This window comes from Oncorhynchus gorbuscha, linkage group LG09 (assembly GCF_021184085.1).
Source record: "Oncorhynchus gorbuscha isolate QuinsamMale2020 ecotype Even-year linkage group LG09, OgorEven_v1.0, whole genome shotgun sequence".
In the NCBI taxonomy this organism is placed as follows: Eukaryota; Metazoa; Chordata; class Actinopteri; order Salmoniformes; family Salmonidae; genus Oncorhynchus; species Oncorhynchus gorbuscha.
The window spans coordinates 62467414-62611592 of NC_060181.1; the positions used below are offsets into that span (position 1 = coordinate 62467414).

At 43.9% G+C, this 144179-nt stretch overlaps 2 pseudogenes across 1 annotated transcript; both read right to left on the reverse strand.

The window, feature by feature from the left end:
- Positions 1 to 1442: 1442 nt before the first annotated feature.
- On the reverse strand, positions 1443 to 64137 carry LOC124043920 (annotated as a pseudogene).
- A 12889-nt stretch (positions 64138 to 77026) lies between these two features.
- Positions 77027 to 125852, reverse strand: LOC124043921 (annotated as a pseudogene). Its single transcript, XR_006840406.1, has 11 exons — positions 125290 to 125852; positions 118976 to 119163; positions 91935 to 92035; positions 88639 to 88728; positions 85300 to 85420; positions 84971 to 85110; positions 82335 to 82537; positions 81971 to 82080; positions 81736 to 81877; positions 79725 to 81635; positions 77027 to 79500 (listed from the first exon to the last, which is right to left on the reverse strand). The product of XR_006840406.1 is annotated as an aryl hydrocarbon receptor-like (transcript).
- Between the last annotated feature and the right edge of the window lie 18327 nt (positions 125853 to 144179).

The window sequence follows — 144179 nt, forward strand, 5'->3', positions numbered from 1 at the left end:
GGTTGCTTTTTTGCCTTGTTATTTCGAAATAGGATGAGATGGGTCATGTCTAAATGTTTCTTATCTTATATTTCGAGAGCGGAAAGACCCCTCTCCCCTCAGCTAGTCATCATCAGATTCAAAGTGACGTCCACTCCGCCTCTCGTTGACATATGCCTAAAACAACCGAAACATATACCCTTTCAATTGAAAAATAAGACAAATTGAGGACGTTTTTCCCTTGGCCATATGTCAGAAAGCCACATGATGCATGGATTATAATCACTGCACCCCTCTGCTCTTATTATGGGCCTTTTCCTTGTCACTTTCCCTCGCGTTATCTGTAGGCTCTGCACTATACAGTTGCAATGGCACAGTGGTGATGTCAGCATTTTGCTTTGGGTCACACCATCCAATACTATTAAACATTTTTCGAAGAGTTCCTTAAGTTTGCTGTTTGTTGAGTAGCTTAATAAGCCTAAGAGAGAGTGAGAGCGAGAGATTCAAATTGTATGTGGTGAAAGTGACAGAGAGGTGGCTTCCGCCCCTAAATGTATATTGTAATGTACACATTGTTCATTTTGTATAGACAAGCTGTTCCTTGTGAATTATGAAAGGTTAGGGCATAAGTCCTATGTGATCTCTGTTGCTCAGTCAATAACCTGGGGGAAGGAGTATGATGGAGACACAGCCCGCTGAAGCGTAACCATGGTGTAAGGACCATCACAATATTGTGACTGTTCCTCTTCCCCTCCTCTCCCTCTTCCCCTCTCAACCCACACGGCCTGTGTTCCCCTCTGGCGGCCCGCTGGTCACAAAGCATTACGGTAAGCTCTGTGGGCTGAGACGAGGCTGCTCAGTCTGGGTCACTCCACTATTAAGGCTGAAACAGCACCGACAGGAGCATCCTCAGCTAACCCAAATGTATATCTTCTCTTTTCAAAAGCCCCAGCCAAGCCACGGGCTACAGAGACTAGTGAAACAGCACCGACAGAAGCCTCCTCAGCTAGCCCAACTGTATCTCTTCTCTTTTCAAAAGCCCCAGCCAAGCCACGGGCTATAGAGACTACTGTGCACAGAAAGATAAAACAAACATACAAAAAGAAAGCATCAAGCTCAAATACAGTAGTCTGCTTTTTTCACAACGTCAGTGATGTCAAAAGCAAAACTTTTATTTTACCAAAATAATTAAAGAGGACTAGAGCCATCTTTCTAAAATAAAAAGGCTTCTACTCAGCCTTACCATGTCTGGTTTTCGGCCTGGGGTATGAGGATGAAAAAAGCAGCCGTGGCCTACTCTGAAATCCCATTAAGAAGCAGAGAGAGAGAGAGAGAGCAGTCTAGTCAAAGAAGCAATATGTGTCAGTATGGAGGAGAGAACAGTGAACAGGCTAACCCTTTTAAAGCTTGTGTGAATATTTCTAAAGTACTGATGCGGTAGAGCCGGTGCCAAAGTTCAAACCATCATAAAGAGATACTGTATTTTAGTCTCCCTCTCTGATGGGATTCATGCTATTAATTTAACTCTCCATTGGCCACGGTGGTTGGACCCAAAGACACTTCAAATAAATATGCCTTGTTAAAGATAAATCTCACTTGAACACATTTGCCAAATAATAGTAATATTATTCAAGTTTCAATGTGATTGCAGAAGTCCTTTATTTCAAAGGACCAAAGGGATACATTTCAAAAAAGGAGTCAAAGGACATGGGTAAAAATGTATCCATTTTCTATCATTATAACATCTGCACCTGCTCCTGTTAGCATGTTAATGTCAATTCAATGTGACTATGTAAAAGACAAAATAAAGTTATCAAAACATTAAATCCCTTGAGTGTCAGTAGTATGGCACAATGTTGTAATCTCAGAAGAGTGACATGAGAGTAAGTACAGTATATGTACAATCACAACTGAGTCAATACAGGAGTTGTAGCAGCAGTGTTTTCAAAGAAATAGTGCTTAAAACAAGTGAAATGACACAGAACCTAATTACATACCTGTATTTCTCAAAACCATTGTTTGTTTTAATGTACACTTTAAAAAAAAATCACATTGTTAATAGGTCACATCAATCATGTTAAATATATCAAACATTTTCATAGTAAAAAAAGAAATGGGAAAGTAACCAAGTTGATTCTGAAAACATGTAACCACTTGTATCCCATTTCAACTTAAAACTCATAATGATAACAATAATAATGACAATAATTATTGTAACAACTACAAGGAGAAATCTCTTTTCAGCATCTTCACGATGACATACTTCTATTCAGTATTACTTCCCAATCATTTACTATTTACATAAAACATTCAAAATTGTATCCTTCCAGAAGAGACCTTATAATACTCACGTTTGGTTTTCAATGTTTACAAATCTGTCAGTGAACTGTCATTAGATCGTCATCTTAAGACCGGAATAGTTGTTGGAAACCTATAGATTCTGACAATATACTTCCTCTCTCACCAATATGTTACCCTCTAATGTATTGTATGTTAGAGGACATGAATGACAATTGATGAAAACGTAATTGTTGTAAAATAAATAAATACTGAGGTCAAATGAGTGTCTTCTGCTAGTTCAGTCACAGTTGACTTTAGTATTGGACAAGCTCTAACCCAGAGGTACAAGATGTCAATGACAACATCAAAAGGATAATTCAAGTGAAATAAATATTATTATGACAATTGTATAGAAGTGTATGTGCCTGTGAGGACATCAACCCATCACCTGAAATATAATACCATTTATGTTTTACAAAAAAAGACAATTATTGTTACAGATTCTCCAACATACATCAGTAACAGCCACCTTAAATATTAAAACATAAAAAATACAAATAAAAAATGGACCTAAATAACCCTGGTATCCCGTATCAGCATCAGTGGGTGGTTGAAATAAAGTGCAGGATATTCTAGACCAAATTCAGATATTATTCAGATATTATTCAGATATTATTCAGATATTCTAAACCTTTTTTTACTAGACATCACGTATCTCATTTTCTAAGACAATTCATTACATTACCCATTACAGTAAACTTGAGCATTGCCCTTTGCATTTGAAAGTTACATTCCTATTGTATGACAACTCGTAACACTGACGATGATGTCATGTGTCACAAATCATAAAGATGATGGTGCCATTAGCATCTATACATGCTGGGGTAGGTAGTGTCTCCTTGGCTACCAATTACCATGCTGTACTTCAAATGGGAGGAAAAAGAGAATGCTTTTTTTTAAACATGAAAAACACAGAAACAACAGTTAAAATACTCTCACTTACTTCTCTGTGCTATTTAAAAAAAAACATATTAAAACTCAACTTTAGCGCTCTGACAGCATATTATAAACAAAGGACTCAAATGATAATTATGTTATTATAAAACATCAAACAAAACAAAAAAGTACCGAAAACATTTAGGCCCACGTCTTGTTTTTGATCCATGTTATCAACTAGTTGTACAGTACAAGGCTGGTCCAGTGGTAGGATGGTTGGTTGTGACCCTCCTTGTACAGTACAAGGCTGGTCCAGTGGTAGGATGGTTGGTTGTGACCCTCCTTGAGTCAGCCAGTCAGTCAGTGTCCCCTGGTGGTCCCCAGTCAGAGGTAAAAGCCTGAGGACTGGGCATCAGGGAGGCTAGATAAAGTGTCAGGGCAGGGGAGCTGGCCGTTAGACGGCACCACACCATTCCCATTGGGCAGAACACAGCCTCCTGAGTAGGTCCCGTTAAAAATGCAGCCATTTTCCATCTAAGAAAAGAGGAAGAAGAAGAAGACAGGAAAACAATGACGGGAAAGTGCATGTCAGCTTGTGAATAGTATATGACCGTTGATGGTTGATTAACAGATTAACACATGCCATATCTATGACTGCATTGTCAGAAGTATTGGCGATTTAATCAAGAGTTGTTGAAAGATACATTCTCAATATCAAACCATCAAAAATCAAACATCTAAAAAATGATTTTTACCTTACCCAGGTTGCGATTCGCATTATTCATTCTTTAAGTTATTCTTGAATTAATCGTGATCGTAACGATTTATCTAAACACATTGTGGCCGTGAATTGCAATTGTCCTGGTGTGAACTATGAATAACCACTGTCACTTCCGACTAATTTGCCTCAAATCTGGGATCACGTACTTGTCAGTTCCCTTTAAGAAGTCTCCATTAATTCAATGCACGGTCTGAATTGCAGTTCCAGGGGGTCAGTAGGGCATTAGAGAGTACGGTATGTATGTATGTCTCTTTCATGTTGTTGCACTGGCGGATGTACTATGCCAACTAGAGTCAATGTCCCAATAGGCCCTGTTATGAATGCTCCAAATGTATCCACTCTCTGTCCATCAGAAACAACGGGACAATCCACTTTGAACTGAAAATGCTGACTGGATTTTTCTACAGGCGTCACTGAAAGCCTGCCGCTGGCCTCTATCCCCACCCCCTCTTTGCCTGAGCCTCTGTGTGTCTTTATTAGGCAATGGTACAGTAGCAGAGCAAATTCGTAGGTCAGGAAAAAAAGGAAAACCTGGCCAGAAGGCCTTTTATCTTAGATTCATACTGGTGACCCTGAACATACAAACAGAACAAGTGGCACAACATGAGTGGTGGTAACTGTTCCTTGACAGATTCCTACTTTCACTCCTCCTCACTCTCGTCAACAATAAGATCATTATTTTGTCCCCACTTCCTTACGATTATTTAACAATAAACTCTCCTCCGACCGCAAAGTGCTAAAGAGGGTAGTGCATATGGTCCAGTACATCACTGGAGCCAAGCTTCCTGCCATCCAGGACCTCTATACTAGGTGGTGTCAGTGGAAAGCCCTAAAAAATTGCCACCCTAGTCATACTGTTCTCTCTGCTACCGCACGACAAGCGGTACCGGAGCGCCAAGTCTCGGTCCAAAAGGCTCTTTAACAGGTTCTACCCCCAAACCATAAGACTCCTGGACAGCTAATCAAAGGGCTACCCAGACCCCTCTTCTACGCTGCTACTCTGTTTATTATCTATGCATAGTCACTTTAACTCTACCTATATGTACATATTACCTCAATTACTTCAACTAACCGGTGCCCCCCGCACATTGACTCTGTACCGGTACCCCCTTTATATAGCCTTACTTGTTATTTTACTGCTGTTGTTACTTTTATTATTTGTTACTTTTATTTTCTATGTTTTATTTATCTATTTTTTTACTTTTTATTTATCTTTTCTTAACTTCTTAAAGCATTGTTGGTTATTAAGGGCTTGTAAGTAAGCATTTCACTGCAAGGTCTAAACCTGTTGTATTTGGCGCATGTGAGAAGTAAAATTTGATTTGAAAATAAACAATGCAAAGCAACTAGGGGGATGATTCAGAACTTTGTCTACCACTGTCCAGCTGTCATGGCCTCTGAGGCCCTCTGCTAGGGACCATTGTCCCAGCTAAAGCGTCTGCTGGATCATGCACTGGTCTTCAAATCAATATGAAGGTGGTCTCACTGTGGTCTCACCTTACTGTGGTTGGGGTCGTGAGGGATGTCAGAGGTTACCATGTCATAGGCCTCCAGTGAGGGCAGCTGTCTGTAGGACTGTCCAACCCCCAGGATCTGCTCCAGGGTAGCGTTTGGCGGAGGGCACTGCGAGAGGCTGGACAGCACCTGAGCCAAGGGAGGGGGCAGCTGCTCCTGCTGCTGCTTGTGGTTCATCCTCTGGTAGGATGAAACGGCGGCCTCTGTCCCCTGTTGCTCCTCGTTCCCCCCATACGAGCATTCGTTGATGATATAATCCATGCCTGGATTATCAGCCATAGTGAAATTCATACAAGCGTCTACGGTGGGTTGTGTGACGGGAGGTATGTGGCCATTGCTGAGGCAGGGGTTGCTGTTCAGGGTGGTTTCCCCAAGGTGGCTGTAGCTGTAGTCCTGCCACTGCTGTTTACCAGCTGGGTGATGCTCTGTGTGTGTGTTTGGAATGCCATACACTCCGTTGAGATTGGCGTCCGGCTGTTTGGCATGGCACAGAGGGAGCTGGCTCTGGACTATGTCCTGCTGTTGATGTTGCTGGAGGTAGTGTTGGTGCTGGTCGGCTTGCCGCCGGTGAAGATCCCCATCCGGCTCTGACGCCATTCCATTGAACAGAGACTGGGGGGTGTGACAGTGGTCAACCGGGACCCCTGTACTGGCTAGAATGTGCTGGGATGTCCATTGTCCATTGTGTATGGGCTGACTCTGCCCCTGGAGTCCATGCACCACAGGATGGGGCAGGTGATTGTTATGCTGGGCCCAGTCTTGGACCACCACCCCTGGTCGCATGCTGAGGTACTGCTGCATCTTCTGGGAAAGCTGAACTATGGGTGCCTGCCCCACTACGGAAGACTTATGAGGAAGGTATTGAGAGTGCACATTGGTGGCAGAAGTGGGATTACTTTCAACAGGTGCCTTTGTTGTTGTTGTTGTCGTCGTTATTGGGGCAGTTGTACCCGGGATAGTGGAGGGCACCTGGCCCCCGTCCTCTGCCGCGTCTGTCTTTGCCTCCAGGGAGTCGTGGATGTAGGAGAGGATTTCGTCGTTGGTCAGCAGGTCATCCAGGGTAGGAACCCGCTCAGGGTCCATCTCCACCTGGATCATCCTTTCGTCCAGCAGCAGCAGCTCCAGGTCCTCGGCGCTCAGCCCCAGGCCCTCCAGAGCCCCAAAAAGCTCCCCATTGGAACAGGCCTCCCCGTTGCCTCTGTCCCCTTCCCTGTCCACCACACCCCTGACCCTCCAGGGACAGGGAGTCTAGGGTCGCCAGCAGTGGATCAAAGCTTGACGCCGGCTCTGGAAGACCCGGACCCACTACACCATTGGATGACTCATCCCAGCCCTGGAGCAAAGCAGTGGGGTCGGAGTCAGAGAGGCCGACCCGGTCCCCAAACAGACTGCTGTGGAAGGACAGCTTGGGCTCCAGGGCCGGCTGGCAGACGTACACAGACTTATCCTGACTCATCAGCGCCCCCAAGAGGGAGCCTGGGTCCAGGCCATCCCTGGAGACCCTGTCAGTCCGTCCCTTCTTGGAATTGCTGACGTTATTCTCAGAGCCCTGGGCACCGTCGTTGAAGCGTGCAATTGGGTGGTTAGACTGGTAGAGCAGGGCCTCTCCCGTCGCGAAGGTGAAGGGGAGGTGCATGGATCGTTTACATAGGTGCTCGCCCCCTTCCTCCTCCCTAGATGGACAGAAAATAAACAACACCTGTGAGATTGTCATGGTCGGAATTCACCACTGTTTAAACGGCGTGTTACTGTACTGCCACATCATTGGTCATGCATGGAAACTGATCTGAAAATGGCCTCACTGAGATCATACACACACGATAATCCCTTCCTCCATCTGTGTTGTCTGGTGTTCTCGTCACATTAGAAAAACACAACTATTGTCACGAATCCCGCCGGAGATGGTGCCTCTTCCTGTTCGGGCGGCGCTCGGCGGTCGTCGTCGCCGGCCTACTAGCTGCCACCGATCCCCTTTTCTGTTTCATTTAGTTTTGTCTGATTAGTTGCACCTGTTTCCTGTTTAGGTTTCGGGCTATTTAAACCCGGTAGGCCCGCCGGCTTTTGTGCGGGCTTGTTTTCTGTTATTTGATGTGTGTGATTTCTGTGGAAGTATTTTGTTCTCGTACCGTTTTCGTCCTGTTGTTTTGGACTGGGTCTTATTGCGCCCGTGTGTGTGGCGTTGACCGACACTAGTTTTTGGGAATAAATATTCCACATATCAACTACCCTGCTCTCTGCGCCTGACTCCTCCACCCACTACTTCTAGAAGTACATGACAGAAGCCCGCACCAAACCCATGGAGTCAGCAGGAGCAGCGACCACCCATCTTCCATCGATGGAGGAGCGTGTCCTCCATCGGATCGGTTCGGCGATGGACCTGATGATGGAGAGGATGGAGCGATGGGAGAGGAGTGGTCTCCCGACATCCACCCCAGCTCCCCCACAGACGACGACCGCCGAGCACCGCCCGAACAGGAAGAGGCACCATCTTCGGCAGGATTCGTGACAACTATGTCATAACTGTGTCCCTATAGCTATTAGGACCGTGAATATTTCCTGGCCATATGACCTGAGTCGGAAAAACTACTGTTCCCAGACAGTGTGTGTATTTGGGGCTGGATGTGACAGGGCCCAGGGGAGTTCACGTACATCAGAGGCCTCTGCGTGGCGATGATGTAGTCTGGTTTGCCATTCTTGTAGACTAGCCTTGCGTTGGCCTGGACCCACTTCCAGCAGTTGTCCTTGGTGAGGAGTCTGAACACGGTCAGACCGCTCTCTCCTGTCTTCATCACTGAATCCACAGGACACAGTCTTTTAGAGTGAGGCGTACACATGGTAAGTAGTACATTTTGTCAAAGCTACAGTACTCTGCAGAAGTGACAATGGGTAGAGTTCTACTTCTGTTCTACTTAATGATTCTAAATACATATCTAGCTAGCTATTGCCTTATCATTGCCATAAGATTATGCTCTAGCAAGGAGCAATGGTTGGTAGATTTATTTGTTTAAGAAACTAATCTAGGAAAAATTCCAATGTGAAGGCAGAGTAGGTAGCTAGGTAGTCCCTGTAATATTTCTATGTAAGTGTGGGGCTGTGTTGGTAGCTATAGTGCCTTCAGAAATGATTCACACCCCTGGACTTTTTACACATTTTGTTGTGTTACAGCCTGATTTTTAAAATGGATTACATTTTGATTTTGTGTCACTGGCCTACACACAAAACCACACAATGTGAAATAGGACATTTTTAGAAATGTTTACAAATTAATAAAAATTGCAAAGCTGAAATGTCAATAAGTATTCAACCCCTTTGTTATGGCAAGCCTAAATAAGTTCAGGAGTAAAAATGTGCTTAACAAGTCACCTAATAATTTGCATGGACTCACTCTGTGTGCAATAATAGTGTTTAAAATAATTTTAATGACTACCTAATCTCTGTACCCGACACATACAATTGTCTGTAAGGTCCCTGAGTCGAGCAGTGAATTTCAAACACAGATTCAACCACAAAGACCAGGGAGGTTTTCCAATGCCTCGCAAAGAAGGGCACCTAAAGCAGACACTGATTATCCGTTTGAGCATGGTGAAGCTATTAATTACACTTTGGATTTTTATCAATACACCCAGTCACTACAAAGATACAGGCAACCTTCCTAACTTAGTTGCTGGAGAGGAAGGAAACCGCTCAGGAATTTCACGATGAGGCCAATGGTGAGTTTAAAACAGTTACAGAGTTGAATGGCTGTGATAGGAGAAAATTGAGGATGGATTAACAACACTGTAGTTACTACACAATACTAATCTAATTGACAGAGTGAAAAGAAGGAAGCGTGTACAGAATAAAAAACAAGGCATCCTGTTGGCAATAAGGCACTAAAGAAAACTGCAAAAAAATTGGTGAAGAAATGTACTTTATGTTCTGAATAGAAAATGTTATGCTTGGGGCAAATCCAACACAGAACATCACTAAGTACCACTCTTCATATTTTCAAGCATGGTGGTGGCTGCATCGTGTTATGGGTATGCTTGTCATCAACAAGGACAAGGGAATATTTTTTTAGAAAAATAAACAGAATAAGGCTAAGCATAGGCAAAATCCTAGAGGGAAACCTAGTTCAGTCTGCTTTCCACCAGACACTGGGAGACAAATATACCATTCAGTAGGACAATAACCCAAAACACAAGGACAAATATACACTGGAGTTGCTTAACAAAATGACATTGAATGTCCCTGAGTGGCCTAGTTACAGTTTTTACTTAAATCGGCTTGAAAATCTATGGCAAGACTTATAAATGGCTGTCTAGCAATGATAAACAACTAACCAACAGAGCTTGAAGAATTTTTAAAAGAATAATGTGATAGCATTGTACTGTCTAGGTGTGCAGAGCTCTTAGAGACTTACCCAGAAAGACTGTGAAAGGTGATTATAATATGTATTGTCTTATGAGGTTGAATACTTGTACTTTTTGTCTTCCACTGACATTACAGAGTATTTTGTGTAGATCGTTGACGAAAAATTACAATTAAATAGATTTTATCCGAGCTTGTAACAGAACAAAATATGGGAAAGGTCAAGGGGTGTGAATACGTTCTGAAGGCACTGTAAATGGATCATTGCTGGTACTCTGCTCATGTAGTGGATTTGTGGGCCTATCCTATCGGCTCTGCGGCTTTGCTCAATCTGCTCCGTAATCTACTGGGATTACTTGGGAAAGCTGTCCGAACTCTGTGACCACCATCTTTGACCTGGTCAGACCCGGCCTCACTGATGTTTGAGGACAGCACCAATTCAAACCAATCCGAAATAAATACTCCCATGTTTGTATTTTTTCAAAGCTTGAACCCCTACATAACCTGATGACAGATAGACATAATAGACATGAGGCTTACTTCGGACATGGTTCTCAGCACAGTACAACATATCCGCTGCATGGATAAACTGATAGCCGGAACCTCGCACCCGAAGTTCAGCTTCAGTATACCCAAGCACAATTTTCCCCCTGCAAAAAGACAAAGGATAATGTCAATTAACATGGTTTCACTTCATATGATAACAAGTGCTACATTACAATAACATTATGACTGTGACAAATGACAGTCTATTCAGTACTATTGTACATCAGTCCAGTTATTGGTCCCATGTGGCTCAGTTGGTAGAGCATGGCGCTTGCAATGCCAAGATTGTGGGTTCGATTCCCACAGGAAACCAGTACGAAAATATACGCTCTGGGTAAGATGTAAATGTATTTCAATGATTGTAACTGCCACAACATCAGCATGATAATGAGCAAGTCAAAGTGAGCGTACTTTGCGTCACATGCCATGGGGGTGAAGTCCAGCTTGTGTTTGGTTCTGAAGATCATATTCTTGGTCCTGATCTCCAGGATGGAGGGGGGCTGGAGGGGCGTAGCGATGGCAAACAGGGCCAGCTGGGGGGGCGCCTTGCCCCCGTTATCCTGCCGTTGGTTCTGACCATGCAGGAACTTCAGCCTGCCCTGCAGACTTAGGGCCTGGCAGGGTGGGAGAATGCAAACATTTGTTTAAGACATTATGTATATTTTCGTCTTCGATTGTCCGTGTGTTTAATTCTCTGTCCAAAGCCCATCTGACAATATGTTTAATTGAATCTGAAGTCCATGTTAATCCATCAAAATCGCATTGTGACGTATTAACATGTCACACTAATTCAATGTGAGCTTGACTCTGGGTGAGCCTAAAAGACTGTTAGACACACACTATTCGGGGACTGAAGGTATTTGGTTGGGGTGAGGGGTGTTAGGTCGGGTTGATGGCTGGGGTGGCAATAACACCTACCAGGAAGCCAGAGGAATTGTCCAGGAGGCATCGGAAGCGACTCACAAAGTTCCTCTCCAGGAAAGAGGAGTTCTCTGGGGGGAGCTGCTCAGGGTTATAGGTCACAGTTGCAGTAGTGCTGCTGTCCGGCTCCGCATCTGTGGGTCAGAAGATATGACATGTTCAGACCAGGCGTTACCATCAAAATCCTCTAACCACCTATTTCACTATACTTGGAAATGATCCTCAAGATTACAGTATACAGTTCAGTCATACAGTAGAAACAGAACAAATCTGTGCCACTTCCCTAAAATGGTAATACAAACAGTTGAGGTAATCACTGATAAAACTGCTTATTCATCTCATTAAATAATAATTATTTTTATGTTTGTAAAGGAATTCATCAACACAAAAAGCTAAAAATGAGTAAACAAAGCCTTTATTCAATATCTCTCAGCACATTGAAACTGCTAACGGTGCTGCTTTTGTTCTGTTCTGTATGTGGCCTCTCTCTGGAGTAATTATTGACCTGACTGTGGTCCTCTTCTCCCAGCTCTGTTGAAAATACACTTATGTAATTAGCCCGAGAGGCTAATGTAGTCTTAGCACGCCATGTGACAGCGTCCTCTCTACCAGAAGGAAAACCTTGCAGCATTACCCCTAGTGGAGAGGTAGTTCGGTGCAGAGGCCTGAGCCTTTCTCTAAAAAAATGTGCAACAAGGATGGAGAACCCGTGGTCTAATGTTTTAGGTGTTTATGATCAGTTATTAGTTATAGATGTTTATAAGGTGTTATAATGGCATTGCCAATGCATTATGAAGAGGGTATTCATAGAGGTCTAACACTGAGGCACGATTTCACCTGAGGGGGTCTCTCCCAGTGGGGTCACAGGGGCCACGATGTCAGGTGGGTTGAGGGCCCAGTGGAGGTTACTCCTCAGCTCCTGCTGGTCCTCAGTATGAACCAACTCATACACACTCTGGTGCATAACATCAGTCTGTGGAAGGAGAGAGAGGCAGGAGGGAGAGGGAGTGAGAGAAGGAAGGAAGGAGGGGGTAGGGAGACAAAGATTGGTAGATTATATAGAGACAAACAACATAAAGGTTTTGGAAATATACATATTATAAAGACAGTTCAAATAAAGATTATGGAAAGCATGCACAATACAGACACACAAAATCTACATCATTGAGGGCATCCTTATACAAATTACATTGAGGGAACTTTGGACACTATACTGCTAAACTGAAGGAGTGATGTTATGGGAACATCGCTATAGTGAAAGAGTCTGGGATATACTGTATCTCCAAGAGTGTGTTGAATTCCCAGTGTCTCAGTGTGTACTGAACTTCTCCAGGGTCTGAATTCCATACAGTAGACTGCATAATGTGTGAGAATTGTTTCAATCCTTCGTGCCTCTACTATCCCTCCATCCTCCCATCCAACTCTTCAGCGTCTGTGGCGCTGTTGTGCTGGCTAGTGCTGCTGCCCACTATCCACTACCATGGCTGGTGGTTTCTTTTCACTAAAGGTCATGCTATTAATAGACTGGTCTCTCCCAGTTTCTCGCTGTGGACCTGCTGAGCAGAATAAGACTACACACTGAGCAGGCAGGGGCCACAGCCCAGACAACGGCCCCCGACAAATCGCAGCAGACACCGCACGCAACCCCCAACCCCAAACCACAACCATAATGCCAATTAATATTATGTCCATTTAACCAGGTTTATACAGGTTAGTCTCATTGAGATAAAATCTATTTTGCAAGACCATAGCATCTATAGGCAACTGTCTCTACACGGAAAACCTCTACAGTTCTACAGGGTAACATTGGATGTCCGTATTACATGTAATTAATGATCCAAACCTAGATCAGAGATGACCAGGTGTCGATGGAGGATTATGCGTTAACGTTTGCAAACATGCATGCCAATGCTGCACTGGGGTTACCCAGCGGTAGAATGAATGCTATTATTCAGTCAAGACCACAAAGATGATCAAGCTGCCTCACCAGATGCCTGCTTGTCCATTATGAATGAGCTGAGAGACAGAACAACCTGGTCATGTTTTAGGGATATAACCTTCACTGGGCTACGGAAAGGGAGGGGGGACAATCTGTACGGTACCTGGTGGAAGCCCAGGTAATCCTGGATGGTGTGAGAGGAGTAAAAAATGGTCCCATCATTTGTGACCACCAGGATGAAGCCGTTCAGAGCCTGTAGGTCAAACATGCACGAGATGAGAAAAAATTGTTAGACAACACAATGATCACTTATTAAACTTCTGTTAGGCTTTGTCCTCCTTTCTTAGTCCTTCCTTAGTCCTCTCATATCTCCGGGTTCTGTTAGAACATGCATCTCATTCAGAATTCTGCTGTGTGTTTTGATTACTTTAGCAAAAATGTGACTGTAGTGGTGGTCATGCAGATGTAGGATATTAATTTGATCACTCTTCTGTTGCTGAGAATTTTGTAGCACCGTAGGAAATGCAGATGAGTTTTGTGATTTACATAAATTCACAGAAAACCTACACTAACACACAATTATATTAACGTTATTGCACTTTTCATGAAGCCTACTTTTGGCCAGCTAATAGTCTAACCACCCATCAAGCAACATTATGGACTAAAATTTCTAATCCTTTTCCTGCAGGAATAGGATGCTTTTACACCTGCATGGTTTGCTGTTTGGGGTTTTAGGCTGGGTTTCTGTACAGCACTTTGAGATATCAGCTGATGTACGAAGGGCTATATAAATACATTTGATTTGATTTTATTTGATATTTTGCTGTGACAACATAGGTCAAATTATGATCCAACATTTGTATGTATCCTACAGTGAGATCGTTGCACTCTAAACCCTAAGAGAGGATGAGGTGTTGTCAGTATACTGTATGCAAGGCAGGGTTGTTCTGAACTAGAGGTAATCAAATAATATCAGGAATAAGAGATTAGTCACTCATTTGTTTTATCCCAAACAGGAACAGCTGCTCCCATGTTTCCACCCCACTAATCACACACACTGCCTTGCCCTTGCACACAATAACATTTAGTGACCAGACTTACAAACAGGCATATAACCTTATTTACCTTATTAAAACAAAACAGACATTAGCATGTACATCCTTCACCTGATCTGCTAACACTCACACAAAAACCCAGGACAACAAACACACACACACACACACACACACACACACACACACACACACACACACACACACACACACACACACACACACACACACACACACACACACACACACACACACACACACACACACACACACACACACACACACACACACACACACACACACACACACACTAACACTAGCTGACATGAATAAACTCATGTACGGACAGTGCAATGGGTGCAAACACAGAAAGTACACTCAGTCTTCCCAGGGGCTGAGCCATGACTAAAGTATGGTGATGTCATGTTGCTCTTTCACTAATAATCAGTGATTCACCCCAATTATCTGCACCAGATCCTCTGTGTGTAAGCACTGCAGTCCAGCAAAACACAAACATCCTCATGTCAGCTTGGATGGTTTGTACACCATCTTGGAAGTACAGTAAATAGCCAGATTCCAGGGTCTAATGTCCCAGGCATTCAGCAACTACAAATTAGTGAAGTGAAATAAATGTTGCAAGCCCCTAGTGGCAGACACCCTATGAAGACTGTTCCATATACGTTGAAGCAGTGAAGTAGTCAAGTCACTAAACCTCGAGTCAGAGTTGAGTCCCAAGTCCCTAGTGTTCGAGTCTGAGTTCAAGTTTGAGTTCTTTGTATTGCTCTCCAATCATTTTTTAAAAGCAACACTTCATTACAGTGTTGCACATTTGTAAGGCTAAATAGATGGTCATTTTCAGTGAAGAACAATTGTGTGACTTGCTTCAGCTCTTTAAAAGTATTTTTGTGGTAGTTGAAGAAGTGAAATATAGTCAAAGTTAAATATATTAAAATATCTGGTCTCATTACTTTGATAAGACTACTATAACAACCGTATTACTTTGGATACACTCAGACTACTACACTTTTGCTCGTGAGGAATTAGAAAAGTTTTAGCCTATCATTTGGTGAGAGAAATATCATGGTGCACCTTGTGGAAGAAGTTTAGAATTGTGTTAGTGTTGAAAAATCGAGGCTGGTGTGGTAGAGGGAGTGACTGTTTTATAAATAGTGGATAGTATCCTTCAGTGGGAGACCAAGTAGAGGTAAGTAGCCCAGAGGTGCTAGTAGCTGTACATTGCAGTAGTAATACTGAATGTTTAAGATAGGTAAGGTCATGGGTTAGCTATAATAAGTGGGGTCGTTATTGTAGTTTGGTTAGTGAGTATGGGGGCTGGGGTGAACTGCATGGCATGAGAAGTCGTGGGAATTTGTAATAATAGGGCCTTTAGAACATATATATGTAATCAAAAAGTTGTATGCAAACACATTGGTGCTAACCAGTCTGCACGTTTCATAGTTTGAATGGCATTTCTCACTTAAATGGTGTAAGAGGAGTAGCGTTGCAAGGAATAACTACAATAAAGTCTGAAATAAGTGGTACATTATTAAGAGGGTGTCTGCTTTCGCAAGCCACACTAAATAGATAATACAGCTATCAAACATTTGCTGTTGTAGCTGGTATGTTGAATTATCGAAAAGAGAGTGATTTTCTGAAAAGAAAGTTACAACTGGTTGAGTCCAAGTCCGATTCGCCACTGGTCAAGTCTAAGGTGGGTCATGAGTCATAAATATTGTGACTTAAGTCTGAGTCAAGTCAGAGTCCTGGACTCGAGTACTAAAACACTGCCTTGAAGTGAGTATTTAATGTCCTTGAACTCTAGAGAACCACAATTTGTACAAGCTAGATTGTAGACTTCCTGGATGAGCAGAATAGAGATCACATCTCTAATGGGTCTCCATTTGAGCATGCTTGTACCGTATGAACACTTACAGTATCTGCCAGCATTCTGCAGAACTACTTTCCCACTTGACGGTAGTGTTAGGCTTCTGGGGGACTACTTTGAGTATAAGAGGTTGAAAACAGGCTGTCCTCAGTCTGTCTATTTTCAACAATGACAGTGAAGGGCGAAAACTCAATTAATCTGTTTTGCCTCTCTTTTCCTCCTCCTCTCCTGCTGTAAATAATGAATGACCTCACAGCTCCTCTATAATTCACTACCAAGTGTCTGACGTTGAACTACAGAGAAGAAAATGAGGAGAGAGAAAATCAGACATGGTCAGAAATAGCCCTCTTCACCGTTCACCTTCTCTGCTTCTTCCCTTAACTTTGCCTTTTCTTCCTGTCTCCCAGTCTTTTACAATGTCCCATGGCTGTTATCTCAATCTGACTAAAAGATTCCATCTTGACTAATTCCTCCTCCCCAGAATGAGCTTTCATGCTTCATTACTAACACATCGGAGAGATGTAGGTTTATCTTAATAATGAAACTTTGTTCGTAGACCAGGGACGGCTGGCAGACTGTTTCCTCTGCTATACTCTGGAATTCCACTGTGCTGCACATAGAGGGGAACTGGACTGGAAAATCAATGACTCTAGTGTATCCAAAAGAGATTTGGCAGCCAACTAGCTCACTCTCCACTCAATAACACATATAGAGAAACAAAATTAAAATAGCTCCCTAGAGTTGGAATTGTAAAGTAAATGAAATGACAATGAATACTAGAATGACAAATTGAGGTGTAGCATATTAATGTATTCTAGAGCCTTGGGAATTAATAAGCAGATGTACATTTCCGTCATTTAGCAGACACTCTTATTCAAAGCGACTAGAGTTAAATGCCTTGTCAAGGGCACATGGACATATTTTTATAGTCCGCTCAGGGATTCGAGCCAGCGACCATTCAGTTACTGGCCCAAAACACTCTAACTGCCTAGGCTACCTGCCCTGTTACATGTTGAATTAAAGACAAAGTGCTGGCTAATGAGTTATGAGGTTTATCCGACATTTCATCACTGGATATTAAGCCTTGTAGTTCCCAAAAGAGGAGAGTGTTTTTATTTTTTTTATTTTAGAAGATTCCACATTTTGATGTTTATTATTTTTGAAAAGGAGATATTTTCTCAAGTGCTTTGGTGCCTATCTTGCAAAAATATCCAAAGGGGCATGTTAAGCCACACGGTTAGCCGACTCAGCTGACTCCAAGTGGCACTCACACATTTCATATGGGAGCCTCAGACAGACATAGACAGGAGCAGACATATTGACTGATACGCTATCCCTGAGTCCCTGTCTCTCTGTCCAAACTGATTTTCTGCTAAAAGAAAAAACATGAACGTGGTCCAGACTCATTCACATGCACGCACGCACACACGCACACACACACACACACACACACACACACACACACACACACACACACACACACACACACACACACACACACACACACACACACACACACACACACACACACACACACACACACACACACACACACACACACACACACACACACACACACACACACACACACACACACACACACACACACAGCGATTCAGCTGGCAGTGCAGTCAGCTGAAGTTAGGCCATGACAAGCCCTTAGCGCTGACCTGCAGCAAGAGTTCGCCTTCAGGCAGCCAACTATCGGCCAATCCCGTGGCTTTGCCGTTGTCATCGCTACCACCATTGGCCAGCTCTCCGTTGCAAGTACAGTTCTTCAGGGCTACTGCAGAGAGAGGGGAGAGGGAGAGGGGAGAGGGAGAGGGAGAGGGAGAGTGACAGGCGTTAGTCCTGTAATAATGTTTACAAAGCACTGCTGTGAATGTCAGAATGCTTTATGTTTAGTACACTAACCACACTGTACGCACAACAGGATCCCAGCTCATAAAAGTTTCCTCAAATAGCATCTTAAAAATTACTATCCAGACCTTTTATCTTTGTCTAACCTGGTTACATCATAATGGCTTGGGAGCCAACACATCAGCACATTCATGGTTGAAAAAAAGAACCGGAGGTCATCTCAGCGTTCTAAACAGACTGTGATGCTTTAAGAGTTCTCACTGATTTTTCACCTATTTTTTTGGTGGTCATTCACCTTAAGACTCATAGTGCATGGTGTCAAAAAAATATGAAATCACTGGTCTGTTGTAAAAGTAGCCTTCAGTAGCAACACACAGCAAATAGTCTTTGGAAAATTCTGTCGTCCAACAACGGAGAGTGAAATGAAAAAATTAAATGGAAATTGAAACATCTTTGACACGCAATGATATTCAACAATCACAGTGACACATCATTCATTGTGCAAACCGTAGCCTCCTGTCTATGGCAGAATTAAGAGAAAATAGCATTGCTGGAGAAGCAGCACTCGGAGGGAGAGTGAGAGAGACACATTAATGCTGCATCAGAGTGAAATGAGGTGACAACTCCTTCGGGCGTCACTATATTTGCACTTTTCTTTCTCTGCTCGCTGAGCTCTATCCCCCTCTCCCCTCCTCCCTCTCCCATGCTCCTTCTTTCTACTTTACCTTACCCATCCTCCCTCAAGTCATCCAAGAATAGTCTCTGAAAATTCCTCTCATTCCACTAGAGGGAGTCCTCTAGTCCAGGGGTTCTTAAAATGTTTCAGCCTGGGAGCGAAAAGAGAAATTCTATGTTTTCCTGGGACCCAAGCTTATTAAATATGCGTACTTATTGGTACATTTCATTACCCTTATGCCTAAAACAAATGGAATATAGAAAAAAAAACAAAGACACAATGAAAAGAAATAGCCATATAAATAGCTAGTCGTGTGCAGATGCTTTGTATCAAAGATAATTGTGTAGTCTAGAGCGATTTTCTAGGTTCGCTAGCCATCTATTGTCGTTCTTTTAACGCAACGTAACGTAAACAACACTGCTAGCTAGCCTGCTAGCCCCCGAATAGCAACACTGCAGAAACTATTACACTCAACGGAACGACTTGATTAGTGTAGTGTCAACAACGCACCCACTGCCAGCTGGCCTACTTCAGCAGTACTGTATCATTTTAATAATTTTAGTCAATAAGATTCTTGCTACGTAGCTTAACTTTCTGAACATTCGAGACGTGTAGTCCACTTGTCATTCCAATCTCCTTTGCATTAGCGTAGCCTCTTCTGTAGCCTGTCAACTATGTGTCTGTTTATCCCTGTTCTCTCCTCTCTGCACAGACCATACAAACGCTCCTCACCGCGTGGCCGCGGCCACCCTACTCTGGTGGTCCCAGCACGCACGACCCACGTGGAGTTCCAGGTCTCCGGTAGCCTCTGGAACTGCCAATCTGCGGTCAACAAGGCAGAGTTCATCTCAGCCTATGCCTCCCTCCAGTCCCTCGACTTCTTGGCACTGACGGAAACATGGATCACCACAGACAACACTGCTACTCCTACTGCTCTCTCTTCGTCCGCCCACGTGTTCTCGCACACCCCGAGAGCGTCTGGTCAGCGGGGTGGTGGCACCGGGATCCTCATCTCTCCCAAGTGGTCATTCTCTCTTTCTCCCCTTACCCATCTGTCTATCGCCTCCTTTGAATTCCATGCTGTCACAGTTACTAGCCCTTTCAAGCTTAACATCCTTATCATTTATCGCCCTCCAGGTTCCCTCGGAGAGTTCATCAATGAGCTTGATGCCTTGATAAGCTCCTTTCCTGAGGACGGCTCACCTCTCACAGTTCTGGGCGACTTTAACCTCCCCACGTCTACCTTTGACTCTTTCCTCTCTGCCTCCTTCTTTCCACTCCTCTCCTCTTTTGACCTCACCCTCTCACCTTCCCCCCCTACTCACAAGGCAGGCAATACGCTCGACCTCATCTTTACTAGATGCTATTCTTCCACTAACCTCATTGCAACTCCCCTCCAAGTCTCCGACCACTGCCTTGTATCCTTTTCCCTCTCGCTCTCATCCAACACCTCCCACACTGCCCCTACTCGGATGGTATCGCGCCGTCCCAACCTTCGCTCTCCCTCCCCCGCTACTCTCTCCTCTTCCATCCTATCATCTCTTCCCTCCGCTCAAACCTTCTCCCACCTATCTCCTGATTCTGCCTCCTCAACCCTCCTCTCCTCCCTCTCTGCATCCCTTGACTCTCTATGTCCCCTATCCTCCAGGCCGGCTCGGTCCTCCCCTCCCGCTCCGTGGCTCGATGACTCATTGCGAGCTCACAGAACAGGGCTCCGGGCAGCCGAGCGGAAATGGAGGAAAACTCGCCTCCCTGCGGACCTGGCATCCTTTCACTCCCTCCTCTCTACATTTTCCTCCTCTGTCTCTGCTGCTAAAGCCACTTTCTACCACGCTAAATTCCAAGCATCTGCCTCTAACCCTAGGAAGCTCTTTGCCACCTTCTCCTCCCTCCTGAATCCTCCGCCCCCTCCCCCCTCCTCCCTCTCTGCAGATGACTTCGTCAACCATTTTGAAAAGAAGGTCGACGACATCCGATCCTCGTTTGCTAAGTCAAACGACACCGCTGGTTCTGCTCACACTGCCCTACCCTGTGCTCTGACCTCTTTCTCCCCTCTCTCTCCAGATGAAATCTCGCGTCTTGTGACGGCCGGCCGCCCAACAACCTGCCCGCTTGACCCTATCCCCTCCTCTCTTCTCCAGACCATTTCCGGAGACCTTTTCCCTTACCTCACCTCGCTCATCAACTCATCCCTGACCGCTGGCTACGTCCCTTCCGTCTTCAAGAGAGCGAGAGTTGCACCCCTTCTGAAAAAACCTACACTCGATCCCTCCGATGTCAACAATTACAGACCAGTATCCCTTCTTTCTTTTCTCTCCAAAACTCTTGAACGTGCCGTCCTTGGCCAGCTCTCCCGCTATCTCTCTCTGAATGACCTTCTTGATCCAAATCAGTCAGGTTTCAAGACTAGTCATTCAACTGAGACTGCTCTCCTCTGTATCACGGAGGCGCTCCGCACTGCTAAAGCTAACTCTCTCTCCTCTGCTCTCATCCTTCTAGATCTATCGGCTGCCTTCGATACTGTGAACCATCAGATCCTCCTCTCCACCCTCTCCGAGTTGGGCATCTCCGGCGCGGCCCACGCTTGGATTGCGTCCTACCTGACAGGTCGCTCCTACCAGGTGGCGTGGCGAGAATCTGTCTCCTCACCACGCGCTCTCACCACTGGTGTCCCCCAGGGCTCTGTTCTTGGCCCTCTCCTATTCTCACTATACACCAAGTCACTTGGCTCTGTCATAACCTCACATGGTCTCTCTTATCATTGCTATGCAGACGACACACAATTAATCTTCTCCTTTCCCCCTTCTGATGACCAGGTGGCGAATCGCATCTCTGCATGTCTGGCAGACATATCAGTGTGGATGACGGATCACCACCTCAAGCTGAACCTCGGCAAGACGGAGCTGCTCTTCCTCCCGGGGAAGGACTGCCCGTTCCATGATCTCGCCATCACGGTTGACAACTCCATTGTGTCCTCCTCCCAGAGCGCCAAGAACCTTGGCGTGATCCTGGACAACACCCTGTCGTTCTCAACTAACATCAAGGCGGTGGCCCGTTCCTGTAGGTTCATGCTCTACAACATCCGCAGAGTACGACCCTGCCTCACACAGGAAGCGGCGCAGGTCCTAATCCAGGCACTTGTCATCTCCCGTCTGGATTACTGCAACTCGCTGTTGGCTGGGCTCCCTGCCTGTGCCATTAAACCCCTTCAACTCATCCAGAACGCCGCAGCCCGTCTGGTGTTCAACCTTCCCAAGTTCTCTCACGTCACCCCGCTCCTCCGTTCTCTCCACTGGCTTCCAGTTGAAGCTCGCATCCGCTACAAGACCATGGTGCTTGCCTACGGAGCTGTGAGGGGAACGGCACCTCAGTACCTCCAGGCTCTGATCAGGCCCTACACCCAAACAAGGGCACTGCGTTCATCCACCTCTGGCCTGCTCGCCTCCCTACCACTGAGGAAGTACAGCTCCCGCTCAGCCCAGTCAAAACTGTTCGCTGCCCTGGCCCCCCAATGGTGGAACAAACTCCCTCACGACGCCAGGACAGCGGAGTCAATCACCACCTTCCGGAGACACCTGAAACCCCACCTCTTTAAGGAATACCTAGGATAGGTTAAGTAATCCCTCTCACCCCACCCCCCCTAAGTTTTAGATGCACTATTGTTAAGTGACTGTCCCACTGGATGTCATAAGGTGAATGCACCAATTTGTAAGTCGCTCTGGATAAGAGCGTCTGCTAAATGACTTAAATGTAAATGTAAATGTATATTGTTCCCCATTAAAAACACTCTTACATATCTGTCTAGGTTGGAACTGTTGCTGTTAAAATACAATAAATAACTTTAATTCTGAACTGGAATAAACTGATTGACCACATCACACAGATGTATAACAGAACACACACACAGGCACAGTAACAGTACAGGTGAAAAATGATCCGGCTTACTGTAGAAAGTAATGTTGAAAAACAAAGTCTAAATTGGAACTGTTGCTGTTAAAATACGATAACTATTTGTTTACTCTGGAATAAGCTGATAGATCAAATCGCACAGGTTGAAGTTTTCAACAAGCATGTCTATTCTGGACCCAGGTAATGACAGTGTAACACGGAGGTCATGCTCAGTCTTGAGACTGTTTCTGTACTTGTTTTTTAACTATACCAGAGTTTTACAACCCTGACTCGCATAGGATAGTGGTGCCAAATTTGCCCAGAACATCTACTCATTTCTCAGTCAGGCAGGAGATCACTTCCTGCTGTAGATGAGCAACCCAGACCAGTGTGAGTGTTTGCCTCAAAAAAGCATATTGCTTCATTATGTTTTATCCCAGTTCAGAATAAAAAATGAGGACTTGTATTTTAACTGCAACAGTTCCAATCTAGATTTGTTTCCAATAATACATTCTACAGTAATATGTACAGTAGGCCTGGTTGTTTGTTTCCAATAATAAATTCTACATTAATATGTACAGTAGACCTGATAATTTGTTTCCAATAATAAATTCTACAGTAATATGTACAGTAGACCTGATCATTTGTTTCCAATAAAAAATTCTACTGTAATATGTACAGTAGGCCTGATCATTTGTTTCCAATAATACATTCTACAGTAATATGTACAGTAGACCTGATAATTTGTTTCCAATAATACATTCTACTGTAATATGTACAGTAGGCCTGATCATTTGTTTCCAATAATACATTCTACAGTAATATGTACAGTAGACCTGATAATTTGTTTCCAATAATACATTCTACAGTAATATGTAAAGTAGACCTGATAATTTGTTTCCAATAATACATTCTACAGTAATATGTACAGTAGACCTGATAATTTGTTTCCAATAATACATTCTACAGTAATATGTACAGTAGGCCTGATCATTTGTTTCCAATAATACATTCTACAGTAATATGTACAGTAGACCTGATAATTTGTTTCCAATAATACATTCTACAGTAATATGTACAGTAGACCTGATAATTTGTTTCCAATAATACATTCTACAGTAATATGTACAGTACCTGATCATTTGTTTCAATAATACATTCTACAGTAATATGTACAGTAGACCTGATAATTTGTTTCCAATAATACATTCTACAGTAATATGTACAGTAGACCTGATAATTTGTTTCCAATAATACATTCTACAGTAATATGTACATAGGCCTGATCATTTGTTTCCATGTACAGTAGGCCTGATCATTTGTTTCCAATAATACATTCTACAGTAATATGTACAGTAGACCTGATAATTTGTTTCCAATAATACATTCTACAGTAATATGTACAGTAGACCTGATAATTTGTTTCCAATAATACATTCTACAGTAATATGTACAGTAGACCTGATAATTTGTTTCCAATAATACATTCTACAGTAATATGTACAGTAGACCTGATAATTTGTTTCCAATAATACATTCTACAGTAATATGTACAGTAGACCTGATCATTTGTTTCCAATAATACATTCTACAGTAATATGTACAGTAGACCTGATAATTTGTTTCCAATAATACATTCTACAGTAATATGTACAGTAGACCTGATAATTTGTTTCCAATAATACATTCTACAGTAATATGTACAGTAGGCCTGATCATTTGTTTCCAATAATACATTCTACAGTAATATGTACAGACCTGATAATTTGTTTCCAATAATACATTCTACAGTAATATGTACAGTAGACCTGATAATTTGTTTCCAATAATACATTCTACAGTAATATGTACAGTAGACCTGATAATTTGTTTCCAATAATACATTCTACAGTAATATGTACAGTAGACCTGATAATTTGTTTCCAATAATACATTCTACAGTAATATGTACAGTAGACCTGATAATTTGTTTCCAATAATACATTCTACAGTAATATGTACAGTAGGCCTGATCATTTGTTTCCAATAATACATTCTACAGTAATATGTACAGTAGACCTGATAATTTGTTTCCAATAATACATTCTACAGTAATATGTACAGTAGACCTGATAATTTGTTTCCAATAATACATTCTACAGTAATATGTACAGTAGGATCTGATTTCAATAATTTGTTTGTACAGTAATGATAATTTGTTTCCAATAATTATGTACTACAGACCTGATAATTTGTTTCCAATAATACATTCTACAGTAATATGTACAGTAGGCCTGATCATTTGTTTCCAATAATACATTCTACAGTAATATGTACAGTAGACCTGATCATTTTGCATCTTCATCTGTATTTACTGTTACTTATGGTTGCACCATCAGTAGCTTGCTGGATTGCTTTGGATAACGTTAGCTATTAGCTGTGTACAAGGTCTGGTTATTGTTTGAAGGAGAAACTCACATCTACTAGTATGAGAGATAATACTCCCTTATTTCGCTTACCATCACCTGTTATAAAATGACAACAATGCCTTGCTAGCTGACTTACTTTTCCACTGTTGAAGCACGGTTTCCTGAAGCATTATTCCCTCTTCTGCAAGAACTCCCTAGGTTTACCCTCATGCTGTGGATGTTTGGACAGGACAGTGTCGTTTTATTAATTTGTTCGTATTGTAATGACCTGACTAGATCATAAATGAACAATTGTCCAGACAGAGGCTTGAGTTTGCGAATTGACGGTTTATTAAACCAACTTTACACAGGCTACTGTTTGGGCCGTAGCACACACCAAATAGATGACAGATAACCCACAAGCCAATCGTGACCTTCTCTTGTGAAGCCCAGACGTAAGAGAGAGAGAACAAAGGCTGAACCTGGTCTTAACTTCCAATGCTCCACCCCCCTGCCCAACCCCCCTCCACGCCACTCCGCCAATCACCAGGGTGCCCGGCATCAGAACATTCCAGGCATTCCCGTGATTGGCAGATAGCAGGTTGATTGACATGTCGGACCCCGCGAACACCGGGTACTGGTCAGTACAACACAACCACCTCCTAGCCTAACACATAACACACAGCTGTCTGTGCGGGTCGCTACACAGCCCCCCCCACCACAAAGTCCCTCGTCCCCGAGGGAACAAACAAAGTCTCTGAAGCGACCCGGAGGTCTCCTTTGCCTGCGTGGCCGTGATGGTCGCAGAGTGCCCCTCTGGGAACCAGGGGATGAAGGCAGGGATATGAGGGACAAGGAAGCGGGAACGGGTAATACAGTCCGTGGCTCTGGGGAACCACGCGGTGACACAGGGGGGGAGACCGGGGGGAGTGGGCTGTCTGGAGCCTTGTCTGCGGCACCTGAGGGTGGGTGCCTGGAGAATGTCATTGCCAGAGAGGGGAATTTTGGGGGTTCCTGGGGTTTGGGGAGAAGAGGCCCCTCTGTATGGGGCTAACCTGTCCCGGTGCAGTGCCACCTTTCTCCCCCTGGGAGGAAGCTGCACCCGGTACACAACCTCCCCTACCCTCTCCAGGACACTGCAGGGTCCCACCCAGTGACTGTCCAACTTGGGGCATCTGCCTTTTTTCCTTAGTGGGCTGTAGACCCAGACCAGCTCCCCAGCCACAAAGTGCCTTCCCCGTGTGTGCACGTCATAGTTCCTTTTCTGCCTCACACCTGCATTCACCAGCTGCTCTCTGGCGAAGGTGTGGGCTGTCTCCAGGCGGTCCTGGAGTCTCCGGGCATACTCCGGCCCCGGAGGAACATGAGGGCTATCCAGGGGCCGACCAAACGCCATCTCCGCAGGGGTGCGGATCTCTCTCCCCAGCATGAGGAGGGCAGGCGTGCAGGAGGTGGAGTCTTGGACAGCGGAGCGGCATGCCATGAGGACCATAGGCAGGTGCTTGTCCCAGTCACGCTGGTGTTTGGAAGAAACGATGGCCAGCTGCTGTCCAAGCGTTTTGTTGAAGCGCTCCACAAGGCCATCACTTTGAGGATGGAGAGGAGTAGTGCGGGTCTTGTGCATACCCAGCCTCTCACACATGGTGGCGAACACACGGGACTCAAAGTTTCTGCCTTGGTCGCTGTGGATGGACTCTGCAGCTCCAAACCTGCTGAACATCCCCGCTGTCAGGGCGTCGACGATGGTCTCTGCCTCCTGGTCAGGCAGAGCATAGGCCTCGGGCCATTTTGTGAAATAGTCCATGGCCGTGAGCACCCAGCGGTTTCCACTGTCTGTGGTGGGGAACGGCCCAACTACATCCACTCCCACCCTCTCCATGGGAGCCCCCACTGGGAACTGTTGGAGCTGAGCATGAGAGCGGCCTGGGGGGCCCTTTCTCGCTGTGCAGTTGTCACAGCGGCGACAAAAGTCCTCCACATCCCTCTTGTGCTGCCCCCTGACGGAGACGGCGCAGTGTTTTTGTGACCCCAAAGTGTCCATTCCCCACCCCCCCATGAGTACTCTGGAGCACAGCCTCCCACAATGCTTTTGGGACCACCACCTGCCACCTCTCCTCTCCCGTAGCTGACTCCTTCCATGCCCGCTGTAGCACGCCCTCAGCCAGCCGCAGTCTCTCAAACTTCGACCACAACCCTTTGGTCGCGAGTGAGAGCGCTGTCACCTCTTCCCATGGTGGCCTCACCTGCGCCTCTACCCACTGTAGCACTGGCTGTAGGTCTGTGTCCCGTCCCTGCTGCTGCCGCCATTCAGCCACGTCGACAGTCTGCAGCTCACAGCAGACAGGCCCGCTCGCCCGACACACTGTGGCACAGACACCCTCCTCTGCCCGCAGCTCTCTCTCCCGTCCCTCTCTCCGTTCACAGTGGTGGCAGCCGTCTGCAGTACAGGGCCGACGGGACATGGCGTCGGCGTTGGAGTGGCGTGCCCCTGCCCTGTGCACCACCGTGAAGTCATACGGCTGAAGCTCCTCCAACCAGCGTGCCACCTGCCCCTCTGGCTCTCTGAAAGACATGAGCCACTGGAGAGCAGAGTGGTCAGTCCTTACAGTAAAGGGCAGACCACCCAGGTAGTACTTGAAGTGTTTGACGGAAGCCACAACAGCCAAGAGCTCCCGCCGGGTGACACAGTAGCGGCGCTCATGTTTGTCAAATGTTTTGCTGAAGTACGCCACCACTCTCTCCCCTCTGGCCCCACCTGGGCCAGCACCCCACCCATGCCCACATTACTCGCGTCTGTGTCCAGGATAAAGGGCAAGGTGAGGTCAGGGGGAGCACGGGGGCCTCGATCAGTGCACGTTTGAGGGTGTTGAACGCCTCCTCACACTCCACTGTCCAAGTGAAAGCCTTGTCCTTCGGCAGCAGGCGGTTCAGTGGAGCAGCAACGCTTGAGAAGCCCCGTACAAACCTCCTGTAGTACGAGGCCAGGCCCAGGAAGCTCTTCAGCTGACGCTGGTCGGTGGGGGTGGGCCAGTCTCTGACAGCCCCTACCTTGTCCTCCATGGTGCTGATCCCCCTTCCCCACTCGGTGGCCCAAGAAGGACACCTCTCTCCTCATGAAGTGGCACTTCTCGGGGTGGAGCTTCAGACCTGCGGTAGCCACCCTCTCCAGCACACGCCGTAGCGCCCCCAGGGCTGACTGGAAGGAGCTGCCATGGGCCAGGATGTCATCGAGGTATACCAGACACTGCTGTCGGGGGATGCCATCCAGCACCCTGTCCATCAAACGCTCAAAAGTAGCTGGAGCGTTGCACAGGCCAAAGCACAGGACCTTGAACTGCCAGTGTCCTCTGTTAGTGGAGAACGCAGTTTTGGCTCTGGCCTCTGGGGAGAGGGGCACCTGCCAGTAGCCACTGCGGAGGTCTAGTGAGGAGAACCAGGAGGACCCCCTAACCAGGTCCAGCGACTCATCGATACGTGATATGGGGTATGAGTCCTTCCTGGTTACCTCATTCAGCCGCCTGTAGTCCGCACAGAACCTCAGCTTGCCCCCCTTCTTCGGAACCATGACGGCTGGCGCCGCCCAGGGGCTGTCTGAGGGCTCAATGAAGTCTGCCCGCTGCATCTCCAACACAGCCTTGTCTGCCGCCTCCTGGCGTGCCAGCGGGATACGGCGGGGATGCATCTTGATGGGTCGAGCATCACCTGTGTCGATCTCATGCTGCACCAGATGAGTCTGACCCACCTCTTCCTCACTCAACGCAAAGCTGTCTCTGAATTCAAACAGCAACTGCCACAACTGTTCCTGCTGCTCAGGGTCAAGACCAACACAGTTCCTCCCCCATATCTCCCTCACTGCAGACAGTGTCCTCTCCTCTCCCATCTGGGGTAGCTGGGATGGGGGGGTGCGGCCCGGGTTCACAGAAGGCTGTGTCATGGAGGTAGCTGGGGGAATGTAACACACCGCCATAGGTGACAGGGGGACTGGGGAAAAGTCACACACAGCTGTGGGGGAGGGGGCGCAGCCATGAGTCTCTGCTGCTTTAACTGTTGGAGTAAAGGGTTTGTTGGGTTGAGTGAATGTGACATTAGGGGGGGCCATGGTGACTTCCGTCCCTCCCTGGAAGCTCAGTGTGCCCCTATTTAGGTCTAACTGGCAGCCTGTGCTCCTAAGAAAGTCCAACCCCAGGATACAAGGGTCCTGCACAGCCGCCACCCACACAGGATGACACACAGTCCTGCCCCCTACTGTCAGAGTCATTATTCCCTTCCCTTTCATGGGTGCCAGCTCACCTGTGACTGTGCGGAGCTGCACAGTTGTAGGCTCACACTGAGTCCAACCTGGCACAATATCTGGCCTCACCAGGGTTACTGTGGACCCAGTGTCCACCAGGGCGGAGCAGGGCACCCCCTCCACAGTGACAGGGACATGACAAAAGTCCCCAACACAGGTCCGGCCCACCACAACAACAGGCTCCATCCGCTTGCCCTCGTCTGCTTCTGGGGGAAGTGGAGCCTTGCTTCCCCGTCTGTGCCGGTGGGCTCCTCCTGAAGATGATGGTGGTTGGGATAGAAAGCCAGGGGTCCGCACTACCCGGTCTATGCGGACCCCGAGCCGTTTCCCTGAGCTCTGGGGGACATGGGGCAATCTCGGCGCAGATGGCCTGGCTGGCCACAACCCCAGCAGACCCTGGGACCAGGGCGTGTGTTTCGTGCCGCCTGTAGCGACACAGCACGAATGAGTTTTGTCATTTCGGCCACCCAAGCAGGCTTTTCCGGCTCCGGGCTGCTCTGCCCCCCAGCTCGCACAGAGGGTGTGTCTCCCTGCACCCCCACCAAAGCCCCAGCTGAAGCCCCAGCCCACACCAGCTCCCTCTCCAAAGCCATCTCCAAGGCTGTCTGCAATGACTCAGGATGAGCCAGCTGGGTCTGTATGCGCAGCTCTGTAGGAGAGAGCGCCTGTATGAACTGGTCCCGTGCTAGCTCGCTCTGCACGGAGGGGGGCATGTGAGCATATGCCCGCCGAGAGAGGCTCTCAATGTCATTAGCTAGCACCCGTAGAGGCTCTCCAGGCTGCCTGCGTCTATTACTCAGTTCGGAGCGCAGTAGCCCGGGCTGTACACACTGTCCATAGCGCCTCCTCAGTGCTCCCACTAAAGCACTATAATCATGCCTGTCCTCGGGGCTAATCAATATCAAACAGGCCAGAGCTTCATCAGTGAGGCATAAAGCCAACTGCAGTGCCCTTTCTTCATTCGACCACCCCCTAAAATGAGCTAACAGTTCAAACTGAGCATGAAAAGCTTCCCAATCCGCCTTACCGGAATACTTCGGGGTCTTAACAGATACGGACGCAGCCGGGAACTGGGCGCCGCCATGTTTGTTTACATCCTGAGCCCCAGATTCCTCGTCACGCCGCGTCGACGTCACCACTTCGGTCCGCCCACCAGAATCCGCGCGAAATACAGTCGACGAAGCACTCATGCCCGCTTCAGCCGCCATCTCTCTAACGTCCTCCCTTAAGCGGCCTCTGTGCTCCGACGCCCTGGCGATCTCCTCAGACAGAACCCCCGACATCCATTCACACGCACCTCCTTGGCCATAATCATCCCCTACCTCCACCTTCACTTTCGGATTACCTCGAAGCATTTTCAATCCCCGTTCTCACCTACGGTAGCTAGCCACATAAGTCAGCTAGCTAGCTGGCTAACTTGTATCAACGTTTTTACTTCTGACACCAATGTAATGACCTGACTAGATCATAAATGAACAATTGTCCAGACAGAGGCTTGAGTTTGCGAATTGACGGTTTATTAAACCAACTTTACTTTACACAGGCTACTGTTTGGGCCGTAGCACACGCCAAATAGATGACAGATAACCCACAAGCCAATCGTGACCTTCTCTTGTGAAGCCCAGACGTAAGAGAGAGAGAACAAAGGCTGAACCTGGTCTTAACTTCCAATGCTCCACCCCCCTGCCCAAGCGCCCTCCACGCCACTCCGCCAACCACCAGGATGCCCGGCATCAGAACATTCCAGGCATTCCCGTGATTGGCAGATAGCAGGTTGATTGACATGTCAGACCCCGCGAACACCGGGTACTGGTCAGTACAACACAACCACCTCCTAGCCTAACACATAACACACAGCTGTCTGTGCGGGTCGCTACAGTATTGAGACTCATTACTAAGCACTTCCCTGTACAAAACACATGGTGGGCGCTCCTCGTTATTTCTCTAAGTTTGTATGAAACCAAGAGAGAGAAACGATTTGCCGTATTTGCGTTTCATGACAACTGAGCTCAGTCAGAACTTGTGGTTAGCTTGAGTCCATTTGATGAAAATGGTAAGTGGTGGCGAGTGGTAATGACAAGTCAGTGACTGACAGCGCATCATCTGCTGCTGAACGACAGCGCTGCAGCGAGTGGGTCGCGGAGTGATCTTCAAGAAAACTGCAGAAAATAATATCCGGTAAACCACAAAGCACACGGGCATCTCCCACTTGCGCAGCTGCCAAACTGAGCAGAGAACGCTGCTAAGCAGAGAACGCACTGAACAGTGAGCGCAGTTGCACTTGGCCAAATCAATTCCAGTAATACATTATATAATTATACATTTATTCTGACACGTTGCGACCCACCATTAACAGGTCCGCGACCAACACATCATTTAAGAAAAGATGCTCTAGTCACCTCGGGAAACAGATTGTAGAGAATTATGTAATAATAGACCCACATACTTTATTTTCATTTCAACCATTTGATGGCTAAGATGTACTAAGTGTTTTGCTAAAGATGCAGGGGCTGATTCACTTAATCCCTTTTTACTGCAGCTCTCTGCCCCACTTATTGCAGAACCGTTGACCTATATCTTTAATTGGACAATTGTTTCTGGTGTTACCCCTAAGATCTGGAAAGTGGCACATGTCCTCCCCTTACATAACAGAGGACATCCTTCTTAGACTTAGATAACTACCATCAAATCTGAAAATGATCTTGCCTTTCCAAAGATGTTGAATCCCTGGCCAATAACTTGTTGAACTTTTCACTCCATTCTTAATGTGCACCAATCCGGTTTTAGACCTGGACAAAGCGTCGTTTCAGCCGCTACGCTTGTTTTTAGATAGTGTTAAATTGCTTAGATCATAAAAATCACTGTGCTGCCTTGTTTATTATATACCTTCCCAAGGCCTTTGACACTGTTGACCATCGCACTTCCATTCAAATGTTGACTGAAATATGCCTGGATCAGGCTTCCTGCAAGTGGTTTGAGAATGATCTGTCAGACAGGACACAATGTATGATTTCTGATGGTGAGAAGTCTAGGTTCCTGGATATTATTAAAGGTGTACCAAAGGGGTCAGTATTGGGACCTGTTCTCCTTGCTATTTAAATAACTAACACAGGCCTATCTGTTAAAAAGTGTAATATGTATCTGCAGACGATACTATTATGTATGCCATTATCCCAACTGTAGACCAGACATTGTTAGAGCTGCAATCTGACTTTGTTGCCTTACAAAAAGCCCTGGTTGGTTAAAAACGTGTACTTAATGTGGGCAAGACAAAATATACACTATATACAGTACAGTCAAATGTTTGGACGCCTTATTCAAGGTTTTTTTATTTATTTTTTTACTATTTTCTACATTGCAGAATAATAGTGAAGACATCAAAACTATGAAAAAACACATATGGAATCATGTAGTAACCAAAGAAGTGTTAAAAACAGAAAAATATATATTTATATTGGACATTTTCAAAGTAGCCACCATTTTCCTCGATGACAGCTTTGCACACTCTTTCCATTCTCTCAACCAGTTTCATGAGGTAGTCATCTGGAATGCATTTCATTTAACAGGTGTGCTTTGTTAAAAGTCCATTTGTGGAATTTCTTTCCTTTTTTAATGCGTTTGAGCCAATCAGTTCGGTTGTGACAAGGTAGGGATGGTATACAGAAGATAGCCCTATTTGGTAAAAGACCAAGTTCATATTATGGTAAAAACAGCTCTAATAAGCAAAGAGAAATGACAGTCCATCATTACTTTAAGACATGAAGGTCAGTCAATCCGGAAAATGTCAAAAACTTTGAAAGTTTCTTCAAGTGCAGTCGCAAAAACCATCAAGTGCTATGATGAAACTGTCTCTTATAAGGACCACCACAGGAAAGGACGGCCCAGAGTTACCTCTGCTGCAGAGGATAAGTTCATTAGAGTTACCAGCCTCAGAAATTGCAGCCCAAATAAATGCTTCACAGAGTTCAAGTAACAGACACATCTCGGCGTTACTCTGGACCCTGATCTCTCTTTTGAAGAACATATCAAGACCATTTCGAGGACAGCTTTTTTCCATCTACGTAACATTGCAAAAATCAGAAACTTTCTGTCCAAAAATGATGCAGAAAAATTAATCCATGCTTTTGTCACTTCTAGGTTAGACTACTGCAATGCTCTATTTTCCGGCTACCCGGATAAAGCACTAAATAAACTTCAGTTAGTGCTAAATACGGCTGCTAGAATCCTGACTAGAACCAAAAAATTTGATCATATTACTCCAGTGCTAGCCTCTCTACACTGGCTTCCTGTCAAAGCAAGGGCTGATTTCAAGGTTTTACTGCTAACCTACAAAGCATTACATGGGCTTGCTCCTACCTACCTCTCTGATTTGGTCCTGCCGTACATACCTATACGTACGCTACGGTCACAAGACGCAGGCCTCCTAATTGTCCCTAGAATTTCTAAGCAAACAGCTGGAGGCAGGGCTTTCTCCTATAGAGCTCCATTTTTATGGAACGGTCTGCCTACCCATGTCAGAGACGCAAACTCGGTCTCAACCTTTAAGTCTTTACTGAAGACTCATCTCTTCAGTGGGTCATATGATTGAGTGTAGTCTGGCCCAGGAGTGGGAAGGTGAACGGAAAGGCTCTGGAGCAACGAACCGCCCTTGCTGTCTCTGCCTGGCCGGTTCCCCGTTTTCCACTGGGATTCTCTGCCTCTAACCCTGTTACGGGGCTGAGTCACTGGCTTGCTGGGGCTCTCTCGTGCCGTCCCTGGGGGGATGCGTCACCTGGGTGGGTTGATTCACTGTTGTGGTCGGCCTGTCTGGGTTCCCCCACCCCTTGGGTTGTACCGTGTCGGAGATCTTTGTGGGCTATACTCGGCCTTGTCTCAGGATGGTAAGTTGGTGGTTGAAGATTTCCCTCTAGTGGTGTGGGGGCTGTGCTTTGGCAAAGTGGGTGGGGTTATATCCTTCCTGTTTGGCCCTGTCCGGGGTGTCCTCGGATGGGGCCACAGTGTCTCCTGACCCCTCCTGTCTCAGCCTCCAGTATTTATGCTGCAGTAGTTTATGTGTCGGGGCTAGGGTCAGTTTGTTTATCTGGAGTACTTCTCCTGTCCTATTCGGTGTCCTGTGTAAATCTAAGTGTGCGTTCTCTAATTCTCTCCTTCTCTCTTTCTTTCTCTCTCTCGGAGGACCTGAGCCCTAGAACCATGCCCCAGGACTACCTGACATGATGACTCCTTGCTGTCCCCAGTCCACCTGGCCATGCTGCTGCTCCAGTTTCAACTGGCCTGGGCCCTAGGACCATGTCCCAGGACTACCTGACATGAGGACTCCTTGCTGTCCCCAGTCCACCTGGCCATGCTCCTGCTCCAGTTTCAACTGTTCTGCCTTACTATTATTCAACCATGCTGGTCATTTATGAACATTTGAACATCTTGGCCACGTTCTGTTATAATCTCCACCTGGCACAGCCAGAAGAGGACTGGCCACCCCACATATGCTCTCTCTAATTCTCTCTTTCTTTCTCTCTCTCGGAGGACCTGAGCCCTAGGACCGTGCCCCAGGACTACCTGACATGATGGCTCCTTGCTGTCCCCAGTCCATCTGACTGTGCTGCTGCTCCAGTTTCAACTGTTCTGCCTTATTATTATTTGACCATGCTGGTCATTTATGAACATTTGAACATCTTGGTCATGTTCTGTTATAATCTCTACCCGGCACAGCCAGAAGAGGACTGGCCACCCCACATAGCCCGGTTCCTCTCTAGGTTTCTTCCTAGGTTTTGGCCTTTCTAGGGAGTTTTTCCTAGCCACCGTGCTTTTACACCTGCATTGTTTGCTGTTTGGGGTTTTAGGCTGGGTTTCTGTACAGCACTTTGAGATATCAGCTGATGTACGAAGGGCTATATAAATAAATTTGATTTGATTTGATTTGATTCAGAAGAGACTGCGTGAATCAGGCCTTCATGGTCGAATTGCTGCAAAAAAAACACTACTAAAGGACACCAATGAGAAAGAAGAGACTTGCTTGGGCCAAGAAACACAAGCAATGGACATTAGATCAGTGGAAATCTGTCCTTTGGTCTGATGAGTCCAAATTTGAGATTTTTGGTTCCAACCGTCATGTCTTTGTGATGATCTCTGCATGTGTGGTTCCCATCATGAAGCATGGAGGAGGATGTGATGATGTGGGAGTGCTTTTCTGGTGACACTGTCAGTGATTTATTTAGAATTCAAGGGACACTTATTCAGCATGGCTAACACAGCATTCTGCAGCGATACGCCATCCCATCTGGTTTGAGCTTAGTGGGACTATCATTCGTTTTTCAACAGGACAATGACCCAACACACCTCCAGGCTATGTAAGAGAGATTTGACCAAGAAGGGAGTGATCGAGTGCTGCATCAGATGACCTGGCCTCCTCAATCACATGACCTCAACCCAATTGAGTTGGTTTGGGATGAGTTGGACCGCAGAGTGAAGGAAAAGCAGCCAACAAGTGCTCAGCACTCCACCAATCAGGCCTTTATGTAGAGTGGCCAGACGGAAGCCACTCCTCAGTAAAAAATCACATGACAACCTGCTTGCAGTTTGCCAAAAGGCACCTAAAGACTCTCAGACTCTCATGAGAAACAAGATTCTCTGGTCTGATTAAACCAAGATTGAACTCTTTGGCCTGAATGTCAAGCGTCAGCATTGTGGTGCCAGCATCATGTTGCGGGGATGTTTTTCAGCAGCAGGGACTGGGAGACTAGTCAGGATCGAGGGATAGATGAATGGAGAAAAGTCCAGAGAGATCCTTGTTGAAAACTTACTCCAGAGTGCTCAGGACCTCAGACTGGGGCAAAGGTTCTCCTTCAGGACAACGACCCTAAGCACACTGCCAAGACAACGCAGCAGTGTCTTCGGGACAAGTCTCTGAATGTCTTTGAGTGGCCCAGCCAAAGCTGGTACTTGAAACATAATCGCTGCCTAAGGTGCTTCAACAAAGTACTCAGTAAAGGGTCTGAATACTTATGTAAATGTCATATTTTTTATATTAAAAAAAATTGAAAAACCTCTAAAAACCTATTTTTGCTTTGTCATTATGGGGTATTGATGAAGGAAAACAAATATTGAATCAATTTTAGAATAAGACTGTAACATAACAAAATGTGGGAAAAGTCAAGGGTCTGAATACTTTCTGAATGCCCAGTAAATGGTTTACTGCTAAGGTTAACACTATGATCACTTATACAATGCAATGTACTGCAATACAATACCATATTCTAACCCAACAATCTCCACAGAAGCGATACAGAACTGTATTAGTTACAAACAAAAACCATGGCTTTTCAACTTCGGAGAGTTTTCTATTCAATCAATCTATTGAGTCAGTCTCTCATTGATTCATTAAACGAACCCAACAAACGGAGAAGAGATGATGGGCGAATGAAAGAAAAGTTCTGAACCCTGATGATGTCATGGAAATGGGACCAGCGGTTGGCCGTATTCATCTCTGACCCCTATAACAACGCTGTGCTGTGACCCAAGACAACCCTTGACTCCTAAGGTGATGTCTTGACATGATTGTGTGAATGGGGTCTGGGTCAGCCCTTTTGTTGTCTGTGAAGGGCCACCAGAAAAAAGAGTAGGAGAGGATTGGAGGGTCGACAACTGATGACATAAGAGCTTTTGTATGGGTGTTTGACAGGGCTTGGACCTCTCACACGGAGCTTTAGTGCAAGCCGTTGAGTGGACACACTGACCTAATTCCCACACCATTCTCTCTATCAGGGGTTTGACATATCATATCATCTTATGGACATCAGACATATCATATGGACTGTGAGTATTTGTGAGTTGAAAATGTCCATGCCCTAGATCTTGTTGTGTTACTGTACCAACTCAAACGAGCATCCATTGACCCTAAAGACAAATGGTCTAAGTTCACCATCACGTCAACGCTAAAAACGTGCTTGCAGAAAGTAGAAATCATTACCTTCCATAATAGGTAACCATACATTGATATTCTGATCTTAAGCTAGCCCTTTCATGGTCTGTTGACATACATTGCATAACTCAGCGACTGGGTATGTAGCAAGCTGCATTACCCAGGCTCAGTGTCATGTCCTTTGGCCTGAGAGGCGTTTTGTCAGCCAGTCTGCTGCGGTAAATGTTGTTGTTATTGATGCCATTGTAGTAAGTCACTGCGCTTTGTGGTGCTGCTCTGTCACATGGCTCTCCAACGCATCCATGAGGAAAAAGATATGCCTCCAAAGTGATTACTGAAGCCCTACTGTGTTGCCTGGGCTTTATTTTCACTGACGAACTCTTAAATTATAGATCAACTAAATATATTTTACATTGGTTTCTCATTTTTTCTTTTTTTTCTTAGGGGTGAATCAGCTTAATATTGCGGAAAGAATATTGGTTGCATCAATGTAATTGTCTGTATCATTTCCAATCCCCCACATATACACATATATACATACACATACCTATATAGACATACATACTTTAAAAAAAGAATATACCTTTATTATTGTTCCCCGCAAATCCTACCACCGATCCCCCAATTGGAGTAAACTAATAAACACTTCGCCGTTTACCTTCAATTAATACATCTTATACACATTTTACAGACAAAATCTATTTGACAATATTTGGAAACAGGGACTGATCAACCAAGGAATGGTCACCACAATTCACAAAAGTGGACAGACCACGTTTTCATCCTGCACACCCTAATTGACAAACAAACAAACCAAAAAAAAGGCATTTTATTTATTTGTTGATGTCACACCAGCCTTCGATTTGGCTCCCGCTCCTGTCCAGCTCCTGTCCAGCCCTTCACTCATCAACCCTGGACTTGTCTTGTCATCGTTACACACACCTGGTTCCAATCCCCATTCTACCACTGTATATATATTCCCATACACTGCCATTTGTCTTTGTCGGTCATTATACATGTTACTTGTTTTCCTGAGAGGAATTTCTCCTACTATTTCCTGAGTACTTTATATTTTGCACTTTGGGTTCACCCTGTGTCTTTTTGTTGATGAAGATATATTTAGAGCAGCACAACAGTGTTTGGGATTCATCCCGCTTTGTTCTACGGTCCTTAAATAAATTCAGTAGTTCTAAACCTGCGACTGCCTACTCCTCTCTACACCAGTGACAGTTGGCTTCAAAAAAAGCTTTTGACTCAATTTGGCATGAGAGCCTGCTATACAAATTGATGGAATGTGGTATACGACATTATAAAATCCATGTACACAAACAAGTGTGCGGTTAAAATGGGCAAAAAACACACACATTTATTTCCACAGGGCTGGGGGGTGAGACAGGGATGCAGCTTAAGCCCCACCCTTTTCAACATATACATTACCAGTCAAAAGTTTGGACACACCTTCTCATTCAAGGGTTTTTTCTTTATTTTTACTTCTAAAGGACACCAACAAGACTTGCTTGGGCCAAGAAACACAAGAAACACAATGGACATTATACTGAAGGAAATCTGTCCTTTGGTCTGATGAGTCCAAATGTGAGATTTTTGGTTCCAACAGCCGTGTCTTTGTGAGACGCAGAGTAGGTGAACTGATGATCTCCACATGTGTGGTTCCCACCATGAAGCATGGAGGAGGATGTGTGATGGTGTTGGGGTGCTTTGCTGGTGGCACTGTCAGTGATTTATTTAGAATTCAAGGCACACTTAATCAGAATGGCTACCACAGCATTCTACAGTGATACACCATCCCATCTGATTTGTGCTTACTATCATTTGTGCTTACTATCATTTGTTTTTCAACAGGACTATGACCCAACACACCTCCAGGCAAGTGTAAGAGCTATTTGACCAAGAAGGAGAGTGATTGAGTGCTGCATCAGATGACCTGGACTCCACAATCACATGACCTCAACCCAATTGAGATGGTTAGGAATGAGTTGGATTGTAGAGTGAAGGAAAAGCAGAAAACAAGTGCTCAGTATATGTGGGAACTCCTTCAAGACTGATGGAAAAGGATTCTAGGTGACGCTGGTTGAGAGAATGCCAAGTGTGCAAAGCTGTCATCAAGGGATATATGTTTTGATTTGTTTAACACTTTTGGTTACTATATTATTCTATATGTGTTATTTCATAGTTTTGATGTCTTCACTATTATTCTACAATGAAGAAAAACCCCTGAATGAGTAGGTGTGTCCAAACTTTTGACTGGTACTGTATATCAACGAATTGGCGGGGGCACTAGAACAGTCTGCAGCACCTGGCCTCACCCTACTAGAATCTGAAGTCAAATGTCAACTGTTTGCTGATGATCTGGTGCTTCTGTCCCCAACCAAGGAGGGTCTACAGCAGCACCTAGATCTTCTGCACAGATTCTGACCTGGTCCCTGACAGTAAATCTCAGTAAGACAAAAATAATGGTATTCCAAAAAAAGTCCAGTTGCCAGGACCACAAATACAAATTCCATCTAGACACCGTTGCCCTGGAGCACACAAAAAACTGTACATATCTCGGCCTAAACATCAGCGCCACTGTAAAGTACCACAAAGCTAAGAACGATCTTATAGACAAGGCAAGTAGGGCATTCTATGCCATCAAAAATAACATTAAATTTGACATACCAATTAGGATCTGGCTAAAAATACTTCAATCAGTTATAAAACCCATTGCCCTTTATGGTTGTGCGGTCTGGGATCCGCTCACCAACCAAGATTTCACAAAATGGGACAAACACCAAATTGAGACTCCACATGCAGAGTTCTGCTAAAATATCCCCTGTGTACAATGTAAAACACCAAATAACGGATGCAGAGCAGAATTAGGCCGATACCCGCTAATTATCAAAATATAGAAAAGAGACGTTAAATTCTATAACCACCTAAAAGGAAGTGATTCCAGGAGAATAACCCCCTAAGCAAGCTGGTCCTGGGGCTCTTTTCACAAACACAAACAGACCCCACAGAGCCCCAGGACAGCAACACAATTAGACCCAACCAAATCCTGAGAAAACAAAAAGATAATTACTTGACACATTGGAAGGAATTTACAAAAAAAACAGAGCAAACTAGAATGCTGTTTTGGCCCTAAACAGAGAGTACACAGTGGCAGAATACCTGACCACTGTGACTAACCCAAAATTAAGAAATTATTTGGCTATGTACAGACTCAGTGAGCATAGCCTTGCTATTGAGAAAGGACGCCAAATGCAGACCTGGCTCTCGGGAGAAGACAGGCTATGTGCACACTGCCCACAAAATGAGGTGGAAACTGAGCTACACTTCCTAACCTCCTGACAAATGTATGACCATATTAGAGACACATGTTTCTCTCAGATTAAACAGACCCACAAATAATTAGAAAACAAATCAAATGTTGATAAACTCCCATATCTATTGGGTAAAATACCACAGTGTGCCATCACAGTAGCAAGATTTGAGACCTGTTTCCTCAAGAAAAGTGCACACAGTGAAGAACAAACACCATTGTAAATACAACATATATTTATGTTTATTTATTTTCCCTTTTGTACATTAACTATTTTCATATCATTACAACACTGACTGTACATAGACATAATATGACGTTTTAAATTACTGTACATTTTTTGTATTGTTTATAGCACTTTTGTTTATTATCTATTTCACCTTTATTGACAATGTAAACATGTTTCCCATGCCAATAAAGCCCTTAAAAATTGAAATTGAATTGAGAGAGAGAGAGCTTGGAGGAACTCAGTAGACCATAACAGTTCAGCATTATAGACCGACAGTAAAAGGATGTTCAAAATTGTTCAACATATGACATTAAATCAACATGTCACTAAACAGAGAAATCCAAATGTTAACACAACACTACGTTTTTTCCCCCAACATTCCTCATCCAAAAAGTAGGCCACCACCTGCCTGGCTAAATGTCCAGAGGAGGACAAAGAGCATCTATGGTTATCAGGCTTCAGTGGGCAGCAGTGTACATAATGAAAAATGTACATGGCCATCTCCTACATATGGCATAATAGTGCTCCTGAAATCCTTGAGGGCATTTCTTGGTTTAGCCAAATATGCCTAACTTAGCATAATGGACCTAGAGAGCCACCAGCCAACGTGCAATAAAAACATAAAAATACATATTTCATAGGATGCCCCTATGTACTACCACTTCCACAAAAAAAAAATTGTCAGATCTCCAGACCAATGTGTGTGCTTTCTTTGTGAGTGACTACACATTACCTGTTCTATTTCTTGTTAATGTTCTAATATTTCCTTATTTAAAGCCTATAGGCTACAGCAAAACTAGACAGAACTGGCCTCCTACCTCCACCCTCTCATAATATGTGAGGCTGAGGCAGGCTGAGAATTTGATTAAGCAAACCCGACAAATAAGCAGTGACCCTGAAAATTGGACAGCTTGTGAATGGCCCATGTACTCTAAAATTCAGCATCGCTGACTTGTCATCAGTGTGTGGTGTGGTAGGAGGAGGGGAGTGGGGTTGAAGTAGTGGGGTGAGTAGGGAGGGAAAATGTGGATATATACTGCTGAGGTACCTGGGACTGAGAATGGAGCTGCAACTATGGGCATCCAGACACCCTCCCCATACCATCTCTGGGCTCATGACCCAGAAGCCATACTGGAAGCGATCCAAGCCTTCAACATGGAGGCATCACATCACATTGTGTTTAGTGACTCTTTCTGTGGAGGAGAACTGATAACCCGATCCAGGTATGTTGTTTGGGATTTGTCTGACAGAGAGGCTTGCTCGCAGCAAAACCGTAGGAACCCATTTCAAAATACTGACAATATTTATCAAACGTTTGACGATTTTCTATTTGTCCCATCATGCTATTTACAAGTGGATTACAGGGATGTTCTAGAGCTCTTTGCATCCCTTCAATTTGCAGCGCCAATCCCTTCCTGACACTGGCATCTGGCCATAGCGTTAAAAAGGCCACTTGATACACTAATGTGGATGATAGACACAAACACAAAACAATAACCCAGCCAAAAAACAGAATTAGTAAAAAAGCAAGCCCACATCCAGCCACTCGATAAAATGTTACCAAATAAGGCATTTAGTTCAACATGAAGGGCTTTTTTCAGTCACATTTTATTTGGAGTACTGCACTCATTGATAAACCTGTTCCATTCAAAAACCCTAATGCAGTTCACACCTTTCGTTTGAGACTGGACAACGGAGCTGAGTCCTATGTTTGCATCACCAATGCGGTTCTCGATTGCCACGTTATGCAGAATAACAAGTGCAGGACCCTGAATCATGAAATGGTTCTATATTTGGAGAGCATCAGCGAAAAGCATTAAAGCCAACGGTGGGGTGGGACCATAATGACACAGACCCCTTTTAGAAATGTGATGTACAAGAGCCATGGCTGTGTGTATTGGCCATGGGGGAAACTGCTCCTCCCAAATGACCCAGATGGGAGACATGATTGAGTAAAAACTGGGGAAGCGGAGGCCAAGGCTAACGTTTACTTTGGATCGCTGCCCGAATCAAACCACCCATGCTAACACCAACCAAGCTCTCTCTGTGAGCGTGCGTGTCTGTGCTTCTGAATCGCTGTGTTTAGAACAACAGAGCCAGAGAAAGAGAGGGACGTAGAAAAAGAGAACGTCTGTGTCAGCGCATGCGTGTAACTGCCAAAATAAAGGAAACACTTGAGTAAATGAGGTATACAAAGTACATAGAAAGCAGGTGCTTCCACACAGGTGTGGTTCCAGAGTTAATTAAGCAATCAAAACATCCCATCATGCTTAGGGTCATGTATAAAAATGCCCAGTTTCCCATAATGTTGACTAACATTAGCAGAAGAAGAGATGACATTTATATTTGAGTAATGTAGCAGACGCTCTTATCCAGAGCGACGTACAGTTAGTGCATTCATCTTAAGATAGCTAGGTGGGTCAACCAAATATCACAGGCATAGAAAGTAAATTTTTCCTCAATAACATAGCTATCAGTAGAGTCAGAGCTAGAAGGGGGGGGGGGTCAAGTGCAAGTGCTGGTGGGGGTGAGGAAAATTATTTAAGATACTGTTTAAAGAGATAGGGTTTCAGATGTTTTCGGGAAGATGGGCAGGGACTCTGCTGTCCTAGCTTTAGGTGGAAACTGGTTTCACCATTGGGGTGCCAAGACAGAGAAGAGCTTGGACTGGGCTAAGCTGAAGCTGCCCTCCCGCAGGGGTGGGAGAGCCAAGAGACCCGAGGTGGCAGAAGGGAATGCTCAGGTTGGGGTGTAGGGTTTGAGGAAGGGAGGGGCACTTACTCTTGCTGTTTTGTAGGTAAGCACCATGGTCTTGTAGTCGATGCGAGCTTTGACTGGAAGCCAGTGGATTGTGCGAAGGAACGGTGTGACATGAGAGAACTTGGGAAGGCTGAAAACCAGCCTGGCTGCAGCATTCTGGATAGGTTGCAGGGGTTGATGGCACAAACGAGGAGCCCAGCCAACAGCGGGTTGCTGTAGTACAGACGGGAGAGGACAAGTGCCTGGATTAGGATCTGTGGGCCATGGCCCACTTACTTGGGCCATGGACATTAGACCAGTGGAAATCTGTCCTTTGGTCTGATGAGTTCAAATTTAAGATTTTTGGTTCCAACCATCGTGTCTTTGTGAAACGCAGGGTAGGTGAATGGATGATCTACGCATGTGTGGTTCCTACCATGAAGCATGGAGGAGGAGGTGTGATGGTGTTATGGTGCTTTGCTGGTGACACTGTCTGTGATTTATTTTGAATTCAAGGCACACTTAACCAGCATGGCTACCACAGCATTCTGCAGTGATACGCCATCCCATCTGGTTTGCGCTTAGTGGGGCTATCATTTGTTTTTCAACAGGACAATGACCCAACAGGCTGTGTAAGGGCTATTTGACCAAGGACAGTAATGGAGTGCTCCATCTGTTATGCAGGTGAATGAGGACCCAAAAGCGACTTGGTGAAAACAGAGTCTTTAATCCAGTAAAGTAAAAATACAATCATAAAGCACAATTCCACTCGTAATGACGAGAACAGACTGGAGACTCGATCTTGAACTGCAGGTTGCCTCGGGAAGGCACTTGAACGTAGCAGACTCAGACACCTGCTCACCACGCAGCATCTGAGGGAAACACGACACGACAGGGCGATACACAGACACAGCACGGTGAACAATAGACAAGGATCCGACAGGGCAGAAATGGAAACAAGGGGAGAAATAGGGACTCTAATCAGGGGAAAAGATAGGGAACAGGTGTGGGAAGACTAAATGATTGATTAGGGGAATAGGAACAGCTGGGAGCAGGAACGGAATGATAGAGAGAAGAGAGAGAGGAAGGGAGAGAGAAAAAGGGGAACGAACCTAAAAAAAAGACCAGCAGGGGGAAAACGAACAGAAGGAAAAGCAAAATGACAAGACAATCTAAGACAAAACATGACAGTACCCCCCCACTCACCGAGCGCCTCCTGGCGCACTCGAGGAGGAATCCTGGCGGCAACGGAGGAAATCATCAATAAGTGAACGGTCCAGCACGTCCCGAGACGGAACCCAACTCCTCTCCTCAGGACCGTAACCCTCCCAATCCACTAAGTATTGGTGACCCCGTCCCCGAGAACGCATGTCCATGATCCTACGTACCTTGTAAATAGGTGCGCTCTCGACAAGGACGGGAGGGGGGAGGGAAGACGAACGGGGGTGCGAAGAAAGGGCTTGACACAGGAGACATGGAAGACAGGATGGACGCGACGAAGATGTCGCGGAAGAAGCAGTCGCACAGCGACAGGATTGACGACCTGGGAGACACGGAACGGACCAATGAACCGCGGAGTCAACTTACGAGAAGCTGTCGTAAGAGGAAGGTTGCGAGTGGAAAGCCACACTCTCTGGCCGCAACAATACCTAGGACTCTTAATCCTACGTTTATTGGCGGCTCTCACAGTCTGTGCCCTGTAACGGCAAAGTGCAGACCTCACCCTCCTCCAGGTGCGCTCACAACGTTGGACAAACGTTTGAGCGGAGGGAACGCTGGACTCGGCAAGCTGGGATGAGAACAGAGGAGGCTGGTAACCCAGACTACTCTGAAACGGAGATAACCCGGTAGCAGACGAAGGAAGCGAGTTGTGAGCGTATTCTGCCCAGGGGAGCTGTTCTGCCCAAGACGCAGGGTTTCTGAAAGAAAGGCTGCGTAGTATGCGACCAATCGTCTGATTGGCCCTCTCTGCTTGACCGTTAGACTGGGGATGAAACCCGGAAGAGAGACTGACGGACGCACCAATCAAACGACAGAACTCCCTCCAAAACTGTGACGTGAATTGCGGGCCTCTGTCTGAAACGGCGTCTAACGGGAGGCCATGAATTCTGAACACATTCTCGATGATGATTTGTGCCGTCTCCTTAGCGGAAGGAAGTTTAGCGAGGGGAATGAAATGTGCCGCCTTAGAGAACCTATCGACAACCGTAAGAATCACAGTCTTCCCCGCAGACAAAGGCAGACCGGTAATGAAGTCTAGGGCGATGTGAGACCATGGTCGAGAAGGAATGGGGAGCGTCTGAGACGACCGGCAGGAGGAGAGTTACCTGACTTAGTCTGCGCGCAGTCCGAACAAGCAGCCACGAAACGGCGCGTGTCACGCTCCTGAGTCGGCCACCAAAAGCGCTGGCGAATAGACACAAGAGTGCCTCGAACACCGGGATGACCAGCTAACTTGGCAGAGTGAGCCCACTGAAGAACAGCCAGAGGAGTGGAAACAGGAACGAAAAGAAGGTTACTAGGACAAGCGCGCGGCGACGCAGTGTGCGTGAGTGCTTGCTTAACCTGTCTTTCAATTCCCCAGACTGTCAACCCGACAACACGCCCATAAGGAAGAATCCCCTCGGGATCAGTAGGAGCCACAGAAGAACTAAAAAGACGGGATAAGGCATCGGGCTTGGTGTTCTTGCTACCCGGACGGTAAGAAATCACAAACTCGAAACGAGCGAAAAACAACGCCCAACGAGCTTGACGGGCATTAAGTCGTTTGGCAGAACGGATGTACTCAAGGTTCTTATGGTCTGTCCAAACGACAAAGGAACGGTCGCCCCCTCCAACCACTGTCGCCATTCGCCTAGGGCTAAGCGGATGGCGAGCAGTTCGCGGTTACCCACATCATAGTTGCGTTCAGATGGCGACAGGCGATGAGAAAAATAAGCGCAAGGATGAACCTTATCGTCAGACTGGAAGCGCTGGGATAGAATGGCTCCCACGCCTACCTCTGAAGCGTCAACCTCGACAATGAATTGTCTAGTGACGTCAGGAGTAACGAGGATAGGAGCGGACGTAAAACGTTCTTTTAGAAGATCAAAAGCTCCCTGGGCGGAACCGGACCACTTAAAACACGTCTTGACAGAAGTAAGAGCTGTGAGAGGGGCAGCAACTTGACCGAAATTACGAATGAAACGCCGATAGAAATTAGCGAAACCTAGAAAGCGCTGCAACTCGACACGTGACCTTGGAACGGGCCAATTACTGACAGCTTGGACCTTAGCGGAATCCATCTGAATGCCTTCAGCGGAAATAACGGAACCGAGAAAAGTAACGGAGGAGACATGAAAAGAGCACTTCTCAGCCTTCACGTAGAGACAATTCTCTAAAAGGCGCTGTAGAACACGTCGAACGTGCTGGACATGAATCTCGAGTGACGGTGAAAAAATCAGGATATCGTCAAGATAGACAAAAACAAAGATGTTCAGCATGTCTCTCAGAACATCATTAACTAATGCCTGAAAAACAGCTGGCGCATTGGCGAGACCAAACGGCAGAACCCGGTACTCAAAATGCCCTAACAGAGTGTTAAACGCCGTTTTCCACTCGTCCCCCTCTCTGATGCGCACGAGATGGTAAGCGTTACGAAGGTCCAACTTAGTAAAGCACCTGGCTCCCTGCAGAATCTCGAAGGCTGATGACATAAGGGGAAGCGGATAACGATTCTTAACCGTTATGTCATTCAGCCCTCGATAATCCACGCAGGGGCGCAGGAGTACCGTCCTTCTTCTTAACAAAAAAAAACCCCGCCCCGGCCGGAGAGGAAGAAGGCACTATGGTACCGGCGTCAAGAGACACAGACAAATAATCCTCGAGAGCCTTACGTTCGGGAGCCGACAGAGAGTATAGTCTACCCCGAGGAGGAGTGGTCCCCGGAAGGAGATCAATACTACAATCATACGACCGGTGAGGAGGAAGGGAGTTGGCTCGGGACCGACTGAAGACCGTGCGCAGATCATGATATTCCTCCGGCACTCCTGTCAAATCGCCAGGTTCCTCCTGAGAAGTAGGGACAGAAGAAACGGGAGGGATGGCAGACATTAAACACTTCACATGACAAGAAACGTTCCAGGATAGGATAGAATTACTAGACCAATTAATAGAAGGATTATGACATACTAGCCAGGGATGACCCAAAACAACAGGTGTAAAAGGTGAACGAAAAATCAAAAAAGAAATAGTCTCACTGTGGTTACCAGATACTGTGAGGGTTAAAGGTAGTGTCTCAAATCTGATACTGGGAAGATGACTACCATCTAAGGCGAACATGGGCGTAGGCTTGTCTAACTCTCTGAAAGGAATGTCATGTTTCCGAGCCCATGCTTCGTCCATGAAACAACCCTCAGCCCCAGAGTCTATCAAGGCACTGCATGTAGCACCCGAACTGGTCCAGCGTAGATGGACCGACAAAGTAGTACAGGATCTAGATGGAGAGACCTGAGTAGTAGCGCTCACCAGTAGCCCTCCGCTTACTGATGAGCTCTGGCTTTTACTGGACATGAATTAACAAAATGTCCAGCAAGTCCGCAATAGAGGCACAGGCGGTTGCTGATCCTCCGTTCCCTCTCCTTAGTCGAGATGCGAATACCTCCCAGCTGCATGGGCTCAGTCTCTGAGCCAGAGGAGGGAGATGGTTGCGATGCGGAGCAGGGAAACACCGTTGACGCAAGCTCTCTTCCACGAGCCTGGTGACGAAGATCTACCCGTCGTTCTATGCGGATGGCGAGAGCAATCAAAGAGTCCACACTTGAAGGAACCTCCCGGGAGAGAATCTCATCTTTAACCACTGCGTGGAGTCCCTCCAGAAAACGAGCGAGCAGCGCCGGCTCGTTCCACTCACTAGAGGCAGCAAGAGTGCGAAACTCAATAGAGTAATCCGTTATGGATCGATCACCTTGGCATAGGGAAGCCAGGGCCCTAGAAGCCTCCCTACCAAAAACTGAACGGTCAAAAACCTGAATCATCTCCTCTTTAAAGTTCTGGTAATTGTTAGAGCAATCAGCCCTTGCCTCCCAGATAGCTGTGCCCCACTCTCGAGCCCGGACAGTAAGGAGTGAAATGACGTAAGCAACCCGAGCTCTCTCTCTAGAGTATGTGTTGGGTTGGAGAGAGAACACAATATCACACTGGGTGAGAAAGGAGCGGCACTCCGTGGGCTGCCCGGAGTAGCAAGGTGGGTTATTAACCCTAGGTTCCGGAGGCTCGGCAGGCCAGGAAGTAACAGGTGGCACGAGACGAAGACTCTGGAACTGTCCAGAGAGGTCGGAAACCTGAGCGGCCAGGTTCTCCACGGCATGGCGAGCAGCAGACAATTCCTGCTCGTGTCTGCCGAGCATGGCTCCTTGGATCTCGACGGCAGTGTTACGAGCGTCTGTAGTCGCTGGGTCCATTCCTTGGTCGGATCCTTCTGTTATGCAGGTGAATGAGGACCCAAAAGCGACTTGGTGAAAACAGAGTCTTTAATCCAGTAAAGTAAAAATACAATCATAAAGCACAATTCCACTCGTAATGACGAGAACAGACTGGAGACTCGATCTTGAACTGCAGGTTGCCTCGGGAAGGCACTTGAACGTAGCAGACTCAGACACCTGCTCACCACGCAGCATCTGAGGGAAACACGACACGACAGGGCGATACACAGACACAGCACGGTGAACAATAGACAAGGATCCGACAGGGCAGAAACGGAAAACAAGGGGAGAAATAGGGACTCTAATCAGGGGAAAAGATAGGGAACAGGTGTGGGAAGACTAAATGATTGATTAGGGGAATAGGAACAGCTGGGAGCAGGAACGGAACGATAGAGAGAAGAGAGAGAGGAAGGGAGAGAGAAAAAGGGGAACGAACCTAAAAAGACCAGCAGGGGAAAAACGAACAGAAGGAAAAGCAAAATGACAAGACAATCTAAGACAAAACATGACACCATCAGATGACCTGGCCTCCACAATCACCCGACCTAAACCCAATTGAGATGGTTTGGAATGAGTTAGTCCGCAGAGTGAAGAGAAAGCAGCCAACAAGTGCTCAGCATATGTGGGAACTCTTTCAAGACTGTTGGAAAAGAATTCCAGGCGAAGCTGGTTGAGAAAATGCCAAAAGTGTGCAAAGCTGTCATCAAGGCAAAGGGTGGCTACTTTGAAGAATCTAAAATATATTTTAATTTGTTTAATACTTTTTTGATTACCACATAATATGGACTTGGTATTTTAACAAATAGGGATACCTTCTGTATAACACCCCTACCTTGTCACAACACACCTGATTGGCTCAAATGCATTAGGAAGGGAAGAAATTCCACAAATTAACAAGGCACACCTATTAATTGAAATGCATTCCAGCTGACTACCTCATTAAGCTGGTTGAGAGAATGCCAAGTGTGTACAAAGCTGTCATCAAGGCAAAGGGTGGCTACTTTGAATAAAAAAAAATGTAAACACTTTTTTGGTTGCTACATGTTTCCTTATGTGTTATTTCATAGTTTTGATGTCTTCACTATTATTCCACAATATATAAAAAAGTAAAATAAAGAAAAACCCTTAAATGAGTAGGTGTCAAAACTTTTGACTAGTACTATACATTGTTGTGCATATCTCTGTGTTAATTATTCTAGCACTGTGTGAATGGCCTCTTTTTCTGACTGTCTGGGAGCAAATATAGAACATTTCAACTCCCTCGGCCTCGACACACTGCAGTGCACGAACACGTGATGCACACAGCCCCGCACCCACTGATATACACATGGATGCACAAAACACACACACAAGTTAACAAGAACATGCGGTGGCTAATGCAGGCAGTAAGCACGAAACCCTGCACTGCCTATTTGTCTCTGAGTTCTGATAACATGTTCACATATTTAGAGGTAGGGGCTCATTACCCATTGTCCATGCCTTCCCTTCGGTGCACAGCATTCCACAATACACCAGGCCACATGACAGACTGGGGGATGGGGGTTGGCTTAGCTCGGGAAGAAGGGGATGAGGGGGAGGAGGGGAAAGAGAGGGATGAAGGGATCACCCACTGCTGATCATGGAACCCGGAAAGAGAGAGAACTCTGCCTTTTTCTCATCTGAGTGCAGAGGATGGACAGAGAAGGGGGAGGGGCTGGAGGCGGGAAGGGAGGTATGGGGGTCCTTGAAAAAGCCTCTGTGATCCGAACTGAACAACGCCAATGAGTATCATGACATGTCACAAGACTTTTACAACAGGCATGCAGCTTATGTAACAAATCTGCATCCAAATACTACAACGACTTGTGACTATTTCCAGCTTGTTCACAGGATTTGGATATATGCCTTGTCACAGTGGCAGTATATATAGAATATTCATTACACTAAAGGTTGTTTACACAATTATGACTTGGCATTATTCACCGAGTGTACAAAACATAAGACACACCTGCACTTTCCATGACATAGACTGACCAGGTGAATCCGGGAGAAAGCTATGATCCCTTATTGATGTCACCTGTTAAATCCACTTCAATCAGTGTAGATGAAGGGGAGGAGGCAGGTTAAAGAAAGATTTCTAAGCCTTGAGACAATTGAGATATGGATTGTGTATGTGTGACATTCAGAAGGTCAATGGGCAAGACAAAAGATTTAAGTGCCTTTGAACGGGGTATGGTAGAAGGTGCAAGGCGCACCAGTTTGAGTGTGAGAACTGCAACGCTGCTGGGTTTTTCACGCTGATCAGTTTCTTGTGTGTATCAGGAATGGTCCACCACCCAAAGGATATCCAGTCAACGTGACACAACTGGGGAAAGAATTGAAGTCAACATGGACCAGCATCCCTGTGGAATGCTTTCGACACCTTGTAGCAAAAGGGGGTGCAACTCAATACTAGGAAAGTGTTCCTAATTTTTTGCACACCCTGTGTATAATGGCATTATGTTGACACATTTCAGTGCAGATGTAGCCTATAGAGACATGTGAAGCAAAAGTAAAGCACTGACTAAATCCATTTGATTTGATTGATGTATATTTAACCCCACGTCATGTTTCACACAAGAGCAACTCCACATTGACATTCAACATACAACAGCATACAACCATAGAATTAGAATTAGTCTAACCACAAATTTGAATCGTATGCATACAACACAGCCATACCATTGTCATGGGGGATATTGCACTACATTATCTATTTTCAATATCTATGTCCTGATCAATGAAGAGTTGCATAACACGTGTGTCCTAGGTCTGCATGTCCATGTTAATTTCTATTGCTGCCTGTGCCTATTTATATACTAAAGCCATTCTAAGCTTCCCTTTACATTGGATATAATCAGTGGTGTAAAATACTTAATTAAAAATACTTTCAAGTACTACTTAAGTCGTTTTTGGGGGTATCTGTATTTTACTATTTACATTTTTGACAACATCTACTTTATATTTTTTTCAAACCTTTATTTAACTAGACAAGTCGGTTTTAAGAACAAATTCTTATTTACAATAACAGCCTACTTCCGGCCAAACCCAGACGACGCTGGGCAAAATGTGCGCCATCCTATGGGACTCCCAATTACGGCCGGATGTGATACAGCCTGGATTCAAACCAGGTACTATAGTGATGCTTCTTGCACTGAGATGCAGTGCTTTAGACCGTTGAGTCACTCGGGAGCTCTAAAGAAATTCCTAAAGAAAAAAAAATGTAATTCAATTGTGCCATCTGGTTTGCATAATATAATCAATTCGAAATTATTTATACTTTTACTTTTGATACATAAGTATATATTTTAAACCAGATACTTTTAGACTTTGACTCAAGTTGTATTTAACTGGGAGACTTTCACTTTTATGTGAGTCATTTTCTATTGACTTTACTTTTACTCAAGTATGACAATTGGGTACTTTTTCCACCACTGGATATAATGGCACACCTACATGGAAACTTGTGAATAATTAATTTGACTGATTTCCTTATATGAACTGTAATTCAGTCAAATCTTTGTTGCGAGTTGCGTTTATATTTTTGTTCAGTATATGTTGAACCAAAGGCTAATGGTGCCTTAAAAGCAGGGTTGGGGAGTAACTGATTTCATGTAATCAGTTACATGTAATCTGATTAAATATTTTGTGAAACTGTAATCAGTAATTATTGTAATCAAATTATAGATACTTTTGAAAAACTAGATGATTACTTCTTGGATTACTTTTAAATTTTATGTTTGCAAAAACATCAAATTTGATTTGTTACATGTAGACCTTACAGTGAAATGCTTACATTATGATACCTTACTGTTTTCTCAATGACAATCAACTCAGCATTGAGTTTAAGTTTCTTCCACCTAAGCGAGTCTGAACACAAGCCCGAGACCATTATGATGACACACCAAATGCATTTGATGGATCATTTTTGTCTTCTTCTAATGCCTCTTCGGGGGAATCAAAAAGTAATCCGATTATGTTACTAGTAACTGTAACCGATTACATTTAGAATGTAACCCTGCTGACAAATGTTTTAATTCTAGACCTGAGATGACATTCGGGAGTAAGGCCTTTAACATCAATGAAAACACGTTCCTATGGTGACAATAGCAATGATCTTAATAATAAGAAATATTTTCTTATTGCTTAATTGAGTCGTTCAAGAAAGACCCTTGTTGGGATATTCTCACTAAACCGTTTTTTCCCCTATTCTCTGTGGTGAAAGATAAGAGAATGAAACAAGATTTTAAAACTAGTGGTTGAGTTGTGATGCATGGAGCAAAAGTTGTTTGCTAATTCCAGTATTAGTCTGAACATGCTGGCGAACATCCCTCCAAAGCAAACAGAATCCTTTCAGAATCCACAGGGATTATTCATTCTAATCTCAATCTATATTTACAGCATATGTCAAAGGTTTTAGTGCACTACAATCATAACAACCATACTCCTATAATAGTATCACTGGATTACATCTGTTATCCTAAACAATGGACCTGCATATCCTCCACTCTGTCTTAAGGTGCAGCTTTTGATAAGAAACGAAAAATATGGACTTGTTGAGTTGCGTAAATTGCACATATGCCATTTTAGATTTATGAGCATTAAAGTAGGCCATGATGTCAACAATGCACTGAAAGAAGAACAACATTAAACATCAGCACAGCTGTCCCATTTGCACATAGTGGCCATTAGGCCTAACTCCTCAATTTTGTTGATAGAATCAAACTATCAATACATTTTATCAGGGTGTTCTCAGAATCAGACACTCTGAAGTAACCTCTGGGTAAAACTACTACTTAGATAGCTTCACACCAAAAAACACATGACTCCATTGAAGGGGACTGGGTCAGATGTAATATGGCGCCGGAGCAGAAGGCAGATGTTTTACATGCCCCCAACCGATTGTGTTTTTTTGTTCGCTTATCTGCGTTTGTTTGTAACTTGTTTTTTTACTCTTTTTGTACATAATGTTGCCGCTACTGTCTCCTATGACCGAAAATAACTTCTAGACATCAGGACTACGATTACTCACCACGGACTAGCAGAATCCTTTTTCTTCTTTCACGACTCTGACGAGCCGGAGGATATACAGCTCCCTCGGGAACAGGCCCCGACCCAAGTGATATGCGTGAAGAGGAAGCGGAGAAAGAGAGGCCGGAGGGCGGGCTGCCTTCTGAGAAGTCAGAGGCGATCGAATAAACCCCCACTCCCCTCAATTCTGCTAGCAAACATGCAATCTTTGGACAATAAAATGGACGAGTTATGCGGAAGATGAAACTACCAACGGGATATTAAAAACTGTAACATCTTATGCTTCACGGAGTCGTGACGACAATTGCAACATACATAAACATGCTGTTTATACGATGTACCGGTAGGATAGAACAGCGGCTTCTGGTAAGACAAGGGGCGGTGGTCTATGTATTTTTGTAAACAACAGCTGGTGCACAATATCTAAGGTAGTCTCGAGCTATTGTTCGCCTGAGGTATTGTTTCTCATAATAAGCTGCAGACCACATTACCTACGAGATAATTTTCATCAATATTCTTTGTAACTGTTTACATACCACCACAGTCAGAGGCTGGCACTAAGATAGCATTTAATGAGCTGTTTTCCGCCATAAGCAAACAAGAAAACGCTCACCCAGAGGCAGGTGCTCCTAGTAGCCAGGGATTTTGATGCAGGGAAACTTAAATCAGTTTTACCAAATTTCTATCAGCATGTTAAACGTGCAACCAGGGGGAAAAGAACTCTGGACCACCTATACTCCACACACAGAGATGCATACAAAGCTCTCCCTCACCCTCCATTTGGCAAATCTGACCATAATTCCATCCTCCTGATTCCTGCTTGCAAGCAAAACTTAAAGCCGGAAGAACCAGTTACTAGATCAATAAAAAAAGTGGTCAGATGAAGCAGATGCTAAACTACAGGATTGTTTCGCTAGCACAGGCTGGAATATGTTCTGGGATTCCTCAAATGGCAGTGAGGAGTACACCACATCTGTTAATGGCTTCATCAATAAGTGCATTGATGACGTTGTCCCCACAGTGACCGTACATACATACCCTAACCAGAAACCATGGATTACAGGCACTGAGCTAAAGACTAGAGCTGCAACTTTCAAGGAGCAGGACTGTAACCCGGAAGCTTATACAAAAACCCGCTATGCCCTCCGACGAACCATCAAACAGGCAAAGCATCAATTCAGGATTAAGATCGAGTCACACTACACCGGCTCTGACGCTCGTCGGATGTGGCAGGGCCTGCAAACGATTACAGACTACAAAGCGAAGCATAGTCAGAGCTGCCCAATGACACAAGCCTACCGGAAGAGCTAAACACGCTGACCAACTAGCTAAGTATCTTCACTGACATTTTCAACCTCTCTCTGTCAGAGTCTGTAATACATCAACATGTTTTAAGCAGAACACCATAGTGCCTGTGCCCAAGAACAATAAGGTAACCTGTCTAAATGACTACCGACCCTAAGCACTCACGTCTGTAGCCATGAAGTGCTTTGAAAGGCTGGTCATAGCTCACATCAATACCATCATCCCAGAAGCCCTAGACCCACTCCAATTTGCATACCGCCCCAACAGATCAACAGATGATGCAGTCTCTATTGCTCTCCACACTGCCCTTTCCCACCTGGACAAAAGGAACACCTATGTGAGAATGCTATTCATTGACTACAGCTCAGCGTTCAACACCATATTGCCCTCAAAGCTCACCAATAAGCCCAGGACCCTGGGACTAAACACATCCCTCTGCAACTGGATCCTGGACTTCCTGACGGGCCGTCACCAGGCGGTAAGGGTAGGTAACAACACATCTGCCACGCTGATCCTCAACACAGGGGCCCCTCAGAGGCACGTGCTCAGCCCCCTCTATTTGCAACCCCCCCCCCTCTCCACAGTACTGCCACTCTCTGTTGTCATCTATGACTAGGTCACTTTAATTAACTCTACCTCCATGTACATACTACCTCAACTAACCGGTGTCCCCGCACATTGATTCTGTACCCCCCTGTATATATTGTTATTTAATTTTTTACAGCCACTCTAAATTACTTGTTACTTTTATCTGTTATTCTTATCCATATTTTTTGAAACTGCACTGTTGGTTAGGGGCTCGTAAGTAAGCATTTCACTGTAAGGTCTACCTGTTGTACTTGTTGTATTCGGCGCATGTGACTAATACAATTTGATTTGATCAGCTACCTAAGGATGAGGAAGTTCCGCAACAGAAAGCAAATTAACAGAGGGAAGGATGAAAATAAAGGGCAATCCTGCCTCCTAGTTTATTTGCAAGTAAACTCAGCTTTTCCAGGAATCCCTTGAGTGCTCTTATTGGATAAGTTAAGTTATCTGAGGGCCTGGCCACTTTCCGCCTCGCAGGAGAAACGTGTGGTGACATGGTGGCCCTTTTCACCCCTCCGTCTTTACAACAAAACAACTCACAATAGAAGGGCCATACCTCGCTCCCAGGGGGCCCCTGGGCATCTTTGTTGGAACAACGGAATGAAAGAAAAAGTGGTTGTTAAACATTTAGGGCAAGTGTATTTTCATTGTGTTGTACTTATGTGAAATAGTGTCATACAAAACATGGATGTCTATTTATAATGCTGGAGGTTGATGCACTTGGGTTTGTGTCAACAGAGTTATTTAGCCTTCCGGTTCAGTCTTCTAATTATACCTTCTAAATGAAGGGCTTACACATTTACACCGCACAAAATATTATGAGTGCATTTGATTTGTGTACTCATTTTTGTTCATCATCTGACTGCCAGGCTGGACGAAGAGTGGCACCGTGCTACAGTACAGCGAGCCAGAGAGAAACACAACTGGAGCTTGGCTTGTCTGTGGTTGTTAGTGTGGGGACCTCCATCACAGCGGGAGTGGTCCATTAACAGAGGAAACACTGACAACATATTAGAGTCCAGAGCCAGAGCTCCGAGAGTGCTTCTTTCAGACAAGCTATACAGCTTTACACACAGTTCTAATCGCTGCAGTCTTATAGCAGCAGCGGGAAGCCATAGTGTGTGTGAGTCTACAGTATGTGTGCCTGTTAATGTATGTCAGAATGACTTCCTCCCCTATTCCACATATAGGGAGACTTGGGAGTGGAATTGCAGTTGACATGCTGACTCATGTGCACACACACGCGCACACACACAATCACACACGGGGGAGGGGAGGGGAGGAGCAGGGGGGGGTTGGAGATTGCACAATAGCAGACTAATAAGCATATCATTCATTCTCAAGGGTGAAATATCAATGAAAAAGAACTTACAAAGCCACCAGCAAAACTATGACAGTATTGCATTAGTGTTTACGCTACAGTAAATATCTAGCAGAATATATTACCATAAACAGCAGTTGATGGGTGCGTGCATGACATAATATATGGAAACACATTCTAAATGGACACGTTGACATTCAAACAAAATCCAAATAACCTGAGGCCACCATGGTGTGTCACATGGACCTGGAGTCACAGAGATGACACCCCAATGGCACCCTATTCCGTGTTTAATGCTATTTGGGACACAGACACCACCAAGCTCCTTCCATCTGAGACCAGGATGTTATAACCTCCCATGTTTCGCTGTGATGAAATTACACCTGCCCCTGCCCCTGCTCCTGGTCGCTGGGTTGTGTAGATTCTGGGTACGGATAATCCTGGGAGTGAATGGTTGTTTGCTCTAGTTGTAAACTGCTAAGCACAGGGGGGGCAAGGCCTCTAAGCACAGGGGGCAAGGCCTCTAAGCACAGGGGGCAAGGCCTCTAAGCACAGGGGGAAGGGGCCTCTAAGCACAGGGGGCAAGGCCTCTCTGGGTAGCCACCCGCCTGGTCCAGTTGCAGGATAGAAGGAATCTACTTAGGGCTTGGACACACCGGTAGCGTTTGCCGGCGGAGAGTACTTAGCATCTCTGAACAGAGTGCTGGCTGTAATTTGCAAACCGAGCGCAAACTGATTCTACATTTAGAATCGTGGTGAAATGTTGTCAGTGAGACGTCCGCCAGCAGGTCATCCATAAAACACACCACCTCGAATGAACGGCAGATCAACGGCAGATCAACATTTGGTGCGGTCCCTTAACACCCAGAACAGAACATATTTCATTTGGAACAGGACAGAGTACTGTCTTTATCTGAGACATTAGCAAGGACCAAACCAAATGCTGCCTAATGTACGATAAAATATTTTCACATCCAGTCCATCAAAAATGTAAACAGCAGCTGTGAGAGAAGCTGTGGCCTAGTCTATAGGGGAGAAATGCCTATACATACTGCACACAGAATAATTTGGTATTTACTGGTGGTGCTTTAGGTTTTAGCCACTCCTGCACTTATTCCTTAAAGGCCGAATGCAGCTGTTTTTATATCAATATCAAATAATTTTGGGGTAACAATTAAGTACCATACTATACCATAATTTGCTTTTTAGCAAAAAACTATTTCTCAAGCAAGTATTTTGCTAGGACTGCCTGGGAATGGTTTGAGTGGGGAGGGGAAAACTGAAAACAAGCTGTTATTGGCAGCGAGGTTTGGAACTCTCGTGGTTATTGGTCTATTAACCAATTTACTGCATGGTGATGTCACCATGGAAAGCCAAAACTCCCACTCATGCAAATCTGCTGCTTAGAAGGTCCTGTGTATATTGCATTTTCAACAAGAAACTAACACTGATCACATTTTTTAACACTTATACATTGTTAGTTTCATCAGCTGTTGTACAATATGATACAAAACATAGGAAAAACTGCATTATGACAGCACTTTGCCTTTATGGCTGGTAGAGGAGGGATGCAAGAAGGCCTAAAGACAAGGGAGAGAGGAGGCAGCTGGGATGGATAATACTGTCGGACGGATTATACGGGCTCTGCTAGGCTTTGTTCAACTTGTACAAGATATTTAATTACACACACAGCAACAACATTGGACTATGGTACAACACACACATCCTGCTGCCGAGATAAACAAAATACAACAGAGGGCATCTGAGGTATTAAAGAAAAATACAGAACATGGCGTCCCTACCATAGCACAATGCTAGTTCACTCCGGTTGTTATTACTAAACCAACAATACACAGCATTAACTGCAGGTGACTTCATTCATTATTCATTCATTTGGGGTGGCAGGATAGCCTAGTGGTTAGAGTGTTGGACTAGTAACCGAAAGGTTGCAAGTTCATATCCCCGAACTGACAAAGTACAAATCTGTTGTTCTGCCCCTGAACACAGAGGCCTTGCCCCCTGTTCCTAGGCCTTCATTGAAAATAAGAATTTGTTTGTAACTGACTTGCCTAGTTAAATAAAGGTATAAAAAAATAAAAAATTAACAGCAATTAGTTGGGTAATGATGGTGATGGCTACATGGACTACTAGCCACCATACAGATGCATTAATGGTAATGAAGAACTAAACCAACTATCCATAAACCAACCACCCTAAACCCAGCACACAGAGCAGCATTTGGTCTGTGTACATACAACAAATTATGGTGGGACACAGACACAGCGAGAGACAATGGGCCTGCAGGCTGGCAAGGGCCATGATCGGCTGTTGATAAGGCTGCAGGTTAAGGTTCACTCTCCTCATGTACTTCATGAACACCGGCAATGAAACACTGACTATTGTCATGACGTTGGCCTGGGGGTAGGTTTATGACAGTCATAAATACCTCTTTCCCCCTTTTTCCTCTCTCTACCCTACTGATGTTACATTTGCGATTCTGGGAACATCAGAAGGTGGGGGGAAATGAACTATATTCTGGTAATCCGACCAATGGAACATATGCGGTGGTACTTAATGAATATGATGTCAGTTCGGTTGTCATCTGAGACATTCTCATCAATGATAAGATGACAAACTCTACAGTGGAATGTCTACACATCAGAGTTATCGGATTAACATGGAATTGTAGTTCAATTTAAATGTTTGAATATGAAATTATTTGTGATGGGATGAAATGTGATTTTAGCTTCTAAAATGTGAGATTTTGGTTTTCATAAGATAGGGCTCTGCTCAATCAGTGGCCCGCCCCTGTGAAGGGACATGGGCTATAAAATGTTTCAAACACGCCCTCCTCTCCCTTCCTATATAAGCCCTTGACGACAATATAACCTCCTGTTCCGAGGACGACGGTCCGATGTCAGAATGGTTCAGATAATAACTACAGAACGAAGCCAACATCAGCGTGAGCTTTGGTTGCGAATGGTATGGACTTTGAATTCTTATTCACTACAAAAGTGATAGCTCCTAGCCGTTGAGTTGCAAATGAGGGTTAGGAAGGAACAGACAGAGTATCCTGTCTACCACACAACGACGTTACTACAACATATTCAATTTACCAGCAGAGACATTCTTCAAAGGACTTCAAAGGACTCGGTTGGGCAACACGGCCTTCCATCTACCACCAACCTACCGAAGCGCATCTCAGAGTAAATATTTATTGCATTTTCCTTTTCCAAATGGGCGGTAATTTAGAATGCATAAGATACTGTATTTACGATAGCACAGCTTCGCCCTATGTTCCTCAGTCTTCCCGCGCTTTCAGTCAAACCCAGGCCCTTTTCTTTTGTGTAACAAGCTGTCATATCTGTTCCGCCCGCTTGGGATGTTTTCCTTTATGACGTCATTTGTAATCAAGTTATGATTTAATAATGTGTATGTGTAATTCTGTGTGATTACTTAGGTATTTAGTAAATAAATCATGAAACCCAATTTTGTATTGCTGGTTCAACTTGTTAGCCAGGGTTCGTGCAGATAACCAAGAATTTACAACTTTCAGATGAGACTGAATTAAGATGTCAGTTAATATTGACTGCTATTGATGTAAAACATTTATAGGTCTTTAAGAGTTTATTCGGAAGATAACAGCTCTATAAATATTATTTTGTGGTGCCCCGACTCTCTAGTTAATTACATTTACATGATTAGCTCAATCAGGTAATATTAATTACGGATAAATTATTTCATAGAATAGCATGTCGTTACACTTAATCCGGCATAGCCAAAGACACGACACTGTCAAGGAAGGAACTACGCTAATACAGTTACACAACAAAGATAAGAGGGCTTGTCAGCATGCTTTAGCCTGTGACGCTGAAATACAATATCAACAATATATTTTGACAGGCTGAAGATGTGTTAGACCCCTAATACAATAATCAGTTAACCTATAGTGCACCTATCATGATGTTTCATATTCAAGCAAAGTTAAGCAACTTCAGAGATTAAACAACCCCTCGATGACTCGAGAAATGGCTAGATTTACCAAGGTAAGAATAATTTCATATGGCTTTTTCAATTGATTAAAGCGATAGATGATATAATCCCATAACTAAGGTCTGGTCTGGATTCACGCCTTCGGGCAGTGTTTCCCAAACTCAGTCCTCGGGACCCCAGGGGTGCAATTTTGTTTTTTTGCCCTAACCACTACACAGCTGATTCAAATGATCAAAGCTTGATGACAAGTTGATTATTTGAATCAGCTGTGTAGTGCTAGGGCAAAAAAAAAAAAACATTCCCCTGTTTGGGGTCCCGAGGACTGAGTTTGGGAAACCCTGCCTTGGGGCATCTCCATCCCTCTCCGCAAAGTATTTGTACATGTGCACTTAAGGCACACCCCCCCCTCCACACTGGAAAAACTATGCATTTGCAATATCTCCCCCCAACACACTGGTATCACGAGCCTCGGATCCCATCCGTCTCACCCCAAACAGCCATTTCAAAAAGCTACACTCTTAAACAAACATTGCTCTTCCTCCATTTCATAAATTCTTTAAACTCTGAGATTTCTCTCAATTATTAATGCTTTGAGTACATCCAACGCCCGCATTGCAGCATTCTCTTTAAAAGATCACTACCTAAAATAACAGTGTCTTTCCCTCACAACATAGGAGAGAAAAAATACAAATCCATCCTCCTTGCATGCAATTCTTTTGTTTCCTCACACACACTTGGTTTTTAATGGAGACCCTGCTTTCTCTTCCATCCTTAACTCCAAATACAGGCAGAGTTACGGGCCTCTATGAAATATTGAGGCCCCTTCTTCTTCTCCAGGATGAAATAATGTGATGGCTGCTGCTCCAGCTGGGGCTCTTTCCTTCCACATCACAGCTGATATGTGCTTTGAAGGCATCGGGAAACACAGGCCACATGAGAGACTCAGGAGCTTTATTGTTTTGACATCTTCATAACAGTTCTAGGGATGGGAGCATGAATGAGGAGGTTTACAAAGCCACAGTGGCTCCACACAGTGCTTCCCATGACGATGCACAGCAATTACTGCTCTGTTCAACTACGTAGTGTACAGGCAAGACAGCAAGGCAGCACAGGGATGCTGAAAGGGGCTCAGGCTAACTGCTCTGTCAGCTCTCTGCTCTGATGCTGTTTAAGTAGAGCATATTTTTAGGATAGGCTTTAGCTACATGCTGTAGTAGCCCTGTGCTATGGTAATGTGCCCTTGTTCTGTACAAAGTGAGGGATCAGTGGCCCCCTTTTGCATCCAAGGAGCATCCTTATGTCTACACAGAAAGCACTACATTTCAGGAAGCACTCGATTGAGAACCTCAAACTAAGGGCCCTATTCAATCAATAGTTCAAGAGTAATAAGGCCGTTCTTTGTGGACTACTTCTTACCAGTGAAGAAGTTCTTGGCCCGGAGGTAGCTGACACTTAGGCGGAGGATGGAGAGTTTGTCCAGGCTGGTGGTGACCTCCTCTGGGAAGGGCAGAAGGCTGGCCAGCCTCTCCAGCTCTCCATTTAGACGGTCCCGGTGGCGCTTGGAGGGGTTCGACTTGGCCCCTTCTGATGGGGGCTGTTTCACCCTGAGAGAGAAGAAACCATTCATTGAAACATAATATTTTTACAGAAAATTCTAGGTAGGTCTTCTGATAAATTATAATGATGGTTGTTCCTTATTAGGGCATTATTAACAATTATTAACATTATCAATATTTTTTACAAATGATCATTTTGTAGAAATAAATAAATCATTCAACTAATTCAAAAAAATGTTTTAGAGAAACATTAAAATTATGAAAACACATAAGGAAAATAGAAAACATGAATTTCCATGTGTGAATGACACAATGGTTTTTTATTGTTAATACACTTTGACTTATCATGTATAGTGCTCCAACAACCCACTCATGCTTTAAGAAATCATTTCAATAAATGCCTCCAGAGCATTGAATGCACTGCAGGCATTGTACCATGAACAGCAACACATTCTCCACTCACTACAAACAATGTTGGTTCAACAAAAATGTATGTATGTAAACAGATGTTAGGCCTATATTCATGTTAGACCAATTTTCCATATTAAATTAGTAAATTACTAAATAGGCTTATTTCAAAAATAATAATACACAGGCTATAAATGGAAATGTAATAATAGTAAAAAGCCATTTGTTGTATGAATTTGCACAGTGCATTTTGACGCATGACTGGTTCTATTTCAGTGAGGAATTCCAGCAGGTGCAAGTGCTCTTAAATATCTTAAAGTTCTTGCGTTATGCATCTGTACCTCCATCACAAACATTTGACATTGTCCGATTCGTTTCCATCAAACATTTTTACCCAGAACCAACGAAAGACATTTTTGACATAAAATAACAAATGCAAAAACAATCATTTATGAAGACAAGTGAAACGTTCGAGAGCATGCTACTTTAAGCTTACTGGGAAATCGAATTAAATATCGAATGACGATCACATTAGATATCCAGAAAATGTTGTACTATTGATTTATGGTAGCCTATATATTCTGTAACAAATTAATACTCGTATAGTCAATTAAACTGTTATACAATGTGAGTGCCTGGTCGAGGCCTTTCTGACACTGTCCTGTAGGGCGACTAAAAGTTGTTTATTTGTCCTGTCGTGCGCCATCGACTTATCAATTTAACCCAGGTTAAAATATGCTATTTAAGTTTGCACACTTGATGACAAATTGACATCTATTTCGAGCTGTCATAGGATGGCCTACTTACAACAGGCACTAAAAGAGTATAGCTGGTATGGGTGCAGGGTTTACATTTACGCTATTTCTGTTTGCAAAAATACCTTTCAATTCATAGAAATACAATGTACTTACGCTCTCTGGACTGGTTTTCTCCTTTTACGTCCAGCATACATGATGTGGCTGTATTGCAAGCCCGATGAATCTCCCAAAAAATTATATTAGCTTACAGTTGTCTTCGAGCTACATATAGCCCACAAGAAATGTTGTTATACTAATCCTTCAGATGAAGAACGTAAACACATTCGCGAGAGGCCAACCACATCTAAACGAAAAACAACAAACAGTTCTACTTTTAGTTGATATTTTCTCATTTAACTGTGCGCTGATCTAGAGATGGGAGAATAATTCAAATGTCTATAAATGCATGGTGATGCATGGCATCGTTGCGCGCTCAGATTGCCATCCAGACTGCCTCCGTTAAAATTGATAAAATGTATTAAAGTTGCAATGCTGTTTATAATCCATCGACAAGCTTAATTGGTCTGCAAAACAATGCTTCAAACCAATATACAACCCCAGTAATTATTCTCCTCGTCTAGCGGAATGGTGATCTTGATGTGCAATGCCAGTGCGTTTAGAAAGGCTTTAATCCTCTTCCATGCACCTTCTATGCACCTTTCCAATTATTTCCCAGGCAATTTTTTCATATTTTACACTGATAATAATCGAACAACGTTGTTAGGATATTTTATATATTGTATATTAGTCCAATGCTATACTTCCGCTATACCCAATTATCGAGTCAGGTTCGGGCACGCGCATCACCCTGCTAGGGTCAGGGTCACAGATTTAGGCGGGGACGCGCAATAGGCATGAGGCAAGCAAGAGGTCTGCGGGTGCATTATGAGAAAATCTCCTGGAAACACAAGCAACCACGTCAATGTTTGCGCGTTCCTGAGCGGCCTGTTTCGTCCAATCAGAGTGGAGATGAGAGAGTAGAGGTTCATGTTGAGCCTAAGTGGCCTTTGCTGTATTTGGGTCAGAGGTTAGACTTTTAAATAATGAAACCATGCTATTCTACATTCATGGTTTAGCATAGCCATGGTGTTGAGATGCAATGCATTAAAATAAATGTGTCCACATTTCTACACTTTTGTGCCATAGCATACATTTGATTCATAAAAATGTCTACATACCTAATAATAATAATAATATATGCCATTTAGCAGACGCTTTTATCCACCTTACAGTCATGATACATTCTACGTTACAAAACCCTGGCGTTACAAGCGCCATGCTCTACCAACTGAGCTACACAGGACCACCAGCTGATATGTTACAAAATCCAAACACGGGCCTACATCTTTGCATATAGATTCATGATTAATCTGATTACTTTTTGTTGTTGTTTTCATTTATAGGCATGCTTGTAATAGCAGGGGAACTGTGTCTGTCTAGGTTAAGGCCTAATACAATCTTTTACTGCTGGAAAGCAGCTGAGTGTTATGCAGGTGAATGAGGACCCAAAAGCGACTTGGCGAAAACAGAGTCTTTAATCCAGTTTAAGGAAATAGCAATACTCCTAGACAAATCGGAGCGGTAAATAAAGCATAAAAACAATTTCACTCGTAATCACGAGAACTGACTGGAGACTCGATAATAAACTGCAGGTTGCCTCGGGAAGGCACTTGACCGTAGCAGACTCAGACACCTGCTCACCACGCAGCATCTGAGGGAAACACGACACGACAGGGCGATACAAAGACACAGCACGGTGAACAATATACAAGGATCCGACAGGACAGAAACGGAAAACAAGGGGAGAAATAGGGACTCTAATCAGGGGAAAAGATAGGGAACAGGTGTGGGAAGACTAAATGATTGATTAGGGGAATAGGAACAGCTGGGAGCAGGAACGGAACGATAGAGAGAAGAGAGAGAGGAAGGGAGAGAGAAAAAGGGGAACGAACCTAAAAAGACCAGCAGGGGGAAAACGAACAGAGGGAAAAGCAAAATGACAAGACAATATAAGACAAAACATGACAGTACCCCCCCACTCACCGAGCGCCTCCTGGCGCACTCGAGGAGGAATCCTGGCGGCAACGGAGGAAATCATCAATCAGTGAACGGTCCAGCACGTCCCGAGACGGAACCCAACTCCTCTCCTCAGGACCGTAACCCTCCCAATCCACTAAGTATTGGTGACCCCGTCCCCGAGAACGCATGTCCATGATCCTACGTACCTTGTAAATAGGTGCGCTCTCGACAAGGACGGGAGGGGGAGGGAAGACGAACGGGGTGCGAAGAAAGGGCTTGACACAGGAGACATGGAAGACAGGATGGACGCGACGAAGATGTCGCGGAAGAAGCAGTCGCACAGCAACAGGATTGACGACCTGGGAGACACGGAACGGACCAATGAACCGCGGAGTCAACTTTCGAGAAGCTGTCGTAAGAGGAAGGTTGCGAGTGGAAAGCCACACTCTCTGGCCGCAACAATACCTTGGACTCTTAATCCTACGTTTATTGGCGGCTCTCACAGTCTGTGCCCTGTAACGGCAAAGTGCAGACCTCACCCTCCTCCAGGTGCGCTCACAACGTTGGACAAACGCTTGAGCGGAGGGAACGCTGGACTCGGCAAGCTGGGATGAGAACAGAGGAGGCTGGTAACCCAGACTACTCTGAAACGGAGATAACCCGGTAGCAGACGAAGGAAGCGAGTTGTGAGCGTATTCTGCCCAGGGGAGCTGTTCTGCCCAAGACGCAGGGTTTCTGAAAGAAAGGCTGCGTAGTATGCGACCAATCGTCTGATTGGCCCTCTCTGCTTGACCGTTAGACTGGGGATGAAACCCGGAAGAGAGACTGACGGACGCACCAATCAAACGACAGAACTCCCTCCAAAACTGTGACGTGAATTGCGGACCTCTGTCTGAAACGGCGTCTAACGGGAGGCCATGAATTCTGAACACATTCTCAATGATGATTTGTGCCGTCTCCTTAGCGGAAGGAAGTTTAGCGAGAGGAATGAAATGTGCCGCCTTAGAGAACCTATCGACAACCGTAAGAATCACCGTCTTCCCCGCAGACAAAGGCAGACCGGTAATGAAGTCTAGGGCGATGTGAGACCATGGTCGAGAAGGAATGGGGAGCGGTCTGAGACGACCGGCAGGAGGAGAGTTACCTGACTTAGTCTGCGCGCAGTCCGAACAAGCAGCCACGAAACGGCGCGTGTCACGCTCCTGAGTCGGCCACCAAAAGCGCTGGCGAATAGAAGCAAGAGTGCCTCGAACACCGGGATGACCAGCTAACTTGGCAGAGTGAGCCCACTGAAGAACAGCCAGACGAGTGGAAACAGGAACGAAAAGAAGGTTACTAGGACAAGCGCGCGGCGACGCAGTGTGCGTGAGTGCTTGCTTAACCTGTCTTTCAATTCCCCAGACTGTCAACCCGACAACACGCCCATAAGGAAGAATCCCCTCGGGATCAGTAGAAGCCACAGAAGAACTAAAAAGACGGGATAAGGCATCAGGCTTGGTGTTCTTGCTACCCGGACGGTAAGAAATCACAAACTCGAAACGAGCGAAAAATAACGCCCAACGAGCTTGACGAGCATTAAGTCATTTGGCAGAACGGATGTACTCAAGGTTCTTATGGTCTGTCCAAACGACAAAGGAACGGTCGCCCCCTCCAACCACTGTCGCCATTCGCCTAGGGCTAAGCGGATGGCGAGCAGTTCGCGGTTACCCACATCATAGTTGCGTTCAGATGGCGACAGGCGATGAGAAAAATAAGCGCAAGGATGAACCTTATCGTCAGACTGGAAGCGCTGGGATAGAATGGCTCCCACGCCTACCTCTGAAGCGTCAACCTCGACAATGAATTGTCTAGTGACGTCAGGAGTAACGAGGATAGGAGCGGACGTAAACGTTCTTTTAGAAGATCAAAAGCTCCCTGGGCGGAACCGGACCACTTAAAACACGTCTTGACAGAAGTAAGAGCTGTGAGAGGGGCAGCAACTTGACCGAAATTACGAATGAAACGCCGATAGAAATGAGCGAAACCTAGAAAGCGCTGCAACTCGACACGTGACCTTGGAACGGGCCACTCACTGACAGCTTGGACCTTAGCGGAATCCATCTGAATGCCTTCAGCGGAAATAACGGAACCGAGAAAAGTAACGGAGGAGACATGAAAAGAGCACTTCTCAGCCTTCACGTAGAGACAATTCTCTAAAAGGCGCTGGAGAACACGTCGAACGTGCTGAACATGAATCTCGAGTGACGGTGAAAAAATCAGGATATCGTCAAGGTAGACAAAAACAAAGATGTTCAGCATGTCTCTCAGAACATCATTAACTAATGCCTGAAAAACAGCTGGCGCATTGGCGAGACCAAACGGCAGAACCCGGTACTCAAAATGCCCTAACGGAGTGTTAAACGCCGTTTTCCACTCGTCCCCCTCTCTGATGCGCACGAGATGGTAAGCGTTACGAAGGTCCAACTTAGTAAAGCACCTGGCTCCCTGCAGAATCTCGAAGGCTGATGACATAAGGGGAAGCGGATAACAATTCTTAACCGTTATGTCATTCAGCCCTCGATAATCCACGCAGGGGCGCAGAGTACCGTCCTTTTTCTTAACAAAAAAACCCCGCCCCGGCCGGAGAGGAAGAAGGCACTATGGTACCGGCGTCAAGAGACACAGACAAATAATCCTCGAGAGCCTTACGTTCGGGAGCCGACAGAGAGTATAGTCTACCCCGAGGAGGAGTGGTCCCCGGAAGGAGATCAATACTACAATCATACGACCGGTGAGGAGGAAGGGAGTTGGCTCGGGACCGACTGAAGACCGTGCGCAGATCATGATATTCCTCCGGCACTCCTGTCAAATCGCCAGGTTCCTCCTGAGAAGTGGGGACAGAAGAAATGGGAGGGATGGCAGACATTAAACACTTCACATGACAAGAAACGTTCCAGGATAGGATAGAATTACTAGACCAATTAATAGAAGGATTATGACATACTAGCCAGGGATGACCCAAAACAACAGGTGTAAAAGGTGAACGAAAAATCAAAAAAGAAATAGTCTCACTGTGGTTACCAGATACTGTGAGGGTTAAAGGTAGTGTCTCAAATCTGATACTGGGAAGATGACTACCATCTAAGGCGAACATGGGCGTAGGCTTGTCTAACAGTCTGAAAGGAATGTCATGTTTCCGAGCCCATGCTTCGTCCATGAAACAACCCTCAGCCCCAGAGTCTATCAAGGCACTGCATGTAGCACCCGAACCGGTCCAGCGTAGATGGACCGACATAGTAGTACAGGATCTAGATGGAGAGACCTGAGTAGTAGCGCTCACCAGTAGCCCTCCGCTTACTGATGAGCTCTGGCTTTTACTGGACATGAATTGACAAAATGTCCATCAAATCTGCAATAGAGGCACAGGCGGTTGGTGATCCTCCGTTCCCTCTCCTTAGTCGAGATGCGAATACCTCCCAGCTGCATGGGCTCAGTCTCTGAGCCAGAGGAGGGAGATGGTTGCGATGCGGAGCAGGGAAACACCGTTGACGCGAGCTCTCTTCCACGAGCTTGGTGACGAAGATCTACCCGTCGTTCTATGCGGATGGCGAGAGCAATCAAAGAGTCAACACTGGAAGGAACCTCCCGGGAGAGAATCTCATCTTTGACCACTGCGTGGAGTCCCTCCAGAAAACGAGCGAGCAGCACCGGCTCGTTCCAGTCACTAGAGGCAGCAAGAGTGCGAAACTCTATAGAGTAATCCGTTATGGATCGATCACCTTGGCATAGGGAAGCCAGGGCCCTAGAAGCCTCCCTACCAAAAACTGAACGGTCAAAAACCCGAATCATCTCCTCTTTAAAGTTCTGGTAATTGTTTGAACAATCAGCCCTTGCCTCCCAGATAGCTGTGCCCCACTCTCGAGCCCGGCCAGTAAGGAGTGAAATGACGTAAGCAACCCGAGCTCTCTCTCTAGAGTATGTGTTGGGTTGGAGAGAGAACACAATATCACACTGGGTGAGAAAGGAGCGGCACTCCTTGGGCTGCCCGGAGTAGCAAGGTGGGTTATTAACCCTAGGTTCCGGAGGCTCGGCAGACCAGGAAGTAACAGGTGGCACGAGACGAAGACTCTGGAACTGTCCAGAGAGGTCGGAAACCTGAGCGGCCAGGTTCTCCATGGCATGACGAGCAGCAGACAATTCCTGCTCGTGTCTGCCGAGCATGGCTCCTTGGATCTCGACGGCAGTGTTACGAGCGTCTGTAGTCGCTGGGTCCATTCCTTGGTCGGATCCTTCTGTTATGCAGGTGAATGAGGACCCAAAAGCGACTTGGCGAAAACAGAGTCTTTAATCCAGTTTAAGGAAATAGCAATACTCCTAGACAAATCGGAGCGGTAAATAAAGCATAAAAACAATTTCACTCGTAATCACGAGAACTGACTGGAGACTCGATAATAAACTGCAGGTTGCCTCGGGAAGGCACTTGACCGTAGCAGACTCAGACACCTGCTCACCACGCAGCATCTGAGGGAAACACGACACGACAGGGCGATACAAAGACACAGCACGGTGAACAATATACAAGGATCCGACAGGACAGAAACGGAAAACAAGGGGAGAAATAGGGACTCTAATCAGGGGAAAAGATAGGGAACAGGTGTGGGAAGACTAAATGATTGATTAGGGGAATAGGAACAGCTGGGAGCAGGAACGGAACGATAGAGAGAAGAGAGAGAGGAAGGGAGAGAGAAAAAGGGGAACGAACCTAAAAAGACCAGCAGGGGGAAAACGAACAGAAGGAAAAGCAAAATGACAAGACAATATAAGACAAAACATGACACTGAGCTTCTCATAATCTTAACAAAATGTACACAGGCAGGCTCAAGTGAATGCTTTCACAAAATAAAACTATGATAATGCATACATGGAGTCATGTGACTGGCGATCCCGATGCAGAGAGCAGGGCCTATATATCCTGTGCTACGTGAAGATGAGAGAGACACATATAGAATCACTGTATGTAGAGCAGAGCCTTTTGATTCTCAGTACAACGCAGTTAGTGGCTGGTAGCTCTCCATACATATAATTGAGCCTGCACCACAAATATGTTGTTTATGATTTTTTCATGGCTTTTGGGGAATTGTACATTCTGTGTAGTTGTACGAAAATGAAGCAGTGTACATAATATGCTAAACGAGATGAAAATAGAACACAATGGGTATGGTTTGGGACATTTTGTTTGTTGTTGGAAAGCACTTATACTATAAAAAATAAATATCAACTACAACCAACCCACAATTCTCACTAGCATTTCAAAATGTCAACTGTCAGTCCCACCACCGCTCAGAGCAGACCAAATTTGATGACTGGTGGCATTATTCATCTTCCCTGCTTTCACTCTTCTTGTATTCAATGAGTGGGAACCTGGCAGTTTTGTTTAGTTGTTTGTCAGTTCATTTGTTTGTTTGCTCTGAAACACAAAACACCAAGCCAAATGGATAGCAGAAATCCCATGGGCCATGATGAGTGTTTCTGCCAGGCCAGCCAGAGAGCTGTTGTGTGTTTGTTTAGACACAACCAGTCCCAGGGGCCATCGCCTCCTTTCCCCTTATCTCCTCCTCTCTTCACTACCACAGCTGTGAATGTGTTTTTCATGCTCACTCAGATCCCAGCAGGACCAAAAAAAATAATTCAAGCTGTGTCTCTTTTTTTGTGCAAACTGCAAAGGGCTTTTTGGCTAAGTGAGTACACTTGGTAGTGAATACAATACTCAATGTGTTATTGTGTCTGAGGGAGGTGTCAAATTTGTGATTTTCTGTCTGCTCTGCACCTTATTCCAAAGCTGTGAATGGTTCATAAAGGTTAACATTTTGCACTGTGGTAACCATCATGCAGTGTTGGGGAAGCTACTCTGAAAATATAGTTTACCAGTCTACCAATTACTTCACACTGGAAGAAGATAATATACACTAAAGCTGTTCTTAAGGAAAATATAGTTTTAATGAAAAAGTAGTTTACTACATTCAAACTACTTTGTGAAAAAATTATCATATGTAAATCCGAAAAGTCATAGACCACAAATTGCAAAAATAGATCACTTTGGAGTCATATAGCTTATTAAACACAAAATTTATGTTTAAATTTAGAATTAGGCATATCTGATGCCCAAAATGAAGGAAATTAGTGCCTACTTCACACCTATTTTATTGTATTTTTTGCACAAGAAAAATATTACTGCTTAGTTCCAGTAGTTAGCTAGACTGTTACATGGCAACAACAACAAAAAATAACAACTGAAAACACTACTTAGATTTGAATTTAGTTAAACTACAACCAAGCTACTGCAAAATGATAGACACAGGCTTTGTACAGATATACAGTGGGGCAAAAAAGTATTTAGTCAAACACCAATTGTGCAAGTTCTCCCACTTAAAAAGGTGAGAGAGGCCTGTAATTGTCATCATAGGTACACTTCAACTATGACAGGCAAAATGAGAATTTCTTTTTCCAGAAAAATCACATTGCAGGATTTGCAAATTTTGGTGGAAAATAAGTATTTGGTCAATAACAAAAGTTTATCTCAATACTTTGTTATATACACTTTGTTGGCAATGATAGAGGTCAAACGTTTTCTATAAGTCTTCACAATGTTTTCACACACTGTTGCTGTTATTTTGGCCCATTCCTACATGCAGATCTCCTCTAGAGCGGTGATGTTTTGGGGCTGTTGCTGAGCAACACGGACTTTCAACTCCCTCCAAAGATTTTCTATTGGGGTTGAGATCTGGAGACTGGTTAGGCCACTGCAGGAACTTGAAATGCTTCTTACGAAGCCACTCCTTCATTGCCCGGGCGGTGTGTTTGGGATCATTGTCATGCTGAAAGACCCAGCCACGTTTCATATTCAATGCCCTTGATGATGGAAGGAGGTTTTCACTCAAAATCTCACGATACATGGCCCCATTCATTCTTTACTTTACACGGATCAGTCGTCCTGGTCCCTTTGCAGAAAAACAGCCCCAAAGCATGATTTTTCCACGCCCATGCTTCACAGTAGGCATGGTGTTCTTTGGATGCAACTCAGCATTCTTTGTCCTCCAAACATGACAAGTTGAGTTTTTACCAAAAAGTTATATTTTGGTTTCATCTGACCATATGACATTCTCCCAATCTTCTTCTGGATCTTCTTCTGGATCATCCAAATGCTCTCTAGCAAACTTCAGATGGGACTGAACATGTACTGGCTTAAGCAGGGGGACACGTCTGGCACTGCAGGATTTGAGTCCCTGGCGGCGTAGTGTGTGGTAGGCTTTGGTAGGCTTTGTTACTTTGGTCCCAGCAGGTCATTTACTAGGTCCCCCCGTGTGGTTCTGGGATTTTTGCTCACCGTTCTTGTGATCATTTTGACCCCACGGGGTGAGATCTTGCGTGGAGCCCCAGATCGAGGGAGATTATTAGTGGTCTTCTATGTCTTCCATTTCCTAATAATTGCTCCCATAGTTGATTTCTTCAAACCAAGTTGCTTACCTATTGCAGATTCAGTCTTCCCACCGTGGTGCAGGTTTACAATTTTGTTTCTGGTGTCCTTTGACAGCTCTTTGGTCTTGGCCATAGTGAAGTTTGGAGTGTGACTGTTTGAGGTTGTGGACAGGTGTCTTTTTACTGATAACAAGTTCAAACAAGTGCCATTAACACATGTGAGTGGAGGACAGAGGAACCTCTTAAAGAAGAAGTTACAGGTCTGTGAGAGCCAGAAATCCTGCTTGTTTGTAGGTGACCAAATACTTATTTTCCACCATAATTTGCAAATAAATTCATAAAAAATCCTACAATGTGATTTTCTGGATTTTTTTCTCATTTTGTCTGTCATAGTTGAGGTGTACCTATGATGAAAATTACAGGCCTCTCATCTTTTTAAGTGACACAATTGGTGGCTGACTAAATACTTTTTGCCCCACTGTATTTATAGATCACCTATGATGTATCTATAGAGTACGTAGAGATCTGGTAAATCTGGTGAGTATAAAGGTCCTACTAATTACATTTATGTGGAATATCTTTTAGCTACCCAAGGGAAATGAACTTCCAACCTTCTGGTTGTACCGCTAGCCACAGTCCCAAGATACTTTACTCACTTGGAAGTGATCGTAATGCACTTACCTAGGCTGGTGTAACAGTATAACTTTGTGTACCCTCGCGGCGAACCAGGGACCCTCTGCACACATCAACAACAGTCACCCACGAAGCATCGTTACCCATCGCTCCACAAAAGCCACGGCCCTTGCAGAGCAAGGGGAACCACTACTTCAAGGTCTCAGAGCAAGTGACGTCACCGATTGAAACGCTATTTAGCGCACACTGCCATCATTTAAACTGTAATACAATTAATAAGCAATGTATAACACCCTCATGAGCACTGCATTATAAGCATTCATGAAAATCTTTTGAATGTTATATAACGCTTGTAGATGTGTTACCTTATAAAAGTGTTATAAAATCTCTGTCTGAGTGAATGAACACCCAAATGAAGCGGAACAAGTGTGATTTCCAATGGAATCAAACCCACACGTTACAAGTGCCATGCTCTACCAACTAAGCTACAAAGGACCACTTACATTGTAAAAACCCACTGGATGTCGAGTAGAAAAGTATTTCAAATAGTTGGTTCTCCTTTTAAATTGCGTGACGTGTCTCCATTGCACAAGTGGCATTTTATTAGAAAAAAATGACTTTATCTGTTAGATTTTACTATATTAATTCTGTGCTCCATTTAAGTGATAATGCCCGAGAAAACAGTGTTTGGAGGATATATTGGCATGGGTGTTGTTAGGCTCGACATAAATATAGGGTTATTACCCAAGCCGGCTGGTTGTTCGTTTTATCAGTTCGGTTGCTGGAGACGCGATCCAGTCGTTCAGTCTTTGTGTTCCTTATCTATGTGTAACAGTATAATTTTAGACCGTCAGTTCTTATTCCCAAATATTATAGAAAGCAGATGTTCTGTAACTATGGATGATCCCATATTCATAAACTGAGACATGCAACATGCTGTATCAGCAGGAGAGCATTTTGTTTATGACATTAAGCCATTGAAAACCTTTATAAATTCGGGTGTGAAGTCACGTCTTAAATTCCCCAAACTCAATGATATCCGCAAAGAATGCAGGTGCAGTAGAAAAATTATCACTTTCAGAACCGCAACTCTTTAAAAAAAAAGTTTCTTTCTTGTACAGTCTAGTCTCCAAAGCTAGCAAAATCCACTGTAAAGAAAATAGAAAAAAGAGAGAATTCCTGATGACGGGTTGGCAAACATAAAATAACTTGCCTGAGAGTATAATATTATGCGCAGCTGATTGTAAAATTGTATTTCTCTGTTTTCCTCTGCCTTAATCCTTTCATTTAAGTAGAGCACGGGAGTTTTCTTTAGGGGTAGCTCGAGTTACCTTCCAACAATCCATTTTCTCTGCTGGAGCAAATTCATCTTAGATAATCAAATGTGGGACATTTATTTCTGTAGTTCTGTGGGACACTTTGGTGAAAATACTAAAGCACATGTAACCCCGTGTATCCATGCACTGTGTATGTGTGATTGTTAACATACAGAACCCTGTACTGTCTGTTCCTTTGAGTGCACATCCCTCAATGTACACAAGTAAATGAGAAGACAAATGAGAAGAAAACGCAGTGAAACTTCTTATGTCCTATAGTGACTCGGTGAATCAGGGGGATCTGTTTGTGAACAATGTCCACTCTCCCTCTCTCTATGATTAATGACTAAGTAATAGTCAGAGTCTGCGCCAGGGCTTTTATGTGAGTTGTGCCTGCGGGCTGGGCCGGGCAGCATGGTAGGGTATGATTGACGTTGCTGTGTGCCAACCTGTGGCTGCAGGGGCATGGAAACCTCATCAAACGAATCCGTCTCTGTCTCTCTGGTCTCTGCTTGCCACAGCGCAACAGCCCTGATCCCGTTATTATAAAACCATAGCAAGACTAATTCACTGATTGAGGATAGAAGTGGTTTCGGGGCAAGTTCACCTGATGCAGATCCAGAAAGAGGTAATTTGGATGCGCAGAGTGGGGTTGAGAGGTGATAATGATGTCATAATGCAGACCCAATGAGAATGGTGCAAAGACGTATCATTTGTTGGCAGATACAGTACTTGTCTGTGAGTGATTGAAGTTTGTCATTCATCAATAGGGCCAGGTTCTTTCATGTCTATTTATATTTGTAACAGATATTATCTAATTTAATTTGTTTTGTCAATGGTAACATTTGCTTAGATGGTTTATTATTATTCAGGAACACCTTCAGTTACAGTTGATTTAACATCTGTGTATTTAAAGCGTTGGTGGTCTGTCTGTTTGTCAGAGCATTTAAGGAATCTGTTGGGCGCCACAGTTTGTGTCCTAACTTTCCTGTAGCTCAGTCTAGATTTGTTTCAGCTCTAAGCACAGGTCATCACTAGTTATTACAGCCACAATGTCATAAACCCCGCCTATTTCTAAAATCTATCTTCTTAAAATTGTATTTTAAACTTAACCCTAACCGTAGCCATACTGCTAACCGTATGCCTAACTCAACCCTAAAATGAAGACAAAAAAAGCACATTTTAATTTTCCTCAATTTGATACGATATAGGCCATTTTTTGTGGCTGTACTATAGCGGTAGATAGCCTAGTGGGCCCAGTAACTGGAAGGTCATTGGTTCAAATCCCAGAGACAGCTCGGTGGAAAAATCTGCCGTTCTGCCCTTAAGTAAGTAAGGCAGTTAACCCCCAACAACTGCTCCATGGGCATTGATGACAGTCGATAAAGGCAGCCCCCCGCACCTTTCTGATTCAGAGGGGCTAGATACAATTTTGGTTGAATGCATTCAATTGAGCGACTGACTAGGTATCCCCATTCCCTAGTGGAAATCCTAAACATGAGTCATGACTCTTCTCATTGCACTGTTTACATAGGCCAGTGAGATGATTGTTATTCAGTCAACAGTGAAGAGATGCACCCTCCAGTGGCTAACAAGAGTATTTCACTTTAACAATGACCAAGTAACACAGCAGTAAGTTATTAGGAGTATTTTTAATATGAAATTGAATTGTACAATTAAGAAACAAATGGTAACAAGTAAGTTGGTAATTATCAATACATTGCATACACTATACTTGGTTAAATACAAGTGAACTACACTAAATTATATATTTCTGTGGAAATAAAGGCTTACAAAGAGAATACCTGTCTAACTGATGTTGTAAGGCCACTAGACATAATAACAAAACATACAAATAAACAAACATACAACCAACAAATGCAAAAATGTAAATATTCATAATATATTGATGCTGAACTCTGCAACTACCTGATGTTGAAGACTGTTGAAGAGTGCGCTTAAAGAATAGCTACATGGCTCAGGGCTAATATACAGTATACTGTATAGCATGCCCTTCCCTTTCTTTTATATAAGCTTTGATACGAGAAACTTTATCAACATTTCAAGGCAGGCACTTTGAAAGCTTGTATATCAGCTGGTTAAAGCAACAAGAGCAATTACTAAATACAATTTTAAAAGCCAAAGCTAAATGTGAATATACCCAATACATAGAATAGCTCCCTTTACTATATGTACTTTCCTCTGCCTTACTGAGCTGAGCGAGCTGAAATGGTGAGAGCAGTTTGGCAGGAGAGGCCCTCTAGTTGGCCAGGTTTAGTTTCCTCCATATTCCTCTCATCTATCTTGCCCTGTCATATGAGCAGAATGAGGAAGTAGGTCAAAGGAATTGAAAGGTGGGTGGCCATATTGATTTAGTCTCAGAGCCCTCTGAGGGAGACAAGAGATGAGTGATGACGGGAGCCTTGAGTGTCAGGGGACATTTAAATTGGGAGGATCTGCCATCTTTCTGTCAACTATTGACTGACATGGAGTTCCATTTGTTGAATATGCGGAGTCATCATGGCAGCCTCGTGGGAAGTTCGACTTCTAGTCCAATTTCTGTAGTAACTCTGGTTACTATACTAGCCCTTATAGGACTTCTGCGTCTCTTATAGATGCAGCATTAGGGCCCGCATTCCTCCACAGTTTGTATTATGACCATAAGAAGTTAGCGTATGGCTTAGTGAAGTTTAGATAATACCAAAATGAAACAAAAGCCAAGAAAAACAAACAAAGGGTTTACTACTATTGATATAACATTATCGACATACTGCATCAGAGTATTGTCAAACTGTAATGACATTTGGATACCAATAGCATTACAAGGGGTATCATCTGAAAGCACATGCCTTGCATGGTTAGTCATACTGCCTACTCTGCAACCAATGCAGACATTTCAATGAAATACATCATCTTTTCCTCAGAAAGTCTATTAGTACATTTACATTTGAGCAATTTAGCAGATTCTCTTGTCCAGAGCGACTTACAGTATTGAGTCCATACATTTTCATACTGGTCCCCCTTGGGAATCAAACCCACAACCCTGGCGTTGCAAGTGCCATGCTCTACCAACTGAGTTCCACGGGACATTTGTACACTGCTTCATTCACTCTCCAGAACAAGAGAACACAAACACACACGAACGCCTTTGCACACACACGCTGTAAACATAGTCATAGTCATCACAGTCATAAACACAAGTGCACTCACATCGTTTTACATAATGTCTTTATATAAGAATATAGATTCAATTTCTGTATTTACACTCCATACAAAAATGTTTGTGACTTTATTTTTGTGTTCAACATTAGTATTTTGTTTTGTTTTCCCATGAGTGAAAACTTGAATGGTGTCCTATCACCATCCGACTATAATGTAAGTGCACAGGAAACAAACGTTTGGAGAAAAAAAATGAATACGGCTTGCTTCATGAGAATCTCACTTTGGGAGTTGGTCATGACCTTAAAAAGCCATGTAGCGCCAGCCATTATAACGGCAGCCAAATGCACTAGTGAGGATTCATACTTCATTCATATCATTGAAGGCAATTAAACAAACAAGTTGTGACAGAAATTGTTGTTACACGGTAATAAAAACAAAGGCACGGCATCGGCAAAACAAAAGACAATGCAAAAACACAAAGAAAACCAGTTCAATTTGAAGTTGCGCTTTTTGTTCCATTGCTGACAGAAGTGACAAGGGGTAATTAAAGGAGTCCTTGTATTTACTGCAAACACTGATATGGGGAGATGGGATGATGTGTTTGACCACACATGATGAGCGGATGGCTTGTCTTCACAACACCCTCACTGAGACATCTCTTAAGGCAGAGGGTTGTCTATGAAAGCGTACAGATGGAAGGATGAATAGATTCATGGAAGGATGAATAGATTCACGGAAGGATGAATAGATTCATGGAAGGATGAATAGATTCATGGATGGCTTCCTCCTCTCTCTGTCCGCCACTTGTACCTCGTAAGGCAATGTGACGCATGTTTAGAAGTTGCAATAGTTGATTTGGTTGTGCTCTGTAAAGCACATGGATCCATTTACAAGGGGTGGTAAAGAGAATATTCCATTGCTGTCTATGACAGGGAGGCTTGGAATCTGTTGGGGAAAAAGTATGACAAAAGATAGAATCAGATGCCTGGCTTGTTTCATAAAGTTTCATATCATAAAGTACAAATGATTCATATCAAGAAATGACTTCATAACTATTTAGTGCCCTGAGTTTTCCTATTTGCGTGAAAACCAGTTCATTTGGTAAGGAAAAAAATCACTGCTTCATCCATAACAGTAGCAGCAGAGGACGAGAGGGCATGCTTAGTTACCTGTGTCTGTCCGACTCCGCTGCATCCAGCCAGGTACTGCTGCATGGCCAGTAGGCCCTCAGGGGTGGTTATGTTGGCCACCAGCGGGCGAGACGGGGGGGCTGGTGCTGGCACTATCCTGGATGACGGCTGACGTGCCCACCACCGGATCACTGGGGCCCCACTGAAAGTAGCAAGAGCCCTGTGGAGGACTCTGGTCCTGGGGGTCCACAATCCTACTCTGGCATACAGACAACGTGGGGGCCAGCCTGGTGCCATCCATGTGGCTGTTTCCATTAGGTAAGGGGGGTGAGATGTTCTCAAACATGCAGCTACTGGATGGAGCAGGCTGGCCATTGGCCGATCCCCCATGCTGTGTTTGGTGGTACAGTCTGTTGGGGTTCTGTGGCCAAAGGCCTGTGAGGGACTCTTTGCGTCTCTGTGTCTTGACTGTGACAGTCAGGGATGAATGTGTGTCCATTTGCCATTATTCCATTCTGTATTGTGCTGGTTGGGGGTGGCAGCTGCTGCTGGTTCTGGGGCCACTGCTGAACTCTCTGGATTTTGAGTGACTGAAATGGTGCACTGTTTCCCTGAAGGCAAGCAGTCGGAAGGGGATTAGATAGATTGAGATTGCTAGATTCAATCTGGGGTGAAACAAAGGTATTACTGGGAATCATGGATGCCCAGCCATCCACCAGACTAGGTGCTACATGGTTGGACTGCGGAACAGAGATCTGTTGTGGTCCGTTTGGTGCCATTGTAGCTGGCAAGCCATTATGAGTGAAAAACTGTGGAGGTGGCTGGTTAGAGTGGACCTTGCCAGTGATACCCTGAGGGCTTCCCATGTGGTTGTTTGGTGCCTGAGCACAGGATCCAGCCATGTTGGTGCAAAACGTAACAGCCCCGTTCTGGCCTGAGCTGTGTGGGATACTGAGCTCGGGGAGCTCCAGAGAGGGGGCGAAGATGTCATTGAGCTGTAGCTGCTGCAGGGTGGGGATGTTCAGGTCCATCTGAGGGATCTGGGGGCCAAAGTGGGAGAGCCTCTGGGTGCTGTTGAACACCTGGTGTGGTCCTGCCTGGTTCTGTCCTGCCAAACCATCTGGTCCATTGCCTGTTACCTGACCATTTAGACTGTTCACTGGGGAGCCATTATGGATAAAGCTGCGGCTGTCAAGCAACCCGGGCTTGCACTGTCCTACACCTGTAGGGCTGACCATTCCTGTGAATGGTCCATCCTGGTTGTTGTTGTTAAACACCTCTGTGAACAGGTTTAGGTTAGGGTTGTTGTTGACCATAATGGAGCAGTTGGGCTGGTTACCGCTCCCCTCGCTGCTCTCCTTGAACAAGGCTTCCTCCACGTAAGAGAAGATGTCATTGGTCATGATGTCATCCAGCTCCGGGGAGGTATCCCCACCCCCAGTCCCGTTGGATCCCTGGCTCAGCCTGAGGAGGGCACTCTCCCACTCCATCAGCTCGGCCGTGTCCACGTCCAGCCCCTGCAGCGCCTCACACAGGTCCCCATCTCGTGCCATCTTCTCCAGGGCGTCTATCATGGCCACCACCGCCCCCTTCTGCTTCACCTCACTGGGGCAGTCACCATCATCATCCCCGTCGGGCCCCTGGGGCTCCATGCTACTCTGCCAGGAGTTACAGGCCACATTGGTGAGCGCTCGGCTGTCCATGAATGCCTGGTCTATGGGTAGCTGAGGCTCCTGGGGCTGGGTGTAGACGGACTCATCTTGCTTCAGTAAGGAGCCCAGCAGAGACTGGGGGTCCAGAGACTCCACCTTGCGGATTTTTGGGGAGTTGGTTTGGAACTCAGTGGCATCCAGAGTGGGGCCGGTCTCGTACAGCAGGGCCTCCCCGGTGGTGAAGCTGAAGGGCAGCTGCATCTTCCTCTGGTGTAAATGCTCCTCTCCCTCGGAATTACTGTATCATATGTATGAATGACTGAATGAATGAATATGCAATCATATATTTTTGAGAAACAATAAAAAATTATGATACAGGCATATTACAGATAACTCACAGCAAAGCTCTCTGGCGTGCGATGATGAAGTCAGGTCTTCCTCCTTTGTAGACGAGCCTGGCATTGGCCTGGACCCAGACCCAGCACCCAGTCTTCTGAAGCAGTCTGAACGTGGTCAGACCACTCTCTCCTGTCTTAATCACTGAGAGAAGAAGATTCATAGCATTAGATAAATCTGCAAAAAAATATTGATCAAACGAATAAAGAGTTATTGTAAAGGATGAAGAAAACCTACTTCTGACATGGTTGTCTGCGCAGTACATCATATCAGCTGCATGGATGAACTGATAACCAGAGCCTCTCATACACAACTCTATCTCTGAGTAGCCCAGGACAACCTTCCCCCTGTAGAGAGATGACAAGACAGGGCACACCATATGAGCATTAGTGGAAAGTACAGCACATAACACATGTTCACCTGTGAAGTCATCCCTCAAACATGTTGAATTTAGAAGTGAAATTGTGACAATAATTTTTAAAAAGTCATACATTTGATCAAGGCACAGGTTAAATACTATCATACATCTTTCCTAAATGTAGGCCAAAGCTTCCAACTTTTTGGGACCCAGTGAGAACTAGTTTCAGGCCTTTAGAGTCACCTGGCATCAACACCCATGGGGGTGAAGTCGAGCTTGTGTTTGGTCTGGAAGAAGATTGTCTTAGTTCTGATCTCCAAAATGGACGGGTTTTGGACAGGGGTGGCGATGGTGAACAGGCCCAGGTTGGGCTGGCTGCGTGTCCCGTCATCCCCCAGCATGCTCTGGGCATGGAGGAACTTGAGACGCCCCTGGAAGTTCAGAGCCTGAATATGAGGAGAACAAAGTATGTTAGACTCAGAAACTTGCCTGGTGACTTTATAAAAAGTTTAGCCAAAATTTGTCAAGATCCACCACTCACTGTACACTGTCATATTGATCAACTGTGCTGGTATGTGTTATTGTTAGGGTTGCAAAGGGAGGGTATATTACTGGAAACTTTCAAAGCTTACCAGTAAACTACCAGAATTCTGGTAACTTTCAAGGATTTTATGTAATCCATCACAAGACATCTAGTGGCCCTTTTGGGAACTTCAGAATGTCACTAGTTTCTGTAATTATGAATGGCCCTCTCTATCTGGCCAAATCACATGTGAAATATATAAAATAATTCAATAAGATTATTTACACACACAAAATAGAATAACAAAGCTGTTAAACATTATTCTAAATATAAACCATCAATTTATAGTGAATAACATTGGTGTTTTTAATATGAGGCTTTCAGCATGATATATCCTTCATCTTTTTTTTTACAGACTTATTTATTTATTTTACTACAGTACCAGTTTGGGCACACATACTCATTCCAGGGTTTTTCTTTATGTTTACTATTATTCTACATTGTGGAATGTTAAATGTGAGATTCTTCAAAGTAGCCACCCTTTGCCTTAACGACAGCTTTGCACACTCTTGGCATTCTATCAACCAGCTTCATGAGGTAGTCACGTGGAATGCATTTCAATCAACAGGTGTGCCTTGTTAAAAGTCAATTTGTGGAATTTCTTTCCTTCTTAATGTGTTTGAATCAATCAGTGTTGTGACAAGGTAGGGGTGGAATACAGAACATAGCCCTATTTGGTAAAAGACCAAGTCCATTTTATGGCAAGAACAGCTCAAATAAGAAACAGTCCATCATTACTTTAAGACATGAAGGTCAGTCAATCCGGAACATTTTAAAAACTTTGAAAGTTTACACGCATCAGTCGTCCTGGTCCCTTTGCAGAAAAACAGCCTCAAAGCATGATGTTTCCACCCCCATGCTTCACAGTAGATATGGTGTTCTTTGGATGCAACTCAGCATTCTTTGTCCTCCAAACACGACGAGTTGAGTTTTTACCAAAAAGTTATATTTTGGTTTCATCTGACCATATGACATTCTCCCAATCTTCTTCTGGATCATCCAAATGCTCTCTAGCAAACATCAAACGGGCCTGGACATGTACTGGCTTAAGCAGGGGGACACGTCTGGCACTGCAGGATTTGAGTCCCTGGCGGCATAGTGTGTTACTGATGATAGGCTTTGTTACTTTGGTCCCAGCTCTCTGCAGGTCATTCACTAGGTCCCCCCGTGTGGTTCTGGGATTTTTGCTCACCGTTCTTGTGATCATTTTGACCCCACAGGGTGCGATCTTGCGTGGAGCCCCAGAACAAGGGAGATTATCAGTGGTCTTGTATGTCTTTCATTTCCTAATAATTGCTCCCACAGTTGATTTCTTCAAACCAAGCTGCTTACCTATTGCAGATTCAGTCTTCCCAGCCTGGTGCAGGTCTACAATTTTGTTTCTGGTGTCCTTTGACAGCTCTTTGGTCTTGGCCATAGTGGAGTTTGGAGTGTGACTGTTTGAGGTTGTGGACAGGTGATAACAAGTTCAAACAGGTGCAATTAATACAGGTAACGAGTGGAGGAAGAGGGAGCTTCTTAAAGAAGAAGTTATAGGTCTGTGAGAGCCAGAAATCTTGCTTGTTTGTAGGTGACCAAATACTTATTTTCCACCATAATTTTCTAATGAATTTATAAAAAATCCTACAATGTAATTTTCTGGATTTTTTTTCTCATTTTGTCTGTCAAATGTTGAAGTATACCTATGATGAAAATTACAGGCCTCTCTCATCTTTTTAAGTGGGAGAACTTGCACAATTGGTGGCTGACTAAATACTTTTTTGCCCCACTGTATACTTTTCATTAATTAGACTATATTCTCTTAAACCATATGGTCTTTCTACTAGAAACCCATGGATAATATGGACACAGATATAAAATAAATTATACTATATATGAAGAAAATATATATTTGACCTTTATTTAACTAGGCAAAACAGTTAACAACAAATTCTTATTTACAATGACAACCTAGGAACAGTGGGTCTTGTTCAGGGGCAGAATGACAGATTTTTACTCTGTCAGCTCGGGGATTCGATCTTGCAACATTTCGGTTACTAGTCCAACGCTCTAACCACGAGGTTACCTGCCGCCCCAAAGTTATTCAAAGTTATTCAAGTATAAATGACCAAAGTTACAATAGATTGCCATAGTGGTTCTGTTATTTACCAAAATGACTGAAGATTCTACTAACTTTGGTAAATGATCGGTAGCTTTGCAACCCTAGTTCTTAGGACACAATAAAGTGTATGAAGTACTTTCTGGTGACAGTACAAAGTGGATGTTTTCTCTACAGCCCTGTATATGAGAGACTCACCAGGAAGCCAGAGGAGTTGTCCAGGAGGCAGCGGAAGCGACACACAAAGTTCCTCTCCAGGAAGGAGGAGTTCTCTGGGGGGAGCTGCTCAGGGTTATAGTTCACAATGTTCCTGGTGATGTCACTGCTGCTTGCCATGCCTGAACATAAAAAACAGGGTGAAAGATCGTATAATGAGAGCTTATCATCAAAAACATGGGGCAAAACATAACTTGAAATATACACACCTAGCTTGAACAGCCATTGACATCAATCGATGACTTACACAAAAATTCACAGAAAAAAAACGACCCAAACATGCCACAAACCATTCCCTCCAGATCACTCACCGTCTCCTCCCTGCTCTGGGTCAAAGGGCTTGGGGTTGAGGGCAAAGTGAAGCTGTCGTCTGAACGTGGCTCTGTCGTCTGTGTGGATCAGCTCAAACACACTCTGGTGAACCACGTCTGACTACAGACAGACAAAGAGAGAGGGCAAACTCAACGATTGTACTCTATCAAAGTTAAAAGACAATTCCACCCCAAAAACTATATTTTGGTATTTGTTTCATTAGTCCATTGTTGATTTAGTCCCAAATTGTTTTGCATGTCAGCAATCAAGTTTTCAATTTATATACCGATTGTATAAAACATTAGGAACACCTGCTGTTTCCTCGACATAGACTGATCAGGTGAATCGAGGTGAAAGCTATGATCCCTTGTTGATGTCACCTGTTATACCCAATTCAATCAGTGTAGCTGAAGAGGAGGAGACAGGATAAAGAAGGATTTTTAAGCTTTAAAACAATTGAGAAATGGATTGTGTACGTGTGCCATTCAGATGGGGAATGGGCAAGATGAAATACTCAAGTGCCTTAAAACAGGATATGGTAGTAGGTGCCAGGCGCACCAGTGTGAGTGTGTCAAGAACTGTCACGCTGCTGGGTTTTTCATGCTTAACAGTTTCCTGTGTGTATCAAGAATGATCCACCACCCCAAGGACATCCAGGCAACTTGACACAACTGTAGGAAGCATTGGAGTCAACATGGGCCAGTATCCCTGTGGAACGCTTTGGACACCTTGTACAGAAGGTTTGAGGCTGTTCTGAGGGCTAAAGAGGGTGCAACTCAATATTAGGAAGGTGTTCCTAATGTTTTGTACACTCAGTGTAAAACTTTCAAAATACAGAAATACAGCCGGTATGACGCTTCATTACGACTTTATTTATGTATTTCGAAGGTTATATATCTTGAAAACTTGATTGCTGACAGGCAAAACATTTTGTGACTATGTCAACAATGGGACTAATGAAACAAATACCAAAATATCCTTTTTTTATGGTTTTCCTTTAGGTGTAGTTTATGACTATGGCTGTAGCCTCGATTATTATGGTAGACACATAATAATAATGGTGTCTACAAGCCATATCAGGGTTACTTAATGACATGTGTACTTCACAAGTAGCCTGGCCTCCGCTGGAATGGACAACTAATAGGAGCCTTTAGAAGGACCTAAAATAGGAAATGCAACTGTGCTGCCCACCACTGAGAAACTATAACGGCAATGTAATGGAGCTCAGCTTATGTCTGTTATTAAGCAAACAAACCCTGAAGCCACAAGACTAAAGTGGGTCCTGGACACTGTTTGTTTCTGGTTTCCTCGGATTCACTTAGAATTTAGAATTCTGGCGCTCTCTTCAGAACAAGAGGAACCATGCGGTTTGTGGTCAAAGACATAGTGGACTCTTCAAACCAACAGAGTAACATCACATTGTCAGATGGCACTGATATACAGGTAACTGTCAAAATAAAGGAAACACCAACATAAAGTGGCTTAATAGGGCGTTGGGCCTCCACGAGCCGAGAGAACGGGTTTAATCGGCCTTGGCATAGATTCTTCAAGTGTCTGGATCTCTATTGGATGTACGCAACACCTTTCTTCCACAAGAAATTCCCTCATTTGTTTTATTTATGGTGGTAGAAAACGTGGTCTCAGGTGCCGCTCCAGAATCTCCCATAATTGTTCAAATTGGTTGAGATCTGCTGATCGAGACACACACACACACACACACACACACACACACACACACACACACACACACACACACACACACACACACACACACACACACACACACACACACACACACACACACACACACACACACACACACACACACACACACACACACACACACACACACACACACACACACACACACACACACATCCTTTAAGCTCCCTATGCTCCTTTGAAACCCCTTTTTCAAACTCACTGAGATCTCTTCTTCTTACCACGGTAGCCAAAATAATGTGCAACTGGGCATTTTTATACGTGACCCTAAACACGATGGTGTGTTTTAATTGTTTAATTAACTCACCTGTGTGGAAGCATCTGCTTTCAATATACTTTGTATCTCTCAATAGTCAAGTACTTCCTTGATTTTGGCAGTGACCTGTATTTTGAATGAATTTCTACTGAAAACCAATGCGAAAGGCTTCGTCCGAACTGTAACTCTAAGTATAATGCAACTACTATAAAGACTTCTCATTTGTGGCAGAAGTAAGCTCTGTGTGTGTTTGTTGTGCTAAACTCCCAACGGATTGTATTAAGACTGGCATCCCTCTCAGTGGGGCATCATAGTTACCTGTCAACACTGAATAGACTACTAATAGATAACTGTCAAGCTAGTAGGATTATTCAAGCAAGCTATTTTCATCGCACAACAGAATGCAGTCATAGCTGTCATAACTGCAGTCCGTAAGGAAGCATCATCTGTGATCTCTTTTGCTTTGAAAGACATCCTTGTCCTGTCTCTACTGTATGTACCTTATACTCAGTTGCAAGTTACTATAACATAGGCCATAGGGTTCACCACATACGTTTGAAAATGTACGCCTCAGTACTGAGTTGTAAGTCTGTAATCTTACTATATGTTTGCGGCAGCAATGACAAAAGGATCAAAGCATTACCCCAGCTATACGTCACTTTCTTGTGGGCTTCGCGGAACTGTATAGACGCAGTAGCAGTAATGACAGAAGGCATGGCTAACACAAAGCACATGTGCTACAATAGATCATATAGCTCAGTATGGGAGTAGAAGTTGACCAGCACCTCCACAACAATGGGATTTCTCTTCGTCTGCGGAAAAGAATGTCATGATCATGGTTATATAAGGAATTCTCAAACGATCATTTACAGGAAAAAAAGGCAAAGCGCAACTGCAAATTTGCTACAAGACGCTTCCTTCAACACCTGCCTATTTGGATTAGTTAACAGGTCGTTGAGTTGCACATTCGCTTTCCTTGATGATAAATGGAAATCTGGATTGTTACCAAGTTATGCAGTGGGCCGTAGCTCTCCAGCAAAGATGGTGCACTGCCTTGCTTACATTGATTAACAACAAATGTTGCCTTTGGTTCTCTGTCTCTTAGAAGATTCATTCTCAAAGGGATTCAACTAGCCTGAGCAGAAACTCAACAAAAGCCCACTTCATCCCCCTAATTCCTAGATTTCATCTGTTTCCTTCATTCAAATGTCTTGCCTTCGTATTTCAATATTCATCTGCACGACACCCGGTCATTATTTTTTACAAAGGCAGAACGTGGTGAGGTTATGCAGTGATGAGGAGCACGGTTTACATATGTGATGTTGCAGTTGTGTTATGCTACAGATGTTGGAGGTGTTACCTGATGGAAGCCCAGGTAGTCTTGGATAGTAGGAGAGGCATAGAACACATGTCCTTCAGCTGTGACCACCAGCACAAAGCCATTCAGAGCCTGCAAGAATAAAATACAGTGTTAAAACAGTAACACACTCACTTATATACACACTCTCACACATACACAAACATGGCGCATGCACGCACGCATACACAAACCAACAGGCACACAAGCACGCACGCACATACATGCTGATCGTCCTCTCACTTTCACTGTAGTCGAGCCTCATCCACAAACACATCAATTAGAGTGCTTCATTGAAGAGGACATTTTGTTTATCTGGCGGTATTATAATCTGGCAACTTGTTTACTTGCTATCTGCCTCTGATGCTCTGCCTTCACAGATCCCTCAGCATTGACTGATGATCATAACAGCCTCCGTCGTGAGAGAAGAAACCCAAACATGCCATTCATCGCCAGGTGCGAAAGTGTACCTGACATGTGAGCGTGAGTAAACAGTGTGCTATAGAACTAGAGAGTGTTCACTTTGTTGAGTGTAGTAAACCATGTGCTATAGAACTAGAGTGTTCACTGTGTTGAGTGTAGTAAACCGTGTGCTATAGAACTAGAGTGTTCACTGTGTTGAGTGTAGTAAACCGTGTGCTATAGAACTAGAGTGTTCACTGTGTTGAGTGTAGTAAACCGTGTGCTATAGAACTAGAGTGTTCACTTTGTTGAGTGTAGTAAACCGTGTGCTATAGAACTAGAGAGTGTTCACTTTGTTGAGTGTAGTAAACCGTGTGCTATAGAACTAGAGTGTTCACTGTGTTGAGTGTAGTAAACCGTGTGCTAAAGAACTAGAGAGTGTTCACTTTGTTGAGTGTAGTAAACCGTGTGCTATAGAACTAGAGTGTTCACTGTGTTGAGTGTAGTAAACCGTGTGCTATAGAACTAGAGTGTTCACTGTGTTGAGTGTAGTAAACCGTGTGCTATAGAACTAGAGTGTTCACTGTGTTGAGTGTAGTAAACCGTGTGCTATAGAACTAGAGTGTTCACTGTGTTGAGTGTAGTAAACCGTGTGCTATAGAACTAGAGTGTTCACTGTGTTGAGTGTAGTAAACCGTGTGCTAAAGAACTAGTGTTCACTGTGTTGAGTGTAGTAAACCATGTGCTATAGAACTAGAGTGTTCACTTTGTTGAGTGTAGTAAACCGTGTGCTATAGAACTAGAGAGTGTTCACTTTGTTGAGTGTAGTAAACCGTGTGCTATAGAACTAGAGTGTTCACTGTGTTGAGTGTAGTAAACCGTGTGCTATAGAACTAGAGAGTGTTCACTGTGTTGAGTGTAGTAAACCGTGTGCTATAGAACTAGAGTGTTCACTGTGTTGAGTGTAGTAAACCGTGTGCTACAGAACTAGAGTGTTCACTGTGTTGAGTGTAGTAAACCGTGTGCTATAGAACTAGAGAGTGTTCACTGTGTTGAGTGTAGTAAACCGTGTGCTATAGAACTAGAGAGTGTTCACTGTGCCGAGTGTAGTAAACCATGTGCTATAGAACTAGTGTTCACTGTGTTGAGTGTAGTAAACTGTGTGCTATAGAACTAGTGTTCACTGTGTTGAGTGTAGTAAACCGTGTGCTATAGAACTAGTGTTCACTGTGTTGAATGTAGTAAACCGTGTGCTATAGAACTAGTGTTCACTGTGTTGAGTGTAGTAAACCGTGTGCTATAGAACTAGAGAGTGTTCACTGTGTTGAGTGTAGTAAACCGTGTGCTATAGAACTAGAGTGTTCACTGTGTTGAGTGTAGTAAACCGTGTGCTATAGAACTAGAGTGTTCACTTTGTTGAGTGTAGTAAACCGTGTGCTATAGAACTAGAGTGTTCACTGTGTTGAGTGTAGTAAACCGTGTGCTATAGAACTAGTGTTCACTGTGTTGAGTGTAGTAAACCGTGTGCTATAGAACTAGTGTTCACTGTGTTGAGTGTAGTAAACCGTGTGCTATAGAACTAGAGAGTGTTCACTGTGTTGAGTGTAGTAAACCGTGTGCTATAGAACTAGAGTGTTCACTGTGTTGAGTGTAGTAAACCGTGTGCTAAAGAACTAGTGTTCACTGTGTTGAGTGTAGTAAACCATGTGCTATAGAACTAGAGTGTTCACTGTGTTGAGTGTAGTAAACCGTGTGCTATAGAACTAGAGTGTTCACTGTGTTGAGTGTAGTAAACCGTGTGCTATAGAACTAGAGTGTTCACGATGTTGAGTGTAGTAAACCGTGTGCTAAAGAACTAGTGTTCACTGTGTTGAGTGTAGTAAACCATGTGCTATAGAACTAGAGTGTTCACTTTGTTGAGTGTAGTAAACCGTGTGCTATAGAACTAGAGAGTGTTCACTTTGTTGAGTGTAGTAAACCGTGTGCTATAGAACTAGAGTGTTCACTGTGTTGAGTGTAGTAAACCGTGTGCTATAGAACTAGAGAGTGTTCACTGTGTTGAGTGTAGTAAACCGTGTGCTATAGAACTAGAGTGTTCACTGTGTTGAGTGTAGTAAACCGTGTGCTACAGAACTAGAGTGTTCACTGTGTTGAGTGTAGTAAACCGTGTGCTATAGAACTAGAGAGTGTTCACTGTGTTGAGTGTAGTAAACCGTGTGCTATAGAACTAGAGAGTGTTCACTGTGCCGAGTGTAGTAAACCATGTGCTATAGAACTAGTGTTCACTGTGTTGAGTGTAGTAAACTGTGTGCTATAGAACTAGTGTTCACTGTGTTGAGTGTAGTAAACCGTGTGCTATAGAACTAGTGTTCACTGTGTTGAATGTAGTAAACCGTGTGCTATAGAACTAGTGTTCACTGTGTTGAGTGTAGTAAACCGTGTGCTATAGAACTAGAGAGTGTTCACTGTGTTGAGTGTAGTAAACCGTGTGCTATAGAACTAGAGTGTTCACTGTGTTGAGTGTAGTAAACCGTGTGCTATAGAACTAGAGAGTGTTCACTGTGTTGAGTGTAGTAAACCGTGTGCTATAGAACTAGAGAGTGTTCACTGTGTTGAGTGTAGTAAACCGTGTGCTATAGAACTAGTGTTCACTGTGTTGAGTGTAGTAAACCGTGACCAGGCCATGGCATAAAGCACCAGGACAACATATTTCACCTATCAGAACTTCGTGCTAAATGGGTGGTCTTGGATTATAACTCAATCCACCTGGATTAACAAACAAATAAACAATGTCTGGCTCTTTAACTACGCGTCCGTCCACCCAAACCGCCCGCCCGCCCGCCCGCCCGCCTGCCTGCGTTGGTTCTGTGAAGTCAGTGGTCTGTACTGTATTGTACCTGGAGTAGTAGGTCCCCCTTGGAGAAGGTTGTGGCTTCCATCCCATTAATGTTCAGCCCATTCCCACTGGGAAACAGGGCATTGCTTTTCTTCATGGTCGCTGCAGACAGAGAGGGGAGGAGAGGGATAGGGGGAGAGGGGGGCGGTAGAGGGGGGTAGAAACAAGCTCACATCAGCACGCTATCCTGAAAGCAATACGCACGGGAGTCTGGGGAGTCTGGGGTTTCTGGGGAGTCTGGGGTTCACTTTTTCTTCGTTTTTGTTCCCTCAGCCAAGTTCTCATATGTTGGGCTCATATGTTGGCGCTCAGTAAAACATACCAACTCCCTTTCTCACCACTCCTCCTTCACATCCCTGCCCATCTCTCTCTTCCACATTTTTCCACTCTGTCTGCCACTCATTCTCTCCTCCCTCCCTCCCTCCCTCCCTCCCTCCCTCCCTCCCTCCCTCCCTCCCTCCCTCCCTCCCTCCCTCCCTCCCTCCCTCCCTCCCTCCCTCCCTCCCTCCCTCCCTCCCTCCCTCCCTCCCTCCCACTAATGTATCCTCAATTCCCCCTTTCCGCTTTCTCTTTATCTCCCTCTTACTGCCCCAACTCCTTCTCTCCACTCCTCTCACCTGCTCTACTGGCTTCCTTCCCACTTTCACACCTTCTTCACTCATCTGCCAATCCCTCTCTTTAAGGTCACTCTCTCTTCTGGCTTTATCTGTCCTTTACGGACTGTCCTCCTCACCTCTCCTCTGTCATTACCCATTTATCCACCACACCCCCTATCTCTCCCCTGTCCTCTTCCTCTCTTTCTTTTTTGGACAGAAACACAGAGTTTGTCTCTAAGACACAATGCTTGTGTGATTCTACCGGACACAATAATCAGTTTCGATAATTTCTTTTCTCTCCCTGCAGGGTATTCCTTCTTCTCATCCCGGTCCCTGTACCACAGCCAAACAGAGTGGGATTAGGTGATGCTGAGTGAAAACAACTGGCTTGTGTAAGATTCCGTCATGAGAGATGGTGCTGCTCTCGGTCAATGGGTTTGAAGCCCGGCCATCGCCCAAATGAAAATCCTGGTGCTGCGAGGAAATTCCATCAATCACGATCAGGACTGAACCTCAAATGTTTCTATTTTCCTCTGAACGACATATAGTTGGACGCAAGTTCGCACACATGTGTTGAAGTACCAGCAACATGGGCTATCCATGTTTAGTCTGTAACTCCTTGTAAAAAAAAATATCCAGACTTTTTGTTGTTGTTGAACAAGTCAACCTGCCATGTTTTCACTGGAGTGAAAAACAGATGGGCACCAGGTTTAAGGAGGATGCCTTTCCTTGCAATATGAATTATGCATATTTCATAATAGGGCTTTATGAACCGTGTAACATTGCTGCAAGCCAAAAAAAGCTAATGGTTTTTTATTGCAGCTTGCTTGTGGACATTATAGGCATACCATCCCATTTCAAAGACAAGGCCAACCTGATGGGTTCAATACTCCATATCATATCAGATCAAACCACAACTCCCTGAAATCAAAGAATTTGAACAAAACCAATTCCACGAAAATCCTTTTTCATGATATATATGGGACTGTGCTTACCAACCAACGGCTCATATTTCTGGTGCTTCACAGTTATGTGGACCTGCTTCAGGGAAACAACTGCTACGATACGCAATTAAAATGAACAAGGACATCCAGTAATACATATAGAGAAGGTATTCCTAAGATTGCCAAACAGATATGGCTTTCATAACTTTCACAACTGTCCCATTTTAATGGCAACTAAATGTTTACATAGAAGCGAGCAGTTGTAATGATTATAGTCGTGAATACTCTCTCTCTCTCTGTGGAAGGGTTCTTCTTTAGACAACATGAGTGACAACCAGTCCAACCATGCATTCAACCAGTCCAACCATGCATTCAACCAGTCCAACCATGCATTCAACCAGTCCAACCATGCATTCAACCAGTCCAACCATGCATTCAACCAGTCCAACCATGCATTCAACCAGTCCAACCATAATTCAACCAGTCCAACCATGCATTCAACCAGTCCAACCATGCATTCAACCAGTCCAACCATGCATTCAACCAGTCCAACCATGCATTCAACCAGTCCAACCATGCATTCAACCAGTCCAACCATGCATTCAACCAGTCCAACCATGCATTCAACCAGTCCAACCATGCATTCAACCAGTCCAACCATGCATTCCTCTGAGAGATGATTAAAGAAACAAATCAGTCATAAAAAACAAAGACGTTTCCAAACAGGACAAATAATAACACATTATATACAATATTTTGCAAAGGGTTAAATATGTGTAAAAACTATAGTATGCAGATTTGTTTATGTGAGAATGAGAATGGTATGATACGTGTGGATGTGTGTGACTGACCGTGTGTAGTAAATCACTTTTAGGCTCCTGGATTACGATTCCCTGGGAACACTTTCAGAAGAAAGAGTACTATAAACAGCCCAAATGATACCATTTGTTTTGTTTTAAAAATACTTTAAGGATTTCTTAACATGATCAGTGTTCTGGCTGCGGAGTGGCATTTCATCCACAGTGGAAAAGCCTGATAAGAAAAGCTTTCCACTGTAGTGAAATGTTGGAAGTGCTTCTAACAATAGGAAAATCAAAAGCTACTCCACCTGTGGATTTTGGGAGGTATCGTATAATCCAAGTCAAATATGTGACAAATAAAATGTTAATGTCTTTTTTATTACGTAGAACATAAACTTTTACAGACAAATGTCTCAGATCACTTAAAAAAAAAAAACCTGTCTAAGACCTTCTATGCTGTCTCTACAACGCTTTCAAGTTGCCAATCATTGTTCACACTAGTATTTGAGGAGTCTCACATACTCTAGCAGTCTGTATCTGTGGGTACACGTCAACAAACATTCTAGGGTCTTGTCCGTACTATACAGAGTGCACCCCTCTTAAATCTGTGATCACCCTTCATTTAAGCAACGGACCAACGAGGTTGATTGACCGGGGATGTTGTGAAGTGGGAGTGACAAGACGCCACTGGTCTGTACCTGAAACACTGTGTGACATTCCCAAGAGAGCTACAAAGCCTGTTAAGACAACCACTTCCAGTCAGGGGATTACAAAAAGTGACTTTTGGCACGGCCTCAGTTATAAAAGGAAGGCTGAGATCCCACTGCTTATGTTGTTAATGGCACATACAACGCCCGGGGCGAGAAACGGCAGGGAGTCTGTAACTTTGTTATTACTGCACAGCATTTCAAGGGAGCGAAAGAGTGAGAGACAGTGTGTGCCAAGCTCGTCTACTGGCATTCAGCTTGTCTGTTTGTTTTGGCTGTGCCGGGCCTGTGCCCCCTTTGCCAATGTGAGTGAAGTGCCACATCAGCAAGTTGAAAAGCTCCCAGAAAGTTGGTAGACCACTGAAACTTGACTCATTGTTCACGGCCTCATTTATCTTAACATCCACCCCCTACCCCCACTAGGGGGCTCCACTTGGTAACATATACACATGCTAACTAAATTGACCCATCTCGTTATCTTTCCTTATTTTTCCTAAAAACATGCCCAATCTACATGACACACACACACACACACACACACACACACACACACACACACACACACACACACACACACACACACACACACACACACACACACACACACACACACACACACACACACACACACACACACACACACACACACACAGCTCAGTCCACCTGAGCCCACCCAATCTATGTGAGTTTAAAGAGTAAATCCCCACAGCTGAATGGAGCTTTTGTTTCCCCCTGGTGTCTGAGTGGCATGCATCATCAGTTGATGAGCAGGTTCTGACCTGCAAAACAGCTTCAGAGCGAGAGAGAGATGGGGAGAGAGAGGGAGAGTAGAGAGAGCGAGAAAGAGTGATGTCTGTTGTAGTAATGTACAGTGTGTTCATGTACTGTACAGTCTGAGTGAATGAGCATAGGAGTTACCATAGGACAAGAGCACGTGCCGGTTTACTACACTGACGGTTTCCTTATGGGGGAAGCATATTAAACCTTGTTTGTTTTTCTTTGAGGTGGTTTTTCCAGCATTAGGCCTGCAGTGTTCTTCTGTAATCATTAGATTTACTGATGTCTTTGGAATTGTTCTATACTCTCTTAGTTGAATCAATAGATAACAAAACCAGTTTAATCTGGTTTAATGGTACAAAAAAAACGACAAAGTGCATGGGACTGTCTGGGACATACAGTTCAATTATGTTAATTATTTGTGGCTGCAGGACTGACAGCCAGGGATGCTCCTCAACCAGAGGATGTCTGTACATCCCCTTCCCACTGACCCTCCTGACCCCACTGTGTCTGGTTCACTGGGGAGCTAGCCTTGCCCGATTGGGTCTGCTGGGTCGTGGGACCCCCTCAGCCCTCTCCGTCTCAGCCTCAGGAACTCCACTGACCTCCCCAGTCTGGCAGCCAAGTGGTGGGCCAGGACTCAGGTGCAGCACAGGAGAGCAGTAACCGTACAGTACTGCACAATGCACCGCCACACATAACAGTGCAATAAACGCTAGCAGTTAACAATGGAAAGAATAAGAAGAAAGAACACAATGCACTGGGAAAGAAAACCAGACTCAAAACACACAGGGGCCACTTACTCACGCAAACAGCGAGGAGGGCAAAAAAAAAATATATGGGATGTGTTGGATCGTCCAGATTCTGGCTTGGATTGGCCTGCCTTTGGAGAGATTGCTTGTCTATGTGTGAGAGAGGCGGCAGGGCTACACAGTAGGTAGAGGCAGTGTGTTTGTCATTAGGTCTGATATTTAGTCTGTTTTCATTTGTTTGGTCGTTTGATGCACAGCTTGTTCAGAGACTTGAGCCTGAGCAGCGTTCATTATGAGTGTGTACTTGTTAATGTCTGTTTCTAGATGGACATGACTTTATGTGAGCATGTTAGCATTCACTTATGTGTGTGTTGTACTGTATGTGTTTATGTTTGTGTGCTGTGTGCGCACTCTCCAAGAGGCAGGCAGGGGGGTGTGTGCTCAGGGGGCCCCTCTCACCGCTAACAGCGTTGCGTGACTAGAGTGGACGGATGGGCTGGGGAGAGGCCACATCCTGGGATTTTCCTGCGGCAGCTGCTCAGATAAGGGAAACGCTCTTGTCGGTATTGCTTACAAAAGCCCTAGGGGCCCATGCGGGAGGAGGGAGGATGTGTGTGTGTGTGTGTGTGTGTGTGTGTGTGTGTGTGTGTGTGTGTGTGTGTGTGTGTGTGTGTGTGTGTGTGTGTGTGTGTGTGTGTGTGTGTGTGTGTGTGTGTGTGTGTGTGTGTGTGTGTGTGTGTGTGTGTGTGTGTGTGTGTGTGTGTGTGTGTGTGTGTGTGTGTGTGTGTAGGCTGCCAGATCAGTCCTGCAGCTTTCAATGAGAAAACCTGTCTTTTGGCACAGACCCAAGGTTTAACACAATCAAAACCCGACACTGCCAGATAGTCGGCTGGACTGTTTTTGCAAGCGTCATTTTGTGTGGTCTCACACGAACACTGCAAAGACGTCTGGCAGTCATCCAGATCCTCACAACCCCTACAATGTTTTCTCTGTGCTTTTTATTTTTCAGTTCAGCAAAGTCATGACAACTACATGTAAAAGACGACACACTGTTACTCTTGTCCTTCACACAGTCAGCTACCTATGCAAATACCTTCCCATAATACCTGCATTGTCTTTTAGGAAAACAGATTAGCATTGAAATAAAAGACACATTTGCATCAATGTGCTAATAAAAGCCACAGCTTTTTCAAAGGGCCCTGAATGGACCTACATACAACCTATGGGCCACCACCCATATGAAAGCCCACATAATTTGTTGATTCTTCTAAAAGTCGAGTGTAGTGAAAAGCCTATTTAGAGTCCATGTCATCACAGCATGTGTTGACCTAGCATCCACCTTCATCCACGGGCCCCTGCCATTGGTTGAGTCCTGTTATCATACTCTATCATGTATAAATCCAGGTGATTCACGTTAAATAACAGTAAGTGCATACATGATTAAGTTAATGGTTTGGCAGCAGCTAATGGTTTGGCACACAACCCTACTGTAGAATAGAAAACAAATCAATCTCCCTTACTGCCCTCCAAGTGTTACTAAACTTGCAGCAGATGTTTGATAACGATATCTGATATCTTCATCCACCCAATGCTGTTTAGCTAGACTGAAGAGGAGGACATTTTGACCCTTTTAAACCGTGGCTGATTGTCCATGAAAGTGTTTTTCAGTATGCCTGGCTATGAAACCCAACACCGCTCTGACAGGGCATTAACCACCAGCCCACTGTGGCCTCCTCTGTCTGTTACAACCACCATTATAGGATTCTATAACAGTGAACATGAGCTTCACTCCAGGCAAGATTTCCTTGTCATTCAGTGTAAGGGGAACTGGTATAGCCCTTCAAGAATGTGATATCTTCTCAACGGATTATAATTAGCTGAAATAAAAAAATTCAAAAAGAGGGGGAGTTAATGCAGCTGGTTCAGCTATTTAGGAGAGATCTGTCTGCAGTATATTATGTACAGTACATGGAAGACGTGACTTGATGGCCCACTATAACTTATCATGTGCAATGTTGTGCTTAGTAAGAATACACTGCATGCATACTTAAATCTGGACACTGACTTGCCTAGTTAAGAAAGGGTTAAATAAAAAAATGTAATACAAAATCTGGACACTGAGACAAGACAGTAGATTTATGAAAGAAAGAAAGAGAGGCTGAGTTTCTGCTAGCCAGAAAGAGAGGCTGAGTACGAGCTCTAAAAAAGTGAAAGGCTGAAAGGAATGCAGTTGACGGGACTGGGACTGACAGAGAGTTTATAAAAGGCAGATTGCGCAAGAAAGAGAATTAACGAGTATAAATGAAAGTGCACGATGTTGTCGTAGAGAGAGAGGGGCTGCGAGAAGCGCAGTGCCAGAAAGAGAGGGGGAGAAATGAAAGCATGCCAGCTATGCATAGGGGAATATTATCTTGATTTGAAAACATTTAGTTCCAGCAGATCCAGTACACAGATCTCTGTTCTCACGCAGATGTGCAGGAAGTGGCAAGCAGGGACACCATGCACCCCAAAAATCTGAGCGGGAACAACGTACAGCTGGTAGGTGGTCCGGAGGGGGGCTTTGAGAATTTTGCATCTTTTGAACACCTGAAACGGCCTTTTCCTGCAATCTAGAGCCATAATCATTATGCTTAATTCTATCTAAATAAATATGTATATTTTTCAGTATATCTATATATACTGTACCTCTTGAGTTGTCTGTATCCTCCTGATTGGTGGTTTTGTTTTTTAAAGAAACAAAATATGCTTCTCTGCATTCTGCTAAATTCTGATTAAAGATTGAAAGGAATGCAAGTCTTAATTCAGTACATTTAGTTATTGCTGGCTTTTATAAAGTCTACCAACCTTGCCAGCAGGCATGCCAGCTAAAATAGTTACACAAGCTAGCTACTTTAACTTGATTGAAAGCCTGAAAAGGCTTCTTGTTAGCTAGTTATGAGGTTGGGATATTGTGAACCTATCTGGGCTAAAGACAACTTCATACAATTGCTAAGTTTCCAGTAGTATTACAGGGAAAAAACTAAATCCATTTCTATTTTCTGATTTTTTTTTTTTTAACAGGACAAATCTGAGGGGGCACATGCCGCTATGGGCATGAAGCCTGTGGGGGTGGGGATAATGACACAGCGAGAGCCAATGGGGTGAGCTAGCTGCCCTATAGGGCCAACCCTCTGTCACTCACTTGATTAATGTTCCTGTTACTTCCATGACTGGAGGGAAAGGCAACATCGTCTGCCTTTTGCTGTCATAGTACAGTGCCACAAGCTGTTCCCTCCCTTACCGCCGGTATCGGACGATGACCAACAGGCTCAGAGACAGTGTCTATCTGCAAGCCATCAGACTGCTGAACACGTGAACTCTACTGACCACCTGCTCTGATTCTCTGCACCTTAGCACATCACAACTGCGGCTACCAGACTTATTATACTGCTCAATTTATACATTTGCACCCCATCCCCCCTTCCCCAAAACACATGTACCCCTGTATATATTTGACTATTTGTGCCTTTCTGTATTATACTTATGATATGTTTATACTATTCTACTTCCATTTACTTTTTGTTGTAGTTTCCTTCTTGACAATGCAACAACAACAAGTAAGCATTTCTTTAGATGATGTAATATAATAATAATATATGCCATTTAGCGGACGCTTTTATCCAAAGCGACTTACAGTCATGTGTGCATACATTCTACGTATGGGTGGTCCCGGGAATCGAACCCACTACCCTGGCGTTACAAGCGCCATGCTCTACCAACTGAGCTACAGAAGGACCATGCGTATCCCCTACATATGACTAATACAACTTGAAACTTGAAGTGTAGTTGAGGTACTTGATATTGGTCAATTTCTTTGCTATAAGGCTAAAGTTAAAATTGGTGGTCAAGTTAGAATTGGCCATCGTCTGAAGAATCGTTGGCAGTTAATTTTCATAACCCACGAATGCAAGGCCAGGCTCGACTCCAACACCATCATTACGCTTGCAGACGACACAACAGTGGTAGGTAGGCCTGATCACTGACAACGATGAGACAGCCTATACGGAGGAGGTCAGAGATCTGGCAGGGTGGTGCCAGAATAACAACCTATCCCTTATAGACCGGGAGCATAGACTGTTCTCTCTACTAACGCATGGCAAGTGGTACCGGAGTGCCAAGTCTAGGACAAAGAGGCTTCTCAACAGTTTTTACCCTCAAGCCATAAGAGGTAATCAAATGGCTACCCAGACTCTTTGCATTGTGTGCCCCCTCCCAACCCCTCTTTTTACACTACACTCTGTTTAAAATATATGCATAGTCACGTTAACTATACATTCATGTACAAACAACCTCAATTGGGCCGACCAACCAGTGCTCCCGCACAATGGCTAACCAGGCTATCTGCATTGTGTCCCACCACCCACCACCCACCAACCCCACTTTACGCTACTGCTAGTCTCTGTTCATCATATATGCATAGTCACTTTAACCATATCTACATGTACATACTACCTCAATCAGCCTGACTAACCGGTGTCTGTATGTAGCCTCACTACTGTATACAGCCTGTCTTTTTGCTGTTGTTTTATTTCTTTACTTACCTATTGTTCACCTAATACCTTTTTTGCACTATTGGTTAGAGCCTGTAAGTAAGCAATTCACTGTAAACTTTGATTTGATTTATGTTACAAGTACTACTTTATGGAGAACTGCATTTGTTTTTTGACCTTTATTTAACTAGGCAAGACAGTTAACAACAAATTATTATTTACAATGACAGCCTAGGAGCAGTGGGTTAACTGCCTTGCTCAGGTGCAGAGCGACAGATTTTTACCTTGTCCGCTCGGGGATTTGATCTTGCAACCTTGCGGTTACTGGTCTAACCACTAGGCTACCCTCCGCCTCATGAAAGTAAACTAAGCCAACCTGGATGAGGGGTTCATCCAGGTAAATAAACAGTGTTAAGGCACCATTCATAACTCAGTATGAGAGACGCAATGAACAATTTGAGTTCTTCTCCGTGTCTGTTTAAAAATGATGCTTGATGGGGGCACAATCTAGGATAGGAATCTTCCTCCTTGGCAAAAGTGAATATGATCTGGCAACCCAAACTAACTCTGTTGCATGGTGTGCTCTAGATATCACACTGCCATACTGATCCTTATGAACCTTGTATGCAGTCATAAGGAGAAAGAGCTCATTGTGCCGAGGCGTACGGGAATAGTTTGAAGACAAAAAAAAAAAACATGTTGAAATTGTCCCATATCTCCCGTCTAAATTTAGCCTCTCAGATCAGATAGTGTTTGGTTGAGATGGTAGTGAGTAACAGCGGGAGGGGATTAGGCTATGTCTGATAGAGTGTGAGTGGTAATGGTGGTTGATATTCCTTCTGTGACCTGCCCTTTCAGAGGAGAGAACAGGGTCAAAGAGAGGCGTGTTAGGTTGTTGCGTGAACTCCATGGCACACCGACAGCCATATCAGACAAAATAGAACTACTCTCCCAAAACAGGCCGCTTCTTCTTGTTATTTATGTCATGCTTGTTTGCATTAGACATGTTTGGTTTTCTTCTGAATTCTTTGCTGTTCTAGAGGAAGGATGATGTCGTCCTTCATGGCTTGTATTTTGTTGTCGATATTTCACAATTCTTCAATGCTTCGAGAGAGATATGAATCACAGAAAGACTAATATATCCTCCATTTTTTATCATTGCCTGAGAATTCTCTATAAAGTCCCTGAAATGGTTCATAGTCCGTTGATTATAGTTTTAAATAAACAGAGTGGTCCTCTGTGGGAGTTGTTAAATGTCAGCGTATAAACCAGGGTAGCAGGCCAGCCTGAAGGAAGCCAACAACAACACAAAGGCAGACAATGAGAGGGTGAAAGAGCACAACAGCAGTGGATCTACTAAACATTGGAACACCACCTGCCTACTTCAGGTCAAACTTCCAACATAAGATGAGCAATCGTAATCTATGCCCTTATATAACAGAAGTTACCCAGGCTATATTTGAATCAAATTTGATTATTTTTGTCCTCTCCAAAAAGGTTGGCATTTAGAAGGACTATTATTTATGCATGTGTCCTGAGCAGAATGGTGTGCAGGTTCAAACGCCTAAAGTTCTTATGATCCAAAATAAGGCAGAAAATGGGAGTATCGTGTCGGCAGTGGGACCCAGATCATAACCCTTAAAGCAAATTTGGTTAGTAGAAATGAAAACATCATTAAGACGACTTCCCAATGGTCGTTTGTATTCTCACGCTATACTGAAAGGCGAGCCATAGAGTGAGAGCCAACAGGCAATTGTTCAATGAAAATAAAACCTGTCACTTCATTAAAATGGTCTTTCCTGGAGATGTTGATATTGGGTTGACAGGTGAATTACACTGGGGTTTAAAGAGAGTTTTACCCAAAACAGCTTGTCCTTCAAGAACATAGACTGATGATCAGTTAATCATGATTCAATAACAAACAACACGACTTCTCCAATACAAATGCTCTTGCCTCTCCCAAGTAGAAGGCTTTTAGAAGTTTTTACCCCATTCTCAAATGATTGTGTTTTTGACAAGTGTTCTTATTGTTGCGATACACTTTGACCTTGTTTGGGTTGGTCGGTTTGTGTCAATGTGGGTGCTTTGTGGACATTCCTAAGACATAGAAATGAACAGTGGGCGATTTGACATCAACAAAGCAGCTATAATGGCAAACAGACATACTGAGGATTTTTTCAATTAACTTGAAAAGACGCTCCATTATTTGCTTTTTTTACAATGACACACAATGTGCCGCCAGGAGAATGTCCTACAAGTGTTCCAAAATATCTAACGTTACCTAATAAAGTCTCGATACAAAGCCAAGACACACATACAATATGCCGTTTTCAAATCTGTTCGGGCCATTTCAGCCATTTGAAAAGGAATTTGAAAAGGAAAAACAAAGACACACACACATCAAGCTTTCATAAATGGCCCTTTAAATGTAACTAGCATCCGTCAAATATATTTTGTTCTGTCGTTTCTCTCCCAAACCGTTTACAGGATCTTTATCAGGTCCTAAACCTGCCCCCACTTGAGCTCTACCAGTGTTTGTTTTGACTGGGGGGAGCAGTACAGAGTAGACCGAGCTGGCTGATACTATCTGTATTGTTGCCCAGGCAAAGACCCTCTGAAACTATGCAGTGGACTTGTTTTTGTGCTTCTATATCTGTTGTGATTCTATTCACCAATGGCACGAGGATCAACACATTTGGTCAATCTGAGAATTAAGAAAAATGCTCCAGTGAAAATAAAAAAATAAACATATTTTTGTGTATTATATAATTGTGTGCAATATTTTCACCAGAAAACGTACGATGGAAAAGGCTGGATCCTTTCCCTAGTGTTCTACACTACCGGTCAATAGTTTTAGAACACCTACTCATTCAAGGGTTTTTCTTTATTTTTACTATTTTATACATTGTAGAAAAATAGTGAATACATCAAAACTATGAAATAACACATAAGGAATCATGTAGTAAACAACAAAGTGTTCAACAAATCAAAATATATTTTGTATTTGAGATTCTTCAAATAGCCACCTTTTGCCTTGATGACCGCTTTGCACACTCTTGGCATTCTCTCAACCAGCTTCACCTGGAACACATTTTTCCAACAGTCTTGATGGAGTATACCACATATACTGAGCACTTGTTGGCTGCTTTTCCTTCACTTTGCGGTCCGACTCATCTCAAACCATCTCAATTTGGTTGAGGTCGGGGGATTGTGGATGCCAGGTCATCTGATGCAGCACTCCATCCCTCTCCTTCTTTGTGAAACAGCCATTACACAGCCTGTAGGTGTGTTGGGTCATTGTCCTGTTGAAAAACAAATGATACAGTAGTCCCACCAAGCCCAAACCAAATGAGATTGCTTATTGCTGCAGAATGCTGTGGTAGCCATGCTGGTCATGTCACATGTGACTAGGGTGGGCATTCTATGTTTTGGATTTCTGTGTTGTTTGGCCGGGTGTGGTTCTCAATCAGAGGCAGCTGTCTATCGTTGTCTCTGATTGAGAACCATACTTAGGTAGCCTTTTCCCACCTGTGTGGTGTGGGTAGTTGCTTTCTGTTTTTGTGTCTGCACCAGACAGAACTGTTTCTGTTCTCTTTATTGTTTGTCTATTCAGTGTTCAGTTCAACAAATAAAAGATGAACACCTACCACGCTGCACCTTGGTCCTCACTTTCTTCCACCAACGGCCGTCACAGGTTAAGTGTGCCTTAACACCTCCTCCTCCATGCTTTACGGTGGGAAATACACATGCAGATATCATCCATTCACCCACACCGCATCTCACAAAGACACGGCGGTTGGAACCAAAAATCTCCAATTTGGACTCCAGACAAAAGGACAGATTTCCACCGGTCTACTGTCCATTGCTCGTGTTTTTTGGCCCAAGCAAGTCTTTTCTTATTGGTGTCCTTTAGTAGTGGTTTCTTTGCAGAAATTTGACCATGAAAGCCTGATTCACACAAACTCCTCTGAACAATTGATGTTGAGATGTGTCTGTTACTTGAACTCTGTGAAGCATTTATATGGGCTGAAATTTCTGAGGCTGGTAACTCTAATGAACTTATCCTCTGCAGCAGAGGTAACTCTGGTTCTTCCATTCCTGTGGAGGTCCTCATAAGAGCCAGTTTCATCATAGCGCTTGATGGTTTTCGCGACTGCACTTGAAGAAACTTTCAACGTTTTTGAAATGTTCCGGATTGACTGACCTTCATGTCTTAAAGTAATGATGGACTGTCATTTCTCTTTGCTTATTTGACCTGTTCTTGCCATAATATGGACTTGGTCTTTAACCAAATTTGGTTATCTTCTGCATACCACACCTACCTTGTCACAACACAACTGATTGGCTTAAACACATTAGGAAGGAAATACATTTCACAAATTAACTTTTAACAAGGCAAACCTGTTATTTGAAATGCATTTCAGGATGATACCTCATGAAGCTGGTTGAGAGTATGGCAAGAGTGTGCCAAGCTGTCATCAAGGCAAAGGGTAACTAGTTGAAGAATCTCAAATCTCAAATATTTTAGATTTGTTTAACACTTTTTTGTTTATTACATGATTCCATATGTGTTATTTCATAGTGTTGATGTCTTCACTATTGTTATACAATGTAGAAAATTGTATAAATAAAGGAAAACCTTTGAATAAATAGATGTTCTAAAACTTTTGACCGGTAGTGTAGGTCCATACTATACTATTCTGTGAGATTTTCAACTTCACTACATAACACAGTCTCTGGGAATTCAACCCGGCCGACGGAAACAGAGACAATGAACGACATCACAATGAATATCAAAGCTCTTTGAATACTTTACAGTGTGGACCATGAGACAATGCAATGTGTGATGATGCAATCTGCTATTGCCAAGTGTACAAATGACCCACTTTCCGGCGTCTATTGTTCAATCATATCAAATAAAGAATGAAAAACGACAACAATGCAACTGAGGCCCTTTAATCACTGATTCAAAGTCGCTAAGTCCAGTTTTTAAAAGACCATGCCACGCAAGGCTAGAGTTGACATGGACACTGTGCTCTTTAAACTTGTTGACTGGTTGGGGCTGAGACAAGTGTGCAAGGTTTCAGGTGCTGCATGTCCATAACATGTGGATGCCAAAGGAGTAGGGTCATAGGGTGAGGGGTTACATTGGCGTGTATTGTATGCCCATAATACTGCCACTAATAGCAGTATGCAAATTATGCTGTGTTGGGCAGGTGCCACTATGTCTCTGTTCCTCCAGCACATGATAATAATGGGAAAGTAGCCTCACAGTAGTGTCAGGGAAAAAACCTGCCCATTGAACAAATTGTTAGGCTTCAAATGAAGATTTTTGATTTAGTCTAGTCTATGTAATTTTGACTAAAATATCATCGAGTCTTAGTCAAATTGTTGTAATTTGAATAATGATTTAGTCTAGTTATATTCAAAATGACAAAAACAGTGAGAAATTTTAGTCAACCAAATGCCCTTTCAAAGTCTCCCAGAACCTGCCATTGATGCTGCCGCCAGCATGCTTCACTGTAGGGATGGTGCCAGGTTTCCTCCAGACATGACGCTTAGCCTTCAGGCCAAAGAGTTCAATATTGGTGTCATCAGACCAGAGAATCTTGTTTCTCATGGTCTGATAGTCCATTATGTGCCTTTTGGCAAATTCCAAGCGAGCTGTCATATACCTTTTTACTGAGGAGTGGCTTCCGTCTGGCCACTCTACCATAAAGGCCTGATTGGTGGAGTGCTGCAGAGATGGTTGTCCTTCTGGAAGGTCCACAGAGGAACTCTGGAGCCCTTCTCCCCCGATTGCTCAGTTTGGCCGAGCCAGCAGCCAGCTCTATGAAGAGTCTTGGTGGTTCCAAGCTTCTTCAATTTACGTCAATGCGGCAGAATTGTTTTGGTACCCTTCCCCAGATCTGTGCTTCAACACAATCCTGTAATTTTTTATTTTTAATACATTTGCAAAAATGTCTAAAAACCTGTCTTTGCTTTGTTATTGTGGGGTAATGTGTGAAGATTGATGAGGATGTAAATTATTTTTATTTTTTTTTAAATAAGGCTGTAACGTAACAAAAGGTGGAACAAGTCAAGGGGTCTGAATACTTTGCAAATGCTCTGTAAATCACTGACTTCCATGTGCACAAACATACATAGCCTTGTCTTATCAACATATTTTTCTGCATAACATCCAATTATCTTCCCAACAACAGAAATATGACAAACATTAGGAACACCTGCTTTTTCCATGACATAGACTGACCTGGTGAATCCAGGTGAAAGCTATGATCCCTTAGCAAAGTCACCTGTTAAATCCACTTCAATCAGTGTAGATGTAACGGCGTTCGTCTGTTGAATGAAGAAAGTCGGACCGAAATGCAGCGTGTAGGTTACTCATGACTTTAATGAACAGAAACCGGTACATGAAATAACTGATATAAGAAAACAACAAACGAAACGTGAAACTAATTACAGCCTATCTGGTGACTACAACACAGAGACAGGAACAAACACCCACAAAATACAACGCAAACTCAGGCTACCTAAATACGGTTCCCAATCCGAGACAACGAGAATCACCTGACTCCAATTGAGAATCGCCTCAGGCAGCCAAGCCTAACTAGACACACCCCTAATCATACACAATCCCAATTAATACAAACCCCTATACGAAACACAACATATAAACCCATGTCACACCCTGGCCTACCCAAACATATACCAAAAATACAAAATACAATGACCAAGGCGTGACAATAGATGAAGGGGAAGAAACAAGTTAAATTAAAGAATGATTTTTAAGACTTGAGACAATTGAGGCATGGATTGTGTATAGTATGTATGCCATTCAGAGGCTGAATTGGCAAGACAAAATATTTAAGTGCCTTTGAACAGGGTATGGTAGTAGGTGCCAGACCCAACAGTTTGCGTGTGTCAAGAACTGCAAAGCTGCTGGGTTTTTCACGCTAAACAGTTTCCTGTGTGTATCAAGAACGGTCCACCACCCAACAAACTTGATACAACTGCGGAAATCATTGTGGTCAACATGGACCAGCATCCCTGTGGAACGCTTGTAGAGTCCATGCCCCGAAGAATTGAGGCTGTTCTGAGGGCAAAAGGGGGTGCAATTCAACATTAGGAAGGTGTTCCTAAACGTCAATACAGAGACGAAGCGGAGTTGCAATTCACGAGACGTATGTGGCAGGGTCTACAGACAATCACGTAATACAAAGGGAAAACCAGCCACGTTGTGGACACCAACGTCTTGCTTCCGGACAAGCTAAACACCTTCGCCTGCTTTGAGGATAAATGTGAGGACAGACGCTGGGAGACGAGAAGCAAGTACAGGGAGTGAATATTTAATGAATAACAGACATGAAACAAATCACGGACAGTGTCTGAACAAGGGAAACAAAATGACATTAATGCTGACACGGGGATCAAACTGAGGAATAGACAGATATAGAAGGGGCAATCAATAAAGTGATGGAGTCCAGGTGAGTCCAATGAAGTGCTGATGTGCGTAACGATGGTGTCAGGTGTGCGTAATGGTGGGCAGCCAGGCGTCCTCGAGCAACCAGAGAGGGGGAGCGGTAGCAGGCATGACAATAACAAAGTGCCACCGACGCGGCCCGCCACCAAGGGCTGTGGGCCCTCCTTCTCCGTGGTCGACGTGAGTAAGACATTTAATCGTATTTACCCTCGCGACGGCATCCCTAGCCTTGTTCTCAGAGCATGCACATACCAGCTGTTTACGGAGATATTCAATCTCTCCCTATCCCAGTCTGCTGTCCCCACTTGCTTCAAGATGTCCAACATTATTCCTGTACCCAAGAAAGCAAAGGGAACTGAAATAAATTACCATTAAATGAGCAGCACTCACTTCTGTCGGCTAGTTAAAGATCGTATCACCTTACCTGACACCCTATACCGACTTCAATTTGCTTACCGCCCCAATAGGTCACAGACGATGCAATCGCCATCGCACTGCACACCGTCCTATTGCATCTGGACAAGAAGAATACCTACGTGAGAATGATGTTCATTGACTACAGCTCAGCATTCAAATCAAATCAACTGGGTCCTGGACTTCCTGACGGGCCACCCCCAGGTGGTGAAGGTGGGAAACAACACCTCCACTTCGCTGATCCTCAACACAGGGGCCCCACAAGGGTTCGCCTTCAACTCAATCATCAATTTTGCAGACGACACAACAGCAGCCTGATTACCAACAATGACGACACAGGAATGAGGTGAGGGCCCTGGGAGAGTGGTGCCAGGAAAATAACCGCTCACTCAACGTCAACAAAACAAAGTATCTGATCGTGGACTTCAGGAAATAACAGAGGGAGCACGCCACAATCCACATCGACGGGATCGCAGTAGAGAAGGTTAAAATCTTCAAGCTCCTCGGCATACACATCACCAACGATCTGAAATGGTCCACCCACACAGACAGTGTGCTGAAGAAAGCGCAACAGCACCTCTTCAGCCTCCTGAGGTTGAAGAGGCGCTGTTGCGCTTTCTTCACCACACTGTCACCACCACTAAAACTCTCACAAACTTTAACAGATACACAATTGAGAGCATCCTGTCGGGCTGTATCACCGCCTGGTACAGCAACTGCACCGCCAGCAACCGCAGGGCTCTCCAGAGGGTGGTGCGGTCTGCCAAACGCATCATTGGGGGAAAACTACCTGTCCTCCTGGACACCTACAGCACCTGATGTCACAGGAAGGCTAAAAAGATCATCAAGGACATCAACCGCCTTGAGATAGGAGCTGTTTCTCTGTCTCTTTGTCCCAGCTTTGATGCACCTGTACTGACCTCGCCTTCTGGATGGTAGTGGGGTGAACAGGCAGTGGCTCGGGTGGTTGTTGTCCTTATTCTACTGTATTTTAGTCAATGCCACTCCGACATTGCTCAATCAAATTTACTTTTAGATTCAGGTGTATTGTTGTGAGCTGTTAGATACTACTGCACTGTTGGAACAAGGAACACAAGCATTTAACTACACCTGCAATAACTTCAGATAAATACGTCAAATCAATACAATTTGATTTGACATGAGTTAGATAATGCACATTACATACAAAACAGACACACACAAACAGAGAGAGAGCAGCACAATCACATGATGTGCATCCTGCAAAGTAGTATGGGTTGTACCTCGGTCACTCGCATAATTTCCATTGTTATCAACACTCCACAGACGCCACAGTGGACGTAGTGGATTCACTAAACCTCAAGTCCAAATCGAGTCCCAAGTCCCCTGTGCTCGAGTCCAAGTCCGAGTCAACAATGGTCGAGTCACGAGTTGAGTACCAATTCCTATGGCTGAAGACCAAGTCTCAGGGCTCGAGTCCTGGTCCAAGTGCTGAAGTCTGAGTCGCTGGGTCCACTTTGACTCAAAATAAAGCTATTTACACAGTCAGATATAGTGTAATGGCAAGAGGAATTTAGTCAATAAATTGTTTGCTATCCCTTTTCATTTCTTTCTGTGCCACCAAATGTTTGCATATAGGCTAATGGTAATGATACCAGGGCCATGTTCAGTTGCGAAACGTTCTTGAACGTTGCGGATAGAAATTCAGAGGCATTTTTGTTCTACATAGCATATTTCTATCTGAACGTTCCAATAGGTTGCATCCTGTTGAACGCACCTCAAGTTGTTAGCAATAGTTAGCTAATGAGGTAACATGACTGAACAAGGTGTAGCCTAAACAAATGGTTTATGGTCCGGTCCGCAAGTAGCCTGGTTTTAGAACGGCCTGCAATATGCTTTATGAATGTAAAATGTGGCCTAGAAAATGCATGATAGAAAGAAAATAACTTAACGCTGGTATTATAGGTCATATCTTTTGAACAGTAAGGGCTAGAATCAAGCAATCTTCTCTGAGAAAAAAAGGGAGACTTGGCAACATTGGCTACAGAACATGGCTATGAAATGTAGTGTGGAAAGTGGGAGGGTTGAGCCAGACTACAAATTCAAAGACAGACAACTTTATATACTCAACAGAGAGAAAAACATAGCTAGACTGTGATATTAAAATTAAACTCAATGCTGCTATTGTATTTAATTTTGTAAAGCAGCTTGTGTTTCTTGACCAGGCAAAGGGTATCTAAAGCAAAGGGAAGCATAGGAGTCCCCTGCGCAATCTGAATAATCGGAGGCAGAGCGGAGACTGTCTGGCCACACTCATCGCTTGCTCCCCTGCAGCTCACGAGCTGATGTAGGCTGTGTGTGTCTGGTGTGGCATGTCCTTCCTACTGCTGAACAGAACTGCGCTGAGCTGTTGTGCTGCTAATATTAATTGTGCTTATCACTGAAAAGCTCTCAATCACTCCAAAAACTCTTGTCCAGTACACTAAGTTGTCAGATTTAGATAATTTTGTCTCTTCTTCTTTTAGTCAACTGAAATTAAAAAAAGTTTATTGCAAGTTTATTACTCTTGCGTCGGTGGCAAGAGTTTTTTTCAGGGTCTTTTGAATCAGTTATATTCTCATCAATTGCCACTGAAAAATGTTTGACAAGTATTTGAGTCACTATGTTTGTTGACAAAATGAACACTGACACACACAATTTACACATACTGTCACACCCTGATCTGTTTCACCTGTCTTTGTGCTTGTCTCCACCCCTCTCCAGGTGTCGCCCATCTTCCCCATTATCCCCAGGGCATTTTTACCTGTGTTCTCTGTTTGTCTGTTGCCAGTTCGTCTAGCGTGCTTTCCCATCTTCCTATTTCTTAAGTTCTGTTTCCTAGTTTTCTCAGTTCTGACTATTCTGCCAGGCCTGACTCTGAGCTTGCCTGCTATCCTGTACCTGCCTGACTCTGACCGGATCTGACTGTCCTCGAACAATAAATCATCTGAGAACTGTACTATCCACCTTCTGTGTCTGCATTTGGGTCATATCCTGAGCCGTGATACATACAGATAACTGCCGAAATAAAGAAACACTTGCGTAAATGAGGGATACAAAGTATATTGAAAGCAGGTGCATCCACACGTGTGGCTCCTGAGTTAATTAAGCAATTTACATCCGATCATGTTTAGGGTCATGTAAGAAAATGCCCAGTTGCCCATTATTTTAAATACCATGGCATTTTCTGCCAAGCCTCCTCTGAGCAACGCAGAGACACCATTCTAATGTCTGCAGACTCGTTATAACTTCAGTTTTATGCAAAAGGTCATTTCGTCCCTCTGTGACCAAGGGAAAGTGGTCATGTTTCAATTCTCCAAAATGATGTTGAGAGTATCACAGTGAAATGAAACCACGATTGCTGGATTTGCTCTGTCGCTCAGAGGTAGAGAAAATGTATTATTTTTTTCTGGATATGCCAGAAAACCAGTCAAAGTCCCCTCAATATGGTTAGGGTGTGTGTGTGTGTCTCAGTCATCAGATCTCAGCGCAGTCTGGCACGGTGCATGAGACAGCGTTTTCCACCATCATACATTTTTTTTTTTTTACATTTCTTGTGGAAGAATGGTGTCGCATCCCTGCAATAGAGTTCTAGACACTTGTAAAATCTATGCCAAGGCACATGGAAGCGGTTCTGGCAGGTTGTGGTAGCCCAACACCCTATTAAGACAATTTATGTTGGTGTTTCCTTTATTTTGGCAGTTACCTGTCTATTATCTATTCAACTTCCTGTAAGCCAAGTGAAAGCCCAGACTCACTGAAAGTTCAACAGTATGATGTTTGTTCCTCCACTCCCACTTTGGGACAGGGATGTTTTTCCTGTTGAAAAGGGACTCCCGGGAGGGAGGATAGAGGAGGAGGTGTGTGCCGGGGCCGGGGGAAAGGGTAACTTTCTGAACCTTGACCTCTGACTCTGAGTGCAGAGAGGAGAGAAGAGGGGAAGGGAGCTGTCTCATTATTTTAATTCTTCTGCCACTCATTATTTTCCAAATTGTTAAAAAATAGAGCCACTTAGGCATTGAGCATCAAAGAAGTGTAGACACTCAACAAACCAACTGTGTATGAAGCATGTATAGCTATCATCCATTGTGTATTAAAAATACCTCCTACAAGTATCTAAAAAAAAGTCAGGGCAGCTTTTCTACTCACTACCATCTGTCTGCGTGATTTAGAGGTGCCAACAAAATGCCAGAGGAACAACACAACTGAGAGAGAGAGAGATTACTCAGATCCACAAAGTATTTGAAAACAAATCCAATTTTGATAAACTCCCATATCTACTGGGTGAAATACCACAGTGTGCCATCACAGCAGCAATATTTGTGACCTGTCGACACAAGAAAAGGACAACCACTGAAGAATAAACACCATGGTAAAATACAACCCATATTTATGTTTATATATTTTCCCCTTTTGTACATTAACTATTTGCACATTGCTACAACACTGTATATAGATATAACATGACATTTCAAATGTCTTTATTATTTTGGAATTTCTCTGTGTATAATGTTTACTGTTTATTTTGATTGTTTATTTCACTTTTGTTAATTATCTACTTCACTTGGTTTAGCAATGTTAACATATATGTTTGCCATGCAAATAAATGTCTTAAATTGAGAGAGAGGAGAGAAAGAGAGAGAGAGAAGAGAGAGAGAGAGAGAGAGAGAGAGAGAGAGAGAGAGAGAGAGAGAGAGAGAGAGAGAGAGAGAGAGAGAGAGAGAGAGAGAGAGAGAGAGAGAGAGAGAGAGAGAGAGAGAGAGAGAGAGAGAGAGAGAATTGCCTCCCTCACAGACACCTTTATCATTCTCCTCTTTATCCACTTTAACAGCTCAGACCAGAATCATCCATCAGGCCTTCATGGCTCACCTGTGTAATTAAACATGAATGGAACACAGTTAATGAATCACCAGGTCACACGCTTACCCCACGCAAAGGTGACATAAGAACTTCTCTATGACAGGGAATATAAATCATATCTCGTGTGGGAGAGAAAGGGGTGAGAGGGCGCAATGACATATGAGGAGGAGTCAACTGTCTTTAGGAACGTCATCACCTCTGGTTTGAGAAGAGCAGAGCTGTGATTCGTCTTTCAACACTTTCAAACCGATCCATTCTTTAAATCAGCGAGTCTTGCACTGTACACAGACCAGGGACTTTCCAGAGCTAAATAGAGTGTGAGAAGAGAGGGATACACTTTAAATAACTAGTTCTAACAGCTCATAAATCTATGGGATGTGAGCTTGTCAATGCCTAGCCCACTACAGGACCTCATGTTGGCGCCTATGGCGGTAGAGGTTGAGGGCTGAGTTATTGAGGATTCACTGAGAATGTGAATAAAGAAGTCATTGGTTTTCTAAAGCTGAAACTGCCCATCGACGCTCACCAATGGCCAGGGTTATGGTTCTGGCCACGGTTGAGAGTGCAAGAAGACATGGAGACTGAGAGGATATGGTGGTTGTGCCAGAGGCGCCAAAGTAACTGACTCAGCAATTCCTCTGCCAACGCTCCGGCTTTGATGTCTGTTAACCCTCAATGGCTGCCATGTTGAGGTTGTTGGAGTTGGTTTTTGAATGATTAGGCATCTTATGAGTCACTGGACATTGCTCTGCATGATATAGAAGCAAACATTTGGTATGTGACTGTCCCGATCCCAGTCAATCATTGTTAGGTAATATGGGCCAGTGGCCAACGCTTATGTAAATTCCACCTCTGCTGTGCTCAACACTCAATTTATCGATATGATTAAGTGGCAGCCTGTGATGTTTTAAGTAGTATCCATTACATTTTTTATTTGATTTGATTGATTTGATTGATTTGGGGATGTGATTCCTCTGGGGGGAAGGGGGGTAACGTAACGACTGTTGAGGATGTGCTCTTTCCCTTCTATCAGATTCCTAGCATGCCATGCACTCTTAAGTAGCTTTCTCTCGCCAATGTGCCGAGAGCAGTGAAACATACCTGTCTGTTTCAGGACTCTTTCCTTCCGATTATCATCACCACAACAACACAAGGTAAAAAGAGTTAAAGATTTGATGATCTGAAATTCCAAGAAAGAGAGTTGGAGAGATGGACCACTATGACATGGTTCCTTTTCCGAGATACAGTACTGGCTCAAGACAGATGCTGATTAGAGTATTAAGCTATAACTTATGTCGTTTTTTTTTTTTTTTTTTTCTTCTCAGGAATTACGTTAGCCATTGCCTGTTTATGTAAGTATTTTAATAGCCATGACGTAACAGAGAGATTCACTGATGTATGGTATTGAAACTATACAGCATGATAACAAAAACATCCCGTTATGTTGTCTACCAAGTGCATTATTGGCGGCACGTTTGTTGTGTCTGCGTCGAAAGTAAAAATGGCCCCAAAGGCTTCAAATATTTAGGTGACCCAGGTTAGACAAACAGACTGACAGGGGCAGGCCTGGGCACATTTCTACAGATGCAACAACATCTTGATTTATTCATGTCCGCGCTCTGAGGCTGTCCTGCTGCCAACCCACTAGGGGAGTGCAGACTTTCAACAGTACATAAAAATAGTCACGGAACAAGGAAATACAAGATAGCGCTTTCAGATGTGTTTACAAATGGCCCTTGTTCAGGGAAATTAGCTGGAATCAGGGCCTATCGTGCCATAGTAGGATTGTTGTGATTCTGGGAGCCAAAGGAAGGCCTAGTACTGCTGTGTATGCTGCGTTGGAGATTCTAGTTCAATTGTTGTCATGTTGTTATGTCCTGGGTCAGCTGATGCTCTGCAGTCAACCACACAACGTTTCCTCTAGCTTTTCCTCCACAAGAGTCTTGGGTTTCTTACGGCATCTTTGTATTCTCCTTGGATTATTTTCACACTGACAGAATGTACACAACACCATTTATTCACTCTGTCCTTAACTACTTTGTAATACGGAGGCTGCACTGATCTTTAATGACATATAAGTTCTTAATTGTCTGTTTACAGTGCTTGACTTGGGATAGAAGAAATGCAGGAGCTGTCTTTTTCCAAGTGAGACCATTAGATTATGTTAACCGACATTCACACATTACATTATGCTATAGAGATCTCTGATTATTCACTGTAAACAGTTCACATATTTTCCACGACTTCTCCATGACTTAACAAAATTTCATGACTATTATTATAACCTACATGAAAAAGTAAGTCTTATTGACACTACAAAGCTGCTGTGTCTGATCCCATGTAGACCTACCACCTCCTGCTGTTGTGCCCTTGATCAAGGCACTTAGCCCCCCACATACAGTTGAAGTCAGAAGTTTACATACACTTAGGTTGGAATCATTAAAACTCGTTTTTTTCAACCACCACACAATTCCTGTTAACAAACTATAGTTTTGGCAAGTCGGTTATGACATCTACTGTGTGCATAACACAAGTAATTTTTCCAACAATTGTTTATTTCACTTATAATTCACTGTATCACAATTCCAGTAGGTCAGAAGTTTACATACACTAAGTAGACTGTGCCTTTTACCAGCTTGGAAAATACCTGAAAATTGTATCATGGCTTTAGAAGCTTCTGATAGGCTAATTGACATCATTTGAGTCAATCGGAGGTGTACCTGTGGATGTACTTCAAGGCCTACCTTCAAACTCAGTGCCTCTTTGCTTAAAATAAAGGGAAAATCCAAAGAAATCAGCCAAGTCCTCAGAAAATAAATTGTAGACCTCCACAAGTCTGGTTCATCCTTGTGAGAAATGTCCAAACGCCTGAAGGTACCACGTTCATCTGTACAAACAATAGTACGCAAGTATAAACACCATGGGACCACGCAGCCGTCATACCACTCAGAAAGGGGACACGTTCTGTTTCCTAGAGATGAACGTACTTTGGTGCGAAAAGTGCAAATCAATCTCAGAACAACGGCAAAGAACCTTGTGAAGATGCTGGAGGAAACAGGTACAAAAGTATCTATATCCACAGTAAATCGAGCCCTATATCGACATAATCTGAAAGGCCACTCAGCAAGGAAGAAGCCACTGTTCCAAAACCGCCATAAAAAAAGCCAGACTACGGTTTGCAATTGCACATGGGGACAAAGACCGTACTTTTTGGAGAAATGTCCTCTGGTCTGGTGAAACAAAAATAAAACTGTTTGGCCATAATGACCATCGTTATGTTTGGAGGAAAAAGGGGGAGGCTTGCAAGCTGAAGAACACCATCCCAACCGTGAAGCACGGGGGTGGCAGAATCATGTTGTGGGGTGCTTTGCTGCAGAAGGGACGGATGCACTTCACAAAATAGATGGCATCATGAGGAAAGAAAATTATGTGGATATATTGAAGCAACATCTCAAGACATGACAGGAAGTTAAAGATTGGTCACAAATGGGTCTTCCAAATGGACAATGACCCCAAGCATTCTTCCAAAGTTGTGGCAAAATGGCTTAAGGACAACAAAGTCAAGGTATTGGAGTGGCCATCACAAAGCCCTGACCTCAATCCTACAGAAAATGTGTGGGCAGAACTGAACAAGCGTGTGCAAGCAAGGAGGCCTACAAACCTGACTCAGTTACACCAGCTCTGTCAGGAGGAATGGGCAAAAATTCACCCAACTTATTGTGGGAAGCTTGTGGAACGCTACCCGAAATGCTTGACCCAAGTTAAACAATTTAAAGGCAATGCTACCAAATACTAATTGAGTGTATGTAAACTTCTGACCTACTGGGTATGTGATGAAAGAAATAAAAGCTGAAATAAATAATTCTCTCTACTATTATTCTGACATTTCACATTCTTAAAACAAAGTAGTGATCCTAACTAACCTCAGACAGGGAATGCTTACGAGGATAAAATATCAGGAATTGTGAAAAACTGAGTTTAAATGTATTTGGCTAAGGTGTATGTAAGCTTCCAACTTCAACTGTGGAACTACACTGTTAGTTACATGTTGTCAACATCTGGTCAACCCTCCATATGGAGAGCTCCTGGGTGTGCAGGCTTGGCTTTTTCAACCAACCAAAAACTTTTGTCTTTGTAAAATGATTCCCTCATTCAATAAATCACGGATCAAATGGACAAGGTAGACTACTTCAAGCACGATATCTAACTTGGCATGTTAATATATAAAGCTCAAATCTTCATGTTTCGGGGGAGATCTATGCACAGCAAGTTATTTGTCAATTCACTTACATGGCTACTGTTTAATAGAGGGGAATCCCAGCTTTCCAATGGTACAGATTTATTTAGGCTCTACCGTGCCAGTGGAAAGGCAAATAGCCTTAGCTATAGTTAACTAAGCGACATAACTGCTACAAGTTATGTTTTGAATTGGTGATCAAGTTAGTCTGTCATTATTTTATACCTGCTGCTGTCGATCTTAAATAAATACAAGCATTTCGTTACACCCGCAATAACATCTGCTAAACATGCGTATGTGACAAATAAAATGTCATTTGATTTGAAATGTTGCACTCTCTCTCCTCGGGCAATGGAGTACTCGCACTGGCACACATGCAGAACCACCACAGACAACTGAAGGGTCATTCCTATAATGGCTGATATGTCGTTTTTTAAATTATTTTTTATTGATTGATCATATTTAAAAGTGTGCCTTCATGAATTACATGAACAATAATTATTCAACTAATTTCCATGACCTTTGATGACCTTAAAAACCATAACTTGACAACTTGGTACAGCGCCTCATGTCATTCAGGCTGGCACAATTTCAATCTGGTTCAATCTCAAACAGCCTACTGTCACTCACAGATTCACAGACTAGCTGAAAATAAACTTGAACAAAGCGGAATCAGGAAATGAATGCCTACTCTCCATTGCTATTCAATGAAGATCCCGCCTTCATTCCGCTTTGATCAACCTTTTTTTGCCTCGGTGTGTGAATCTGGGCCAGCGATAGGCTATTTTGCTTCTATAGAGGAGCTGGTACATGGTTCCCCAAAAATGTGAAGTGCCGGTATTGCGTTCCGGACAGCTACGGCCCAAGTCAAGCAATGTTTGTTTGATTAATTTGGTACTTGACTGGCACTTGAGCTGACACTCACCTTTGAAGAAGCTCTTGACCTTCAGGTACCCAACGCTGAGGCGGAGCACGGAGAGCTTGTCCAGGCGAGAGCACACATCCTCAGGGAATGGTAGAAGGCCCGTCAGCCTGTCCAGCTCCCCGTTCAGCCGATCCCGGTGGCGTTTGGAAGGGTTCGACTTGACCACTTCTGGAGCAGGGGTTTTCTTGCTGAGGGGCAAAGAGACATTATCGTTGTGGTTAGTTTGTTGTAAAATGCACTGTACTTCATAATGGCCAGTGTACACATCACACTTTAGACTTTAGCTTACCTAAAATATGTCAATGACACATGTTATTATAGCTAAATGTCGTAAGCTTTAAATGCTTGGCAAGAGTGACATCCACTAAAACAGCTTCCTGTGATGAAATAAGAAGCATGAATCATTTAACAACGGAAACATTTCGTAACACTTTCATAAGCAGAGGGGAACAGGAACTTTAAAAACTAAATGAACCAGGACCGACTCACTTCAATCATCCTTGCCTGCAGGCCCTACCAGGGCATAGCATTTTCTGAGTTTGGGGTACGATAGGGAGGTAGAGTTCGTAAACAATTTGTTATTTTTTGAACAACTTAAATTTATTTTTGCATGCGACTCTTTCATTTTAGTTGTTCATGTGACCTGCTGCTGGCCGTAATGAGTCCTTACAGCAGGATTAATACGAGCTCCCCCAGCTCAGCGGCTCCTACCAACAACTGTCTATCACGTGCACACAGAAAATAGTTCATGCCGCAGGCCGCATAGAGAAGGAAAAGGCATATATAGAACTCATAACTGATGACATGGTGCAAAAACGAATGCAATTCATTGATTATTGTTTGTTATTGATGGACACAGCTTTCTACCCAAACATACATAGGCTGCCTCTGCTCAACACTCGAACTTGTGAACGAACTAATCATTTGGGGGGGGCTTCTGGAGTTTGTTGTGCTAATCTCCCTCGCACAGTCAAGCAATGGCATGACGTCAAGAGTCGTTCACAATCTAGTCCGTTTGCGGCCGCAATTAGAACTGGTTTCAAAGGTATCAAGAAATAATCTTATTTGTCTGCCTAGCAATCACAACTGTACATAGTTTGAAGCACACTTTCAGAATTCTCAGTCACAAACGACAGCTCCAATAAGCCCCCCCCGTCATGATTGTTTCACGTTTTTAGTCCATCGTTCGCCGGTAGTGGGTCCTGCGTGCTCTAGGCATTACTGAATCAAATAAACAAATTCATGTTTTTTTGACTGAATGAGTTGGAAAGTCGGTAAAAACAGCCAAACTTCCCATCCCTGGTGGATGGCACACTAATAAAAACATGAACAGTATCGAAACCCAGTGAGCAATAGTGGTGCGCCGCACACAGTATCGAAACCCACTGAGCAATGTGGTACGCCACTCTTGCCCGAAAGCAGGAAAGACGATGCAGCTCATAAACGTGACTAATAAACATGGTGAAGCACACTGTTTTATAATGTGAGTCATCATGCATCATTAGCCTACTGCGATAGGAGTCAGACCAGACAATCGCAGCGCCTGAGGCCCGAGGGATGGCCTGCTTTAAGTAGAAAAGTGTTGAACACCCTACATTGCATCTGCTGGCATGCACTATACAAATATCACTCCTCTTTACAGTTTATCCAATATTAAGCGTCCTGCAATGCAAAAAAAAAAGCCTGTAGTGGAATAGTGGGAAAATTACAATTAACAAAGATGGACAGTTATTAATGTCTACAAACGTTCACATCTATTTAATAATTCCAATGCAACCTTGAGGCCTTAAATTTGATTTTTTTTCTCTAATTTCCACTGTGTCAAAACCAAGTATTTTTGGCCACATCAGAGGCTACTCATGGTCTTTGTTTGTTTTGTTGAACTCATGTTCTATTTCACTTCAGGAGCAACTGTGTGATGAAGTCTTGGGACCACCATTGTTGACCACCACACATGTCATTAATTGCAAATCAGACACACATGCTCAGGCTCAAGCCAAGCATGCTGGGACTGGAAGAGAGGGAGGGAGGGAGATGACACATACCCTAAACCCAAACCATGGGAGTCAGGAGGCTACAACACCCCTCACACCTGCTGGAGCAAAAGTGGACGACTTCAGTACACCGTTAAACGTTTTCAAATGTGGGTTAAGGGTTGGAGGAGTGGCAGCTGCTATTTATCTCAAGGGCTTTGTTCAAACAGTGCCTGTAACACATACTGTAACAGTAAGACAATGAATCCTCAGGGGACAAAAAACATATTCACACCAACTGGAGAAAAACCATGATAAGTGGACTATATAAGGTTTTAATCCATTTCAATACAACAGTCCAACTCAACACAAGACCCAACCCAAACTAGTGTAGGCTAGTGAACAGCAGGAGATAACAGCTGCTAGTCAGGTTCAACAACCACACATCTCCCCTTCTCCCAAATTCAAGGGTTCTACCTTCCTCACAGAGCTGTTTCTCCCATACTTTGTGTGACTTTCCCATTACAGAAACTGCCGATGATCATAGGTATAGTTTTTCCCCCCTCTTCCCTATTGAATTTCCTGCAGGGAATACAGCCATAATTCAATTCCCTGCCTTAGACCCAAGCAATACCTAACCAGAAATAGAGCAAGACTGACCTCACTTTTCAAAAACGCCTACGGAGACAAATGCCAGTATTCAGACCCATTTTTTCCACCTTCGGTTGCAGTGCATCATGGGACTCCAGACACAGACAATCAGGGCAGTCATTGTTAGAGTTAGAGCAAACTAGGTTTACCTCATCTCTCTCTCTCTCTTCCTCTCTCATGGATAGTCTATTTAAAGTGCAAAAAGACATGGCTGAACCCAAAGACCCTTCATTCTGATTAAAAGGGATTCATGTTGCACATAGTACGTTGTAATGCAATCGGCATGCTTTTGTCTGCTCAAAGTGGGTGGTTTGGGGATCATGAAAGTATTTTGAACAGGCCGAGAATACATCCAAAGATGTGTAGGATGCACCCACAACTACAATCATGCAATCAGATCTAACAACTTTGAAACCATGGACTTATTCAGCGACATGGTGGACTGCAGTGGACACTCACTCAAACAGCACATGACATTTAGCATAAACAACACTGAAACACTCTAATGAAGGACAGCTTACTACACTACAGAAACACTGAAGGAAAGGCTACACACACAGAGAGCTACTTAATTTCACAATATCCACTCGCCGACGTCTTCCTTCCATGTATCTGTTCCTGAGTTGCTCTGAACATTCCTTCCACCAAAGCTCTGTTAGTTGCGGATGAAAATGGATTGATCTGTTTCATCCTCTACGACTCCACAGCACCGTAACGTATGGGCACCCCACTTCAAGTTGTCCTGTAGCCAGCCAGGAGGGCATCTCTCCTGGCAAAGAAACTGAGTGAGTCCCCCTCTCCACGAACCCCCAGGGAGCTGCAGTCTGATCAGCTGATCCCTACCACTAGAAAGACTGAGGGCTGCTGCCTATTCGAAAAAGAAAGCCTGGCTATAAAGGCTGGTATCACGATGGTATTACCATCCTTGTTACTCTGTTCAAAGAAACTGTCTTTGTCTTGAACTAAAACCCATTCCCCAGATCAGGCGGGGCAACATAAAAGAGACTGTGTAGCGTTATTAAGCATTATTTAAGGTTGAAAGTAGAGTGTGGGTTTTTCTCCACATAAACAACAGTAGCACACTCAGGTACATTATTAATCTAAACGTTTGTTAAAATATGTCTTTAGTCTGACATGTAGGCTGCAGTTAGAACGAACTGGTCCTAGTGAATTTCTGTTGTGGCCTAAGTTCAGCTGAGAACAGTGACTTGATGTATACAGTTGAGGCTGTTGTGGAGGCCTCCCTGTAGATATGAGACAACCATAGAACAATAAGCCACTATGCTGTTGTGCATAAGATTTGTTTTGGCTTTCTGCCTCACCTCTATCAGCTAGACTGTGTGTACACACACACACACACACCTACCTTTCCCCCATTGTTAGCTAGTAGAGACATACTAATCCCCCTACCTCGCTGTTGGCCAACAATAATGTTGACACCAGCAGAACATGGTAAGCACTCTCATAATAAGCTTTTTGTCGTGTTCTGAAACGGATTAACAACTGTAACACCATACAAATCATTGGAAATCTACTTATGAACACTGTGTTCTGCCACAAAATTGAACATTCAATAATACATTTTATCTTAATCATCCGTAACTCTCTCACACTCACAAACGGATACAAACACACACATCCTACTTAAGCTACCATGCAAACACACACACACTCACAACACACACCTTCCCACAATCTTTCCCACAAAGACTTTAATGACCTTAAGGAAATAATTCAGTCATATTGTCACACAGTGGGCTCTGGGAGTAATCACAACCTGATGTAGAAATGTCTAAGATATACTGTATATGTTAAACACTTTACATCAGGTAGGCAACTTAACTATGCAATTACAATAGTACTAATGTGTAAGTCGTCCATGTACTTTTCAACTGTACATTTAGAGGCCTAACAGAACAATCTGTCATGTATATTGAAAGAATAGTTACAGTTACTAAAAATATAATATTGTATATCTTTACTGTTATGCACATATTTGGTCAAACATGATTAGGCATATAACCACTTGTAGAATGCTTTAACCTACTCAAAACACAAGGGCAGAAACATATGAACGCATGCCGTAGGCCTATGAGCAAAGGCGAGAGAAAAAAATTGACACAGAAATGAGAGATTCAGATGGACAGAACCCTTTTGGAATGCTACTATGCAGTGACCACAGTTTTTTTTTTTACAGTCAGTCTCATGGTGCCTTTGTGCTGCAAAACCCAGATGGCTGTCCAGGAAACCTTAGGCCTCTCTGAACAGTCCCACATCTTCACAAAGACAGAGACATACGTCCGCACAGGCACATGTCTAAAGTTACTTATTTTTGATGTGGGATTTATACTGGGAAAGGTCTATTTGAAAAAACTGTATATGATTTCACTAACATTGAGAACATAGACGTTCAACAGACACATGCCCACAAGCACACATGCACATATAGCTGTAACACATTCTATCAATTTTGTCTGGTTGTTTTGACAAATCCAACATGTCATGCCTAAAGAAAATGCATTTAGAATGCATGAAAATAACAGCATGAAGATGGTAATGAACTAATATTAACCTGGTTAAATCAACGTTTTAATATTTTATTTTTAGGATATATTATAGTAAGCAAACTTATCTAGGTGTTATTAATTATTCATGCACGTGAAACATTCTCAATAGTTTATTGGAATCATTTAAAAAAAAGTGGAAACAAAGGAAAAGTACAAACATATTGCACCGCTTAAGTTTTCCATGAAGGAAAAGTTTTGTTTTTTCCAGCCAAGCTTATTAGTAAATCTTACTTAGTCGCGAAAAACTGCATTATAAAACATACGTCTTTTGTAACTGGGTTGTGTAATAACAGTGCGTGTCAAAAAAAATATGCTTAAACGAAAAAAAGTAGAAAAGACGCAGAAGTGTTTTCGCATAATGAGAAGAAACCGTATATCAGATTACAATAACATACTTCAGGCCAGCGATCATCCCGCGCACCCCGCCCTCCTTTAAGCATCGCGTGAGAGCGCAGCCGACTCTCAAACTTGATTGTGATTAATGCAAGAGTACTATTTCCATGCCAGACCAAAACTATACACGATGAGAGATTCTTAAGGTGACCCGGTGAAAACTAAATGGAGGCACAAGAACTTCTGGTCAGGCATACATTTACAGCAACACGTCAACACAACACACATGCACTATTACAAGCTTTGCGTGCGTAAACGTGAGACTTTATCCACTGTCTGTGTAGAAAGAAAACCAGTTACCCCAGAAGAAAGAGTCGAAAATTAGCAATAGACCAACACTAATAACCATTTATGAAGAAAATTATCCAACAGCACGACGTAAATGATTATATTTAGCTGCATGGATAAATAGCCAATGTAAAGCTTAAACATATTAATTATATCTCACATGGCTATTGAATACGCCATTGAATTGGCTGTTACTGAAATGACATCGAACGAGAGTTGACATTATAATGTATGCAATGCACACATTGTATTGGCATTAGCATATTCGTGAGAAATTGCATTATAATATGTCAATATATTTGGTATATATGTTCGGGAAAAGACATGTTGCAAATGTTAGAATCATGCACGATTCTGTAGACTATCTAGCTCATGCTAGACCTAAATCGAACGTCCCAAAACATGTATTGTCTGGTCAAACAGGTTTAAATGACATCCTTACGTTTTCTGAACGGGCTTCTTCCGCTTTTTGACAGCATAGACTCCAGCGTTACTCAACATGGTGACGCGTCTGCTGTAAATCGGCTATAAATTTTTCAAAAACACCAACAAAATAAAATTCACTGTCTTCCTCACAGACAGTTCTCAAATAACCAGGGAAATTAATATCCAGACATAAGTGAATCCATTCAAAGATAACTTGTTCTTAACTGACTTGCCTAGTTAAATAAGTGAAAAAAAAAACATGTACAAATAGAGAGGTCTCTTTGTAACGCAGATCTCCCGCAACGCGACGTAGACAGACCCAGGCGGTCAAAGTCGACCGTGTTAGACGCGCGGTGAAAATCCAGAAGTTTTTGGGGGATTAAGCAACTTTAGGAAAATTCCCCTGAATGAATAGCCTAATATGTGCGTGATCCAGTTCTTTTTCCGTGAGAAGTCCAGTCTCTCCAGACCCCCAAACAAACAATAAAACACTTATTCTAAAGGGGTAGATTTTGCCGTTGCCCAACCCTTTGAAGAGCTTCGGAGCTGCTCTTTTACAGCAGGTAAAATTGGCCTATAGTTTTTGGCATGGGGCGTTGTCAGGAAATCATACACGGACAGTCGGAGCACTTTTAAGGTGGACCAGAATAGAAGTGGATACCGGAGAGCAGTAGAAACAGCGCAAAGAACTCCCTGCGTTTGTCGCGTGCATTAAATCGATTATAAACACATTCATTTTCATTTGGAAGTAATGTGCAGTAGAATCAGTTAAACATTTACATTTGTAAGTAATGTTATTCAATCATTTTAGTAACTACAGAGTTATAACAACTTTCGATATGACATGCACAAATAATATAACCATGTAGGCCAATGCTTATCCTCTAACATGCACTAAAATATAATTTGGTTCTATTTGTGATGCTTGATGTGCTGCAAATCCCGCCTCTCCCATCTCACTGGTTTTTAGGAGCATATACACAATTTTACAGTATTTTACTGTGTCATTACACAGTACTTGCATTGATACCATATTTATATTACAGTCGGTGTACTGTAATGTGAAATAGAGATTTTTACTTTCCACCGAGCTGACTGCAAGCTTCTGTCAAATTCACAGTAACATCTTTACAGCGTACTGTATGCAGGTGCGCCAACTCAACATCATCATGGGTGACACATCTGACTAGGGGGAACCATAGCTTAGCTGGTAGAGTTCTTACAGATATTTTGGATGGATCCATGCCTGCATTAGTGAAAGAAAAGTAATAGTGGTTTAATTGTACAATATCATGGTAATAATAAAGTAATAACCTACTAACTTAATGTAAATACATTTATGTCTGACAATGATGGGCTGACATTTGCAGCACGGTTTCAAGCATCAAGTTGGTGCAAGCCTCACTTATTTAATGACAAAAGCCTGGAGAGTGAGAGAGATTGATAAAAAAGTTCAATTTAGCCCCATGCAGAGCCCTGGTGGCTGTCTGTATGTTGTAGAGCATATAGACCAAAGAACACAGCCCATACTACCCCACATCACCACACCTCAGTGACAGTCAGAAGCCGTGCGTGTGGCACCCAGAGACAGCGTTTCACACTCCCAGCACTCCCTGTGGCCCTCTGTAAACAGCATGTTTATCTAGAAAACCCCGTGACACTTCCTCATAGCAAGCATCTGTCACCATGTTCCCATCCTGTGCCCGAAGTACGCAGGGAACTCCATTCTCCTCCCTGTCCATCAGTGAAAGTAAGCTACCATTGCCTTTCACAAACAAAAGATGAACAAACATTGCTCAACATCCTCAGCATAATCTCAAACAGATGTAGGATCTAAATTTGATCATCCTGTTGCAGGAGAACTTTCCTGCAATGTAGAACATTTATACATTTGAGGTTTAAAACTGCTTCTGAAGTTCATAATTTTTCTGTTTAAAATTTTCAGACTTTATTTTCCAGGAAGAAAAATGTATCAACCCCTACAAAGATGTCCATGAATTATAATCCACATAATAATTAACATTTCCTGATGTAGAAAAGTGGCTCAAATTAAGATCTTACACATGTACACCCATGATCTACTACTGTGGGCCATGATTGAGAGGTGCTGTAGGTATATGTATGGAGTATCTGCCATGTCTCTATCATTGGGAGAGGATGCATTCTGCCCTAGGGCCATGTAAATCACTTCCCTAACAACCAAACAAATAGTAAAGTAAAGGAAGAGAAAAAGAAGGCTGAGTATTTGTGGACGTGGTAAACTTTGCGACGTTCCAAGGGTGACCTGCTTTTCAAGTCTGGCTTCTCTATTACCTGTACAGGCCCATTACCTGTTACCTGTAACCAACCACACATTCATAAACTCGCTGTAAGCTATCATTACAGAACATCAAAGGGCGGTGGGAAATGACTGTATTAAATACAACCGTGAGAGTTGTAGCATAAACGAGGGAGTGTGTTTGTGTGTGCCTTCGTCAAATTGTACTTTTCCAACATTTCATCTTTTGTTAAACTCCTGTTGCCATAACGCCGCAGGCAGGCCAACCTAGCTCGGTGCTCTGCTTTACAGTGAGCTAGCCAGCCAGTCAGCCTGCCTCTAATTTCAGCAGCAGTCCAGTGGTAATGATAGTTTTGCTCGTGCAGAAGAATAAAAATTCAGACAAAGTGCTATTCAGACTGTGGGAGCTGAGGAACATGGTTGCTGTCCTTGCCACAGAATTCTGACCATGGTAGTGGAGAGGCCTATCATGCAGCTGTTCCTATGGGATTCATTTATTATGTGTCTTTGTTTATGTGGCCACGGTGCATTCCTGGGTGACAGTCACCGGTGAAGGGCAATAGACTCCGTGGCAAGATGTCTTTATAGATAGATTTGGTCTGAAGGAGAAACTACATAGTTGACTGGCTGAGTTTTTGTGGACATGCAAACAACCTCACTCACTATTTGTTATTGGCCTGCTGTTTGTTTTAGCTGCAACAGATAACACGGTTCTCTGTTGTTGTTACTGACAATATTTTTTAAGTACTGTATATCTGACAGATATATTATCCATACTATTTTTAAGCACAGCAATGTTAAGTTCTGTACCTCTTAGACAAAATGGGAGGCTACTTAACAAGGTTTATTTAAGTTTGAGTTGGTAGCTTGTTTTTTTTTTATACGGGCACAGGCTTCAAACACATGCATCACACCCAGGATTAATAAACCTGTTCCTCCAATAGCATACTGGTTTGAGTCTCATTAAAGCCTTCAACTGGTATTGAATAGTAAAGGAAATGCAGGAATGCATGACTTAAAGGGGAAAGTTGGGTAAGTTTAGGTTTATATTCAGCATTACTCTGTCAAGGGAAATGTAGTATAATTTCTAACAAAGATATCTAGATTCAGTGCACTCGGAAAGTATTCAGACCCCTTGACATTTTCCACATTTTGTTACATTACAGCCTTATTCTAACATATATATATATATATATGCCATTTAGCAGACGCTTTTATCCAAAGCGACTTACAGTCATGTGTGCATACATTCTACGTATGGGTGGTCCCGGGGATCGAACCCACTACCCTGGCGTTACAAGCGCCATGCTCTACCAACTGAGCTACAGAAGGACCATGCGTATCCCCTACATATGACTAATACAACTTGGCATAGTGGCATAGTTAAAGTGGCTAGTGATACATGTATTACATAAGGATGCAGTAGATGATATAGAGTACAGTATATACGTATACATATGAGATTAATAATGTAGGGTATGTAAACATTATATTAGGTAGCATTGTTTAAAGTGGCTAGTGATATATTTGACATAATTTCCCATCAATTCTCATTATTAAAGTGGCTGGAGTAGAGTCAGTGTGTCTTAAAGTGGCTGGAGTTGAGTCTTATTCTTGTCCGTATTTTTTAAAACTGCATTGTTGTTTCGGAGCTCGTAAGTATTTGGCCCATGTGACAAATAAAATGTGATTTGATGCCACTCCACTAATTCTGCTCCAGCCATTACCATGAGCCTGTCTTACCCAATTAAGGTGCCACCAACCTCCTGTGGCGGAGACAGTAGATAATATGTATATCTTTATATCTGGTAAGTGTTATCCGGAATCCTTGGGACGTCCCTACCCTAAACCCTAACTTTACTCTTACCATAACCATGGATTAAATCTTTTTTTCTCTCATCAATCTACACACAAACTGAAATATCAAATTTACATAAGTATTCAGACCCTTTACTCAGTACTTTGTTGTGCTTAGGGTCATTGTCCTGTTGGAAGGTGAACCTTTGCCCCAGTCTGAGGTCCTGAGCGCTCTGGATCTGGTTTTCATCCCCTCAAACCTGACTAGTCTCCCAGTCCCTGCTGCTGAAAAACATCCCCAGAGCATTATGCTGCCACAACCATGCTTCACCGTAGGGAGGGTGACAGGTTTCCTCCAGATGTGACGCTTGGCATTCAGGCCAAATAGTTAAATCGTGGTTCCATCAGACCAGATAATCTTGTTTCTCATGGTTTGAGAGTAATTTAGGGGCCTTTTGGTAAGCTCCAAGCGGGCTGTCATAGGCCTTTTACTGAGGAGTGGCTTCCGTCTGGCCACTCTACCATAAAGGTGGAGTGCTGCAGAGATGGTTGTACTTCTGGAAGTTTTCTCCCATCTCCACAAAGGAACTCTGAAGTTCTGTCAGAGTGACCATCCTCTTGGTCACCTCCCTGACCAAGGCCATTCACCCCCATTGCTCTGTTTGGCAATGCAACCAGCTCTAGGAAGAGTCTTGGTGGTTCCAAATTTCTTACATTTAAGAATGATGGAGGCCATTGTGTTCTTGGGGACCTTCAATGCTGCAGATATTTTTTGGTACCCTTCCCCAGATCTGTGCCTCGACACAATCCTGTCTCTGAGCTCTACGGACAGTTCCTTCAACCTCATGGCTTGGTTTTTGCTTTGACATGCACTGTAAACTGTGGGACCTTATATAGACAGGTGTGCACCTTTCCAAGTCATGTTCAATCAATCGAATTTACCACAGGTGGACTTCAATCAAGTTGAGGAAACATCTCAAGGATGATCAATAGAAACAAGATGCAAAGGGTCTGAATACTTATGTAAATAAGGTATTTCTGTTTTTAATTTTTAATACATTTGCAAAATAAAAAATGTTTTCACGTTGTCATTATGGGGTATTATTGTGTGTAGATTGATGAGGAAAACAATTAATTTAATCCATTTTAGAAAAAGGCTGTAACGAAACAAAACGTGGAAAAGGAAAAGGGGTCTGAAAACATTCTGAATGCACTGTATATTTCAAGATGTTGTGTATCCCGGAAATAATCAGAATTAATATAAACATTACAGTTTTGAAAACATAGCCTGTCCAAAAAAAGTGGTGTCTTGGCACAACTTACTGGGGTAAGTTAAGCTGCCTACAAATTTTTGTACTGAATGAAATATTACCACTACCTATTAAAACATGTCTATCTTTACTTACCAAACACAATTCAACAGAATCACAATCGCCTTTTTGTTTTTTAATAATTTTAAGCATCTTTTAACACAGGCTTGAAGGGATACTTCAGGATATTGGCAATGGAGCCCTTTGTCTACTTCCCAATAGTTAGATGAACCCATGGATAAAAAAGTATGTCTATGCATCCAGTAGGAAGGAAGTTAGTAGTTTTGCGTGCCAATGCTAACAAGCTCTAGTGCAATGACTATAAGTCTATGGTATCTACTAACATGCTAGCATTTACCATAGACTTCCAGTCATTGCGCTAATTCTAGTTAGCAACTTCCTTCAACCTGCACAACGAGACAAATAAATTGTGTCCATGCGTTTATCAAATCAAATCAAATCATATTTATTTACAGACTGGGAGCACTGGCGACTCCTTCGTACATCAGCTGATATCTCAAAGTGTGTACAGAAACCCAGCCTAAAACCCCAAACAGCAAGAAAGGCAGGTGTTGAAGCACATTGGAAAAACTCCCTAGAAATGCCAAAACCTAGGAAGAAACCTAGAGAGGAACCAGGCTATGAGGGGTGGCCCGGGTGGAGATTGTAACAGAACATGGCCAAGATGTTCATAAATTACCAGCATGGTCAAATAATAGTTCAGGTAGCACGTCCGGTGAACAGGTCAGGATTCCATAGCCACAGGCAGAACAGTTGAAACTGGAGCAGCAGCATGGCCAGGTGGACTGGGGACAGCAAGGAATCATCATGCCAGGTAGTCCTGAGGCATGGTCCTAGGGCTCAGGTCCTTCGAGAGAGAGAAAGAAAGAGAGAAAGAGAGAATTAGAGAGAGCATACTTAAATTCACACAGGATACCAGATAAGACTCCAGATATAACAAACTGACCCTAGGTCCCCGAAACATAAACTACTGCAGCATAAATACTGGAGGCTGAGACAGGAGGGGTCAGGAGACACAGTGGCCCCATCCGATGATACGCCCGGACAGAGCCAAACAGGAAGGATATAACTCCACCCACTTTGCCAAAGCACAGCCCCCACACCACTAGAGGGATATCTTCAACCACCAATTTACCATCCTGAGAAAAGGCCGAGTATAGCCTACAAAGATCTCCACCACGGCACAACCCAAGGGGGGGGTGCCAACCCAGACAGGAAGATCACAGTGACTCAACCCACTCAAGTGAAGCCAGTGACTCAGCCCCTGTAATAGGGTAAGAGGCAGAGCATCTCAGTGGAAAGAGGGGAACTGGCCAGGCAGAGACAGCAAGGGCGGTTCGTTGCTCCAGAGCCTTTCCGTTCACCTTCACACTCCCGGACCAGACTACACTCAATCATATGACCCACTGAAGAGATGAGTCTTCAGTAAAGACTTAAAGGTTGAGACCAAGTTTGCGTCTCTCACATGGGTAGGCAGACCATTCCATAAATATGGAGCTCTATAGGAGAAAGCTGTAACGGCGTTCGTCTGTTGTAAGAAGAGAGTCGGACCGAAATGCAGCGTGTTGGTTACTCATGCCTTTAATGAATGAAAACGCGGTACATGAAATAATTAAAACTAAATACAAAAACAACAGAACGGAACGTAAAACTAATTACAGCCTATCTGGTGACAACAACACAGAGACAGGTACAAACACCCACAAAATACAAAGCGAACTCAGGCTACCTAAATACGGTTCCCAATCAAAGACAACGATAAGCACCTGACTCTAATTGAGAATCGCCTCAGGCAGCCAAGTCTATACCACACCCCTAATCAGCCGCGATCCCAAATAATACAAACCCCAATACGAAACACAACATATAAACCCATGTCACACCCTGGCCTACCCAAGCATATAACAAAAACACAAAATACAATGACCAAGGCGTGACAGAACCCCCCCCCCCCTAAGGTGCGGACTCCTGGACGCACCTCAAGAGCATAGGGAGGGTCCGGGTGGGCACCTGTCCATGGTGGCGGTTCAGGCTCGGGATGTGGACCCCACTCCATTAATGTCCTATTTCCTCCCCTTCGCGTCCTGGGATAATCCACCTTCTCCGCCGACCATGGCCTGATAGTCCTCACTCAGATCCCCACATAACTGAGGAGCAGCTCGTGACAGAGGGGCAGCTCGTGACAGAGGGGCAGCTCGGGACAGAGGGGCAGCTCGGGACAGAGGGGCATCTCGGGACAGAGGGGCATCTCAGGACAGAGGGGCATCTCAGGACAGAGGGGCAGCTCGGGACTGAGGGGCAGCCCGGGACTGAGGGGCAGCTCGGGACAGAGGGGCAGCTCGGGACAGAAACAGCCCGGGACTGAGGGGAAGCCCGGTACTGAGGGGAAGCCCGGTACTGAGATGAAGCCCAGTACTGAGATGAAGCTCAGGCAGGTAGTAGGCTCCGGTAAATCCTGGTTGTCTGGATGATCTGGAAGAGACTGGCTGTCTGGCAGATCTGGAAGAGACTGGTTGTCTGGCGGCGCTGGGTAGACTGGCGGCGTTGGGCAGACTGGCGGCGCTGGGCAGACTGGCGGCGCTGGGCAGACTGGGAGCACTGGCGGCGCTGGGCAGACTGGTGGCGCTGGGCAGACTGGGAGCACTGGCGGCGCTGGGCAGACTGGGAGCACTGGCGGCGCTGGGCAGACTGGGAGCACTGGCGGAGCTGGGCAGACTGGCGGCACTGGCGGCGCTGGGCAGACGGGAGACTCCGGCAGCGCAGGAGAGGAGAAAGGTTCTGGCTGCGCTAAACAGGCGGGAGACTCCGACAGCGCAGGAGAGGAGAAAAGCGCTGGCTGCGCTGAACAGGCGAGACGCACTGGAGGCCTGGTGCGTGGTGCTGGAACTGGTGGTACTGGATGGAGGACACGCACAGGAAGCCTGGTGCGGGGAGCTGCTACCGGAGGACTGGTGTGTAGAGGTGGCTCTGGATAGACCGGACCGTGTAGGCGCACTGGAGCTCTTGAGCACCGAGCCTGCCCAAGCTTACCTGGCTCGATGCCCACTCTAGCCCGGCCAATAGGAAGGGCTGGTATGTGCCGCACCTGGCTCTGCACCCGCACTGGAAACACCGTGCGCTCCATAGCATAACACGGTGCCTGCCCGGTCTCTCTAGCCCAACGGTGAGCACAGGGAGTTTGCGCAGGTCTCCTACCTGGCATAACTATTCTCCCTTCTAGCCACCACCCAATAATTTTTTTAGGCTGCTTTTCTGGCTTCCAACTGCGTCGCCGTGCTGCCTCCTCATACCAGTGCCTCTCCGCTTTATCCGCATCTATTTCTTCCTTGGGACGGCGATATTCTCCCGGCTGCGCCCAGGGTCCTTTTCCGTCTAATATCATCTCCCAAGACCAGAAATCCTTATATTGCTGCTCCTCACAATTAACAGGGAGAGTAGGCTCAGGTCTGACTCCTGACTCAGCCACTCTCTCTCTGCGCTTTCCCCCAATAAATATTTGGGGGTTACTTTCGGTTTTCGCTCTGCGTCGCCATGTTTTCCTTTTCGACTCCATTCGTCTATAGCCCTCTTCGCATTGCTGCAGGGAATCCCAGGCGGGCTCCTGCACTCGCTCTGGGTCGGCCGCCCACCTGTCGATTTCTTCCCACGTCGTATACTCCACGCCTCTACCGTCCATAACGTCCTCCTTTAGATCCTGCCAGTTTACACACTGCTCGGTCTGTGAGTGGTGAGTGTTTCTGTAACGGCGTTCGTCTGTTGTAAGAAGAGAGTCGGACCGAAATGCAGCGTGTTGGTTACTCATGCCTTTAATGAATGAAAACGCGGTACATGAAATAACTGAAACTAAATACAAAAACAACAGAACGGAACGTAAAACTAATTACAGCCTATCTGGTGACAACAACACAGAGACAGGTACAAACACCCACAAAATACAAAGCGAACTCAGGCTACCTAAATATGGTTCCCAATCAGAGACAACGATAAGCACCTGACTCTAATTGAGAATCTTCTCAGGCAGCCAAGCCTATACCACACCCCTAATCAGCCGTGATCCCAAATAATACAAACCCCAATACGAAACACAACATATAAATCCATGTCACACCCTGGCCTACACAAACATATAACAAAAACACAAAATACAATGACCAAGGCGTGACAAAAGCCCTGCCTCCAGCTGTTTGCTTAGAAATTCTAGGGACAATTAGGAGGCCTGCGTCTTGTGACCGTAGCGTACGTGTAGGTATGTACGGCAAGACCAAATCAGAGAGATAGGTAGGAGCAAGCCCATGTAATGCTTTGTAGCTTAGCAGTAAAACCTTGAAATCAGCCCTTGCCTTGACAGGAAGCCAGTGTAGGGAGGCTTGCACTGGAGTAATATGATCAAATGTTTTGGTTCTAGTCAGGATTCTATTAGCCGTATTTGGCACTAACTGAAGATTATCTAGTGCTTTATCCGGGTAGCCGGAAAGTAGAGCATTGCAGTAGTCTAACCTAAAAGTAACAAAAGCATGGATTATTTTTTCTGCATAATTTTTGGACAGAAAGTTTCTGACTTTTGCAATGTTACGTAGATGGAAAAAAGCTGTCCTTGAAATAGTCTTGATATGTTCGTCAAAAGAGAGATCAGGGTCCAGAGTAACGCCGAGGTCCTTCACAGTTTTATTTGAGACGACTGTACAACCATTAAGATTAATTGTCAGATTCAACAGAAGATCTCTTTGTTTCTTGGGACCTAGAACAAGCATCTCTGTTTTGTCCAAGTTTAAAAGTAGAAAGTTTGCAGCCATCCACTTCCTTATGTCTGAAACACAGTCTTCTAGCGAGGGCAATTTTGGGGCTTCACCATGTTTCATTGAAATGTACAGCTGTGTGTTATCCGCACAGCAGTGAAAGTTAACATTATGTTTTCGAATGACATCCCCAAGAGGTAAAATATATAGTGAAAACAATAGTGGTCCAAAAACGGAACCTTGAGGAACACCGAAATTTACAGTTGATTTGTCAGTTTGTCACAGAGACAAACTGATATCTTTCCGGCAGATAAGATCTAAACCAGGTCAGAACTTGTCCATGTAGACCAATTTGGGTTTCCAATCTCTCTAAAAGAATGTGGTGATCGATGGTATCAAAAGCAGCACTAAGGTCTAGGAGCACGAGGACAGATGCAGAGCCTCGGTCTCATGCAATTAAAAGGTAATTTACCACCTTCACAAGTGCAGTCTCAGTGCTATGATGGGGACTAAAACCATACTGAAGCATTTCGTATACATTGTTTGTCTTCGGGAAGGCAGTGAGTTGCTACGCAACAGCCTTTTCAAAATTCTTTGAGAGGAATGGAAGATTCGATATAGGCCGATAGTTTTTTATATTTTCTGGGTCAAGATTTGGCTTTTTCAAGAGAGGCTTTATTACTGCCACTTTTAGTGAGTTTGGTACACATCCAGTGGATAGAGAGCCATTTATTATGTTCAACTGAGGAGGGCAAAGCACAAGAAGCAGCTCTTTCAGTAGTTTAGTTGGAATAGGGTCCAGTATGCAGCTTGAAGGTTTAGAGGCCATGATTATTTTCATCATTGTGTCAAGAGATATAGTACTAAAACACTTGAGTGTCTCTCTTGATCCTAGGTCCTGGTGGAGTTGTGCAGACTCAGGACAACTGAGCTTTGAAGGAATACCTAGATTTATAGAGGAGTCCGTAATTTGATTTCTAATAATCATGATCTTTTCCTTAAAGAAGTTCATGAATTTATTACTGCTGTGAAAGTGAAAGTCATCCTCACTTGGGGAATGCTGCTTTTTAGTTAGCTTTGCGACAGTATCAATTTATTTTTTTGGGATTGTTCTTATTTTCCTCAATTAAGTTGGAAAAATAGGATGATTGAGCAGCTGTAAGGGCTCTTCGATACTGAACGGTACTGTCTTTTCAAGCTAGTCGGAAGACTTCCAGTTTGGTGTGGCGCCATTTCCGTTCCAATTTTCTGGAAGCTTGCTTCAGAGCTCGGGTATTTTCTGTATACCAGGGAGCTAGTTTCTTATGAGAAATGTTTTTAGTTTTTCGGGGTGCAACTGCATCTAGGGTATTGCGCAAGGTTAAATTGAGTTCCTCAGTTAGGTGGTTAACTGATTTTTGTCCTCTGACGTCCTTGGGTAGGTAGAGGGAGTCTGGAAGGGCATCAAGGAATCTATGTGTTGTCTGTGAATTTATAGCACGACTTTTGATGCTCCTTGGTTATGGTCTAAGCAGATTATTTGTTGCAATTGCAAACATAATAAAATGGAGGTCCGATAGTTCAGGATTATGAGGAAAAACATTAAGATCCACAACATTTATTCCATGTGACAAAACTAGGTCCAGAGTATGACTCTGACAGTGAGTAGGTCCAGAGACATTTTGGACACAACCCACTGAGTCGATGATGGCTCCGAAAGCCTTTTGGAGTGGGTGTGTGGACTTTTCCATGTGAATATTAAAAGTCACCAAAAATTAGAATATTATCTGCTATGACTACAAGGTCCGATAGGAATTCAGTGAACTCAATGAGGAATGCTATATATGGTCTAGGAGGCCTGTAAACAGTAGCTATAAAAAGTGATTGAGTAGGCTGGAAAACATATTTTTTTCTGTAAATCTGACATTTTTTTATTTTACCTTTATTTAACTAGGCAAGTCAGTTCTTATTTTCAATGATGGCCTAGGAACAGTGGGTTAACTGCCTGTTCAGGGGCAGAACGACAGACTTGTACCTTGTCAGCTCGGGGATTTGAACTTGCAACCTTTTGGTTACTAGTCCAACTCTCTAACCACTAGGCTACCCTGCCACCCCACATTGTGGAAGTATCCATTGTCAAAATCCTGAAGTATCCCTTCAACACCTAACAAACACTTTGTACTTTTAAAAACCACTTTTAAAATAGGCCAGGACAAGTTGTTACCTTATATCCCAGTGGTAATGTCTTGCATTACACCTGGGAAGAAAACAATAACATTTTCTCAACTTGCCATTGGCTCAACCATTGCTAAAGTTAGCCCATGGCCATTGTCTCAACTTTCCCAAAGAAAAACATTTAGACTATATTAGCCAACACAGCTACAAGGATATTTCATTCTAGGTGTAGGACCTCATATTGACGTTTATTGCAACCCATGATATATATAATAATCCTCAAATGATCTACTTTGGTTCAGATACAAGCATCATGAAACCTCTAACACAAAAAATGATTTGCCTTTGTGAAAATCAGTTTTTTTGATCAAACTTGCTTACCACTTGTTCCATGTCGTTTCTTCCTTCACAGACTCCATTAAATGATGACCTATTTGGTCAAATTATTTATTTTGTCCATGATTTCCTAGAAACAATGGTGGTTCAACTTACCCCTTTGGCTCAAGTCGATGAACAGCATTCTCACATATGTATTCCTCTTGTCCAGATGGGTAAGGGCAGTGTGCAGTGTGGTTGCGATTGCGTCGTCTGTGGACCTATTGGGGCGGTAAGCAAATTGGAGTGGGTCTAGGGTGTCAGGTAGGGTGGAGGTGATATGGTCCTTGACTAGTCTCTCAAAGCACTTCATGATGACGGAAGTGAGTGCTATGGGGCGATAGTCGTTTAGCTCAGTTACCTTAGCTTTCTTGGGAACAGGAACAATGGTGGCCCTCTTGAAGCATGTGGGAACAGCAGACTGGGATAAGGATTGATTTAATATGTCCGTAAACACACCAGCCAGTTGGTCTGCGCATGCTCTGAGGACGCGGCTGGGGATGCCGTCTGGGCCTGCAGCCTTGCGAGGGTTAACACGTTTAAAGTTTTACTCACATCGTCTGCAGTGAAGGAGATACAATACAATGCTTTTAGGTTATTACTATCCACCAATTTGTCACACCTGATCAGTTTCCCTTGTCTTTGTGCTTGTCTCCACCCCTCCAGGTATCACCTACCTTCCCCATTATCCCCTGTGTATTTATACCTGTGTTCTCTGTCTGTCTGTTGCTGTCACGCCCTGACCTTAGAGAGCCTTTTTATTTCTCTATTTGTTTGGGTTGGGGTGTGATTTGGGTGGGCATTCTACTTGTTCTATTTCTTTATTGGCCGGGTATGGTTCCCAATCAGAGGCGGCTGTCTATCATTGTCTCTGATTGGGGATCATACTTAGGCAGACTTTTTTCCACCTTTAGTTTGTGGGATCTTGTTTATGCATAGTTGCTGTCTAGCCCTCCAGAACTTTACGTTCGGTTTTGTATTTTGTTGTTTTGTTGGTGTTCAGTAATAAAATATCATGAACATTTTACAAGCTGCGCTTTGGTCTCATTCATCTAACGACGGACGTCACAGTTGCCAGTTTGTCTTGTCAGGTCTTACAAGCGTGTTTTCCCGTCTTCTGCCTGCCCTGACCCTGGGCTTGCTTTCATCATCAATCTACACACAATACCCTATAATAACAAATCAAAAACAAGTTTTTCAAAATTATAGCAAATTTATTTCAAATAAAAACAGAAATACCTTATTTACATAAGTATTCAGACCCTTTGTTACGAGACTCAAAATTGAGCTCAGGTGCATCCTGTTTCCATTGATCATCCTTGAGATGTTTCTTCAACTTGATTGGAGTCCATCTCTGGTAAATTAAATTGATTGGACATGATTTGGAAAGGTACACACCTGTCATTATAAGGACCCACAGTTGGCAGTGCATGCCAGAGCAAAAACCAAGCAATGAGGTTGAAGGAATTGTCCATAGAGCTGTAATCGCTGCCAAAGGTGCTTCAACAAGGTACTGAGTAAAGGGTCTGAATATTATATCTGATATTTAATTTCTTTGTATTTTTTTTGCTAACATTTAAAAAAACTGTTTTTGCTTTGTCATTATGAAGTATTGTGTATAAATTTGATGAGGGGAAAAACCTATCTTAATATCAATTTCTTTCAGCCAAACATCAGTAATTTGAAGCTAGCCAGAAGCTAGCCAGTTTACTGGCTAACGTTAGTATTCAGCTAACCACAGTTGGCGGTCATGAGCTATCCTTTAGCTCGAAAAGCTATCGCCAGTTTTGTACAACGCGACTCAGACCAGAGCATACCGGACCTGTTTCTCTCCATATCGTCGGATTTCTACCGCAAGCTCTGGACATTTATACCTGGATCTTGCAGCTAGCTAGCTGCTATCCGAGTGACTATTTGCTTACGTCGATCCCGGAGCAAACATCAATTATTCCGGAGCTATCCAGGTGAAGAGTTCCATCAGCCACTCCTGGGCTACAATCACCTATACGGACCTGTTTTACTGCCGACGCGGAGCGCCGACGCGGAGCCCCACCGGCATTCACGACTGGAATACCGACGTTATCTGCAAGGGAGTTATCCAACTGGCCTCTCCGTCGCGACGTTACCTGAACGCCCATCTGCGGCCCGCTAATCGTTAGCTGTCTTATCGGCTGCTATCTGGATAGGTCCATCGGACAATTTTCTTGGGTCACTATAACTACAGTATATCTATTTTGCTAATTGGATTGGTCCCCTCTACCACACGGAACCCCACTAATCTATTGACAGAAACGCACGAGGTGGCTATAAACAGACCTCCATCCTCTGACAGCTTGCTACACATGGCCTGGCTAGCTGTCTGAATCGCCATGACCCCAACCAACCTCACTACTCACTGGACCCTTATGATCACTCGGCTAAGCATTCACCTCCTTAATGTCAATATGCCTTGTCCATTGCTGTTCTGGTTAGTGTTTATTGGCTTATTTCACTGTAGAGCCTCTAGCCCTGCTCATTATACCTTATCGAACCATTCAGTTCCACCACCCACACATGCGATGACATCACCTGGTTTCAATGATGTTTCTAGAGACAATATCTCTCTCATCATCACTCAATGCCTAGGTTTACCTACACTGTATTCACATCCTACCATACCTTTGTCTGTACATTATACCTTGAAGCTATTTTATCGCCCCCAGAAACATGCTCCTTTGACTCTCTGTTCCAGATGTCCTAGACGACCAATTCTCATAGCTTTTAGCCGTACCCTTATCCTACTCCTCCTCTGTTCCTCTGGCGATGTGGAGGTGAATCCAGGCCCGGCAGTGCCTAGCTCCACTCCTATTCCCCAGGCGCTCTCTTTTGATGACTTCTGTAACCGTAATAGCCTTGGTTTCATGCATGTTGAAATTAGAAGCCTCCTCCCTAAGTTTGTTTTATTCACTGCTTCAGCACACTCTGCCAACCCGGATGTCCTAGCCGTGTCTGAATCCTGGCTTAGGAAAACCACCAAAAACTCTGAAATCTCCATCCCTAACTACAACATTTTCAGACAAGATTGAACGACCAAAGGGGGCAGTGTTGCAATCTACTGCAGAGATAGCCTTCAGAGTTATGTCCTACTATCCAGGTCTGTACCCAAACAATTTGAACTTCTACTTTTAAAAATCCAACTCTCTAGAAACAAGTCTCTCACCGTTTCCGCCTGCTATAGACCACCCTCTGCCCCCAGCATCCTGGAACACAAACTCAAAAAAGTTCTGGGACACTGTAGAGTCCATGGAGAATAAGAACACCTCCTCCCAGCTGCCCACTGCACTGAGGATAGGAAACTCTGTCACCACTTATAAATCCACTATAATTGAGAATTTCAAGAAGCATTTTTCTATGGCTGGCCATGCTTTCTACCTGGCTACCCCTACCCCAGTCAATAGCACTGCACCCCCCACAGCAACTCGCCCAAGCCTTCCCCAATTTCTCCTTCTCCCAAATCCAGTCAGCTGATGGTCTGAAAGAGCTGCAAAAACTCTGAAATTGTTGCAACCCATATTATTAGCCTGTTCAACCTCTCGTATCGTCTGAGATTCCCAAAGATTGGAAAGCAGCTGCGGTCATCCCCCTCTTCAAAGGGGGGGGGCACTCTAGACCCAAACTGCTACAGACCTATATCTATCCTACCCTGCCTTTCTAAGGTCTTCGAAAGTCAAGTCAACAAACAGAGTACCGAGCATTTTGAATCCCACCGCACCTTCTCGGCTATGCAATCTGGCTTCAGGTCATGGGTGCACCTCAAGGTCCTAAACGATATCTTAACCTCCATCGATGAGAAACAATACTCTGCAGCCGTATTCATTGACCTGGCCAAGGCTTTCGACTCTGTCAATCACCACATCCTCATCGGCAGACTTGATAGCCTTGGTTTCTCAAATGATTGCGTCGCCTGGTTCACCAACTACTTCTCTAATAGAATTCAGTGTTTCAAATCGGTGGGCCTGTTGTCCGGGCCTCTGGCAGTCTCTATGGGGGTTCCACAGGGTTCAATTCTTGGGCCGACTCTCTTCCCTGTATACATCAATGATGTCCCTCTTGCTGCTGGTGAGTCTCTGATCCACCTCTACGCAGACAACACCATTCTGTATACTTCTGGCCCTTCTTTGGACACTGTGTTAACAACCCTCCAGACGAGCTTCAATGCCATACAACTGTGGCCTCCAACTGCTCTTAAATACAAGTAAAACTAAATGCATGCTTTTCAACCAATCGCTGCCTGCACCTGCCCGCCCATCCAGCATCACTACTCTGGATGGTTCTGACTTAGAATATGTGGACAACTACAAATACCTAGGTGTCTGGTTAGCCTCTTGCTTCTACCTGGCACGCAGGCGTCCCATCTAGAGCTCTGGAAATGCAAATGCGCTACGCTAAATGCTAATAGTATTAGTTAAAACTCAAACGTTCATTAAAATACACATGCAGGGTATTGAATTAAAGCTACACTCGTTGTGAATCCAGGCAACAAGTCAGATTTCTAAAATGTTTTACGGCGAAAACATAGCACATATTTATGTCAAACCACCACCGCAGACATAGCTCATTAGCATAGCCAAGTAGGAAAAAATATGCAATCAACAAACGCAGGATTAAAAAAAAATCATTTCACTAACCTTTTGAAATCTTCATCAGATGACAGTAATATAACATGTTACACAGTACATTCATTTTTTTTTCAATAATCTGCAATATATATCCATAAATCTCTGTTTACAATGACGCATCGTTCAAAAAATGCTACTAAAATGTCAGGAGAAATGAAATAGCTCCGGCAGATAACGTCAGCTAACAAGGAATACACATCATAAACTTTGACTAAATATGCATGTTTTACATATGTATAGGAAGATACAACTTCTTCTAAATGCAATCGCTGTGTTACATTTATTTTTAACGTTACAGTTTGCGTTTACTAGGCTATACTAGGAGTCAGCGCTCCAAATGTATCATTATGCCTCCTCTATCTTGGAGTCGACAGAAACCCAAAATTAACACATAAATATTCCCTTACCTTTGCTGTTCTTCCATCAAAAGACCTGGAAGGGATTATACTTACCAAAACAGCATTTAGTTTTCAAGTCTGCGTCTTTCGGTTCTCAAAATAGCCACTTTTCGGTCGAAATGTAGGCAAAATTCAAGTGGATGCGCACCAAAACGTCGAAATTATATATTATATGTCGAGTAAACTTGTCAAACTATGTTCATAATTAAGCTTTAACATGTTATAAAGGTGTACAGCAATTGTGAGGACGAAGCGAAACACACACGTCTTTTAATTGATCCTGAAGAAAAGAGAGAGCGGGAGCAGAGCGCGCATAAACGTACACTTTTTTTCCGCATGACCGAGACCTTTCGGCACGCTCAACGTCTCGTGAGCGCGCGATTCACACAATGAGAAGCCCCATGTAAAGCAGGCTTCACGCTGAACACGTAGGAACTGTTCCCAGAGCGGTAGTTGTTTGGGAAGGCGTTTAAGATGACGTCAAAGTTGGGCCAACTTTTTCCATGACAAGAGAGATTTTGGGAGAATGCATGCCCTGAGACTTCTGCTTTACATAGAGACAAAATTTAAACGGTTTTAGAAGCTTTAGAGTGTTGTCTATTCGATAATATTTTTTATATGCATATATTAGCAACTTTTGACAAAAATGTATCCTGTTTTATATGGGTACCCAATTCCTCCATTAGGGGCAGTAAACAGGGCTAGGCTTAAGAGGTTAGACTGTAAACTCTCCTTCCAGACTCACATGAAACATCTCCAATCCAAAGTTAAATCTAGAATTGGCTTCCTATTTCGCAAAACAAAGCATCCTTCACTCATGCTGCCAAACATACCCTCGTAAAACTGACTACCCTACCGATCCTTGACTTCGGCGATGTAATTGACAAAATAGCCTCCTACACCCTACTCAATAAATTGGATGCAGTCTATCACAGTGCCACCCGTTTTGTCACCAAAGCCCCTTATACCACCCACCACTGCGACCTGTACGCTTTCGTTGGCTGGCCCTCGCTTCATACTCGTCGCCAAACCCACTGGCTCCACGTCATCTACAAGACCCTGCTAGGTCTTGTAGACCTACAAGACCCCTTATCTCAGCTGATCTCCATAGCAGCACCCACCTGTAGCACACGCTCCAGCAGGTATATCTCTCTGGTCAGCCCCAAAACCAATTCCTCA